We start from the raw sequence: 144,179 nt of genomic DNA on the forward strand, positions 1-144,179 counted from the left end.
TATAGAATTAGCATTGTTATCTCCTTCAACAACAAAATAACCATATTCCCATTCCTCACTGAAGCTGTATCTTAGTACTGTAGACAGTGCCATTTTCAAATATTCTGTAAACTGCTCGCCACTGAATGTTTACGTTCTGCAGGTAACAACTTACTAAACAGGATGAAAACAGATTTGCGAACTGGAGGTGGAGGAAGTAGGGACGATAATGTTTGCGCTCTACAGAGTGCATGTTTGGCATCCCTGTTGTAGGATCTTTTCTCGAGCATCATTTAATTCTCTTGAGGAGTCGCATTTTCATAGCCTATATTTTACTTTTATCCCTTTTCTTTGAAACCCATGATTCAGTTCAATATGTGCAAAAAAGAAAAGAAACAGTCATAATTTTATAAAGTTTAATTTGTCTCTTTTCGAATTTCGTTTGCAATGTTCTATTTATTGTTCCACATAATATTGGCATATATATACTGCCTGTATATTTCTATTCTCGTCAAACTTACATTGTTGGCTGGATAGTAAAAATTTGTGATCCATTCCAGGGTTTGTCTTCTGTGACTATTTTAGATCATATGGAATATTTACCGTGATGAGCCATAACTTTTGTTTTCGTTGTAGGTGTTTTAAGATTTTAATCTTGTTATCAATTTTATATAGTTTATAAATAGTGTTGTAGGTTTTTAATCTCTTATATTATTTTATCATCAGTAATCGTCGAAATATTTAAATAATTCTTATTCATTAACTGTATATTGAGTTTTACTTCTTTTTTCTATATCTTTACAAAATCATCAGTATGCACCAATATACTGTACATGATTGGTAACAGACTACATCCTTGTTCCATTCCTTGATTTAATATAGCTTCTCTTTCCTGCAGGCATTTATAATTATTTAAAGACCTTAAGTTATTTTAATAAGATGTGGATGGTAGTCTTATTCGTCAATATTTCTCATAATTAGTTTCTGTAAATATTAACAGCCTTTTCGAAGTTAAAAAATGCAGTAAGGGTCCTTACGTCCCTAGGCAAAAAAAAAAAAATTGTCGCCCCTCAAAATGAAAGCTACATAGGATTGATTTGTTTAATAAATGATTCCATAAGTGAGAAAATCAGAATGACAGTGAAGTAAGTCACTTTTTTACGAAAATTTGAATGTACTTTTATGTATAGGCTGTTGTCCTCAGTTTTTGTATAGATTTTATTGTTGCTGCTTAATTATCCTTTTTTTTTACACGGATTGAAACCCTGGTTTTATTACGATGTGGCTATCCCCTACCGAAACACAATTTATTATGAAAACATTATTTACTTCACTGTTATTTTAATACCACTTAAACTGCCATGAGTTTACAAATGGGTTTATTCAAGGCCCAAAACATTATATTAGATCACAAGAAGCTTGCTCTGTCATTGGCAAACAAAAATAATTTATGCTCTTTATCAGATATGTGTTCAATTTCATCCAAGTTTTTGTACGAGTTTTCAGAAATTTGATGCCCTCACCAAGTGACCAATTTGCTACCCCCTAAATATGGCCCTGATGTAATATCCATTTCAAAATTTATTTAATGCTTTTTCTAAACCCAGCCTTCTGTTATAGCTTTCAGTAGGTTAATTTATTTTGGCGTAGATTTTATAAGCATTATTTAGAAGGCTAATAATGTCTATATAATTTTTGTAATTATTACATTGACCTTTTTGAATAAGGTATTACTTACGCTTTTCTCCAAAAGTTTGGTATTTTATAACTTCTCCCGCAATTATATTGACTGATTCGTCGTCCTATAACCCAGAATTTGTCTTCCATGTATATCCTATTATACATACGAGTATATACTGTCCAACCGAGTGCTTATGTCGCATATCGATTTCCCCCAGCAGTTTCTGCTGGCTTCTCAGTGAAGGCTAGTGGCTGGGGTGTTAGGCTCTTTCCTCAAAATATTTGCTGTAAGGAATTAGAACTCCACGTAATATTATACAACTCTTTAAAATAATTTAAAGAAAAGGGCCCGTAAAGTAAGTAACTGTCACTTGACTTCCCCCCATTTTGCCAGCCCTGTGACATAACCACTCAGTGGACAGTCGTTATCATTTGATCTCATGATTCTTGATTAGCTTTCCTTATTGACTGCTTAGTATAATTTCGTTTTTGTTTGTACTCTTCTTTAGCTGCTTCAGTTTTAAATAACTTTAGACGTGTCTTTTTTATTTGTTATTACTTCTTACGCTGTCTTCTCTAAACATTCTTTTGTTATCTTGCAGTGTAGGCTTTCACGGCTGGAGTCTATAGATCTAGATTCATTTTCCAGGCTGAGAGGCCGTGGTTGGTTTTATACCAGACGTTTCGTCTGCAACTGTGGCAGACATCTTCAGTGGAGTGGTATCCAAAGTCGCAAGACTCTTCTCGGTGTACCTGAGGCAACTGATCCTGTGGCTGGTTGTGCGGGCTTATTTATAGTGCGACTAGCGGGCTGAGGCCTGTTGTCGCTGCGGTCCGGGAGCAGCGAACAAAGCGGCGCGGACCGCAGCGACAACAGGCCTCAGCCCGCTAGTCGCACTATAAATAAGCCCACACAACCAGCCACAGGATCAGTTGCCTCAGGTACGCCGAGAAGAGTCTTGCGACCTCGGATACAACTCCACTGAAGATGTCTGCCGCAGTTGCAGACGAAACGTCTGGTATAAAACCAACCAATAGACCACGGCCTCTCAGCCCGGAAAATGAATCTAGATCTATTCTTTTGTTATTCCTACATTATAGCTAGTTAATATTTTTGTAAATAGTCTTGCAACCTTAACTTGATACAGAGTGATTTATATAGAATTAACGCATTTCTTTCTTTCTTTATTTCAAAACGAATGGTGCTAGCCACAATTTGTTACACCTCAAATGTAGAGTATCTTTGGGAGATTACTAACCCCTATAGCAAATGTTGAAAATCCTTTATTTATTCGGCTGGAAATTCATTTAATGACAAGTTTTTAACGTCAAATTAAGCAGGAGTTTTGATTCCCTGTCACAAGATGCGCAGATGTTTATTCTTTATTCCTTATTGTTGGCAGTTGTTTTCGACATTTTGTTTTAGTCACTGAAAATGCAGTACACATTAAACCAATGGCTCTTCTTTGTGAAGCAATACTGGATTATTCAAAGGGCATACCAGAGAGGATTTGGTGTTCGTAATCCCCCACAAAGAAACACAATACTGGGACTGGTAAATAAATTGGAAACAACTGGATCTCTAAAAGAATATGACAAATATACAGAATATATGCCTCTCGTGACAAGGAATCAAAAGTCCTGCTTAATTTTACGTTAAAAACTGATCATTAAGTGAATTTCCAGCCGAATAAATAAAGAATTTTCAACATTTGCTATAGAGGTTAGTAATCTCCAAAAGATACTTTACATTTGAGGTATAACAAATTGTGGCTAGCATCATTCATTTTGAAAGAAAGAAAGATAGAAATGTGTTAGTTCTATATAAATCACTCTGTATTTATCTCACATCACACTTAAAATACGTCTTCTTGTTGCGATGTTATTATCTTTAGTTGTATTTTTGCATTTGGTTGTCATGGTGATTGTTCCTATTACTAAGTGGTGATCTGTGGCTAACGATAAAAACAGGCTACTGTGCAACATCACATTCTTAGTCATAACATGGCCAACACTGAACAAGTTTATATATAAATGCACGTTTAACATGAGTTTAGTGTAGCAATTCCTTTGTTTCTTAGAACTTTCAACATGTATTTATATTAGACGATTGTCAAGATGGCCATGAGTAGACCATGATAACCACATGACTCCGATTTGTGCTGTAGCCTATCTTTCTTGTTAGCCATGGTGGTGATCTGAATGATGTCACTACATCTATAAATCCTTATGCATACTACTTGATATTTTAATTTTATCGTATGTTGTGATGTATTCCAATTTTCACAATAATAATAAAAAATAATGCCACATGAAACACAACTTAAAAATTACTTTAAATGTAGAAGTTGTAATATTGCAGACATGTCCTATGGCAAGAAAATTTCTCATTATTTAAAATCTCATAAGGCTTGGCATAGGGAACTGGCCAAAAATACTAGCACAGCCGAGAAAAAATATAGATATAAAGTATAACAGTAACAAATTGATATAGCCATTTTCATCATCATATTTATAATCATTATAATAGTCTTATTCTCCTATTGCATCCTTAGTACAGTATTACTAAAATTCTGACATTCCAAATGCAGATCTTTTTGTTAAGCAGTGACATTTCTTTCCTTAAAATGTGTCAAGATTCAGAAAAGCATCTTACAGGCGTTCTTTCATAACTGGACCACAATATACTAAACATTTTCTTGTACAAGATGTACTATTTGCTAAGTATCTTATATTTTAATGTTTTGGTGGGTTTTTAAATATTGCATTCCTGTTATTATATTTGTGTTTTTTTATACATAACCTGTATTGTACATTGTGAATTTCAGCAAAAATTAACCCTTTCAGAACTTTGGCATACATATAAGAAGTGAACAGTAAACTGAAGGGAGTGAACTGCTTGCTGACAGCTTGATGTGAGATTTTCTCACTTCTTTCAGCATCACTGGTTGCTTCCGACCGTTCTGACACGACATGACATGACATTCCGGGGCCTTGAGGAAAGTAATGTGGACTCTACTGTTTTTACATCGCTGCTTAGTTTGTAGCTTCTTCATGCCTTTTTATTTTTATTGGCAAAACTGTGGTGAAAAGGGGGAATATTTATTTTATTGTTGCATTTTATTGACTACTCACATTTGATAGACACAATCTGTTTTGTAATAGGGCTCACTCTTGTCTGTACATTGCTATGTATAAAAAGAAAGTAAAGACATTTTTCACATCTAAACAATTAGCACTGTTTTCACTTTTGTTTCATATATCTTTCTAACCTAAGTACCATTCATCCTTGGCGACATTGTGAAAACTGCCATGTTGATGCATTATTGATCATGTGGACTATAAGAAATATTGCATTCATCATACTTCATGATGCTATTAATTGTTCTACCGAGTAGGAGATAGTATGGTAGAGTTGTAATCGACCAATCTAAGAGGACTTGTGGTGCAAGGCAAAAAAAATTGGGGTAAGAAAAATGATTAAATATCTAGAAGTAAGTAGCTGACTGTGCAAATATAAAGCAGAAAAAACAGTAACAATTTCGAAACATTTGCAATAAGCTAGAATACTCAGTTTACTGCATTGCACTCTATGCAGTAAGAAAATTCTTAATGAGTTTATTTTTGAATACAGTTAAATTCTGACAGTCTGATGTCACTGGGTAGGGTATTCCACAAGCGCAATAGCAAGATTATGTATGATGATGAATACAATGATGTCTTATGTATTGGTATGGCTAGTGTGCGGCTATTTTGCGTGTGTGTGAACAGATTGTGATATGATGATAGGTAACTGAAGTGGGAGGCAAGGTAAGTAGGTGTTCAAGTGTGAAGAACTTGGATAAGAGGAACTAGAGAATGAAAATTTCTACATTCGTTAAGCTATAGCCAGTTTAGAGTTTGGAAGGAGGGGTGGTCAGTGTGACAGACATCACAGACAAAGCAAACACAAAAATTATGAACACTTAATCTTTGCGACTGGTTGACATTGAGGTCAGTCAGTAGAAAATCACAATAATCAAAGTGGGGCATTACTAGTGTTTCCACTAGTATTTTTTTGTCATAGCGGGATAAATTTTCGAGTGCTGTTTAAGGAATGTAGCATGGAAAGCACTTTTTTGATAGTATGAGTTACTTGGTTATTACAGTTTAAATGCATATCGAAGTAAACTCCAAGGTACATGTGAGTAACATCTTTATATATTACTGGGTTCAACCTTTGTCCCTTTAAGATTACAGGATCAAAAACCACACAGTGCTCTCACCCTCCATTTTATCCAGATTTTTGCTTATTTGAACTGCCCTCGGCTGGTATAGTCTGGATAATCGAGACTATTGTACCTTGATTTCTCATAACGTCATGGTACGATCTTTAGCTACTTACCATAAAATTCAGGAAACAATGCCGATTCTATGTTAGTGAATATTTCGAAGTCAGCATGTTTGTGTTGTATGAAACCGTGATAGATTACTTTTGCTAGCTCCTAAAGTTACTGAACCAAGTTAAGCAGAATATTTTATTAAAAGAGAAAATGCTTTTCTTGCCTTGACGTACCCTAAGGTAACAGACCAATAACTACAATTTGAGACACATGTATTTTCAGCAGAATGATTGCGTGACTTAAAGTACGTAGTAATAAATTCTAGTTTTATTCCTGCTCTAGAAACTATTCCCATAAAAATATCAGAGACTTCTTTGGAATACCATATTTTGATAATTATGGCGATTGATTACTGCGCAGATTTTTAAATAAGGACTCTTGATTATAGGGTAGTTTTATAAGGTGAAAACAGTGTTTTGCTTTTTATTTGTCGGAAATGATGGGAGCATGTTTATTATTAATTTATTACGATTTATATGGTTAAATTCAGCGGGCTTTGTCGTGATTGGTGGCTAGGTTTGAGTGAGGGTTGTTGTGATTGGCTGCTGGGTGGGGAGTTCGATTTGGCTTTTGTGTCTACTTTGATCGAAATTTATCATGTCGTGTGCGCGGGATGTAGAATGAGTGAAGCAGGGTTTATTAGATTGAGAGAATAAGAATTGCGTGAGTTCTTTGTTAATCATGGTGTCGATTGATTGTAGAGTTCATTAATTTGAGGGGAGAATTGCGTGAGTTTTTAATTAATCATTGTGTCGATGGATTGGAGTATAGAAGGATTTGTTTTTTTGTGTGGACTTCGAAGTGGATCGTGTCTTGTGCGCGGAATGTAGAACGAGTGAGGTAGAGTTTATTAGATTGAGGGAAGAAGAATTGCGCGAGTTTTTTTTTTAATTAATCATGATGTTATATGATAGTTGTGCGTGTGGCATTTGTGGAGATATTTTGAAAGCAGATTGGAAGAGGAAGTGTTTCAGGTGTCAAAGAAGGGTTAGTGGTTTGAATAGGGGTTGTAATTGGTGGAGTTCGATTGATTGATCGATCGCAGTAATCGAGGCTCTGTCTTGTGCGTATGGGAATAGTGTGGATATTTCTTATGCGGTTGTGGTGTTCCTTCAGATGACAATCATTTAATATAAGTCATGACCAGACACCAGAACTTGGCAGAATGCCTTTTTAAATGTGTTAAATCTATCTTCATTTTGAAAGTAAATCTGTACGAAATATACCGTTGTGATTGAAATGTCAGTTTTATGCTGCCCTTTTCTGCCTTTTAATATAAATGCCTTCTGTCAGCTTTGTGGATAGGTGCTGGGAGGCCAGAGAAAGAATGCAGCAGTGCTGACATCCTCTCCTTCATAGTTTCACTTGGACATTGTTCACTTTATTTCGTTTTCTTTCCTTTTAGTTTTTATCGACATTGTACGGCCAATGACTCTAGTCAAGTGCCACTGCATTGAAAATATATATATATATATATATATATATATATATATATATATATATATATACGCCTAGTTTACAAAATAAATGCCTTTTTTTGCCTTTATTTGATTATTTATCTATAATTTAATATTAAAGAAATTGCCTACAGGTATATTTTAATTTATTTCTATAACCGCTACAATGAAAGTGACTTCACCGAATGTATATTATTGTCTTTCAGTCAGTTCATATTCTCTTTGCAACAAAGAGTGCTACCGTGCAAAAATGTGTAACAGTAAGTGTTTTAATTATCGCTTGTGTTTATTTGACACGGCAACAAAGAATGCGGGCCTAATGTTAATTTTAACGCTTATTTTTCTTTCAGTTTTCATTGCGACGTTGTTGTAGCTATATATTTCATATCGCAACATACTGTATCAGTACAACCAAACACAAAAATGCACTTCCCAAGGCTACTGGGAAGATTTCTTTGCTTCCAACAGTAATTGCAACATGGAGTCGAAAATCTCAATTTGCATTCGACTTATGTAAAGCTTTTCTTGCTGCCTAAATCCCTTTGTGGAAAGTGGAAGGTTTTTGTAATTGCCTTTCATTGCGTAGTTTAGCTATTTATAATGCCTTTTTGCCTGCCTATTTTAGCATTTATGATGCCTTTTTGCCTGCCTATTTTAATGATTCATAATGTCTAAACTTCGGGTCTGTGGTCATGACAGTAGGTGGCACAGACGCTATGTTCACCACTTCACGTCTAATTGGCAAGTTGCAGAGAGTATATTCGCTAATAATTATGGAATACTTTCAATTGTCGGAAATTACCTATATAACCACGTGTTCTTAGGTTAGGTTATTTTAGGTTGTAGTTCATTTCCGACAAATGAGAATATTTCTATCGTTTTTGCTACATTAAAATACGGCGAATGGAAGTTTGGAAAAAATTGTCCAAAAGTAGTCAATCTCCATAATTACTCATATTTTTACGTCAATTATATAGTAAGCAATAGCGGTCCAGGATACATAGGCCTACTTTCCCATTAGTGATAAGAGACTGACAATATGTCAATCAAAAGAAAACGCTAAAAACTTAATTAAAATGTACGCCTATTATGTATATATTTAATAATATATGTGTCCTGGACCTCTATTGCTTGTCCGATGATTACTACATAATAAGGGCCTAACAAGAATTTGCAAAATAACTCCAGTACAAGTCAGTAGAATAGCATAATATCACACGATCCAGATAAAGATGAAAATACATAATCAATGTGGCCATGTAATAAGTACCACCCTAGATCTAGGGTACCACGAGGAAGTGCTGCACGCACCGCAGTGGGGGCAACTACTGAAGCAGTATAAGAACTACCTTCAAACGAGTGAAACTATGTAGCCTATGCAAGACAATGAGGTAATTTACCAGAAATCGTCACTCAAATACGCCATTTTTGTCCTAAGCTACAAATTCAATAAATACGTAACTTATATTCATGACTGAATATTCAAACTTGTGTTACATCTGCTTTCCGTGTTCTCTACGCTAGAAGTATCTCTTAAATAAACCTAATATGTGAAGGGTTAAAAAAAATCGAAACGTAGGAGGTCCACTATATGTTTATATATTGCGACATTTATACAATAGCATTTTGTACAGATTTACCCTACGGATCCATTCTACAAGGGCTTACATTCACACAAAGGCAGACCTTTAACCTTAACAGAACTTCACCAATGTTACAGGTTTCCGGAATCAGTTCGGTATTTATATACTACACTTTCAACGTACTACTCTTCTGTCTTGAACTTTCCGTTGTAAAAGGGAAGGTATTGAAGTACGAGCTTCCAGTCTGTAAAATAAAGCACTCCTAAACCCCCTGCTGCCCCGAAAGTAGCTAATGAAGGTACCCTGAAAATAAAGTTAAAATAAATACAATGCATCTTGCTATGATAACAAAATAATATGTCATACTGTTACTTATGTAATTCTCACATGTTGGTCAAAATTTCGAAATGTTTTTTTCCAATTTGCCGAAGGATGGACATTTTACACAGCTAAATTTAACACTCCGACCGACCTCTATCCGACTCCAGCTACAGAGATAGCCAATTCTCTTTTCCTGCAATGTTGCCAACACGATTCTTGAAAACCCGCTAAAATAAAGTGCAGAAGTAGTCTCTAAATTTAAACATCATCAACTTGAAAAGAGATTATTTTGCCACTGTGAGAGATAAAAAAAAACACTAGATCCCTGAATCAATAATACAAGCTGGATACATTTTACCGCTAAACTAGCATGGAAATACACCAGATCTAGCGAGGAAAACCACTACATTGACGATCCTGCTCTGTTGCGAGTTGCGATCATTTGTCCTAAACTCCTAATTCTTACCATGATACAGTAACCCTTGTTTTATAGGGCAGCTATCCCTTTCTGGAGATATAATGTGCCAGTGACCGAAATCCTCGGTGAAGCCTCATGTAACTAGTTTAAGTAGGCTACCTCCCATATAAAATTATATTATTATTATTATTATTATTATTATTATCGGTCACTTTATCAGTCATTAAAAATAAAATGTCACTCGCCAAATAAATTTATATGCTGTGAGTTTGTTTCAGTAACATTTCATTTTAATAAAGCAACGCATATTATGCTCAGCTGAAGAAGAATGTGTTGAAATTCCTTTGCAAATATTTTTCAGATCGCTGAAGCCGTCAGTAGATCACACTGTTCTCTCTCTCTCTCTCTCTTTTTTTAGTAACAAGCATGACCAGCAGGAAAGTTTATTTCGCATCACATTACCAAAGAACCATTTATCTTGTCCATGCCAGATGCATTGAAAGCTCGCGTTTCTGAAAAATTGTCGGTAATGACGTAGGTCTGACTTTATTTAAAACTTAATTTCTTTCAATATTATTTCCTTTCGAAAAAGGATACCCTAACAATGAATTAATTATAATAAAATTATCATTATTTCTCGCATCTCTCGGTTTCTATTTTCCCGAAACTCATAACCACACTGGACTACACTCACTACTGTACTATGTCTACGAAGTACTAGTACAACACATTCATAACGTCTTATGGGTATATTAAAGTTAAGAAATGCACCCCTGAAAAATTTAAGTAAAGTGACTTCGTATATTCTTTCTGTGGATCCTTCATATACTGATCAGGATCACAAGCTAAGATGGATACAACCAGTCATGTTAACTATTCAATTATGAACTAAAAATCACTGAAGTGAGTAATGTGAAGCCTATGAAAAGAAATAAAACATTTATTTCAAGTAACCAGAATTCTAACTCTGGCTCTATGAGTTACAAGTCAGGTATTTTACTACTCGTACACAATAGATCTATTGCATACCATGTTTGAATGAAATGCATGCATTTTCGTCGACTATGATTGCATACCTTGTAGTTGCAGTGGAAGGTTTAAGGAACCACTATTAATATTTTTTATTAATTTTTGGGAAAAAGGCTCTTTTTTAATTGGTTATTTTACGACGCTTTATCAACTACTATGGTTATCTAGCATCTGAGTGAGATGAAGGTGATAATGCTAGCAAAATGAGTCCAAGTTCCAATGCCGAAAGTTACCCAGCATTTGCTCTTAATGGGTTAATGGAAAACTCCAGGAAAACCCAGGCCCGCTGGTTTCACAGTCAGGCAGGCTAACTGTTACTCCACAGCAGATCAAAGAAATCTGGGAAGACCAAAAAAGATGGATAGAAATTGTAAGGAACACTAGTCTAATATGTGAAAGGAAATTATGATTTAAGTAAGGAATGGGACTGAAACCTTGACAAACAAAATGATTAAATAACAGTAACAGAACTCGATGCTGAATAAGGAAAAAGTGTTTTACAAATTAACGCTACCTTTAATCCAAACTTAAATATTCTCTCGTTTTAGTGCATGTTTGGTTGTGTATTTTAAGAAAAAAATAACTGCATATGTATGAGCATATTGGTGTAGCCTATTGTTACTGCATGGACATTCTAGTTCTAAATAATTGGTAACTAATGTGTCTGAAGTTCCTTCACGGAAATGTTATAATAAAGTTTATCTGAAATAAATTAAGACAGTATTCAATATGTATATTACTTTTAATATGTTGTACTATCATTATTGAAATTACAAGTGATACAGAACTTTATACCCTGTGTTTCAAGTTCGTGTATTAAATTTAAAGGAATGATAGAAGAGGCCAAAACAAACATCTTTTGTCCGACAACTTAGGGTTACCATTGCGTACTTAGCCTGCTAGATGGTGTTAGAGTTTGGAGTGCTGGCATCACATAAAGCACTTCATCCTGCTGGATAGACCTGTTGCCAGCCCCCCCTGTGAACACTGTTATAGACGATGCTTAAAGTGAGCAATTCTGAACAGAGCTCACAATGATGAACCATTGCTTGTCGGATTCTTTCAAAGATTCCAAGGGTATCACATATCAAGTCCAATGCGTCCAAAATCCTGTTTTTTAAGTCTTTCTCTTTTCTTTCAAACCAACAAAAAAGTGGACTTTCCTTTCCCGTTAGCAGTGGTGCTTGTATTATCAACATCGATGTCTGCAAAAGCTTTGGAGTTTGGATTAAAGGCAAATCAGATAACCTAATCCTCCCAAATGGTGAATACTGTCTCTTAAGTTCCTGTCTGCGTTGATGAAGATAATGTTTGTCATGATGTACTCGCAATGAGAAATTACAGTCTGCTTTGTTTTTCCACATTTTTCAGTCAAAACAACCCATGCGTCTTGAAATGCTGATCAAGGAAAAAAAATGAGGTTTTCTTCTACGTTCCGAAAATATTTATCTATAACTTCGATAAATCTTTCGGATATTTTCTGCATATTTTTAGGAATTAATTTCAGACTTGTTGAAAATTTATAACACCACTTCTTGAGCACCTTATGTAGCAGTATGACCTTCGAAATGGCGATGTCTTTCTCGCTACTCATTCAATCATTAAACACTTCCTACAGGTCACAAATTTTCTCCATAGTGATGACATTATCATTCGTGATGCTGAGAAGATAGAGGCAATGAAAAGCAACAACCAACATTAGGGAGTTCTTTACATTAACTATTTGCTTAAGCATGACTTATGTGGAATCTCATTGCATAATGGAGTCTTGTTTCAAACTGAGATTAGCCTCTTTCAGGTTATGTGAGCACAACTTGACGCTCATTTCATTGCTTTTGGGCAACTTTTGTTATTGTGACCATTTCCAGAGATTGTACTTCATTCATTACTTCCTTTTTCTTCATCTCATATATTTTCAGGGGCAGGATGGTGGACGCCATTTTGCAACTTGGCAAATTGTACACAGGTATGGGTATTGCCTTTTTTTTATAAGTTTATGAAATGAAGGACTCTCAACAAATCTGAATGACAAATAATTTTTATTATTGTCTCCACAACCGAGAAACATCTGACATTTTTTATTTGTGAGAGACCTTTGGAAATACTGAGAAATGCCACTTCGACTCTGGACATATCTTGGTATTTGAGGTAGTACTTCTAGTGTTACTGTTGCTGCCAATGATGATGATGATGATGATGATGATGACGACAATGACGGAAATATCTACGAAGATGATTCTTCATTTTGATTGCTTCGTGCTGAAGATTCACTACCAACTAGAATGGGGGGTATCTGCATTTGGATCATCTGGATTATCTTGTGATGCTGGCATCAAACACAAACTTGACAAACAAACTGTAAGACGTTGTGTTCACAAAAATGTCTTCTTAAGTAAAATAAGCTTCTTCCTTTATAAGAAAGCAATTTCGAACTAAAATTGCACTTTGCTTTATTCTCGTTTGATTCAATAAAATAGCCCCAAATTTGGCTTGTTTTTCGAATCCTTGAAATAGTAGACATTATTATGGATTAATGTAAAATTAATACAACTAAAACTTTATAATAAAGATAGTAAAAGAAATAACACTAAAACTCTATAATAAAATTAGTAAAAATTAATTAAAAACCAATTGAAAACTCTAACCCAATTATAATTAAAAACAATTTTTTAAAAACTTAACTGCTTAAAAAAACAGCTCGATTCCTTTCTCAAACTGACACTCCTTCACATCTTTATGTTCCTTAAAAAGCAGTATTAACAGCTACAAAGATAATGTTTATTGTTTAATATCTTATAAAATATTATTTGGGAAGAAAAGGTCGGCTGATATCTAATCTTCGGTAAGAAACAGTGAAGTTATTCTGTTTCATAGATACTCTTTGTTGTCTCAGTTGTCTATCTTCTGTTTGAGTTTAAGGGGCAGAGAGCAAATGAGTGAGAAAGATCTGTTCCATATGCTTCTAACGCTTCTCTCTCACTTATCCACTGTGGTTAAGGCCAGAACTCATTGCTCTGCCATCTGTTGATAAATTCATCCACTAGTTAATGAGACTGGGAACAAAGCATGTGTGTATGTGATATTGATCTATTTAGTTCATTTGAACAATTCAAGTTTATGTGCGGGAATGAACGAAATAGCCTCTTGACAATGAACTATTTCATCCATCGCTAATATTGCATAGTACCAGCATACCAGCTGAACAAACAGCACTCCTGATTGTAAAGCTGTCTAGCAGGCTAACGGTACAATCCCAACTCTAAGTTGTCTGACAAAAAATGTTTGTTTTGGCCTCGTCTATCATCCCTTAAATTTAATGTATCAAATTCTGGGACACCCAGTATATATATAAAATACAAGGAAATTATATATACATATACAGAGATATAGCAGCTTTCGAATATTCCTATTAAAAAGGATAGGGAAGGCACATAAATGAGTACAAACTAAAATACTGAATGTTCATTCAATGCCAGACTCTCGTTTCAAATTCTTAATTCTGGCCTCAAAGCTTGAATAATACTTCATTTTCACTAGCACTTGTTTTGCAGTATTGATGTCTCCGGTACTGAAGGCAACTGCAGCTTCCCTGAAAAAATAATTAAAAATTGTTATTTTCAGGGATAGATGAATCCCATGTGCCAAGTTGCTTAATAGTACATTATGCAACGACCCTATAATGGTGGTAATTAAGACGCGAGTATGTTTGTTTATGAAACGAGTGCGAGTTTCATAATTTTCATACGAGCGTCTTAATTACCATTATAGGCAAGTTTCATACGACTTTTTATCCTCGACCATATTTCTAACTTGAAATTATTCATAAGTATTCATGTTATGGTTATATAAGTGAAGAGCGGAAGTGACCTTCTAAATTGTGAGATGTGCGCAGACGCGAAAGTATTGATTTTTTCCGAGGGACGAATGCCATTGACCTTGATATAATCTAGAGAATAACATGAACATTAATATTGATATAACGTGGAAATTGATTTAGAATTAAAAAACGAGATGACAAATTGAATTTATTTGAATATTATTTACAATTAAAGCTAATTATTATAGTAACAGAACATAACCTTCTGCGACAGTATTGGATTTCCAGCCTCCGTGACATTTCGCTAATTGTCTTTCGATTGCATATCCGAGAATAATCGATACTTGCGGTTTTATAATGGTACAATGGTGATTTCTCATTGGCTGAACACCTATAGTATAATGAATAGGTGTACTTTAATGAGGTGCATTAAAGGGCTACTACCAGGTGTATAATTACTACATTTCGGTATGGTCGAGCATAAACATTTTTATGTGGCACCTGAGTTTTTGTACTGAGTTCAAAATTTTTTAACAGTTTCATTTCTTTTATGTCACTACAATTCATACATAACGTTAACAAAGGCAGTTGTAGAAAGAAGTTCGAAACCTGTAAGTTTTATTAATTAATTATAATATTGTTTAATATATTTTAGTAAATATATCTTTATCTATTCCTGGTTATTTTTATACAATTTTAGACAACATTTAAAGTGAGGTTTTAATCTTTCGATGCTGAGGAATGGAAAGAGGAACACATCTAGAACTGAGAGTATTGTGACAGTGGCAGTAGTGGTAGGATTGCTGCAACAATGATGATGGTTGGGGTAATGATAGCTATACTGTTTTCGCTGTAAGAAAAATCCTAATGTAAACACAAGCACGTGGCTGTCATACCCGTGATTGGCTCACAGTCGAAACACTCACACGACGCAGGAAAATATAGTCCGTATTTGGAAACTATCATCTTGTATTATTTGAAAATAAAAAATTGAATTCTAGTTGTTAAATACAATGAAACATATAACTTCACTCATATGTAAAACGATATGTAAAAGAAAAGCTACTTTTATATTTTGTTATGTACTATGAACGCGGATGAATACAAACAGTAATACCAAGGTAGTCTGTTCTTGTAACAAGCTGGAGTCCCTTGAGCTTGTCGTTCACGTTAGCACGTGATAATGAAGTATGGCTTCTGCATCCTCGGTGTGTGTGGTTATTAATCGTAAGAGTGGAAACCTTTTTGAAAAACAAATAGTCTTAAATGTATATAAGTTATGTGAGTTTTAATTAGAGTAATTATAAAGTAAACATATTTCCTAAACAAATGAATGCATAGTAGTGAGGTTAGACCTACTTGACGAGTAACGGGAAATGTTTAACATGAAACAGAATGTACAACAGTAGGCGGGAACACGTACTGAGAATCTGTGGCGCCGAACAGCGGCCAATGAAGCCTCACTTCAGTCACGTGCTATTGTTTATATTAGGATTTTTCTTACAGCGAAAAGATTATAGGGTGGTGATGATATATGCATCACCAAATTTTCAATTATGAAATTCGCACGCACAAGCGCGCGCACACACACACACACACACTTTTTTTTTTCATATTCAACAAAGCTATCCCATTAGAGAACCCTCATAATCCTTTAGAGTTATTGGATGTTAAGGCTCCCACCTCGCAAGACAATTGACACTGAGTAGCAGTAGTAATGTCAGTCCTATCTTCTGGCTGTCTTTGCTCCCAAGGAAATACCCTCTAGTATTCATGCTTAGCACTCTCAGAATGTGCACTGGTTCGAGTTCTCATGGTGAAGCAATCGTCTCATGAAATTTCGGCCAGTGTATGGGACCATTGCCCACCCAACATCATGATAAATTTCAGAAGCTATGTTAAGCAATGAATTGCACTTTTTGAAACCAGCTATAACAGTTGGGGGATCAACATGTTAGTTACACGATACCTCCATTCTGATTGGATGATTGTTCATCTCTGCTGAGCCATGTGAATGTGAGGCCAACAGCCAGCTGGTCGACCTTGGTCCTTCATGAACCATCACACCAAAAATTTAATTTAATTAGGTTAATTTCTGTTGGAAGTTAAGTGAACCCTAGGGCCATAGTGTGGCCAGAAAGATGAGATCAATGAAGAAATCGAACCCGCGACCTTCCGACTTGCAGGACACTGCCTTAACAGCGACACTCATACCCACATTTGATACTTACAACACCTATTTTTGGTTTAAAAAAAAACGTGTCTCATGTGCTATCTGAGTTGTGCCATAATAATGCACAATCTTCATTAAGCCTACTGCAGTTGTTACTCTGAAAGATGGAATGAACTCTGGTGACAATATGGGAATAAGTTCTTTACCTTGTTAGCTTGTCCAGCATTTCTTTATTGTTTCTCTCCAGCTTCTTTACATCATCTGGTTGTGCATCAGCCAATTCTTCATTTATCTCCAAAATTTTGGTGAGAAACTGAGGATCAGTCGCTGTGATGCCCTCTTCCAGGTACACGTCCCGCATCGACAGCATGTACAGGCCTCGAGACAATGGCTGTGCCAGAGTTGAGTATGCCTTGTTTACCAGTGACGAATATTGCTCGGATAACTGGCGTTCTTCCTGCAGGGAATAAATACAAAGTTATAAAAACACCTTACTTCAACAGTTACTGTTGAGGGTAAACTTTCCACGTCAGTTTCATTCTCCCGTGAAACCAATGATGAGTATGTTGTTTTTTGTTTAGTCAACTGTCAAGGACAGATTGGAACCTCATAACACCAATAAGACATCACTCATGAGGCAACTAAGCCAGAAGATAATGGGTTAAGGTGGCCAGTTTCTTTCCCCCCTCCACTGCTCACTAATAACATATTACATTAATCAGACTTCAGATGCATGTAAACAATTGTTCTTCCTCTGACACATTGCCAAGTGAGAAGTCTGCCTGATAACAGATGTACATATCAGCCAGAACCTCAATTAGAGGTAATGATAAATAGCATATACTGCTCGGAAATGAATGTCTCAGAACGCTAGCTTTTACATAAAGTATTTAAACATATAGGTCTAGGTACCTATTTGTTTACTTGAATGGCACCAATTTTGGCCAGATGTGGGGAAATAGTAGCGACATCTGTGAATCTATCTCCTCATTTAACCCACTCTAACCCTGTCACATTCCTCAGGCTCTTACAATTGTGTACAAGAGTGCTACCAAAGGCAAATGGGAAAATTTTCAGTGAAAAATGTCTGAATTGAATGCACCACTAGTCATATAAACGTATTTAAAGCCGAGGGAATTCTTCGAACTGTGGGATGAATTCATATGTTAGCAATGCTGTAAGATACAATTGAAGGGAATGCATTTCAAGAGTCATTCAGCTGCAAACATGGCGTGCTCAGGATGCCACATGAGGTTATGCATTCTGGTAAAAAGACTGAAGATGAAATAATGCATTTTCGGCTCAAAATTGGCGTCACTTCTCAATTTTTCTTTTGTTGTCAGTACGTATAACTCGACTAGGAACTAAGTAAGTAAATAGATCATGCTTATTTTGTTAGCGTTCTTGTACAGAAATAACGCCTGTATTTGGTGTTACATAACCTCACTTCGTCAAATGTGTACCCAGACTTTCCTCCGACTTGTTAATACCTAACTTACCTCATCCTTTCCAGTGAAACGGTCCGGATGAAGTATGTTTTGTAATTTTCGAAATTTTGTTGTCAGTTCCTTATTGTCAATTTCATAATCTTCCTTAATGCCTATTATATGGAAATAATTTGTTTCTTCCGGCTTTTGAAGAACGTTGCATTGACTACAGAACAAACTGGGAGTTTTAATTTCTGCTCCACATTTCCAGCAGCTGTAATAAAAATTCGAAATACGAAAATTTCTTAAATTAGTGTAATATACACGCGCGGCTCGCGACACGATCATACAATTCCTATTATTCACATGTTTTCCAAAGTAGTGTCTCTGTGTTTGCATTGATCGTGCTGCACATAATGCTATTGGCAGTGGATAACACACTCGCGATAACAAAACTTTGAGATTTCTCATTTTATTGATTCAATTTAAATCCTGAAAGGCTTATTCCAAAAACATTTGATATAATGAATGCCGTCTTTTTAAATTAAATAAATCTCACATAAGGCTCTAATTCATTTTTTCAATTGGTATGCCTGATTACTGTATGGATTACACGGAAACGTACAAACATTGAAAATCTAAAATTATCTAAACGTTATAAAATGTCATAAGTGCTGATGCCGCAGTTCTTTCTTAGACAAAATGTAGCATACTTATCCCATAGTAAGTATAATTAAAAGCATATTTCTTTAAAAATTCATCCCAAATTGTACTTAAGATACTCTCAATGTCATTTCATATCTAGAACTGAGATACTGAGAACGCGCCCTTGGGCATACGGAGCGCAAATGGAGGAAGTGAACGTATCTCACTGCAATGACTTCCACCAATCAGCGTACGACAACACAAAGCTTACAAATGAACCAGTGCTCAGTGACTTTGCCGGTTGTCAGCCACGTCTAGTAGCAATTGATTTCTTATTCTGTTTAGAAGTGTAAGCGTGTTGTGAAGTAAACTCTGTCAAATATGCTTCGTATAAAATATCTTTTTCTATGTTCATTATTCTATTTATCGCTTGCTTCGGAAAGTGATGTTTTGGAACTTACAGATGATGATTTTTCAACAAGAGTCTCAGAACATGAAACAGTTCTTGTAATGTTTTATGCCCCGTGGTAAGTTTTTTTTTTTGTAATAATTTTAGTTTCATTGAAATTCTTTCAGTAGATAAATAATGAATTTTTATTCACACCATAAAGAGATTTGAGGTTTGATTTTGTTCTATAGGTGTGGGCATTGTAAGAAGCTAAAACCAGAATATGCAAAAGCTGCAGAGTTAATTAAATATAATGATCCGCCAGTCGTGTTAGCCAAGGTGGATTGTACGGAAGCTGGTAAAGAAACCTGTAATAAGTTCAGTGTTACAGGATATCCAACACTTAAGATATTTAGGAATGGAGAATTTTCACAAGAATACAACGGTCCTCGTGAAGCACGTAAGTATCACTTTTAAACTGATTGACTATTGCAGTAATTTCAAGTGTATATTGTCATCTGATAGCTTGTAACACTTGACCGTCATATATCATCTCATTGTTTTGGAAATTCAATGCGTATGCAGTCACATAATTTAGTTCTTTCATCTTCATTTCCTCATAAATTGAATTTCATGTTACAGTGAAATATCTGGCTTATCACCAAAGGAATTGGGTTTAGATTTCTGGAAAATAAGTGCGATATATGGTGACATAGTGGCTATGTGAGCTAGTTTTCTGAGTGCATCTGTTTTCCCTGCAGTTCTCATTTCATCATTGCTCATTTGTTGCACAAATTTCAGAGCACGGTTACCTTCCTTCCTCTCTAACCCCACCACATCTACCTTGTATGAAGCATTAAATAATAGCAGCTTTCATGTTATGTTAATAAATGTAGGCCTAGTTACAAAAACGGAACAACCCAGAGGAATAATAGGCCTGACATTCACTTGTATCATTTTTTGCAAGAAACGTCATAAATGTCTCCTCAAAAACCCTATGGGTGGTACCTAGCCTTCCCACAGTGGGACTGCTTATTAAATCAATCTCCTTATGAAAATCTACCTAACCTTGTCATTTACAGTGGAGTTACACAGTAAAGATTCAATATGTATGAACCTCTCACAAAATAGTAGCCTATTTTGTTTGCAATATTGCCGTCCCTGCTATACAGAGTCGGGAGCCACATCGTGGATGAAGCGGGAAGCATGCCAAGAATGGCAACGGGTGCCCTTCCGTACAGGGGCAGTGGCATTTCTCTAAGGTTAGAGCCCAGTTTAGGTATGTGTGTATTAATCGAAAAAAATGTCATATAAACATGTGTCCTATTCTTAATATTTTCTAGCCCCTAATTTTTTATTAACACACACACACACACACACCTAAACTGGGCTCTATAACCTTGGAGGAAATGCCACTGCCCCTGTATGGAAGCGCGCCCCTTTTATTATTATTATTTATTACTATTACTATAATTATAATTATAATATTTGTCTAGTCATAGAGTCTATATGATACAAATTTATGAGATTGCGTCAGCTGCTCAGTTCAGACACGGGAGGCAGGCGACAATATCACAACATTGCTACTTTCCCACGTGCGAGAGAGAGAGAGAATGAGTGAATGAGCTGTCAATATCCTTCTAGTTTTGTATAGACTATAGACCTGCATGTGAGGCACTGAATAAGCAAGTTTGAGCTGTACTATTCGAGGCAGTAACATTGGATGAAATTTACTACTTCAATTTTAATGCACACAACAAGAAAGGAATCGTATTTCGCAAAGTACAATTTCATATATTTCGTACCCAGAAGATTCATTTAAAAAATAATACAGTAGATAATATTAATGACACTCGTGGGAATAGTAACAATTGTGCTATGGAATAAGAATGTACAACTGTCCACTGAAGTCTACATTTGATACTATGTGCTGTGGTTGTAGTGCATCAATATCAGTCCAAGTACTTCACAATTGTAAGAGGGAACTTTGGTCATAATATATTCTTATTTACATTTGTGGGAAATCACTGTTTTTTCTGTAGTACTATATGCTGAGAAGTAAAAGTGATATAGTACCACCTTGCTACAATTGTACTACTAAAATCTAGCAGTCAGAATTACAGTAGTGCTGAGTTTCTGTTTTGACATTGAATATACAGAGTTTTTCGTAAGTAATGAGTCCATCGAAAAATTAACTATTTTGGATAATTTTTTAAAATGATGTTCACCCTCAAGAGAAAGAACCCTTCCCAGTGCCATACAGTCGATTTGGAAACAAACACCCCCTTCCCTCGCTGCCAGAGCTATTAAACGAAAGAATTGTTAGTGTTTTAAACCTTTATTAAAACACATAAATGTAAAAACAGTTTCAATTGTTGACAAATTATGGTGTACAATTTTCAAAACGTCTTCCATTCAGCTGAATGCACAAATGTAAGTGACGTATCAACTCTTCATGGACTCTGGTGAGCTGCGTGGCATTTTATCATTCCAGTCTTATCACAACAGTGTGTACAGGCATGGCCGTGTGCCATTATCCTTGGCGTATAGGTGGCCATGCTCCAGGTCATTTTAAGTTGGCATCAAATGCACATTACACATGGATAAGTAGCTTTCTCTGACGGCAGTGAGAGGGGGTGTTTGTTTCCAATTCAACTGTACGGCACTGGGAAGGGTTCTTTCTTGTGAGGATGAACACCATTTCAAAAAATTATCCAAAATTGATTTTTTGATAGACTCATTACTTGTGAATAACTCTGTATAATATGAAGTGTGATAAAAAAAGTTCGTAAATGATGGGTAGTACAGTAGGTCTACTGTACTTCGAAATGTAAATTTCTCCCATTCTTCAATACTGTAAACATTTTTCACATTTGAAAAGTCCTAGCTAAAGATCCTGGTTTTATTTGCATACTAGAAGATAACGAGATGGTAATTGTATAAACAGGCATGCATATATTTACAGTAGATAACGTGTAGTTACAAACAATGTTGAGTAGCATATTGTCCTTGTGTAATGTTGCATTGCACACAACCTTAAACTCTTCTGGAGCCAAGTAAATCATTGAGTATATATCTTAATTACACATTTTTAACACTTTCTATCACTTAAGAATTTTGTTATGCTAACAACTTTCTAGTGTTAAAGAAAACTAAGTTATAAATTACCTAGTTGACTAACAAGAAGTCGAAACTAGGTAATTTAGCACTAGAAAGTTGTTAGTGTTAGTGTGCGTGTGCGCTTTTTTGTGTGTTTTTATATATATTCTTATGATGGATAATTAATCCATCCTCATCCTGCCTAAGGTTTTTCCGTGGTTTTCCTAAGGCGCTAAGACAAATGTCAGGATGAGCCCTAAAAGAAATGGGCCACGGACCTGCACTCATATCCCCATGAATCTCCCTAATTAACTCTAAACAAAATAACAATTACATCTCTCCCCCCTCTTCGTAATTGAGCCATCATATAGCCAAATGGCTGGTCTCGAAATTGAGACGAATCAACAAGGCTCATGACAACAATAACCTCCTACATAATAGCCAAATTGGCTAGTCTCTTATATGAGACAACTCATCCTGCCCAAGGTATTCCGTGGTTTTCCTCAGGCATAAGACAAATGTCTGGATGAGCCCTATAAGAAATGGGCCTCTTACCTATATGCCCTTCCCCATATACATTCCCCTTTATTATAAACGACGTATGCCCTAGTTCAGAAACTGTAAATTGTCTATTAAATATACGAGGTCACTCAATTAGTCGCAATTTGAAAGGGCAGGGACCTCTCAAATTGCAGATTCAGATTTCACGGCGCTTCTTCAGACTGCCTTCACATGCTTTGTCATCGAACAACAGATGACAGCGTCTTGCCATCCTAACAGCAAACACCAGCCAGCTCTTCCTCTTCCCGTTCCGTGATCACTTGATCAAATCTCAGTCCCCCTCGTGTATGTGGTACCTAAGAGGTTACGTCCAATTTTGGCTTCCCCTTCAAAATTTTCTAGAATACCTTCAGTGGAGCAGCGTAACCCAGAGTGAGACTAGTGGCCAACAGGCTTGGAGCTCACATATTTAGTTTTGTACAGCCCCCAACCCCTTGCAAGGACGCGTTTTGCGTACCTTTTAAATTTATCCTCCCAATTCTCTTTCGATTTTTCGATGCAATTAATTTAAAGATAGGATCTTCTCAGATATTATTGCATTCAAGTACTGTAACTCTTCTTTATCCATTCGGTGATTCTGGGAAGAATTCTCGTGCACGTATTTATGACCATTTTATTTTCTGTGTTAACTGCTTGATAACAAAGTGTCATTGTTATGGTAGATTAAAAGATTCAAGCAGTGTATCAAAGGTTTGAAGAACTTCAGCTCTAAATACATTTAGTTACAATTTATAACAAAAATTAAATCAATTTAACATCTGAAATAGTAGCTGGAAGTGAAGAAATGTATTCTGCGCATCAAAATTTTTATACATTCATATTAGTTGCAAAGTTCTGTAACTTTTATTTCTAGTAAATCTCCAGAATTTCAGAAAAATGACGAAAATGAAATTTCTAAAATGGTAGCCAGAGAAGCTTCGAGACTTTTCAGATTTTATTTCAGTGAAGTGCAATATTGGAAGATGTTGAGGATTGCAGAATATAAATCGTGAAATGGATCTTAATATGATGGAAGAGATGAATGCTATTACTAGAACAAATGCTGCATCTTTACTAGCCCTTGCCAGTACAGTGAAAAAGTGAAACAAGATCTTTTGTAAAACACTGTTTATCAGTGGAAACATTCTGTAAATCAAAATACTTTACTGTTGTCCATATAATTAAAAAAATAAAAATTCTATATGTCGTAAAATGGGGTGAATGATAGTGATGCACATAGTAGTGTATTGTTGTGAAGTTACACTGTAGAGGAAGATTTAATCCTGCTCTTAAGGATAGATTACGGAATTAACACGTGTACTTTGTTTTGATACTTGAATAGTTCATTCACATCAATTTTTATGTTGCATAAAACATGTTATGTTCAAACATGTGAAGTATGTTTTAACTTTACATTTGCAGCTGGCATTGTCAAATATCTGAAGTCACAAGTGGGTCCCAGTTCCAAGGATTTGACATCAGTTTCTGAATTCCAAGACTTCATCGATAAGGATGATGTGGCAGTGGTGGGCTTCTTTGCAAAGGAAAGTGATCTTAAAGGGTCGTTCCTAAAACTAGCTGACAAGCTTCGTGAGAAAGTTCGTTTTGCCCATTCCTCAACAAAAGCAGTTCTGGACAAAGAGGGTCAAACGTGAGTTGTCACTTTTATGTTAATAGAATATGGTTGGTTTCTAATATGGAGTTTCATGTAGTAATGAAGCCATTAGCGAGCTAGCTTTCTAATATTTGCATATAGTTTCTTCTGCTATGAAGGCTCTACAGGATACAAGGTGTTGATCATCCGTGATAGTTTCGGTTTTCCTGGGGTATTTTATTTCCCTAGTACCCACCATATCTGATGAACATTTCATAATAATTGCTCCAACAAGGACGGGCAATAATAATAATAATAATAAAAAAAACTTTACGCTATAACTAAGAAGAAGGCAGAAAATAGAAAAGATTAGAGAATGCTGGGTTTACAGTGAAAGATTTGCCCTTGGGCAAAAAAACTAAGAGTGAATGAATGTATCCTATCTGCCACCTGATGTGTGGAAGACTAACAACTTCGCACAGGATATTGATACAATATTAAATTAGTACATTATGCAATGAGCCTATAATGGTAGTAATTAAGATGCTCGTATGTTTATGAAATGAGCGCGAGTTTCATAATTTTCATATGAGCGTCTTAATTATCATTATAGGCAAGTTTCATACGACTTTTTATGCTCGACCATATTTCTAACTTGAAATTATTCATAAGTATTCATGTTATTCTTATCTGACTGGGGAGCGGAACTGACCTTGTGCAATATCTCGTAAATTGTGAGATGTGCGCAAACGCGAAAGTATTGATTTTTTCCGAGAAACAAATGTCATTGATCTTGATATAATCTAGAGAGTAAAATAAACATTAATCTTGATATAACCTTGAAATTGATTTAGACATTGAAAAACGAGGTGACAAATTGAATTTATTTGAATATTATTTACAATTAAAGCTAATTATTATAGTAACAGAACATAACCTTCTGCGACAGTATTGGATTTCCAGCCTCCGTGACGTTTCACTAGTTGTCTTTCGATTGCATATCCGAGAATAATCGATACTTGTGCTTTCCTATTGCTACAATGGTGATTTCTGATTGGTGGAAGATCTGAACTTTAATGAATAGGTGTACTGTAATGAGGTCCATTAAAGGGCTGCTACCAGGTGTATAATTACTACATTTCGGCATAGTCGAGCATAAAATAAGTTATGATATGAGGAACTGATTTCATTATTCATAACAGTATTATAGCACATGCCGAATAATTGAAGGTGCCTGTTACACATTTTTAGTTGTATATGACCAATGTATTCTTTTGAATAGTGATTCTTAACTATGGTACCAGGGAAACCAAACATCTTTCATAATATACTTTACAAGAAATTGTAAACGTCATTAACTCTTTCAGTGCAGCTGTTGTTTTCACTGTGAGTGTCATAGTATTTCATATAATATAAATAAAACAAGTGTCTGAAATATACTTCCTGCAGATGCGCCAATCACAGACATATTGGATGATGTGATACAGCCAACATATTATAGTACAGATCCAGAAACAAAATTTGGGTCCACACCTGTGGAGTAACGGTTAGCGAGTCTGGCCGCGAAACCAGGTGGCCTGGGTTCGATTCCCGGTTGGGGCAAGTTACCTGGTTGAGGCTTTTTCCGGGGTTTTCCCTCAATCCAATATGAGCAAATGCTGGGTAACCATTGGTGCTTGACCCCGGACTCATTTCACCAGCATTATCACCTTCATCTCATTCAGACGCTAAATAACCTAAGCTGTTGATAAAGCGTCGTAAAATAACCTACTGAAATAAATAAAAATAAACAAAATTTGGACCACCTGAATTTTCCAAGTTCAAGTTATAACATACTGCTGCTCATGTTCAATGCTTAAAATTCAGGTGGCCCAAATTTTCTGTCTGAGTCTGTACAATTTCTACTGCCAACTGAGACAATTTCAATAAGTCACTAGCCTACTGAGCCCATGTATTAGGTATATATGTATTGTCGTTTCCTTGGCCTGAAAAAAAACTTTCTCTCCTCCACCCCCCCCCCCCCAATTCATTAAACGTTTTTTTTGTAATATGGGATAAGAATTATATTACATTTCAAACAAGATCCGCAGTTTTTGTACAAATTTACATGCAGATCCCTTTTTCTGCACACAGTGGTAAAAGGTCAATTTTGCTGATAATTCTAACCATTTTGAATGGTGTCTCAACAGTGTGTGAAAGAAGATTCTCTAACAATTTCTAATCTTCAGATTGCTTCATAGACTAAAAGAGACATGACAGAAAATTCGGTTCAAGTCAAACAAGAATGTTAATACAGGAAAGTGGAATCAAGATATTTCGGAAATTGCCTTACTCATACATATTTTGCAACACTTAGTATCTTCGTTTATTAGCAATTTTCCTCACCTTGCAATACGTGTTTCCTCACACTTCGAAAGAGTCACTTGTCCCACTTTTGAAAGTTTTTTTTAATAAAAAATGTTATTTTCCAGCACCTAGGTACTTATCTATTTAAACACCCTTCTGAGTAGAGATGTAGCATTAATACTTTCAAACGTCCCCTTTCCATCAGTTGGATTGAATTGCCCTGTATTTTCGTATATAGTAACATAATTTACATGTGCATACACAAAAATCTGCAGAACTAATTTTCTCTGTATTTTTTTGTACTTCATTGGTTCACGTCCTGGTTTTGCTATTACTTAATGTCGGTTTTCAGATTAAAATATTTGCATATTTTTCAGAGAAATTTTTAATACTGAAAGTGATAAAATTTGCCAAATAGTTAAAAAACGATATTGCAGATCTTGAATCATATGAAAAGTTTTGAGAATATAGTTCTGTAATGGCAGATTTGAATTTTACACATTCAAGAAATAGAACTAGGTGGTCCTGAAATTTATAATTTGATTTCAGATATTGGGTCTTCTAGTGTTTTCTGTTCTCATTACTTTGAAGAGTTTGAGCCCTTGTTATAAATGGAATTCCCAGATGATGTCATCATTTCAAGATAATACACCCAAGTCATTAATTAATGTTCTAGTTATGACGGTGTCAAACTTCTTACAATGTATTGGAAAAAAATAAAAATTGCGACTTCTGAATATGATACTTAAAATGTCAGTTTTAGAGACGTGTCATGCTGTTTGAAGATATTTATTCAATAAATCATGTCATGCAAGTGCTCAACGAAGTTGATAGAGTACTTGTGACTTGTTTCAGGGACGCCGTTGTTCTCTACCGACCTAAACATCTGCATAATAAGTTTGAACCAAACTCTGTCACATATGAGGGTGCCAGCAAAAAGGAAGATATTGAATCTTGGATCAACAAGAATTAGTAAGTACATATTCATGTCAGATTGTCAGGTCTTCACTTATTCTTCATCCAGTAATAAGTCAGAATTAACAGTCATTTGCTATAATTATTTGGTATTGTACATTTCTTTTCCTTCTCTTCTACTTTTCTTTCCAGTCTGTATTTATTTGTCGTTGTCGACTTTTAATATCAACTAAGTTGGTCTTGGCTCACATTAAGAAAGTTGTATTTTGAACTAAAGTTGATAAGACATTGTACGAGACTGAAGGACTGTTCATACTGATTGATGATTGTTTTTCTAGCCATGGCTTGGTGGGTCACCGACAGAGAGATAATTCCAAGGACTTCAAAGTTCCTAATGTTGTTGCATACTATACTGTTGATTATGTCAAGAACCCTAAAGGCACAAACTACTGGCGTAATCGCATTTTGAAGGTGGCAAAGAACTACGTAGATAGCCTGACTTTTGCTGTGAGCGCTAAAGATGATTTCCAGCATGAGCTGAACGAGTTTGGTTATGATTATGTGAAAGGAGACAAACCAATCGTATTTGCCCGTGACTCAAAGAACCAGAAGTTCGTGATGAAGGACGAATTCTCATTGGAGACATTTGAGCAGTTTGTGAAGGATCTGGAGGGAGGAAAGTTGGAACCATATATAAAATCTGAGCCTGTCCCAGAGGACAATGATGGACCTGTGACAGTTGCTGTAGCCAAAAACTTTGATGAAGTAGTAACCAATAATGGAAAAGATACATTGATAGAGTTTTATGCACCTTGGTGTGGGCACTGCAAGAAACTCGCACCAGTTTTTGACGAACTTGGAGAGAAGGTATGTGACCTAGTTCCTATTACTTTAAAATTCTAACTTACAAAAATTTAGTCACATCAGTAAGCTAACTAATACTATTACAGTTATATCTGAATGAATGTGTAGTGCCTTTACCACCATTCCAGTATGAACTGTGTTGCCTAAGCACAGTGAGCATGTATGTTTTTCAGTCCTTCAAGGAAGTTCGATGTACTGGTCTGACTGCATCCTTTTGTACTACATTGACATATTAGTCGCTTTTGTAATTTTATTATTATATATACAGTCTTAGACAAAAAAAATAACCAGCTGCCATACACTAAGTCCCTTTGGAAGACTGGTTGATTCTGTGAGAGCTTAGGTTTACACATGAAGGAATTTCTTATGCATGGCTTTGGTCTGTTTTTCTTTTGTTTTGTTTGTTTGTAGGTCAGGTGTTATGAATTGCCACGAAGATATATTCAAGGAGTAAATTAGGTGCAAAATAAACATCTTTTCCATAATCGTGTGAACCAGGTGCTGCCTGAAGTGAACTTAGACAAATTCATACTACTGGGGGGGGGGGTGTTTTTTTTAACTGTAATTACACACAAAATTAAAAAGAAAGGGAAAAAAGCATATTGCATATACATAAGCATACTAAGTTTAAAATACAACATTGTTAAAGTGGCAAAAAATAAAGTATTTTTATTATGATTTTTTAAAAACAGTTCAAGCACTTGTTTTTTTGAATAATTTATTGTTTAATAATTTCGATTTGGGATTCCTCTTTATAAAATCATCATACAATCTTGGCCAAAATTAGAACTGTGCCTTAGACCTGCTTCAGTCGTAATTTTGGTTCAGTAAGGGGGAGTGAAATATTGTATTGTGGCCCTGATTGAATGATATAAATTTAGTTTGATGTTTATGGTAGAAATTCAAAATAAAAATATATAATAATAATAATTATTATTATTATTATTATTATTATTATTATTATTATTAACCGTGTGAGCAGGCTGTGTATGTGCGCTTATTTAAGAGGCCCTTGTTTAATTTCTTCTCTACCCCTCCCCTAGATAGGCCAGTTGCATAAATATTGCTGAACCTAGCAGCTACTGTTTATGATCTGTATTTAGAATTCCATATCTAATTTTGAGATATATCTTAATGGCTTTGAATTTGGATCTGTATTTGGTCCGAAACACTTGGCATTGCTTTGTGGCATGATGGAGAGACGTAATAATACACTTTTATGTGTGAGCAGTGAACACCTGAACTAACATCTCTCAGATGTACGTATGTAAATAGACTTGACTTATTTATCTGCAAAACACTTATAACTAATACCAGCTGTTAAAACAAAGCACCATCGTGTATGTTTAATTGCATGCATTACTGATTACAATATCTCGACCCGAAATTACTTCTCATTGATATTGGAAAACGTGTTCACAGTGCCCTAATATTGTGGTTTAAACAATAAAATTGTGAGACTGCATTGTTTACTTCATGGCCACTCAGAATAAAAAAAACTCTTTACAAATGGTATATTAGGTATGTAACTGAGGTTCAAGTTGCCTACCTATATATACTTGTAAATGCCCATGTGCAGGATGTGTTTTTTATATATATATACACACACACACACACACACACACATACATATATAAATTGAAAGACAGGAAGACTACGAGGGGAAAGAGTTAAAAGAAGAAACAGTTCAATGTGTGTGTGTGTGTGTATATATATATATCGGTGTACAAGCAAAACATAGTTAAAAACTGGATGAGTGTTGCTAGAAACAGGGATGAATGGCGGAAACTCCTATGGACAATGGGTTGTCGAGCTAAGGATGATGATGATGTACAAGCAAAACACATCAAGTCAAATATATTACTTCTGAGAAAAAGGCGTATATAAAGTACATAATGTAAGTACATGAACTTAGAATTGTAAAAAAAAAAAATACACATAAAGGGAAACAACTTACTAAAAATAATATTTTGAGGATTCACTTTTGTCGGGAACTTTCAGATGCCTTTTTCTCAGAAGTAATATTTTTGACTTAACGTCTTTTGCTTGTAAGCTGATATATATTAACATATTAACTACTCTTTCCTCTCGTCCTCCTCCTCTTTTCCGAGATAGAAGATGAGTTCTAAGAATAATATTGCTGAACCTGACAACCCATGTTGGTAATCTGTATTTAGAATGGTCATTTTCTTCTCTAATTTTGAGAAATCTTATCTTTCAATGGCATTCAATTTCAGTATAAAATATATTCGGATTCTGTGAGAAGCATATAGTTTAGAAAACAATGTATCGACAATTTGAGGAACCATAAAGATAATTTTAAGCAAATTATCTCTTCTAAATTATATATATATATATACTAGTGGCTTGTGCAGCAAATGCTGCTGCAAACTAAGTTCGTTAGATGTTCAAATAAAAATTTTTCAGATTTATTTTCAATGAAGAATACTTGTCTTTTTGATAGTTATTTGCTTCCATAATAATGAAACATACTCCCTCTGAATGGATTTTTTTAGGCCAAATACTTTTTCTTGAACCTATCCAACTTCAGTTTTTGAGTTTCAACGCGAAAATGCAAGTATCAATGTCAGGACGATAGCAGTAGCTATTTCAGGTCATTGTGGATTGTAGGCAAAAGTTAAAAAAAATGTCAGGTTTGCTAAGCTTTCGAACAATAGCATTTTCGTATAGTTGCTGCATGTAGAACTTGAAATGTAGAGTGTAAAATCATTTTATCCTACTAAGAGATCTTGCTGAAATGATCTGGAGACTACAAAAGTTTCTAGGCCTCTTATTTTATCAGTAAGTAATACCTTTTTATCTTTTCGTAAGAACTGTAATTTTTGCGCTCTCTCGAGCCAATACTGAAGGCAATGACACATATCAATATCTACACTACAGCGCCATTACTTACGGGCTTTTAAGGAACCCGGAGGTTCATTGCCGCCCTCACATAAGCCCGCCATTGGTGCCTATCCTGAGCTACACCGCCATTAAGTATATGAAAAAGACCCAACCCTACTGGTTTAATTAGTATAGAAATATTTGATTTTTAATAACAATATTATTATCTTAAGTTTTGTAGTTATATATAGCAGCCACTCAGTAAATTATAGAAATGAAAATCTAAATTAAGATATTCTCTACATTTACTTACATAACCTCAAAACGTTTCACTTTCATGTCATCAATATAGTATCAATATTATGTACAATTAATGAAGAATAGACGCATCATGATATTAACTATAATAATATTTCATTTCTAGTGGTAATAATGTCATCAAACCACCTCAAGCTTCGTAGATTTGAATATCCAAAACACAGCTGTACTCAGAAAATTATACACTGCAGAATCCGTTTTTAATAACAAATTGAATTGAGCTCTAAATATGTTGGCAATCCTGCAGGTTATGGCCTTCGTGTAATAGCCTATTGTTTATTGTAGTGTGTTTTTTGTTCTGAAATTCAATCAAGTCGGCCGTGATTCAATAAAATTAGTTCTCAAAACTGACATGGATTTTGGAAAATAGGAAAATTATGTAGGAAAATTGACATTTCACTGAAAACTACTACTTTTCCGAAAAACTTTGGATGCCAGGCATGAAAATGAGGGTTTCGCTCATTAAAATCCGTTCAGCTGTTTTCCCGTAATTTCCATTACCAGTTCAAATTATATATGTAGATTTTTTTTTTTTTTTTTTTCATGAGACATTACGAAAGTAAATCTTTGTGCATCAAAGACTATCATTAATAGAGTGATGTGACTTCCCTGCTCATTTTATAACATCTGTTGTCACCCTTTTAGTTAATTTCTTCCTTCTTCTGGTATATTATGGTCATATTAATTTATTTAGATAAACACTATTTTCAAGTGTGATAGTATTGTAAGGTGTGAGACTGTGGAACTTAGTTTAAGTTACTTATCTGGTAGGTTTTAAGACTTCCTATCTGAAAGATAAATTTGCCATGTTAAACTCTTTGACATACAGTATCATTTATGAGACAGTAAAGAGAAAAGACATTAGTGTAGAGAACTGGGTGAATGATTTTATATGTTGGCGAAAGTTTTCTTAAATACAGAAAACTGTACACATAAACAGAATGAATCTTCTATAAAATGTTATAAAGTGATGTTTGTGAATAATATATGATTTTCTTATTTTTCTTTATAGATGAAGGATGAAGATGTCTCCATTGTTAAGATGGATGCCACAAATAATGATGTGACTGGCTCTTATGAGGTGCGAGGATTCCCCACTCTTTACTGGGCTGCTAAGGATTCTAAAGATTCTCCAGTTCGATATGAGGTGGGTATTAATAATAATCCATGGCGCTACAGCCCGTGAAGAGTCCTGCCCTGTAGCATCGCGGTCTGAGGTATCTTGCCTAGAACTCTCATTATGGAATGCACGCTGGTTCGAGTTCCCATGGGAGAAGAAATTTTCTCATGAAATTTCGGCCAGTATATGGGACTGGTGCCTACCCAGCATCGTGATGCACTTGGGGAGCTATGATAGGTAGCGAAAATCCAGTTGTGTATGCCGCTGTAACGGCTGAGGGGATCATCATGCTAACCACACAGTACCTCCATTCTGGTTGGATGATCGTCCACCTCTGCTTCAGCATGTGGGTGTGAGGCTAGAGCCGGCTGGTCGGTCTGAGCCCTTCATGGGCTGTAGCGCCAAGGATTCACTTTGTACTTTTATTTTGCATGACGGAATTGACGATATAATAAATTATAGTGAGGAACTCCAAAATTATCACTTGTGAGGTGGAAGACTAAATTCACGAGCAGAATATAAATATAATACAGTATTTATGAGTTTCTTACGTTGTTTTTCCAGGGTGGACGGGAAATTGACGACTTCATCAAGTACATTGCGAAGCATGCTACAAATGAACTGAAGGGCTGGGACCGCAAAGGAAAGCCCAAGAAAGAGGAACTCTAAGTGCTTGTGCGTGATGTGGTGCACAGACTCTATTTCTTCCAGAAGCAATACTGCGGACAGTAATGCAACTTGTCATTCATAGATTTGCTGTCAGACTATTTTTTTTGGTTCATAGAGGTGAGGTTGAAGGACACTACACGTAATAATGAAGACTGACCAACATTCATGTTCATTCCCGAGGATGCACAATGATCACCACTTCATCTTCTGCTCTAGACGAACAAAACGCTGTGAATATAATATTGTTGTGATTATTGTGTTGTCAACTTTAGTGTGATGTCATGGTCAAGGATTTTTGTAAGAAATATTATACAGTACTTTTGGGTTTGCAGACTGTATATTTTGTTTTCCACCAGTACAGTAAAATAAACATGATATATACTTTAACACCAATTAGAAATGGATTACTTAAAGAAGCACAATGAAGATAGTAAAAAATACAGGACTTATGAACAGAACATGAATGTAAATTGAGAAAATAGGCAGTTGAACTTTTAGACTAGAAACTGAACAGTACTGCTTTGCAAAACATTTAGTCTCGATAAATATTCTGAATTCTGACAGTTGCACTTTGCAAACTTTGAAACAACAAAATAATAGTTAACCCTTATGATCAAGAACTAATCAGTCTCTACATGATACACTGAATGGGAGAGGAAAGTTCTTGACAGCTGTACATAGGGTTTTAAGAAGAGAAATAGTTAATTAATATCTACCAGATGCCATTAGATAGTGTGGAGAAGTGAATAATTTAACAAATAACGAAATTTGACCTATAAAAAGGCAAAAGAACATTGACTTGACAAAGTGCCACTTAGAGATTTTAAGCATATTGGCCCAGTCTTAGGTCACTCATGAAGGCCATTCACTTGAAATAAGAGGTGTCCATAATCCTTTGATCCTTTCTTTATAATCAATCTTAAGGCATTCTAGAAAAGTAATGCTTAATTTATCTAGGAAATGTTTAATGGCTCGAATAATACGTTATGAAATGTTACCCGAGATGTAAAAGTTGATATTGGTGTGATAAAATTGAGTCTTGCACGAAGACACTGAGGGATAAAGAAATAAATAATGTCTTAGTCTTCAACAGTTCATTTTCACATGTTCATGGAATATTGATTTCATTATTGACAGACGAGGGAGTGTTTCGATATAAGATTATTAACTCTTGTATAACTTACATGGGAACTCTAATGAGCTCATGTCGAAACATCCCCTCAATCTGCTGAAATAGATCTCTACAGCTGATAGACGAATACAGTACAAAGAATTAGCTGCTGCCCATATTTACTTGGAATGTTTCATTAAACAGTACATACTTGATAAGAGTATCTGAGTTGCCATCTGTCAGAAATACCTATGCTGACACAGTACATGCATAATTACTTTGTGTACTCAAAATGTTTGTCAGCTGATTGGGCAATATTTACTTACTGCTGGAGGCTGCTAAATTGTTCGATAATCTTTTATTCAAGATTTAAACTCGCAACTTTAGAATTGGCAGCTAATTCCGTGTATTTATCTAGGTGGTGTGGAGATCTAACACTGCACAGTTTGTAGGTACATAAGTTTCGACATGAGCTCACAACAGTTCACTTGTTATCCATGAAAACTAAATAGTACAACTCACAGATATTGCCACTTTTTTACCTTCTTGCAGAAAACTGTATGTATATGCAGAAAAGTTTTGATAATCTTTGTGAAAATATAATTTTATATTGCTCCTGTATTGAAACTTCCATACTTAATTACTGCTAAAAGTAAGAAAATGGAGACAGAGTCGAGGATATGAATGCTGCATTACTGCTAGAGAATGCGACAAACATGGGCCAAATGAACTATTTGCACATGTTAACGTGGCTGGTAAATTTTGCCATAAATCTGCAATGTGGATCTTCTGAAGGAAGCCTGCTACAAACTTCTATGATCCTTGAAATCTACTATGATAGTTCAGTTGGTAGAGCACTGGCTTATGATGACTGCTGACCTGGGTTCGAATTCTGGTGATTGTGGAGCGATATTTGTGGTCAACAAAGCCAAGTTCCCAAGGGTTTTACTCTGGGTTGTTTTGTTAATCTCCACTGTCACTTTTCCATCTCAATAGTATTTATGCAAAACAGTGTGGTGTGTTTCATTGTGACTGGTGTACAGATGGCATGTGGCCAACAAGAAAGACAGGCTACGGTGCGAATTGGAGTCTTGTAGTTATCTTGGTCTACTCATGGCCATGTGACAATCGCCTGATGTAAATACACATTCAGAGTTCTAAGAAACAAAGGAATTGGTATATGAAACTCGTGTTAAACGTGCATTTATGAATAAACTTGTTCAGTGTTGGCCATGTTAAGACTAAAGAATGTGACATAACTTGTCTTTTTCATTATAGTCACAAGATGGCATCTGACTAAGGCAGCATAGTATGCTTTTGGGAGAGGCTAGGGGAGGGGAGGGATGGAAGAACACACTAGTGGAACTCTGCTGGAACCTTGAAGACTGAAGTGACAAATGGCACCACATAGTTATCTCTACAAAAGCACAACTATTCGGACTTAAAAAATTATTCCCAGTATAGGAGCAGTGAGACACAATAAGCCCACAAGATGCTGCAGTGGTAGCCTTAGACTCTTCCTCAATGCCAAGGGCAGAGGAGGAAGGAGAGGAATATTACCACTGGCTAGGTTTGATCCTTGAATCTGGGATCCATCAGTCATGGTAGCAACTAGACCATTGAGGATTAAATGACACAATAGAGAATAACTTTGTACCCACTAATTTCGAGCCATTTTGTACTATTTCATTGTGATGAAACTGCGCGACTTCATTATGACATGAATAAATTAAACCTTTAAATGCTGGACGACTTGTGCCACTATTGCATGCAATTTTTAACTCTTGTATACCTGCATAATCAGGTAAAATCTCGTTGGATTCGTTATTTAAGTGGTTTAAGGCGCACATGGTATGTCCAGCTAGCATTTCATGTTTAAGATCGCAGGTTCGCATCCTGACCACTGCAGTAATTGTGTAAGCCTATGGTAAAGGATGAGGATGTAAAACTGTCTGTGTAATGGTACGCATAGAAGCTGACAGGATTTCAGTTGACTACAGGTGCAATAATTTTCCTCCCCCCCCCCTTTTTTTAATTACAATATAAAAAAATGTTTAAATTATTTAAATTTATTTTAATTAAGTCTGATGTTAAATAAAATTTAAGAATAGCAATATACTTTGTAAATAATACACAATTTTTATTATTTATAATTTTCTGCTTGTCATACGAGACCATGGACAAATTTGTCTGTTTTGAATTTTAAAGGTTAATCTACTTGTAAAAACTGAGCTTAGAACAACATAGCTGCAATATTAATTCTTGTTTATTTCGAACATTACTTAAACATGAGGGTGGTCGTAAATAGTTACAGTGGCAGTAGTCTAATGCTCTTGACTCTTACAGTAGTGGTTTTTTTCAGTAAAATATTAATTTCCATTTGTTTTTATTTTCTTCACTTTGGTACACCAGAATAAATTTATTTATTTATTTATTGCAGTATTTATTGTCCATAGTTAAGTTATTACTACAGACCGGATGTTTATGCACTTAAAGTTAATATTTCGTCCTGCGCCATGGAATCATGGTCTAAGGCATCCTGCCTAGGACTCGCGTTACGGAATGTGTGCTGGTTTGAGTCCTCATGGGGGAAGAAAAAACGTTAATATTCCAGTTAGCTATAGTTACAGACTAGCAAGCAATATTCCCACTGTGGTATAAATATTGCCACTGGATTTAAAAGCAGTAGCCAATTATAGTGAATGGCCCGAATTCTGTGTTCACTGTGTAATTGACTAACAAGGAGAGGACACACCCTGCATATCACCGAATGGAATAAGATTGTGTGAGATGAAAGTACAAGATGTACTGTTTAAAGTCATACCTGGTATGGGTGGCCAATAACCCCTCGTTTTGAAAATATTGGCTATTGTTTGTGACATAGGCCTACTTCCGTTAAGTGCTTAATAGGGAAGCATTAGACTGTGTAACAGCGTAGCCCATATGGTTGGATGCTGAGTTGTTATCCAGGCAACCTCAGTTTGAATCTTAACTAGTCCTATATTTTTTCTTTTAATAATGATTAATATTGTGATCAAAGTTATCTATTTACATATATCATATTTCCAACGTATTGAACGCTTGATCATGTTTTAAACAAATTACTAATTAACTAGCATTGTATTGTAAAGGATAAACAATGAAATATTGCTCATGTAGGCAGGTAAGATGTGTCACTGATGTCAGTTCTGTTTCTGTAGCAGCTATTCCACTTCATTTTGTACCTGATTCATTATGACAAATGTCATAAAAACACACAAAACATAAATATTTCCTGCACCATGCACAGCAAATGAAAAAAAGATTGTCCACAGACACACACATTTTTCTGCATTTCTACTGCGAAACATATTCACATTCACAAACACTTCTCATTCGTTTATTAATTTTGATGCATATCACGCATATTTCAACATGGCTTTGAATATAGGAGCTGACAACTGAAAGTGAATTAAAAAAATAAATAATAATAATAATAATATCAAGCTTTAAAAAATGAGAAGGCATTAGGATTCGAACTCGGGTTGCCTGGATGACAACTCACCAACCAACCACATGAGCTACGCCATTACACAGTCTAATGCTTCCCTATTAATCACATAATGGAAGTATGTCACACACAATAGCCAATATTTCCAAAACAAGGGATCATTGGCCACCCATACCAGGTATGACTTTAAACAGTGTGTCTTGTACTTTCATGTCACAAAATCTGATTTAATTCGGTGATATACAGAGCATGTTCTCTCCTTGTAAGTTCATTATAATTGGCTACAGCTTCTACTGACGTAGACTTGTGAATGGCTTTAGTTGATAATGCTCTCTCTTCAGATTGTAAGTTCAACCATTAGTTACAAATTAGCAAGTGTACTTCACTGAATGGATTATCCAGTCTTTGTGACCCAACTCTGTGTTGTGAACAAGACCTCAGAATGATTTTAACCTACATTACATCCACTCAAATATACTTGGTGTCAAAAAATGTGGTCCCTAGTTACAAATAATACACTGGAAGAACTTGGTATAGAAATTCAGAGGGAAATTCTTTCACCTCCCTTGCAAATTACAAGTGCACCTACACTTTTTTTAATACAGAGAAGGTTTGCAGTGCAGCCTGAAGTTTATTGTGCTTACCACTCCTATTCTATGAATGATTGGGTAGCTGAACAGCTGCGCTCTTGTACAAGTACAGCACACCGCACTGTGAACTTAGCCTGGGCTATTGTATGGATGATATGTGAATTAATGATAGCGAAATGAGTCAAAGGTCCAATGCCGAAAGTTACCTAGCAATTCTTCAATCGGATAAGGGAAAACTCAGGAAAAGATACCAACCAGGATTTTGAATCTGGGCCCGCTTTTTTCATGGCCATATGTGCTAACCATTACTCCACAGCAATGGACTTTGACTACTTTTACTTCAATTAAAATTATTCATCATTATATGATAGATTAGGCTTTCATCGGGAGCTGATTTTTGGGTATTCTTCTGTGTATTTCAACTTAACATCCTTTTGCAACTATGTACAGGTTTCATCCTTGTGGTAAATTAAAAGAACCTGAAATGAAGCAATCGGTAAGTACAGACCTGAAGGTATCACATATTCCCAGACAGTGACAATGCCTCACAGGACTGCACAGAAAATTAATAAAATGAAATGTTATTGAAGTCCAGGTCAGATACACTTGTCAGTTCAGTCTTGAAATAAAACTGCTAGTGTCAAGAAGTTAAAAACTTTTATGTACAGTATACAGTGAAACCTGTTCAAATCGGAACCTGAATAATCCAGAATCCTGTCTATTTCGGAACAATTTATTGGTCCCGGCAAAATTTGTATGTATTATGTGTAATTTTTCCTGAATAAAACGGAAACTGTCTGCTACTGTTCAAAACGGAAACAATATTTTGGACACACTATATTTTGAAACAGCGTGTAATTTCAAGGAATATACGAAATATGTAGGTCACTAAGATAAAAACAAGTTTTCTTTGCAAAATTCTAGAGGGTACGAGGGTGTGTTGGCCTGTCGGTCATACATTTTATTACCCTGTTGACTAGGCAGACGAGTCCCTTCAAAGATTTTCGAGATAAGGAAAATTAGAAACAAAGTCTGTGTGAAATAATATTGAAGTAGAGTTCTGGAAAACTCAGGTGTGACACTTAAAAATATAAAGATCATGAGTGAGTGGTGTGCAGCCAATATTGGTTACACAAAAGGAACCAGAAAAATGTGAAAATAAATTAACTCTTGTGGAAGTGGGTTCTTCATGACCTTATAAAGAACAAGCCAATTTCTGGATCTATCCTGCAAAGCAAGCTATTGAACTGGGAAAGAAATTAAATAAACCAGAATTCAAGGCTTCTAATAGATGGCTCCTAGTCCAATTAATTAATAATGTGCAGTGATATGCAGTACAGTATTACAGTATAGTGTTAGATATTAAATAGAATGAGATTAGTAAACTTTAGTAATGTTTAATGACTAATGAGTGAGTTACGATAATATTTATACAGAAAATGAGATTTTAATCAAGAAGATTCACCAACGTAATAAGCGACAGAAAGCTGATTTACTGTGATGAGTGTTAACTGGAATATTTTGTACTTCTTGCAGTTTGCGGTATGCCATTTTGTTTTTCATGTATATGAATGACAAAATATTCCATTTTAATGTCACACCTGAATAATACGGAAACCTGTCCACAACGGCAAAAAAATTAGGACCATGTCACTTCCATCTTGAACAGGTTTCACTGTATTATAATAATACAGTGATTTAAATGAATTTTTAGTAATACAAAACATAATGGGTCTATAGTAAACTAGTGGAATTTCTGTTTACCAGGATGCAGATCCAGGATTTGTAAACTGATAAATATATTACTGTGTACTCATGTCCAAAAAAAATGTGCGTAAATGAGAGAACAATGGTTACATGTGATACATATAAATAATTTTTAACCTCGAAATTCTGCTGTAGTTTGTTCAAAACATTTTCCAGAACAATTTAGAATACTTTCCTTTGACCCACTTAATGGGACTGTGTTATTTTTGCAGTGTATTTTCGGTCGGTGGAAAACTGTTAATGTAAAATACTTTCTCGGAGGAAAACACAAAAAAGATGAACTCCAAGAACCCATTTAAAATATAAATTCTAAAAGCATACTGTAGAGCAGGGGTCGTCAGTACAGAGCACCCTGGGACTAGCGTCTCTTACCTGCAGAAAACACAGTGCACCATGGTGCACTCATAGCTGCTAGCGGGTATGCTCTCTACCTCTTCCTGCTGCATGATGGGGCACAAGGGATGGCTCTGCTTACCCTTTGCACATTTCAGCGAGTGCTGACGACCACTGCTGTAGAGTTTTTACATACTTTTCGTATCTGGTTAGAAAAATGGGGAAGATTAGAAATAGAATTATCACCGAAAAATAAATCTGGAAAACTTCCCAATGATATTAAAGTTCTACATCATACTACATTATCTGACATGAGATTTAAATAATATATTCTCTGAGCAAATTTTAAACTGGGCATTTTGAGGCTAGATTTGAACAATACAGGGAGATGAATGGGGGCAATCATATTTCTGTCATACAAATTTTGGAATCTGTAAGGAACCGTAAATTACTGAATCTTCATTTAAAATCGTCAACATTCGGTATTTTTAATGTCAAGGATTTCGGAAATTGTGATAAAGAAGTTGATAACTACTGATGGCAAAGAAGATGTGGACTTCGGTTCAAAAAGTCACTTTCTTGATGTCAAGCGGTTACAATTAATGATTCAAATGGGATGGCTTTAATTTACATTGCAGGCAATGCAGCTGCATGTATAAGCAAATCTGTGAATTGCAGTAATTATTGTAGAACTAAACTCTGTCTTGTAAATTTACTTAAAAACCGAAGCTCAAGATGTAATCATTATTTATGACTGATAGAGGGGGTCTCAAGTGGCCAACAGATTTTGTTTTGTCACTGACAATAAACACCAACTTTTTCAATCTCATTTCCGAAATCTATGAAAAAGAATTTGTATTAGTTAAAAATCAAAGACAATTATCATAGTATGGTAAGAATTAAGTGCAAGTAAAGATATTCGAGCATCATGATGAATTTGGGGAGTTACAATGAGTAGAAAAATCTGGTTTGCTGTAATGACTGGTGGAGGGGGTAAGGGATGTGCTGATCACATCTTATTTCTGTATAGGCTGGATTATCATTCACATGAAAACATTTAAAAGAAAATGAAGCAATAAATTCATTAACAAAACTACATAACCAACCCCACTGCATGTGGACATGAGGCCATCAGTTGGCTGGTAGGCCTTGACCCTTCATGGGCCATTCCACAACGTTTTTTTTTTTTTTTTTTTTTTTGTTATTAAGCAAAACTTGTATAATTTAAACACACATTATTACTTGTTTGTATTTATGGGTTAAAATAGCAGTTACAGTTACACCCAGAAGCATTTACACTTTGCTATCAGATGTTTAATTTTTTTAACAATTCCAATTTTATTTTGTTAATAGATATTATATGATTAACATGTAATACCTTTCTTTCTTATGTCTTCATTAAATGGTCCACACCTGTGGAGTAATAGAGCGTCTGGCCACGAAACCAGGTGGCCTGGGTTCGATTCCCAGTCAGGACAAGTTACATGGTTGAGGTTTTTTCCGGGGTTTTCCTCAACCCAATATGTATGTATGTATTTATTTATTCACACTGCAATGGATATATATACCCGGTGGCAGTGGTAACTAATTACACTCAATAATGACAATAATAAACACAATTAATAATAATACTAACAATAATTTATAATAATAATAACAGGGAACATCCTAAATTAAATGAAGCACGATCACTTAAAATAACATTTAAAGTAAATCTAATATGAGCAAATGCTGGGTAACTTTCGGTGCTGGACCCTGGACTCATTTCACCGATATTATTACCTTCATCTCATTCAGACGCTAAATAACCTAATATGTTGATAAAGTGTCGTAAAATAACCTACTAAAATAAAAATAAATTCATTAGATGTCACATTTTATTTTAATGCTAAAAATGTCGAATTTTTTCGAGATGTATTATTTTAGTACATGTTGTCTACCTTTATAACATTTGAAAGTATTAAAAATTGCATTCAGAAACTTGAGAATGTTTTTGAATTGTGATATAAACAGTTTAAAGAAACAAAAGTTTCTAGAAACAAGTGAAAAACATACAGAAGATGATAATGATCGATTGACAAAGTGGTTCATATATGTTTCAAAATGTAACTCAATGATTTCAAGTATCTTAAAAACTCTCATCATAATGAAGAGAAAAGTCTGAGCTATAATAAAATATTTTTTTCTCCCCCTGAAGCTATACATCTCCTCTTAGGAGTTTAAAATAATTTATGCAGAACAAATGTTTGACGTCGGATAATCAAGATCTATCCAAAATGCAGTGGGGCTATTCCTGAGGGAAATGAACCACAGGAAAAATTAAAGAAAAACATTGAAAATCTCAGAATAAGTTCTCTGCACAAATCTAGAAAGAAAGCAATAGCAACATCTCGACTTCGTAATAAATTACAACTCGACCACCATACCATCTGCAGAAGGGTTTTCCCTAATGCAAACACACCAAAACACACACATTACAAGTTTATATTAGGAAGCAAGAAGACGAATAAAGTTTCCAAGTAAGTTATTACATATCTGTCAATCAACTAGTTCTGTTTCTTTATCAAATCAATATTACTGTTAGTTTCATGTTATGTGAATAGGTTTTGCAACATTTTCTCCTACTGTCAACACTGTCACAGTCACGTTGAAGCTAATCAGTTTTACGAAATTGACATTATGATTGTTCAAGACAGCAGATTAGATTATATCTGAATTGATTTAATATGTGTGATAAGTGCAGCATACGTCAGCCTTCTGACTTCTTGCATATCTTTGAGTATCTACTATTGTTAACTCAGGTATGCTTGTTCCACAAACTGACTGACTGTGTAGAAATCTTCACGGCATTGTTTTCATCAATTCCAAAGTCTCATTTTTCTGGTAGAGGTGATTGTGGCAACAGTGGTAGTGGTGGTGAAAATGATGGTGGTTGTAGTTTATTTAACTAACTATGCTTTCAATTGCAGAGGTTATTCAGCGTCAAAATGCAACATGAGTGATTAATGGCCGATAAATTTTGCCTGGAGTCTTTTATCAGGGACAGGGTTCTTTCACATGCTGTAAATCTATGACATGAGCCTTCAAGCTTTATTTCCTTCTGGCGGAAGCCATGCTAAGGATTGTAAATCCCTTTAAAATCCATCATCCCAGACATTGCTCTCCAACAACTATGCTAGCTATTTTCAAGCATTGGTAACATTACTTTTATGGCTTATGCTAGAGACCACTCTAATACAATGTATCTAAGGTCTCATGTGGCTGTACCAGTCAGTCGCACATTGTACGACCAGTATGCTGGATAGTAAATGTATCATTAAGTACGGGCCATTTTCCAGAAATGTTCCAGATAGCAAAGGTAAATGCATTAGTATATAAAAAAGCGTCCGAAGAATTCATAGAAAATTATAAACCAGTATCTCTACTTTTTAGCTTCTCCAACTCTGATCACATTTATCCTTTGTCTATCGATCGCCATTTCCTTCATTGGAATATGTCATATAGTTTAGGAATTGTAGGAGCGACAAAATTGGCCTGAAAATGTGTCGCTCCCCTTTTTGAGAGAGCTCCCTAGTTTCGGACGTCGAAAGACGATAAGTTGTTGCACCACTGACGGTGATCACATAAAACTTTTTATCCTCTCAGCATAAAACACAGACTCATGCTTGCCAACCCTGATCACATATATGATCACGATCACATAATATATTATATTATATTCCTGATCACAATATAACGTAATCTATTACTGTATATGATCAGGACATCTACGAAAATCGGGGTTTAAATCCGGGTAAGGGTATGGCTTCCTTTGATGCTCGGTTTACATACTATTTTACAACATCTTTCTATTGAACGAGTTCGTTCCAGTAGCATTGTGATGTGTTCGCTGGTTATGACACCGTCGCCCTTTAGTGAGCATACGAGTCTTCGTTCATCCAGTTCATCTGCTTATTTCTGTAGTGACGGCGTTGAACTTGCAGGAAGTATTAACATAAAGGGAATATATACCTTACTTTACATTCTTGGAAAAAGAACAGGAAAGAAAACAATCCAAAAACTTTAGGAGCCCCATTTCGTGGGATATTTCTGTTCTTGATTATCGGAGACCAAGACAAACTAACCAAAATGACTCGTAAGTAAATTATTGCTAATATTAATTGAAATTGTGAATGAATGTTTCATACCTAAATGTGACTTGTATGTAAATCTGCGAATTTTGTAATCAATTAATTTGAAGCTGTACAATTTGTTTTATTTGCATTTAATTTATGTACACTAATTTTGAAAACACCTTAAAAAATTGGTGTTGCTGTGGTCTGCATACCTACTTTCGTTTTGAGGATGAACTTTCTATCTTATACGACGCAAATGAATTATTAATGGAGTGTGTGGGTGGGGGTGAGGTGGTTAGCATATTACTAATCTATTCTCTTACGTTTACTTTTGTAATACATTTTGTTAAAATTTAATGAAATTTTATGATTTTCGTGCATGTTTTGACGTGGAAGTTATTTCACAATGTTGGTGAAAGTGTTTGTTTCAAGGTCTCGTCTATATTACGTGTGCTGTCAAACAAAAGTTTGACTTGTGTGATTGTGAAATCTTAAGGTTAATAACAGTAATTGTATTGTCTGACTTTAAAAATAGCCTAATTCCGGAATATTCATGTCGGAGGGTGGAATGTTTAGAGGAAATATTCCAACTTCACTGTAGGAAAACGTAAACATGTTGAGGTTGGAAAGACATACAAATAATATAGCAGTTTATTTTTCAGTGTTGAATTGGTCTAAGATCTAAGTCATAAGACAAAGTTTTAGAATTTTTATGTTAAAGATCCGACTGCTATGTGATTGGAACACGTAGTCTACGAATCATAATTTACAGTGATGTAATTTCTTTTCACATACATAATTCTTGAATTCGTTCTCTTCCGTAATTCTAAATATTGTCATAGTTATTCTCTTGTCCCACCTTCCACAATGGTGTATGAATCAACTGTGGAATTCCCCTGCCAGGGATGAAAGATTTCCTCTCCATCCCTTCATCCTACACTTTGATGCGTAGGCTATGTAGAGAGAAGTTAGATGGTGTAAGGCTCTTGGTTCTACCCACAGTCTAGTATCTACAGTCACGAAGCTCAATACGTACCTAGTAAATATGCATCCATAGATAGTTCCTAATCACTAGGATCGCTAATATCGCCTCATTACAGATAATGTGAAATAGTACTGGCACAGTCTGTTGTTCATAGCACCCTCACAACTCAAGCTTCGTGACTGTATTGTATTGTATTGTATTTATTAACATTCCATGGTATTCATACATGCTTACAGCTAGAATATGGAACAAGTCAAAAAACTTAATACTATTATAAAATCTTAATTTATAGTCATAGTCTAGATGAAATATATATAGACGAGATTTACAATATAGTCTACTATTACAACACAAAGTTTTAGTATCAATTTCATGAAGTGTTATTGAATGTCAAGAATTCACCTACAGAATAGACTATAGTATATACTAGACTGTTGTTCTACCGATGAAGGCGTGGTTCAAAAAATGTCAAAATTGATGTACACAGTGACCCTTACCTATATAGCAACAAGCCACAGTTTGAACCCTATGAGCATTATTTCCTGAGTTCGAGCCTTGGGGCGCGCTTCCGAACAGGGGCAGCGGCATTTTCCCTAAGGTTAGAGCCCAGTTTAAGTGTAGGCCTATGTGTATTAATCGAAAAAATGTCATAGTTGTAAATATGCGTCTTATTCTCAGTATAGCATAGCAACTTATTTGGTGAGTGACATTATTTTTCATTAATGATGATAATAATAATAATAATAATAATAATAATAACAACAACCTAATAAAGTATCATCAATAATAAACATTTTGTATAGGAGGAAGCCTACTTAAATTAGTTACATTAGGTCTCACTGAGGATTTCGGTCACTGGCCGCTACTGGATCACTGTATAATTACAGTTTCTTAGTTCTTAATCTGTCCAATATTTTGATAGCGCGAGATGTAAATGAAGATAAACGACAGTGACTAATTTTTGTCAAAATCTTCCGCAACAGTGAATTCAATATCTACTGTTAACTTCATGCTCTTCAGTGGTTATTATTTTGACTAACAAAACTTAGTTAACCTCTTCCCTTACTATATATTTTACCAGTTTTGTAAAAAAAAAGTGTCAAATTTTTTTATTTTCGTAAAGAGGTCATTTAATATTGCTGAATCACTGTACATCACTAATTTTCTTACATACTTAAAAAATCACTATGAAATAGAAATGGGACTCAAATGAGTTAACTCGGGTTAATAAATTTTGACACATGTTAGCAACCCGAGTTAATTCGGGATAATAAGGGAAGTGGTTAAGTGAAAGGAGTTTAATACAGAGTAGAAGTTAGCGTTTTGCTTTTTACATGAAAGTGTATGATGAAACAAGTAGACCTCTCAGGAAATTTGATCGGTAGGCTATCATGCAGTGGTTACCTTAACCATGTAGGAAGAGAACCTCTATTAGGAGTCCGTTATACCAAGTTAAAATAATTTGTTTAATTATTGTGTGAGTTTTGTCATATCGATTTGACCTACCTGATTGTGAAAATAATCAAAATATTTTTGTGAAGACAATTTTTCCTTAAAAAACTTTCAGTGTCGCGTGCTATAGAAAACCCCATAAATTTAATAAGCGTACATAATTCGTTATGTCTGTATACATAGGAGAGAAACAAAATTGATGGTGTTGGTGGTGGTGGGTGGTGGTGGTGGTGGTGGTGGTGGTGGTGGTGGTGGTGGTGGTGGTGGTGGTGGTGGTGGTGGTGGTGGTGGTTGTGGTGGTAAGGGTGAGGACAGCAATGGTATAAAATAACAATAATAATAATAATAATAATAAAATAAGAACATTTATCCTACTTGTCAAGTTGTGGTATAATATAGGATGATTTTGGACTTCTAGATCCTCTGATATGTGGATAGATGGATTTAGAGAGAGTTTGAAAATCAGAAATTTGAAGTATGAGAGTTTATTGTCGGAGATTGAGGACAGAAGAACATCAAAGAGGTTTAGGAAAACCATGAATACTTGGATAAATTCCTAGTAATATTATTTCAACATATTTCAGAGCATGTTTCAAGTGAATTAAAAGAAGTAGATAGATAATCAGGACGAGATAGGGATGTCAGATGGGCAGATTACAGATAGGTATGTAAATTCTACACAGAGAATTTTTCTCCATTCCACCCACCCTTCATCATATGATAATGCAAAATTCCTGCATGGAAATATCATATGTACTTCGGTACATCATAGTAATATGTCTAAAGATGTTGAAGAAGTTGATCTCCGACTTTCACACATTTTTGACATCTTGGTAGGAAATTCCTTATTTATTACCAAGTGCAGTTCCTCATATGTTATGGAGTGAATTACTTGGCGTATGTTTTACTGCAGTTGTTTCAAAGTGTATGCTTTGCGTAGCATACTTCGTCTTTAATATACTTCCCCAAAGGTAAAAATCACAAAAGGCTAAGGCCAGGGATTGAAGTGACAACAGATTTCGGACACACTTTTGAACAGGGGTAGCAGCATTTCTCCTAAGGTTAGAGCCCAGTTTAGGTATGTGTGTATTAATCGAAAAAATGTCATATAAACATGCGTCCCATTCTCAGTATTTTCTAGCCTCTAATTTTCGATTAATACACACACACCTAAACTGGGCTCTAACCTTAGAGGAAAAACTGCTGCCCCTGTTCGGAAGCGCGCCCACCAGTTTCACTCCATCATGTGGTTGTAGATTAATTAATGTATTTTGTGTTTGGTTAACCTTAATAGAAAGTGTACTTAACCAGGGTACCAATGATAAACTTTAGTTGTTGTCAAAAATTGTGAAATACAAACGGCCATTTAAGTGAAAACAACAACACAATTCTTTTGAGATATTTCTGTGACATTCCTAGTATGAAAACACTTTCACCTAAGTCTTATTAAGTACTGAATATGATCAGCTTGAACATGACAAACAATGTGCCACCTGACCAGATTAAAGGAAAATGAGATCTGCAGGAGTAAAACTACTGGCGTCCCCATATTATGTGATGAAGAAAGAAAAGTAAATTGTTTTTGAAGGACTACCAGTTTATTTTGAGATGTTGTGAGTGTAGTTTTTAAAATAAGTATGTTATCTCTCATGAAAGAAAAATTTAACAGTTTCTGTTTTATAAAATAATTTGGATGAGGTTTCCGAAAAAAGTCATATGAAATTTTTCAGTTTGGGTGAAAGTGCACTTTTTGTTTCAACAATATTTCTCTGATGTATTTGATTTTGCAGCAAGATGTAACCAGAATACAGTGAGTTTACAATTCTCATATTAATGAATGACAAATGCCACTTAAAATTGTGAAATACTAAAGTTGCAGGCGTCAAAATGTTTTTCATGTGTGAAATACTTGGAATTTTTAACTGACTAAAAATATTTTATGCCCCATCTTCTTGCATATATGCATGCGCGCGCGCACGCGCACACACACACACACACACACACACACACACACACATACATATAGATATACATATTTTTTAACTCTCAAAAAACCAGTGTACCATACACACACACATACATATTTTTAACTCTCAAAAAACCAGTGTACCATACTGTTTAATTGTCGATTACCTGTTGGGCAAATTGCCTTCAGAAGACATTGTTTTGCTCTTTAATCATGTATATCTGCTGTTTTACATTGCTCTTGCTATTATTTAAACTGGGAATGAATCGTGTTGTCATGACAAGGAAGGGTGGTGTTTGTAGTTAGGGTTGCCAACTTTTTTTCAGGAATATACGGGAGACTGAGGAATCAACAAAATTTCATATAGAAAATTGACAAATTACTCAGAAACAATGTTATACTATACTTTGGCAGTTAGACTTGAGACATAATTTGCGCGTAATAATTTTTTTATATCATTTTAAACAAATTTTAAAAATTGCCTGCTTGAGTAGTTGAAGTTCACTGCAATTTGCAGCTCTGATTTGATTCGATGTGTCATACTCTTGTTTCGAACACCTGTTCATTTATTGTACATGAGAGAAAACACTCTGTGTAAGAGCATTACTACCTAGTGTGCTGACAACAAACTCACCAATTCTTTCGTAACTTGTAACATTAACATTGTTTGATTTAAAACTGATTGGTAGTGAAACATTCTGGCAAGCATTACCTTCTACAGGACTGCACATTTTAATGTGTCTCTGGAAGAACAAAGTTAATCATATAAATCATCTTCATTCATTACAATATAAAATGTTCGAAATGCAAATTTTTCACGTTATGCAAAACAAAGAAGAAAAATGCTGGAGACTGTTAAAAAATTAGGTTAAAATATGGGAGATCCCGGAAAATACGAGAGAGTTGGCAACTACAAATTGTAGTTGTTGTGATTAGTGTACATGTTACGTATGATTTAAGAATCAGAGTTCAACATGGTATGAGACTTTGGCTTTTGCACTACATCATAGATGCAAAAACGTTCAGCATTTCAGAGATATACATATTCCTTATCAGAGAATGCAAAGGTAATAGGGAACCTATTTTGTTTATTCATTCCTGGAAAATAACCTCTTGGTGACATCCAAAAAATAAATTATCCTTTCTTGCCCCCTCTGTTGGAGTTACTATGTCAGGGGCATATTTACACAGAGGCCAACCCTGGCCATGGCCTGAGGTGACAGATTTTTGGGGTGGCAAAATACAGAGTGGAAGTGAAATAATCCTGCAGATTGTAAGGGACGATAGGTACATTTAAAGAAATAAAAAAACCTAGCCACCAGTGTGGTTCAGTCGGTTAAGGCGCTTGCTTGCCGGTCTGAAGTTGCGTTTGGACGCGGGTTTGAACCCTGCTTGGGCTGATTATCTGGTTGGGTTTTTTCCGAGGTTTTTCTCCAACCGTAATGCGAATGCAAGGTAATCTATGGCGAATCCTCGGCCTCATCTTGCCAAATATCTCATTATCACCAATCTCATCGACGCTAAATAACCTATAGTCCCATCGCTCTAATTTCCGGCAGCCAATCGCGTTGCAGGTCGGCTACATTTAAACGTGTGCATCTTGTGATTCGCTGATTCATTTCTTAAGGCTCGATAAATACTTAATATAATCGCCCGCCATTTTAGCTCTTTCGTTGGCATTCGCAGAAAGCACACAAAGACGTTATTTGCTGCTCAATTATTTCCTGAATTACATTGCGTTTGATTTATTATCATAGAGCTATGACATTATAATGTTTAACAGTGTGGCAAATAGATTCCTCGTATGGTAGCTTGGCAATGTAAAAACAAAAATGCCGAACAATACTACCTACCTAGACTTTATAGAGCCTTCACTTTCTAAGACGTAAGCAAAGAGGTGGAGTCACGCCGGAAATAACAGCGTCGGGACTATAGTAGTTGATACAGCGTCGTTAAATAACCAACTAAAAAAATATATATATTACGTTTTGTGATTAAATGCACGGATAATTAGAAAATTAAGTTGAAAATTTCTTCAGTCTGGCAACATCGCTGCTAACACAGTCGACTTTCTTCTCGTAATACAGATGTAAGAGGTCAAGAACTCAAGTTTGTCTCTCACTACAACGTTGCAGTCTGCTCACATCGTTCAGTGGCTTGAAATTAGTGGTTTTTAAATTAAATTTACACAGTAACCGTCTATGCTATTTGGGAAAAACATTTTTTTCTGAGAAAACTAAGAATTTTCCACTAATATGGTATTATACTTTTTTGTTACATACAACATGAGCTATTTGCTCTGAAAATTTGCAGGGTTATTTCACTTCCACCTTGTATACCTTCTATACTTAATCTCTTGACCAATAGGAGCCAAAAGGTCAGGGGCATATTTACATACAATAAATATTGAGGATGGCAAAACTTTCGTTCATATTTAATCTTGTGGATGTTCAAATTAGATATTAGACCTATGTAATGCCTCAAATACTTGCAGTTACACTATGGTCCTGGGGTTCACACAGTCTTTGAGTACCAAGGGTATTCCTTTGGAAGTAATGGTGGAAAACGCATAGCACTGAGATCCCTACTGCTACTAATGCTAATTGTCTGCAAAGATGGAGCCTTAACCTCCTGCTACCCTATGGTCCTCCATGGCCTGTAGTAGGGATAAGGTTATACCTACATTAATGCTGCTAACTTGCCTACATGCACGAATTAAAGATATTTTCCCTTACTCATTTTATGTTCCTTGTTAACATTCATTGAATTTAATGGGACGGCAAGCAGCAGAAGTTTGTAAAGAGTTATGTGGCTTTTTTTTTTCTCGAGTTACTTCAGATATTAAAAATATTTTTTACTGCTTCATGTCACCATTGGGAGATCCTACAAACACAATTAGCAGTCCCTTGAATGTTTCATTGAAAGATCTATCTTAAACTGGATCATAAACTAGAAATGATACATGTTTAGTATACGTTAACATTGGGTTCAGGTATTAGAAACAATAGATCTTTATTGAAGAAAGTACAACTGAAAAACCAATGACTAAAATTGAAGTACCAGGTTTGTTGAATCGATTCCAGAGGCCAGAAAATGCTATTTGATTTTGGCGAGAGTTTGGGAAGCAGTTCTAGGAAAGTGCGAAGTCGTAACAAGTTACATACTGTTGAGTGTTATCATGTTTTACTATTTTGAAGAGAAAGATATTGCAAAGTCGCATTTCACTGAATATGACTGTAATAAAATACGTCCAAGGAAAAGAACCAATGAATGGTGAATCTCCAGAAATGTTGTAAACTTAATGAAATTAATCTTGTGATTCGAAAGAACAGTTTAATGAGGGGACTTGCTTGGTCATGCTGCAATGTCTGCTGGGGGAGCTGGTTAAACATAGACATAAACAGTAAAGGGCAGTTTATCGTTTTTCAATAATTTAAGAGACCTGATCCCTAAAGAAGTAACTTCAGCAGCTAAAGTGGTACAACTTCCTCGTGTGACATCTTTGAACATCCAATTAACAGATTTACTACTTCCTATCCAAACTGCTTTCACCACCTTCATACACATGCTGCATAGCTGCCACATTCCTAACGACCCTCGACTACTACTTCATTTATTCATTGATGTGGCAACTCTCTCTTTATGTGGAGATGAAAGGAAGGAGGTGAACGGTTTCCTAAATGACTGTTGTGGTTGGTTATTAACAGGCAAAGACACGATTTCTATTGCAGTAAGAAAGACATGAATAGAGAGTGGTAAAAGGTCAGTTGGCAGTCTTTTTTTGTGAAACTGCACTCGAGGAAGTTGAACACACTTTACTATTCTGTAATCTTACAAAATTGATGTTGATGAACCTTCAACTGAAGTGTGTGTTCATCTTCACAGTCACATATTGTACAGGGCTACTACAAAGGCTTTACCCGATTCCATAGCCTTGTATTATGAAAAGTATGAGACATACATTATTGAAAGTTATACCAATAAAAAGAGAAATTCATCAAGTTTTTGGTCCATCAACTGCTACAAGTGCTCGATGTGACGACCTCGTGTCACGCGACAAACATCCACTCGGTAGTCTAACTCCTGCCACACCTGCTGGAGCATATCACAATCAACTCTAGCCACTGCCGCACGGATCCAGTTATTAAGTTTTTCAAGATTAACTGGCAAAGGAGCTACATACACTTGATCTTTGACAAACCCCCATAGAAAAAATCACAGGGAGTCAGATCTGGCGACCGAGGAGCCCAACGGAGAACACACCGATCGTTGTTAGAAGCCTATCCACACCAACGTTGTGGTAGATGCTCATTAAGATACTCACGCACTTCCAGATGGAAATGTGGTGGAGCCCCATCTTGTTGAAATAAAAACCCTGGTTTATCTTCATGTAACTGAGGCATCAACCACATCAACGGGCTTCTAACAACGATCGGTGTGTTCTCCGTTGGCCTCCTCGGTCGCCAGATCTGACTCCCTGTGATTTTTTTCTATGGGGGTTTGTCAAAGATCAAGTGTATGTACCTCCTTTGCCAGTTAATCTTGAAGAACTTAATAACCGGATCCGTGCGGCAGTGGCTAAAGTTGATTGTGATATGCTCCAGCGGGTGTGGCAGGAGTTAGACTACCGAGTGGTTGTTTGTTGCGTGACGTGAGGAGGTCACATCGAGCACTTGTAGCAGTTGATGGACCAAAAACTTGACGAGTTTCTCTTTTTATTGGTATAACTTTCAATAATGTATGTCTCATACTTTTCATAACACAAGGCTATGGAATCGGGTAAAGCCTTTGTAGTAGTCCTGTATATAAGATTCGTCTAAGAATATAGACATTTATTCCAGGTTCCAATAATGGGGCTTACAGATTGTGTATCGTTGCTGCGCCTCCAAAATCTGCTGTGTGTTTTTTTTTTTAAGATTTTGCAGGAGAAAGAAAAAAGCAGTCACTTTTAATTCCCTGAATTTTCAAAGCTTTTTTCGGTATAATTTCAACAATGAAGTTATATCAAAAGTACCTTTGAAAATTCAGGGAATTAAAAGTGACAGTGCTTCTTTCTTTCTTCTGCAAAATCTTTTAAAAAGCACATAGAGTGGATTTTGGAGGCACAGCGACGATATCTATATGTAGACGTAAGTGTAGTATGTTTTTCTGCTATTACCAACAGTTTGGCAGAGCTTTCTTTTTCGACACTGCGCAGAATAGAAACATATCTTCGCAGTACCGGTACACACTATCTCAGGGACATTTACAAGACTTGGCTCTTCTGTGTACTAAAGGTGAATGGTTGCAAACTATAGATTATGATGATAAGATCGCTGCCTTTGCCTAACAGAAAGCACGAAGGAAGCCACTTCATCAAATTAAGCACAAAGTGAGTAGAAACAAAAATGATGTTCAGAATGAAAGGAGTAGATTATTTTGATTACAGTATCTATTTCTTTAAATTGTTTTTTAATTTCGTTCCGTTTTTGTCAGGTATAAAATTTATTTCATCATTTATTCATGCTATAGGTGATGCAAAATTCAATTTTATTTTAAACAGTAATTTACCACGTATTTTTTGTTCAAAATGTGATCTGTCCTTATAACTACATTATTTTTATAAAATGACTAAAAAGGGAAAACTAACTTTTGAGTCGTACTGTAAATAGAGAGGGCATCATTTGGCCCAGGGTGGTAAGAATCTTAAAATATGTTCCTGCAGTATGTAGCTAGCTCTGAAACTGTTATGTGTTTCTGCATCTATGACAATGTAAAATCCAAAAGTCTTACTCCAAGTGCACATGATTACTCAATGAGTCGAAGTGGAAAATACAAAATTAAGAAATGTTCCATTTTTGCATAAAAAATATATTTTGTGCTGTAAAGTTTAGCTTATAATACAGGTCTATATAATGTAAGGAAACTGTAATGAATATTGTGCCTGATAATTTGTTTTCATTGTATCCAAAAACAATTTTTACACATTTGTCACGAAAAATCTTAGTCTCACTTTAGGTAAGAAAGATTTACACAAAATGAAGACATATGGTTCATCAGATAAACTTTCGAATTAGCAAGTTATCAAATGATAGGAAATTAATGTGTGAGGTATGAGAACTATCTGTAATCTGCATACTTGCTTCCCTAGCTATTTGTTCATTCCATATTTTAGATTGTCCATGTCTTTTACTGTTTCGTGTATTATTTGAAATTAGCTTTAGATATGAGACAGAATATGAGAAACATACTGGTTGTGGTTATTTGTTAACGTATCTAGGTTTATTTAGATATATCTGTACTCCACTGAAGAGTTCTATTGCTGAGCTGGAGCAAGGTATACTGTGGAATTAATTTCTTTCTATGGTAGGATAATAGGCGAGAAAGAATATTAGCAAGACATGGGTGAGAAGTAATAAAGCCCCAGGTTCTTAGGTTCAAACCTACTCTGGATCATGTTGAACTCTGTAAAGATTCCCGGTATATCTCGGATGACTCCAGCTGCTACTTGAATTTGTGCCACAAGATCTTGTTGTGTCTCCATGGGAGTCTCGTACACCAGGGTTTTCATGTACCCCAGAAAAAGAAATCCAATGGTGTCAGGTCAGGTGAGCGAGGGGGCCAGGTTATTGGGCCTCCACATCCAATCCATATGTTGCCAAAGGTGTCATTCAAGTGGCCACGTACCTCATGATCGAAGTGTGCTGGAGCGCCATAGAGTTCGACATGATATAACGAGATGATGCACAAAATATATCGAAGTTGGTGGCAACAATTTGGAGCACCTTTTGTATTTGATTAAAATGCTGTTTACGTACAGTATTTCAATTATCTTTTTTACTTCTTTTCTAGCTTTTGTGATTCATACTGCCTACATTCTCCTCCATATTTCAAAGATGGTAGCACGTAAACAAAGCATTTCTGGACATGGGTTTATTAACAAAATATGATCATATGGTACCCATCTAGTTACCAGTGAGCCTTGTGACATATTTTTTTTACACTCTGTATACAAAGCAGTGCGGTGATGGTGTTACAGAAGTGGAAGAAAATTTTACTTCGTACTATGTAAATTGATGAGAATTTATTTGTACAGGTGGGAACCAGCGTGAGTTGGCACGCCAGAAGAACCAGAAGAAGCAGTTAGAGCAGCAGAAAAAAAAGGGCTCCAATGACAAGGAGTCAAACAAAGGACTCACGCTGGAACAACGCAAACAGAGGCATGTATCTACACAAGTTAAGTCTGAGCAAGTATTGTGATACTGGAGAAGTTGTCTAATATATATTTTTATCATCCCTGTTACTGAAAAAATTGTTTAGACTTACTGACTTGACTTAATGTCTTACTTAAGTGATAGATTGACCTACTGACCAACCAACTATATTTTCATCCAAAGTGATGTTAATGAATTTAAATACTATTATAGTCACAATCATGCCATGGTATGAAAGAAAAATTTCACAACCTCGAGCGGGATCCGAACCTGTGACTTCCTGTACTCCGGTCAGGCGCTCTTTCTTTCATACCATGGCATGATTGTAACTATAATAGTATTTAAATTCATTAATATGTCACATCAACGGACGTTTTACGTCACCAACACTGTAAGATGAAGATTACAAAGTGATGTTGTTGCTTGACTTGTTTTCTGATGTGCAAGAGATTTTGGTGTCAGTTATACACCATCAAGTTATTCGTTTCTAAGCAGATTATGTAAAGTTGGAAATATCTTGTATTGATGCATATTTCACAGCTTTTTATTCATTGTGACAATACGGTTTAGATATCAGTAGTCCTGATGGAACAGGTGAAAATGTAATTATTATGTAATATGTCTGACAATGTAATGAATAAAAACAGCTGATGGGTTTTGTCTACATTCAACCTACAATACTAAAACTGGTCGTTTTTCAGTATTGAAAGAGAAGAGAAATTGTGCTAATGTCATCTACAGTGAGGTGACAATAACATGTTATGTAACCGCATATTTATTATGTATTCACTCTGATGATGCCATGAAATCATTATATTTCCTAAGACTAATAAATATCTATCTATTGAGGAAGTTCTGAAATAAGAGGTAATTTACTGATGTAATATAACTGAAGGAGATTGACACAAACAACTTGGAGATGATTCTTGTGGTTGTAAATTTGCTGTCCATGTGCATTGGAGGTAGTGTCCATAACGACAAATTGATTTACCATTTTTACATGTTATCCCTACAGGGAAAAGTTCATTGAGTGATGAAGATGTAAATATTCATTGGTGCAAAAAAAAAATCAAATTCTTTATCTAGGAAATGTGTATACTGAAAAATAAAACAAGAAAGGATACTAGAATTAAATTTTATAAAATAATGGCTAAACCTATATTTATGTACGGATCTAAGCCATGGATATAGACAAGAAAAGTTAAGAATAAAATACAAGCATTAGAGATGAAATTCTTAAGAAAAACAAAAGGATGTACTTTATTAGACCACAGAATTGAAAGTAGATACAATAAATGAAGACATAATATGATATAGATTTAAGTGGCTGCAATGTTTAGACAGGATGGATAACATAAGACTTCCAAAAAAATCTAAGAGTACAATTACTGAGCTTTGAGTAAAAGAGATATAGGCAGGCCATACAGAAGAGGAAGGATTACTGTGAAGTCGGAACAGCCAATGATGTCTAAACCATGGAGTGATGATGATGATGATGATGTGTACATAATGTTTAATAAAATTAAATAGTGATCTACACAGGCTGGATAACTGTTGAAAATTGGTCAAAATAATTTCTTTGGATGGTTGAGTGGTTACAATGCTTACCATAAATCTGAGGTTCACAGATTCGAACCTGGCAGATGACGAATATTCAATAATGATGAAAATCTATTGTGATAGGAGAGAAGTAAGGCTGGGAGATATGTATTATAGATTTACTGTTCATGAAAGTAACCTGTCTTTGAATGAAAGGACTCCAGAAAAAATCTATAGACTGTTTCTCATCCACATCAGAATTCATCTGTGCAGTTGGTGGATTAAAACAACTTCATTATTAGGAGTTCTCTGTATCTGATATGTAACAGAATTTCTGTCAAAGTAAATTACATTTCTGCCATTCACACTACAAAAAATTATCATGGTAACTGCTATACAGTGATACTTGCTGCCAATTTCAATTCGTATATAGTTAGTTTTATTTTTGTTTTTGGGATTGCTAAGCAAGGTTCCTTATGCGATGTATTTTTTGTCTATTTACATGTTTTAGTTTGTGTATTCATTTTAGTCCTTACACTTTTTGTCGAGCATTCATTATTTTTTAGTACTGCTACTTATAATTTTGTTATTTTGTTGCATACTTCCAAGAAACGGTGTAAAACAATCAGTCAAGGAATTGCATATTTTGAAATTAACATTATGTAGGTCTTCAAAGAAACTGGAGCTTCTCTTCAAATGAATAAGAACAGTATATAATATTAATTCAAAAGAATAAATTTATTGTAGAAGAGGAAGAGAAAGGTGACAATATGAAATTATAAATTCCACCAAAGAGGAAAGAAACTGAAAAGCAACATAAATATATTTTATTGTCAGAGAAGAAAGGTACTTCAGCTGTTAAATAGCCCTGTTTCATTGCAAAATATAGTATGAAACATTTGAATACCATATTGAATAAATACCACCTGGAAAATTGTAAAGGACTGACGGGCAATGGTCTGACTTCATTATATTGGGAAGCTAGGGGGAAAATGATGCAGATCAAATAATCCCCAGTGTCATTGGAGAACAACATCATTTGAATGGCAGTTTGTCTTCCTGGTAGACAATGCTGAAAGATATGGACTTGAGTTTGGAAAACTGAGTAGCCACTGCAATAACAAGGCACTGTAAAATAATGCTACAGATTCCTCCAACAGGTGCAGAAGGAAAACTTCGAAGAAATTGCTTAGACTGATGAGAGATGTCTTTGCAAGTTATACAACAGAAACTGCCTGAACATTGGCAGTTGGTGCCAGTTGGACATGAAGGGAGGATGATTATGTTCACAAATAATGCACAAGACTTTGTCCTCAACATCCGAGATCTTAGAAGACTATGAGTTATTAGAAATTGGCTATTTATGATGCTGTAGAAACTGCGTATTGATGGAATTGGTGAGTTGGTATTTGGCGAGATGAGTCTGAGGATTGAACATAGGGTTACATGACATTTGTCTTAAATTTAATGAAAACTTTGAAAAAAAATTAGTTGCTTCAGTGAACCTGCCTTCATGTGTGAACTGTCAATAGGATTACTGTAGTAGTTTTAATCCGACTATAATCATCATTATAGCTTGTATGCTACATCAGGATAATAAATTCTGAAGAAACTTAGTTGACCATATTTGAAGGCACTGAAAAACAATATGCAGTAATATGCATATTATTAAATTTTTCTTTCATAAGATAGCCTTGAATGATACAGTGTAGGTTGTGTATTTCACCATTTCCTCTGTAGGAATATATTTTTCTTAATGTAAAATGTTTTTGCTCAGGGTTCAAGTAAATGAAATGTTGTGAAAATTTCAGCATCTGATGTCACTTATTTAGCAACAGATCAGATTATTTCATCGATGTAGTGTTTGCTAGAGGGATAAATATACTTTCCTTCATCCTGATCAGAGCATTTGGAATAACTTAGCTTTGGTGTAATCATGCCATTATGATGACTTTACAGATAAAAATATTTGAGGAAATTGGTGTTTAACTGATTAACAATAAAAAAAAATATCAAATGTTCTATAAAATGTGAAAACATTTCTACTTTGCTGTTCGTATTAACTTTATCATTTAATGCTATATCTTTTATTGGTATCTGTATTGCAGAGATGCTGACTTGATGCGTCAGAAGCAGATGAAGTCTGCCAACAAGGACCGGGCTCCTGCCAGCTAAGTGCATCAGTCAGTTTGAGTTTCTGGCAGGGTGTTTCAGCAAGGTGCAACAGACTGTAATTCACGAATCTTGTGGAACGCAATACAAACTTGGTCTTTATTGCTGAAATTCAGCCATAATTTAAGCAATCCCACGGTAACAGGGGTCATCACAGCGAATACCATCATGGCTGCATATGTTTAACCCTCCAAGTGAATTTTGTTGGTGAATTTCAATTTGTTTAATTTTAATTAATAAAAGCCCTGCCTTCAGCATATCAGTTGGTTTCATTTGCCGCGTGCTTTCTTCATTTCTCTGCTTTTATACTTTTTTTAATCCAGCCTGATGTATTGATGTGTGAAATAAATTATAATGTTGAATCTTTTTGTGATTCAGTGCCATACATGTAATGTGGCAATATGATGCCAGTTATAGTTGGTGCACTTGTGCAAGATCTTTTGCTCCCTACCACTTCCTGATGTCCACTTTTATGATACTGTGTGGCCGTAACCAAAGTGCAGTGATAGACAATTGGATTCATTTGCTATAAGAGCTTATTTTTACAAAATAAAATCATTTATGTGATGTGGGTTTTCCGGGCTGAGATGCTGTGGTCTACTGGTGTCTCTACCAGACGTTTCTTCTGCTACTGCAGCAGACATCAATTGCCACAGGTTCACCAAGGAGAACACTTCGACCAAGGAAACCTAACCACTGATGATGTCTGCTGCAGTAGCAGATGAAACTTCTAGTAGAAACACCAGTAGATCACGGCCTAGGCTTTGGACAATGATGGACACCACATCGAAACTAGTCAGCCAGGTAATTTTTATAATATTAACACAGTAAAGAAGTTATAACGTTAATCAAGTGTTAAAAGAGTGTATCCAACAGTGAAAAAAATATAATTTAGTTTAATTCAAAAAACATGTAATGTCTTCTAAAGACCAATGATATCCCAGTTCGTTGCTCAAGAGAGAAGGAAGCAACATAAAATCTGAAGGTGCTGTTGCTGGAATCCTTGACTTGATATCAGTTGCATTACTTGCAGTGTATTGGTGAGTGTCGTAAGCTACTATGTATAATTTTTTTTTATTATAGTTTATTTTTTTAATCTATAATTGAATACCTCCTTCGAAGAATGTTGTAACTCTCATTCGTAACAGTTGTGAGTTACAGCATTGTTCGAGGGAGGTAATTAGTTTAATATTATGTATGTATTAGTGGACTTTCACTATATTTCACAATATCATACATGTACCTGGATTTTCCATTCAAAATATGAAATTTAATATGATTTACACTGAGAGGCTTCTGAACATAGGTAATTATCTTTAGGTGAGAGAATGGGGTGTAGTAATAGTTTAATGATGCTCTGAACCTTGGACCCCTTCAGCTTGAATTTCAATGTGAGGTGAGAAATGTCGAGACATTTTGCATGGAGCCATAAAGGACATTCTTTTACGTGGTATGAATCTATGTGCAATACTCTCATGGTGGAAGGTATGCTACGGATTTTGCTGCTTAAAATTGCTCAGCTGGATTTGAACTTGTGAACTTCGAATCCAGCCACCCATAGTAAACCTTTAAAGGACAACATGGAATAAGAGTATATTGAAAGTTTACATTAGAGTGTGTGTTATGCAGTAAGGGGAAATTGACGAGAATGAATTTCCATTAAAGCGTACTGTCTGACTCATCGAACGTGAAAGTAGTAGGCTTACTTTTTTTTATTTATATGCTCGAAGGTGTCTACTCAATGCTTGCCAGTTTCTTTACAGTCATCGGTCTTGCTCTTCTTCCAGCTGGCGGTAATTTTCATACTATTCGCAAAGTTGAGGGATATTTTGAAAAGAAGTGTAACCAGCAGTGTAGCCAATGTAGTGGTTTGATATTAATGTTAATTTAGCTGGTAAAATTTATCAATTAAATGTTGTTTATTTAGGAATTCAGCGTTTTTTAACCATTATAGCGTACTTTTACATTGCTAATAAATATATCAATTTAGATACTGCTGTAATCTTTTACAGTGGGTTTTAAAAAATCATGTTGGCGAGCCTGTAAGAAGCTAATCAGTATTCAGCACAATAATACATAACAGAAGATGAGAGGCACGTGGAAGCGAGTATGACTTAATTGGTTTTAAAATTTGAAAGAAGTGAATTTAAGCATGGCTTCTGGTCGACGTGCTTTACCAAATATATTAGTAACAGGTATGGTGTCCCGGTGTCAGTTACTGGTAATGTTTTGTGTCTGTTAGTCATTATTATTTTCAGAATGTGATTGGAGCACTTACCCGTGTTTTAATTTATTTGCATTATTAAGGGCATGATTAAGAGGACGGACACTGAATAAGAATCTTACGGTGAAACCTATCAACATTAACAAATGTAGTGATCTGAAACTTTCACGGTGATGTACGTGGTGCGAGGTTATTTTCTTTGTGTCATTTGCACAATATGTGTAGAGACATTCAGTGTTTCCAGGATTGGAGTGCAGATTTTGGTAAGAAATCCGACAGGATCGTTACTGGAGGTACGTTAACAGAAAGCCACAGTTTAAGTCACACAGTAACTTATTTGTGTGCACTCATAGTTGGGTTCTGGTATCTTGTCAGCCCATTTGACTTGTGTGGATATAAGGGAAAAATTGTGACTGTGTCGTGTAAGTTCCTGGGGTAGCTCAGTCGGGAGAGCATTCGTGCGCTAAGGGAAGGGCCCGGGATCGGTACCTGGCCCTGGAACAATTTTTCCTTGAAATTATTCAAATTATTCATCCGACAGAATAGATTTACTCTTTGGATTCCTGCTTTCCTGATGGGATGTGTAGCTTTGAAACACGGAATGTGCTTACATCCATGGCTCTGTCCAGATACCCAAAGACCTCGCACCTCATTAGCAAGTTATTAATTTTTATTACCTTTGTTTTATCTCTAGTTACCTTACAGGTTGAGGTAAGAGTGGGGGAAAATAGGTACCGGTGATTTTATTTCTTCTTTTAGCCCTATCTTCAGGAAAAATAAAAATGTAATTTGTAGTAATTTCTTAATGCAAAAAATGTTATCAATGATTTTTTTTTGCCAACTGCTCAGCGAAATTTTAAATGTATTTAGCCGGTTGTATACATAAAGGTATCCTATTTTTTCTGTTTGTATCTTTTATAACTTCTGAGAAAAGTGCATCCAAAATTGAGGAATTTAACATGTAAGATATGAAAACTTTGAGACCTGTTTTCTGCACTTATTTTTTGTGATATTTGTACACTTTCCTCAGAAGGTATTGTACCCAGAAGGCTGAAATTAATATACAATATCAATGTGATGACATTTTACACAGCAAGAATAAAAACATAATTTGTAATAATTCTTAATGCGAAAAAATGTTGTCAGTTTTTTTTTTTTTTTTTTTTTTGCTAACCATTCAGTGGAATTTTTAATTTATTTAGCCAGTTGTATACATATGCCCTTTTTCTACATTTCTATCTTTTATAACTTCTGAGAAAAATGCACCCAAAATTGAGGAATTTAACATGGTAAGGTACGGAAATACAGACTTCCCTTAAACATATTTCATCATGATTTTCTTAATCATTTTATTAACCACATTTTTTCATAGTACCATAGTTCCTGCTTGAATTCCTTATTATATTGGATAAATATCCTATTTATTTACGTTTGTACAGGTACTCCTGGTGTCGGAAAATCAACATTATGTGAGCAACTGGCTGAAAATACAGGACTGGAGTGGCTCGAAGTGGGGCAGATAGCCAAGGAGTTTGAATGTTTCGAAGAGTATGATGAAGTTTATCAATGCCCAGTGCTGGATGAAGAGAAGGTTTGTATAGGGCCATCCCATTTAAACTAATTCTAAGTGGGAAAATTTCATGTACATTTCAAAATGATTATTCACGAATATTTTGATAATAAATGCATGAAACTACAAGGTACAGAATAAAATTTGGTCGGCAAATCTGTAATAACGCTTGTCATGTGACATGAACATCAAGATGCCAGCTGGTGATTGTTGAAAGTGATTTATCTAGAAGTATACAAGATCATTTTAAAGGTAATTTATGACTCTGTTCGTTAATGTTTTGTTTCTGAATGAACTTCAGATTATTAAAAATTATTCCTTAGAGTTTAATTTGTAATGAGAAGCACAGACATGTTTCTGCACACATTTTAATTAACAAAGTTTTCTTTGTCTTGTTCCTTTACAAAAAACATATTTTTTAAATTATTGTTTACTTTCATTTATTAGGATAAACTGTCTTTTATATCCTCAATGAATATTACCTAACTAACGTATATGTCACTAATTTCATTTTAATATTCCTTCATAATCTATAAAAATCAACATTAAGATGTGCCCTATTTCACCACAATCTTGTAAAGTACTGTAACTAAGAAGTGGCAAAATGATAGAAAATGTTGCAAATTTAACTGCTCAATAAGTGGGTAATTTACTAAAAATATGAAATGTATACATACTAAAACCAGATTTTAATTGTTTTAGCTACTAAAGCATAGTACCGAGAATGGTCAAAATAATGGCTGAGAGAACATGAAAGGAAGAGAAGATTACAAACATAAAGAAAAGGACAGACTGTCCCGTGCCATAGTGTCGTGGTCTAAGGCCTTATGCCTAGGACTCATGTTATGGAATGTGCGTTGTTTCAAGTTCTCATGGGGAAGAAATTTTCTCATGAAATTTCGGCCAGTGTATGGAACTGGTGCCCACCCAGCATCATGATGAATTTGAGGAGCTGTGTTAGCTAACAAAATCTGGTAATTGAAACCAGCTATAATGGGTAATCACATGCTACCTCCATTCTGATTGGATGATCGTTCACCTCAGCTGAAACATGTGGACATGAGGCCATCAGTCTGCTGGTCTGCACCGCAACTCGAGAGTGACTCCATTTCTAATATTGAAATCGATTTTGTAAGTTATTACCCTACCATTTAAATTTGTCTTTGTTGTTACAGCTCCTGGATGAGATGGAAGATAAGATGAGTGAAGGCGGAAGGATTGTTGATTATCATGGGTGCGATTTCTTCCCAGAGAGATGGTTTGACATCGTGTTTGTCCTGCGAACTGATAACAAATGGTTGTATGACAGGTTGGTCAGTAGGTAAGTGACACTGGTTGAACTGTACTGTGGAGAAGACTGTTTCTTATATCATCTCCTCTCCCAACTTCCTCCACTAGCACAAATATGTACGTTGATATGATCACTATTGTATTTATGCCCCTCCTGACGTAATGCACCAATGCTGTAGTCATGTGATAATCTATGCTGCTGGTGATTGTTCCTTTTCTAGGATTTTGTGGGAGAGCAATGTTGTTCACATGTGTATACCAGTTTTACTTTCTTCTCAAAGTTTTTCATTGTCAATTTGCTGGAGTCCTTACAGTCAGTTCAATTAGAATAACTTATGTTATCAACTAAATGGTAGGAAATCTTTGGAAATTTTCCAAAAGCACTGGTGGGAGACTGTAACGGGGCACCAAGTGCAATGTTTGCAAGGATGGTTTTGGTAATGATGAATATGATGATTACTGTAATGGTAATGAACTGCATATTTGAACATTAAGGAAACTTCTTGGGATAGTCTTATTTTTAATCTTTTCTTTAAATCATTTGCTTCATGACTAGTAATTTGGTGTTGATCTTTTGTAGTCTAATTCTTTTGTTAGCAAGTTTTATTCCACACTAACATTCAAATCATGTGGCATTGAACAGTTCTAACGTTCTTGACTAAAATATTATCTCTTATTCTTATTGTTCAATTTCTTCCTGCAGAGGCTACTCTGGGAAGAAGCTGGAAGATAATATACAGTGTGAAATATTCCAAACTATACTGGAGGAAGCACAAGGGGCTTACAAACCAGAGATAGTACATGAGCTGCGAAGTGATACACCAGCTGAAATGGAAGACAATTTGGAGAAAATAACAACATGGGTGGAGCAATGGAAGAACGGGGCATGCACATGAATTTGTGCAGAAATATAAGAACTGTGACTAAAGTATTTTTCAATAAAGTTTCAAACTTGCATTGTTATCTTGGATGTTTGAAAAACTCATCAGTTTCACTTTCAGAGAAAATAGAATCGCTGCATTGTTAATGAAAAAGCTTTTGAATTTATTCAAAGTGTAAAAAAGAAACTATCTATAGCTTTGCGAATAATCTATTGGCTCAGTCTTCGTGAAACAATATATATATATATTTTTTTTATTGGATAGATACTTGCCTCTCGTCATTCACCCAAGCTTCCTTATCTGTAGGCAATGTGCCAAGGCTGTAGTTCTTTTAGCTGCTTGTAGGTGCACCATGGGAGACGAACTACATAGCATTAATGATTAATGGAATATTGGTAGGGGAAATGGAAGTTCTCCATGAAAACCAACCACTAATTCTTTTTCAAACTGCAAGGAAGCTGCAAAAGTTCACAGAATGTGCTTCATTATGCATGCTATGACATGCTGCTTAAATGCTCATGCTTCGTGGGAAAAACGAAAAATTGAGGTAATTAGGTGTTGTATTATGTAATTTATTTTAAAATATAAGCATATTTCCAGGGAATATAAGCAAGAAATTGGAGCTTTCCTTTGAATTTTTGCGTACATTAATAGTTCATGATGTCTGTAATGCTGTAGACTAAATGTAAAAGAAGTGACAGGTCTTTGAATGTATTGTGTATGTGACTATACTATTGAGTGCTAATAATTTTGCATTAAGGGGACTTAAGATAAGGTTACCAGATTTTTTTTCTTCACAATTTCTGGGGATGATATTGACACACGATGAAAACAATGTTTAATATTTCTGTTAATTTGCCAATCACTTTTGTCTTTATAGTAAAAAGAATTAAAAAAAGGTTATTCTATTTATACACTAAAACATACTCAATCTACTTACCTAATAGTACTTAAACTACCTGATGTCAGTCTGAGTAGCGTTGGCCTTCTGTGCTCGAGGTTGCAGGTTCGATCCTGGCCCAGGTTGTTTGCATTTAAGTGTAATTAAATGCTACAGGCTCATGCCAGTAGGTTTACTGGTATATAAAAGAACCCCTGTGGGACAAAATTCCGGCACATTGGCGATGCTGATATAATTTCGGCAGTTGTAAATGTCGCTAAATAAACCATAAATAATTAAAAAACTATTGATAGGCTATGGAAGTGAGGCATGGGCAATGAAAAAGCAGTGAAGAACAAGATACAAGCTGCCGAATGAGCTATTAGAAACCTGTAAAAAGTTGTACGAGATGTATGTAATTCGATAATAATTGTATTGTTGAATTTTGTTGAAAACATTTTAAATCACAGACTTTAGAAGCCGAAAGGGCACTATTATAGTGTTGGTAGCTGGTATTTCAGAATAGCGATTGAAAATGAATTCAAGTTAATTTAAATTTGATGAAATATACTGTAATGTAAGAAATAAGTTAATATTTTGTAATATCGGATTGAAATTTACATAATCCTGATCGGAAGAAATTTCAATGAGTAATTGAAGGGATATTCTGTTAAAATGTTGGACATACTGAATCATTTTCATCGGTCGTGCGTAACGCAGTATTACCAATTCAGACTTTTTTTTTTGTGCTAGATCTGGCACTTTTTCCGTGTTTTGTTTCGGTTCAAATTTATGAAATTTGTGTTGCTGATATAAGAATTTAATGAGTTCTTTAATACTCAAAATGGCAAAGTAATCCCATTTTACATTGATTATATAACAATTTGGCGACTTCTGTACCGGTTTATAGCGAGCGTTTAAGAATTGAGTTGGCAACACTGGCGAAATGTGATCGTGCCGTGCGTATGAACGTCGAATGTGATTTGCGAAGGAAGAAGCGCGATAGTGAAAATATGCTTGTGAATGCGTCGAATTTAAAACTAGGAATATTTTATACACTGGCAATTAGGCAGAGACATCTTGCCACGTTTCGTAAATTTAGACAATTTTACAAGGAATTTTGGTTTCCTTCACCGGCTCCTCCTCCATATAATCATATATGTCAAATCGGGGACCCTGTTCTACGACATAATGCAGATCGCTTGAATCCAGACGATATCAAAAGTAAGGAGATTATAAGGGTAAGACTTGGAATCTCATTGATATTTTAGTTCTAGTATCCAACGCCCACTGAACGAATATTTCACTTTTATCACTGCCAATGTTGCGCTATAATCGTATATGCAAGGTATGCGATAACAAAAACCTAAACTAACCAAACCAAACCTGTCAAAGAAGCAACAAGTTATACTAAATATGTGTAAAATTGGCCTATGTCTCTATAGTGGGCGGGACATAAGAAACATTGACCGGATTTAATTAGGTTAGGGTAGAGTGATTACTAGAGAGCATGATAGTCATATTACACCCACTGATGAAACAGAGATAATGACGATGACGTAATATAATTATATAGGCAAGGCATACCAAAAGCCTCAACAAACTAACCTAACCTGTCACTGAATTTTCGGCCTAACGAAAACTCGCCTACCAAGAAACCTAAAGTTCTGTATTGTATTCTCTCCAATATACCCGTAGGCGGGCGATTTTGGTAGACCAAAGTACTGTTACTGTTACCACTGGAAATAGTAAGCGTAATTCTCGAGAAAAACTGTTCCGAAGAAACGCAATTTTCTTTCGTGGTTTTAGTTTGTAGCCACAAATACTTTCAGCATACAAATCATTTGATAGTTACCTGTGTGTGCTCCCACTATTTGTTACTAATTATTATCAACATAACATGTGAGAAGTCCAGGTCTAATTACTAGGAAAATGGTAATTTGCTATAGTATTGCGTCCTGAACCTCTCGAGTGTTATATTTGTAACTTTTATGTTAAAATTGCGATAAAATAGGGAATATCGAGGAATTTTTTTATGAGGTAGCTCTCAAACCCGCTGAACAACTCAGTTTCAATCCCTCGGCTGAGTGGTCTTTTCCCATTGGGTAATAGGCATTTCAGAATTGCGTTTGGGAAACTATTGTTGGTCATTCTCTCCATATGATTCGTCCAATTTTTTTGGCACTGAGTAGCGAATATAGTTCATTACAAGTTCCATGTGAGGTTCCATCATGATATCCTCATTTCTCCTGTGATCAAGTTTGGTGTAACATGAAGTCCTCATGAATCTCATTTTGCAAGCTCTTATTCTGTTTATATCCTGTTTTTTTTTTTAAGTCCAAGCTTCGCTTCCACATCAGAGAACAGATTGTAGAGGCATATACTGGTGTGTTTTTTAACATGTGAAGGTTTGAGTACAATGTTTTGTGTAAGCCTATTTATTAACTTTATTTGTAATATTAAAGATTGTATCCCAAATAATTAAATTCATTCACCTATCCAGCATTTTGTTGTCTATTTTAACAGACTGGAGATCAATCAATACTGGTGTTCAACAGGATTGTGGAGTAACATAATCTGTTTTATTGTGGCGAAGACCATGTGAAATATTGCAAAGAAATATGAGTTACCGGTACTGACTTCATCTACAATTTATTAATTGCTGGAATGTTTCAGATCCTAAAAATAATGCGTGATGTCATGCACAGATATGGCTCAGTAGGATTGGCTGCACCACAGATTGGAGTGCCACTTAGGATATTTGCAATAGAAATTACAGAGAAGATATTACAGACATTCACTCCAGATATTTGCAGATCGCGTGAAATAACTGTAGTACCTTACAAGGTAAAGTTCATTACAGTTTCAGTAGCTTGTGGTATGTGTAATGTGAAACATTATAAGTACATCTAATTGCTTACTAAATTTTATGAATTTACAACTCGATATTTATTAAAATCTTTCTTCTTTCCTGGTGATAGTTTTTCACACTTTTCTTATTTCAGCATCAGAGTCATTCTGTAGTTCTAGAGGTGACATAGTTGAGCTTAATTCATGTGTTCATATTTATAAATTGTGAAACTTCTGTCACATCTGTGAGGACGCATAAATAATATTCATAAAATTTCATGTTTTTCTCCCTCTATCACAAGTTGAGGGTCGAGAGGACAAGTTAGTGTTCTAGGTGTGACAGAATTATCTTCTAGCTTTACAGAGGAGTTATGAAAATAAACGTGCTGCACTATAAGCATTAAAGTAGACTAATATTTTATCAATTTGAGAAAGTTTCTGGGAAAGGACAGTGCAAACAATCTGAATATTATTCAGTTTCCATTAGTCCATCTCTGCATAATCTTTCAAACACAGATCATGGCCTGCTGTAAGATTATGACCATCAGAAATAAGAACAGAACTACAAATTCCGAAGGCTAATGAATTTCAATGTACATTGAATTGTTGGCTAGGGTATAATAATTAATGTTCATTTTATGATTTTTTAACGAATTACCTTGTTACTAATGCATTTGTGTGCTTGATTTTAGTGTGACAACGTTTTTAGTTCATATTAGTATTTAGCTTATGGTTTTGTGTGTTTTCTATTTTTTAAAGAATTTTAGATAAGGGCGCAAATAATCATAATTAGCTGACGTGCCCTTCAAACCCCATGAACTATCTACATTGAATTGGAAATGTACTACTAGACCAAGACAAGAGTTTGGTGTTGCAGGTTGCTGCTATTGTTGTGTTGAGAGACGAAATATTATATAGGTCTAGGTAGGGACAGTATTTTTTGGCGAAATAAAATGGGTGATTATTAAACTTGCCACAGTTTCAATGGGTATTTCGTGAAATAAATTGCCAATGAAATTTATTATGTTATGTTTAATATAAAACTTTTTGTTACTTTGTTTCTTTTTCGCTTACACATATCACATATCAGCATCACCAGAATATAAACTAAACACGTACCGTACACAGGAAGATTTGTGTGACAGTCAGTGAATACTTTCATGTGTACAGAAAAGACTCTCTCTGTCCACATTACATGTAAGAAATCACATTGCATGCAAACAATTCAAACGAAATTTATTGTTGTCCTTTATTAGTCCCCCCCAAAACTCCTTCACATCAAAATATAATTTTCTGTGCATCACATGCTGCACATTCTTCAATCTTTGCTGCAGTCAACTACAGAAGTCGATCTTTTTTCGATAGCCATGAAGATAGTAAAAGAGAGTGTAACAATATCCATAGAAGAAATACAGAAATGGCTCAGTGAACTTGTAATGATATTTATATGCTAAAGTACTCTGTCCTTTGTGACGCAAAGATCTTATCGTGCCGGGAATGACTGGGACTGTAACTGGTTGCATTACAATATTTGATATGATATATGATATCGTAATGCGATCAATCACAGTCTCAGTCATTCCCGGCAAGCTAAGACATCTTTGCGTTCCCATGTGCCACATCACTGATGATGTCTGCCAGAGTAGCAGACGAAACGTATGGTAGCAACAGCTCCAACAGATCAAGGCCCTTTAGCCCGGACAACATCAATCCCAATGAGGTTGACCGTGGAAAGCCTACATTCCAATATAAGTATCTTTGTTTTTATTTGGCAGGTTTTCATAAACCCTGAGCTTAAAATTGTCAATTATGAAAAGGTGCAGTTTCCAGAAGCATGTGAAAGTGTGAGAGGATTTTCAGCAGATGTTGCCCGTTACAAAGAAGTTCTGGTTACTGGTGAGTATTACATCACCCTACTTTGTAAGACAGCTCATATTTTATTTTTTGGTAAAGAAACGAGCCTTATGAATTAAACATCTCTGTATCTGAGTGTGTGTATATTTGTAGGTGTGGGTCAGAATAATGAATGACCGAAGTTGTGACACATATCTCTAACTGAAAGCTCTCTTAAATGAATTTCTCTGATAAAAGTAATTTGCTTCATCCGAATCCATTTTGAGTCTTACTATAAATTGTACGGTTAGAATCCATTGCCATCACATGAAGATGATGTGTTACTCCCCCCCCCCCCCCTCCCCGATCACATATATATCAAATTGGCCATTCTCATGTTATGAAATGACAACATATAAAACTGTTTACGTATAATTTATTTAGCATTATTTCAATCTATATTTATGTATGGTATCATAGATTGGGGTGGAACTTATAAATCCAACCTTTATCCGTTAATTTTACTACAGAAAAAAGTATTAAAAATTTGTTTAAAAAGGCAGAAAGATTACCCAACTGAATTGTTGTTTAAACACTTCAAAGTTTTCAATATTAAACAAATATATTATTTTATTTTATTAAAATATTTTCATAGAAATTTTAATAGCTTTGAAAGGTATATATATATATATATAACTAAAAATATGAATTCTCTGCGTTTGTGTGTACCAAAATGTAAAACCAATGCAGCTTTTTATCATAGCATGAGTCAAGATCCTAGATTATTAAAGAATTTTATTCCAATATTATTTTAACCACGAATCCTCTCCAGATTAATAAAAAAATAAAAAAAATTGTATTGGATTCATAGTTTGGGTTTAAACATATTAAACACTTTTTAATCTGTATTCACTCTCAATTTTAATTTTATTTTTGTCTGTATTGGAATCCCCTCCTGAGCACGAGTCCTACTCATTCAGGAGTGGGCTAGTTATCTTTCATTGTGTTTATTAACTTGTATTCATTTCAAACTTACTAGCAATAAAATAAATAAATAAATAAAAGAGAACAACCACTAGATCTTCACTGTCGAAAATTAATTTTTTGGTAACAACTGCTATATGGAAGTACTGCTGCAAGATACTACGCTATGCAAGACACTTCAATTCAATAAAATAATTATGATAATCATTTCCTTCATACTATTGTTAATCAGAAATAAGTCATTAGGCACATAAAAATATATATAGTGAGATTTTCAAAGACTGAATATAAACAATGGGACCATATACTCAGTGACAAGAACATTTACTAGATCTGACACTTGGTGAAAATCTAGTGATGTGGGGCCAACACAGCGCCATTCCTCTGCGGTTAAGCCTCTATGCAGCACTAAAGTTGTGCATTTACTGTTGCATACACCATGGCTGAAATTAGTAGTAGTTACTAACAATAAATGCTTGATCATAATGTTTTCAGGTCTGAATGATGAAGGTGAACCAGTTTCTTGGCAGGTGTCTGGCTGGCCGGCTCGCATAGTTCAACATGAAATGGATCATCTTTCTGGGCGCCTATATACTGATATCATGGTCCGCTCATCATTTACGTGTACATGTTGGGAACAAGTGAACAGAACTGGTGGGAGAATTTATGTCCCATTTGTGCCTAAGTGACACCAGTCACATACTTATATTAGGAAGAAGTGAATGAAACATAGAAATCTAGTCTAGTTTGTATGTAAAATGTCTTGTGTGCTTGCATATGCTGATACGTTGTTAACAAAGTGGGAGCTTTTGTTTGGAACTAAGGTATGGTTCAGGAATGGATACGTTGGTTGGACCATAGCTTCAACACTCAGATTAATGATTATGCCCTCAAAGAACATCAGTGAAATAAAACTACCTTATTGGAGCCTCTTATTTTTAGAGCTGATTCAGTATTTACGAGATAGGACAGTCATAATGAGATAATAATAGTATTGTAATATTATTTTATTTAATGACATATCGATATCAACTTGGATGACACTCTTTGTCTATAACCCTCCATTATTATTATTATTAAATTGCGCATATTACAGGTGGAGGATGGTCTAAATTCAAGCAAATTTAGACCACACAGAATTATGAATCCACTTTATTATTTTTATTTTATTTATTTATTTATTTCCAATTTTGATGTGAGCGAATAAATAGGGAAATTTTGCTTGGATCCCTCTCACTTAGGACAGGATTCTTCCATGTACTGTAAATCTACGAAATGGGCCTCCCAGTTTTACTTTCTTTTCGGTAATAAAAACTTGCCAGAAAGCATTTTCTTGATATTCTGAGTGCTGATAGCATCTGCAAAGTTATCAGTTATCACAAATGCTCTCAGTTTTAATTCTTTTAACTTCAAGAATTTCAACTTCTCTTTTTTTGAAGAACGTTGAGATAATGTCCATACAGTCACGTGATATTTGCACATGGAGTTCAATAAATGTTACAGAGGTCATATAATCTACTGCAACTGTCAAGTTCTGATGCGTGTTGTTACATAACAATGACATTACATGTGACCCATGTCAGATAATGCAATCTGCTAAAATATTATAAAGCAAGAGCATTAACTGAAGTTTCAGATGGGGATCAACTGTCAGTGGAACAGGTAAGCAGCATATTCATTAATTATCACGTTTGTAAATAAAGAAATTATTTTTTAATAAAATATAGTAATAAGTGGTTAAATTTTGATTTAGGAAATGTTGAGACATATTATTATTATTATTATTATTATTATTATTATTATTATTATTATTGTTGTTGTTGTTGTTGTTGTTGTTGTTGTTGTTATTATTATTATTATTATTATTATTATTATTATTATTATTATTATTATTCATTGCTATTATTTTTAGAGCATAATCTATACTAATAATAAATCTGTAGCCGAAATTTTGCTGGTAATTTTCGATTTTCCAAAAATAATTGGTCCTAACATATATAATTAACCACCCTGAAACCGAAAATCGCTTTTTTGAAATTTTTGTTTGTATGTCTGTCTGTATGTTTGTTACCTTTTCACGCGATAATGGCTGAACCGATTTCGATGAAAATTGGAATATAAATTAAGTTCGTTGTAACTTAAGATTTTAGGCTATATGGCATTCGAAATACATTTAAAAGGGGGGTTATAAGGGGGCCTGAATTAAATAAATCGAAATATCTCGCTTATTATTGATTTTTGTGAAACATGTTACATAACAAAAGTTTCTTCAAAAATAATTTGCGATAAGTTTTATTCCTTGAAAAATTTTGATAGGACTGATATTTAATGAGATAAATGAGTTTTAAAATTAAAATAACTGCCATCTAAGGCCGTGTAATGAATTAAAAAACAAATGACTTCGTCTATAAGGGGCCTTGGACAACAACAATCGATAGCTATGAAAGAGAGCCTACAGAGAATGTTTCTGTGTTTGTATGAAGTAATATCGGAAGCTAAATTAACAGATTTGTATAATTAATTATTATTTCACCATTGGAAAATGTAGTTTCTCTAGATGGACATAATGCTATAATGTTATTACAGTAACTTCTGATATAATATAATATAATATGTAGTATTATATAATATAATTTAAGTTATTTGAAGGGTTCACAACCATAGTGGGCCAAGCATTACCATAATTCAGTGGAAACCTATAACAAGTAAAATAAAATATACACATTAAATCTAAATGATGTCAATCTTCATTAAACTATGGTTGCATGTAATAAAAATTAAGAAACATGTTAAAGGAATTGTCATTGCACCAAATGAGTGTCTCTGGACCAAAATGATCGCATTTTAATTATTTGGATGCAATTTAAATTAAGTAACATATTAAACGATTTATCCTCCTATCAAACACGAATGTTCCCTGGATCAAACGTCCTATTTTAATTATGTAATTACTTTATATTTATTTCTAACGGGTGCAGCGGAGCGCACGGGTACGGCTAGTAATAATATAAATTAGAAATAGAGGAAACATTTTGAAGAATTTTTATTCGAAAATATTAATTAAAAAACACGTCAGCTACTAATGTAAAATTTTGAAAATAATACATATCAGATATACTAGTTTTTTCCTAAAGATATTATTCTCTTCTTTAACAGCTCATTTTACTAGAGATTCAAATTTCAGTGTTCTGTTACAGAAATGTTATCATATAATAAATTACGAAGTATATATTACGTGACGCCTCTTTTTATGATACAAAAAATTTTGTTTGTTACCCTTTGGAAGTAAAATACAAAGGTATAATTTGAATTTACAGCAATGTAAATTCAGTATATAATCGTATTCCTGCAAGATATATGGAATTGAACTAATTTAAAAATAATAATTACCATCCTTACAGTCCACAAAAATGGCTCCAAGAGCAGATGATTTGCCAGAGTCATCGCTACCAGGTTTAAATAAGTGTCCTACATATAGGAAGCAAACACTTAAAACAGCAGATGTCTGGATTGAAGGTAAACGCGTTGATGACAATACAGAAGGGCTTTGGCGTGTGCATGATGGATTGTACGACTTCTCCCAATGGATACATAAACATCCGGGAGGATCTGATTGGTTGGAAATTACAAAGGTAAGTCCCATTTCTAATAACAGGTAACTTAGTTCTGTGATAAACAAATTAATTATTTGATAATATGTATGCACTTTCTCAGAGATATGTAGTAGGCAAAATGACTTAAGGTTTTCCTAGCATATTTCGATTTCTTTTAGTAACCAGTACCGGTAATTCCATTCTTATACTTTCACTATTTCTTTTGCTTTATGGCGTTATAGCTCAAGTCGAGCCTTGGTCTCCTCAATGCATTCTTCTAGAAATGTCTTTCTCTGGCTTTCCTTTCCCATGCCTTAAACTTCAGTAGGCTTTCAGCATCCACCCTCCCTGCGTCTTCCCATCTACTCTTAGGTTTTTTCTGTTCTTTTGTCATACACTTTATTATTGCTTAAATTCTTTCTTAGGTATGAAATACATATCAGTTCAATAACGACAAGCTAATTGCAACCATTGAATCTTAATAAATGTAGTAATTTTCATTTCTTCAAACATACTGTATATTTCTTTGTTGTATCTAATTTTCTGTCTGTTCCCATTCAATTTTGATCCAAAAATCCTTTGTAAAAATCTTCGTTTCAAAATTATCCAATATGCCCACATTTTTCTTTGTAATTTTTTTGATACTTCGGAACAATGATAAAGATAAATTAGTCTCACAGTTGTTATATAAATGCTCAATTTACTTTCACTATAAAGGGTTCTGATTTGAATATATGTAACAACATAGCCTAGGTTATTATGGTCTATTGGCTAACAGTATTCTTCTATGCACCTCTACATCTTCATCACTGTCTTTACTGAAAGGTTTGAGAGTTTGATGCATGTTGAACTCGTTGTGGTTCTTCCTCCTCCCAGTGTTGGTTAGTGAAATACACCGTCTTTCATAAGTCCGTGAAACATTTTAGAAATTCACCACAAATAAACTAAGCAATGGATAATTGTAATCCTTATACCTATAGAACGAGAAACTCGCCAAGCTTTGTAGAAAAAATCCTGTATCGCATAGTCGTCATGGTTTTCTGCTAGGAGGAGTAGTAGTGAATTAGTTTTGTTCCTAAAAGCCTGTGATAATTACATTTTTCAACAAGACGGCTATCTGGCTCATTTCCACAATGATGTACCAGGATATCTCAACACAAATTTATCACAACATGGAGAGGACGCTGTGGACAAATATGACATCTTAATGCGGTGGCTAATGAAGCTGTGTTGGAAGGAGTGGGTGAAGAAAGAATGATGCTGGAACTGATCAGGAAGAGGAAAAGGAATTGGTTGGGTCACTGGCTGAGAAGAAACTGCCTACTTAAGGATGCACTGGAAGGAATGGTGAACGGGAGAAGAGTTCGAGGCAGAAGAAGATATCAGATGATAGATGACGTTAAGATATATGGATCATATGAGGAGACAAAGAGAAAGGCAGAAAATAGGAAAGATTGAAGAAAGTTGGGTTTGCAATGAAAGACCTGCCCTTGGGCAGAACACTGAATGAATGAATGTATGAATGAATGAATGTATGTGGTGGTCATCCAGGTCACCAGATTTAACACCTTACGATTTTTTCTTGTGGGGATTTGTGAAGGACATTGTTTTTTTTTTGTACCCCACACTCCCTGCTAACCTTCAGGAACTTCGCGACCATGTCACCGTGGCTGTGGCACTGATTGATCGTGATATGCTGACACACATGTGGGATGAAATGGGTTATCGGCTAGATGTCTGCCATATCAGCAAGGGTGGACACATTGAGCATTTGTGAGATATGTAAAAAAAAATTTGGAGAGTTTATCTACATTTCTGTCTAATGAAATGTAGTATCTATTACTTAGTTTATTTGTGTGAATTTCTAAAATGTTTCACGAACTTATGAAAGACCTGGTATAATATCATATTAAAAAATTAATCACTTCTTTGCCACACCATCTCGACTCCTGTATTGTCGTTATATATAAATGACACTGGTGTATTTTTGTTACAAGATCTGTTATTGTTCCATGCTTATATAATTTCCTTACATTCAAAGTTCTCAAATTCATGTCCATTTTCCCTAGTTTGTTTTCTTTGAGACTTGTCAAATTAGGAAGCATATTATTAGGTTCACTGATAATTGTAGTTTCACAAGGTGAGATCAACAATCTAATGCTCAGTTCTCAACCTGGAGAATCAACCTACCAGTTTAAGCATTTCTTGGAGTTTTCTGGTCACACTTACTTGACATAAGTCACTAGGAAGTACAAAGTACTTTCTTATGGCGGAGTTTTATTACCATTTCACAAATATCATTTTCTGTCCAGGTGGCATAACTTAAGGATTGTAGTGTAACTATAGTAATTTATTTTCATACATACTGGTATTGTAATTATGGGCACAACTTTTCATTTGTAATCAAAGATTTACAAGAAGTAAATTTATGAAGATGTGTTTTTTGAAGGCATAGATTCATGGGGTTAACACTTCTTATCAGAATTGAAGTTAGATAAAATAAATTTAAAAATGCAGATAGGTTGTGATTACAGTTTCTATTATCTTCATTAATAATTCTGTAAGTATTTTTCTGATATTAGAAGAAAATTAAGGAAATTGTTTTACAGTATTCTTAAACATTTTTTTCAGCATTACTTAATACAGCAGTAAAACTTTATAAAATTTAGATTTTCAAATTATAAAATAAAAATCAAAATGCTTAACAGTTACGATTTGAGGGAATGATTTAAAAAAGTTAGATTTTCCTTTAGAATTAAAATTATTGCTACTCTTGAGAAAATGTTTAATGTACCCTACACTCTAGATTAGAGCTACAAAATATTCCTGGATGTAAAATTCTCCAGTGGAATTAAATTTTCCACCTAGAATCCCTGTCTCAATTAACTACCACTTTATTACTACTATTACTAGATGAGTAGAGAAAATAATCTTGGTTCCTGAATTTATCATGTAGATGATGTTGGTAATATTTATTAAAAATCAAATAAGAGCAATCATTGAAGCTTATAGATATGAAAACAATAAAATATGTTAACTAAATCAATCTCTTCCTGAAGTGAATGTAAACCACATGAATTACAAATTATGTAAACGTAGTGCCCGCAGACTTGATATCTCAGCACATTATTATCATTATACTTTACACTCATTTATCTAACAAGTTTAAAGACGTCTATTACGCAGTAGTCCACCAATACACATTAATTATGTTCTCATCACTTCTTATGGCTGATAACCGGCATGGTATGTTACATGCCATGGTTCACAGAAAAGTTCATATAGCTGTCAAAGCTCACCAATACCAGATGGGAGAAGTACGTACAGAAGAATAGATTATTGAAGTAAATACAATCTCTCTTTCACATATTTACCTTCCATTTATACTAATAACAGATTAATTTCATATGGAAAATAAAATTATTCTATAGGATATATCATATTACTATTAACTTTAATAATAATTTGTTTTCATATTCACAAAAGATAACAAATATAGGCTACTTTCCTCAGTCTAGTATGTATGTCATTTATCTTATCTGCATTGAACTGTTGCCCTTTGGATAAACTAAATTTGCTTTGTATGCTTTTCTTCCTTTTCAATATTACCATACTAACGTTAGTGAAATATCACATCTCATTATTCCAGATCAGTAAATAATTTTTAGTTTCAGGTCTGATTTACACCACTTTCGAGACAAACCTTTTATCATTTAACAATATTAGGGAAGAAAATTTTACACCAAAGCTTTATAGATTAGGTAATGAAGATAAATTAGTTATGTAGACAGTTGAAGCTCTGAACGACAATGGGAAGCTGCACTTAATAGCCTGAAGTTACTAATGTTATATTTGGAGGAGGGATCCATTCATTACCTACAGTGGTATACAAAATTTTGTCGGAGGCGGGGAACATTATTAAAATTGTTTACAGTTTACATTATCGGTATTTAAAATGTTGTGTATTATTATTATTATTATTAATTAATTAATTTATTTAAGACTATAAGGCCTTCTCTTTCTTCCTACCAGATAGCATATATAAATACAAAAAAGAAATACAAACACTGATGCAAATAATATAAATTAAATTAAAGCCCTATAGAGGGTCAACAGGTCAAAAGAACACTATAGAGCTCTCATCGAGCTAATACAATTATAATTAATATAATTATAATTATAATAATTATTAGCTGAGTTTTCACAGGGGAATGTGAAACTAGTTCCAGGAAGAATTTTTGCTACAACATCGTCACACTGCAACTGCAGAGAAACATTTGCCAGTGTGAAATTTTCACTAACCTCGCTAGAATCACTACGCGACATTTTGCTAAAATATTGTAAAATTGGGCTTTGGGTTATTCAGACATATCAAAGAACCCGGAACGATAATATGAAGTTTATATTAAAAATATGAATTGTTAAATGCACAAAACATTATGTTGTTTCACAATAAAGCCGGAACTGAAACTAACAAATGGGTGAATACCACTCTTAAAATGAGTTTAAAATCGACAATGCACAATATTTAACAATATTTGCACTGCAGAATTGTCAAAACAATCTTTTCGATATGTTTCACAAGTTACATTTCATATTGTGTCAGCTTAATTTTATTACAAGGTCAGTACTAGGCGGTAGGTCTGTCTATAATGAAGATAGCATTGTTATAATTCGAACATGCCATAGCACCAAGCAAAGTAATTATATCGAAGGAGGGGTAGGAGGATTATGCCCTATGCGATGTAGATTTTGTTACTCTGACAGTGAAAAATTAGAGAAGGGAAATCGATTATGGATTAAAAAAAAAACTAAAATGTAAATATGTAATTTTTTCAAAAGATTCAAAGGGGAGAAGGTTCAAACCCGGTAACCCTCCCTTGCGTACGCCCCTGGTTGTCTATGTCTATATATTTACGATCTAATACATCTATCTAAAGTTTATGATTAGCACTATAGCACAGCAACATAGGAAGTAGTGGACATACTGAAACAGGTGTATCAATCAACCAATCAATCAATCAATCAATCAATCAATCAGTCAACCAATCAATCTTCTTAATGTATCCAGCTGTTTGCTGACAACATAAAGTCCACTGTAGTCTATTCAGTTGTTTTTCACGAGAAATGAGGGATATTTTGATTGGTGTTCATTATAGATGCCTGTTGCTAGTAGCCAGAGTTGGGGTGTAGTCAATATATACTGCAGGGCTGTGTCTTCTGCAACTGGTACTGATGATTTTAATTGACTTCTTTTGTGGTTTATGGATGGACAGTATAGAAGAATGTGTTCCAGATTTTCATCATGATTATTACACCACAGACAAGTAGGATTATCTGAAATGTGAAACGTGTATAAAGACATACAAAAAAATGTTGAAACTTTATTTCTAACAAACTCTCAAAATAAACTTTTACATTGTTCCATTTGAATTATCTAATTAAAACACCTATTTTGCAAAATATCATAAGATAAGTAATTGCACATTCTTTTTTGTGTTACAGGGAACAGACATCACCGAAGCTTTCGAAACACATCATGTAGCAAAGACTGCAGAATATCTACTCAAACAGTTTTTCGTTAGAAATGCAGTGGGACCACGTTATTCTCCTTACACATTTGATGAAAATGGCTTCTATCGCACGCTGAAACGCAAGGCACGGCCAATACTAGCAAAGCTTCCTCCAGGACCTTCAAAACAATCCAGATTCTGTGCAGATTTTCTGCTTGTTTCTTTTCTGCTGCTTTCTACAATAGCTGCTGCCACTTCTAATTTCAAGCTTGGAATTCTAGCTGGTATTATCCTGAATTTTACGGTTGTTAGTGCACATAATTTCTTCCATATGAAGGATAATCTACGCATGTATTATTTTGATCTTTCCTTCATGCCATCACGGTAAGTAATCAAATTAAATAACGCCAATGATTTAAATAATGACCCCCAAAAATTTTGATTTATAAATTTTCTGTACTGATTCAAGAGCATTAGGCTCAGTGTGAAAATTTGTGAGATGAATGGCTGGTCACTGTTTATGATCTTTCAGTTTATTTTAATTACGTTATCCAAGTATTTCTCTTGATTCTAAATTTTAATCATTAAGCTCAGAACCAAATTATTGGGTTGGAGCATAAGTTCGTAGCATTTTTTGTTGCTATGGTAGCTGTGTCACTATAGTACTATTAAATGAATGAAAGTACAGAAAAATGCTTCGAGCTTACGCACCAATCCAGTACTATGTTCTGTGTAGTGCATCCATTCATAAAATTAAACTGTCACTGAAGTTATTATAGATGAGTAGATCTTTTATACTTTATCCATTATAAGAATTATTAAGTCCAGTATTTGCTGAGAGTCATTAATACATTGCAGTAATTTAATATTACAAATTAAAATTGAGAGAATATATTATAGACATAATGTCTTGTTCTCTACAGTAGAATCCCTCTTAACTGGCACCAAAGGGACCAGGCCAGTTCCAGATAAGAGATTTTGCCGGATAATTGAATAAATAACGGTATATACAAAAAAAAAAAAGTTTGTATTTAATGGTGCCAAATGTTGAAACTGCAGCCATTTGAAGCTTGTTTCTCTATCACTTGCTCGTAACTGGATAAACATAAAAACTGTGTGGATATTCCTTATAATAAACACATCACGCAACACAAATAATACACTAATTCTAAGTCAGAATATTCGCTGAAAATGAAAGTTCGTGCGAACTTCCTAATGTGGTAACACTGACGGCCTGAACATAACTAAATAAACATAAAGACTGTGTGGATTTTCTTTATTAGAACACATCACACAACACAAACAATACACTAATTTTAGGTAGGAATATTCACTGAAAATGAAAGTTCATGCGAACTTCCTAATGTGAAAACACTTACGGCCCAAACAAAATCTGTGTGGTTTTTCTTTATTAAAACACATCACATTAATACACTAATTTTAGGTTCGAATATTCACTCAAAATAAAAGTTCGTGCGAACTTTATAATGTGGCAACACTTACGGGCCTAACATAAAAACTGTGTGGATTTTCTTTATTATAACACATCACATAAAACAAATAATATATTAATTTTAGGTTCGAATATTTACTGAAAACGGAAGTTCGTGCGAATGTACTAATGTGGCAACATGATAGCTTAAACATAATTGAATCGGTCGGAGCTAAAAGGAATTAAGTCACTTTTGACAACTTTTCAGGAGAAGCAAAAATATTCCACTAAAACACAAATATTATATTTTTATATTATAGAAGACAAAAGAATATTTAAAAGTCTTAGTTCCTTCTTCCACCGTTCGATGCGCATGACATCAGTTGTTCAAATTGTTGCATAACCCAAAACTTCATATTTTGACTTAAGTCCTTTTAGCTCCGACCGATTCAATTAAATAAACATAAATCTGTGTCGATTTTCTTTATTAGAACACATCACACAACACAAATAATACACTAATTTTAGGTTTGAATATTGACTGAAAACGAAAGTTAGTGCGAACTTCCTAATGTGGCAAAACTGATGACCCAGACTGACAATATAACAGATTTAATTTTTTTTTGGCCCACCCAAAAGTGCTGTTGTTTTGGTATTGCCAGTTATGAAGGAATGAATCTATTCCATTACACATTATGTTATCGATAATGATACAAGATCCCTTTTTTTTTTTCTTTTTTTTTTTTTCTTTTCAGAGACTGGCGAATTAGTCATGCATTGAGTCACCACTTGTACACAAATACGTTGTTGGATCTGGAACTTGCAGTATTTGAACCACTATTACAATGGGTACCATATTGCACAAAATCTGTTATTGTTCGCTACGCATCCTGGATCTACTCTTTTATTATTTACGCTGTCTTCTTCCAGTTACATGTTTTTCTAAAGTAAGTATCATTCCTATCCAAAAATTAATTTCAGTAGTATTAATGAAGTTCTATTTCAAAGCTCCTGGAAGAGCAGATCTAAATTACTTATATCTGCAATGTCTTTATTACAACTTGAAATCCATTTCGTGAATGACATATAATAAAATTGTTGATAAACGACAGACATAAGGTTTGTATAAAAGAAAATAATGAAAAAAAAAAGTTGGACATTTAACTTAAAGTAAATCAATTCCAATTTTATAATCTGAATTCGGGCTATTTAAATATTAAATACCAGCTTGGACATGAATAACTGGTTCACCTCATCTTGCCAGAATTTGCACTTACCTGGTCTGAAACTGTTCTTCCTCCTATACTGGAATTATTTCTCCTCTGATATTCAGTCATTCCATGGTTTGATCAATGTGTGCTCTTTCATTTCAAACGTTTATTATGTGATTAATATCCTTAACTGGATTAATTCTTGATTATCCGAAGACTTTCTTATTTCGTTTGTTCATGTGTATATTAGGAAAGTTTTTCATCATGTGAATCTTCAAGAAATTCAGTGTGTTTTCTAGTGACTTTATAGGCTTGTTGATTTTACATAGCAACAGTGCTTACAAACATTAATTCGTTTTATTTCGTTTTTGTGTAGTTTATTTACGCGTTTTAGTTTAATTTATCAGTGATGTCAACCAACATCCCTCTGTCTACTCCATTTGATTTTACTAACACTTCTTCTGTCACTTGTACTTTATGTGATAAATCTTTTACTCATCAAGGCATCAATACCCACATTTCGAGATGTCACACATCAGAAGATTGTTCGCTGAATATTACCCCAGCAGCAGCAGAAAATCCTTACGATATTTCTACACATATTAGTGCTACTAATCAACCTGATGATAATGATTCATCATTACGACAAAATAAAATTGGATGTATTTATTGCAAAAAGTTGTATGATAAAAGGGGTATTCATAAGCACATGAAAGTGGCTCATGGTATACGGTCAACTGCACTTAACATCTGTCCTCATTGTAATAAATTTTTCAAAGGTGTTAAGCAGCATATTGCTAAAGCTCATCCGGAAGAATTTCGTACTAATCTATGTTCTAGTTATAATTCTAATAATCAGAATGTTTCCCTTGATATACCGGAGATACCACTCCCTAATCTCGAGAGTGAGAATGTTTCAGACAAAAATGATGTTCATGGGTTTCAACAAAATTTGGATGAGTGGATTCAAATTTTTCAGAGTAATATGGACGAGGAAAACTTTCAAAAATATACGGAAGATTTCAAAGATTTTCTTGGTACTGCTCATCATTTTCTCCCAGGCCCCAAACACCCCGCCACGCGGTATTATCTAGCACGCAGACGTGGTGACTTCAAAAATAATAATAGACACTATACTGAAACCACAAATCCGCAAAGGAAATCCAAACGAGAAAAGCAAGTCAGACTAGAAAAATACAATTACCAGGTGACACAATTCCTATATTATAACCAAAGAAAGAAAGCAGTTCGTGGAATATTTGAACCAAAGAAATGTCCTTTAAGTATTCCGGTAAATGAGATTGAAACTACGTTTAATAATAAATTTAATAATGTAAACCACCATCACTTGGATAATTATCCGAACCATATTACTGAAGTTGACAAAGATGATATTAACAACAAATTTCTGGATACTGTTAGTAAGGAAGAAATTCTTAAAGCTATGCAAGGTATTTCGATTGACACTTCTGCAGGACCAGATAAAATATTGATGCGAACTATTTAATGTGAAAAAGTTGCAGTAATTTTAGCATTAATAGGAACTAAAATGTTATCACACAATTGGGTACCTAATTTTTTTCGGAAAGCTAGAACTGTTCTTATATATAAAGGTGGACAAAAAAAGGACCCAAATAATTATCGACCTATAACCATTTGTTCAGTAATTCGAAGAGTTTTGGAGAGGTGTCTTTGTTCAAGAATGCAACAATACGTAGAATTTAATGAAAACCAACGAGGATTTGTATCTACTGCTGGTGCACAGATTAATGCCTCTATATTAAATTCAGTTCTTCGTAAGGCCAAAATCGAAAAAGAAGATGTCACCATCTTGTTTCTTGATGTGCATATAGCTTATGATACTGTTGGACATCGGCATTTGGAATCTGTCATTCACAATTCTGCCCTTCCCCAAAAATTACAGGATTTAATTATAAATTTACAGTGTGGAAATGAAACCCAGATAGAGGTTGGAATCCATAAAACAAAACCCATACCGTTTAAACAAGGGGTTATGCAAGGCGCTCCTCTTTCCCCAATGCTTTTTAATCTCAGCATAGACCACATTTTTGATGAATTATCCGAGCCTAGTGTGGCTGAAGAATTTGGATATGACCTTGTATCGGATCTAAATAATGTAGTAACATTAGGATTTGCGGATGATATTGCACTTGTTGCTAAAAGTACAATTGCTGCATCTGAAATATTTACCATGACAAAACGGTCATTACAGCAGATCGGATTAAGTCTAAATGAATCTAAAACTCAAACCATCGTTATCGAGAAAGGAAAATTAAGTAGTACGACATTGAATCTTGGAGGATCAATTGTTAATAGTATTGATGGAGATGAACGAATCAAATACCTTGGGATTAATTTTTCTGATGAAATTAAGTTTGACATTGCCAAAGTAATCAATAATTTAAATAATAAGATCCAAGCTTTAACATCTACTTATCTTCTGAAACCAGAACAAAAACTCAATGTTTTAAATATGTATATTTGGCCTATACTTGTTTATCCTCTTCAAAATGCTCCCCTTCACCAGCTTTCTGACCGGTTTCTCGAAGATGTGGATAAGTTAATTAAAAGTTCGGTGAAGGAAATTTTATGTTTGCCAGGAGACACGCCCGACGCGATGTTGTACACCGAACGTAAATATAAGGGTCTCAGCCTTTTCAAAGCTCAATGGGAAGCATATTTACAGCATCTCAATATTTGCAACACATTATTGAGAACCTCGAATCCTCTTGTCGTTTCTACAAGGAACATAGCAGCAGAAAAGAAAGTATGTTCCAGGAAGTTAAAAATTCCACCTGAAGATCTGGATATAAGTAACATCAATGTCCATAAACTACGACAAAATCTTAGGAAACAAGAGTACGACAAATGGTGTGCGCTTCCACATAAAGGAAAAGGTGTTATTTTATTTCAAGAATATACTCCCGGAAATAAATGGATTTTTTCTAAGGAGGGTCTATCTTCCTCTGAATGGCGGGACGCAATTAAGATGAATGCTAACGTAGCACCAGTGAGAAGTCTTCATGGGAGATCCTTGGACGGTTTCCGTTGCAGATACTGCAACGAGATTGAAACCTTAGCACACGTCCTAGGATCCTGTCAGCATGGAGAACTCCTGAGAAATTCACGCCATCATAACATCCGAAAACTAATAGCACAAGCCCTTAGAAACAAATCCTTCGAGGTCCATGAAGAGGTGCACTGCGTTGCGTCTGAAGGCGGCGGAATTAGAAGAGCGGACATCGTGGCTCTAGACAAGACTAATAGTAAAGGCTTTATACTGGACCCAACTGTTAGATTTGAGATGAGCCAGACCCAACCATCCGAGGTCAACAAAGAAAAACAACAAATTTATGAGCCTACTATTCCGTATTTTCGAGAAAAATATCAGATGGAAGGCACCTGGGAAGTACATGGCTTAATGATCGGAGCGAGGGGCACCATCCCACGATCAACTGTAAACACTATCAAAACATTTGGAATCCATGACATCATTCCAAAAATAATTACTTCAACCATTAAAGGGTCTGTGGCAATTCTGAAAAATCATTTATACGGAATATCATAATACCCCCTCCCCCCCCTTTTCTATTCGTTAGTGTGTGATTGTTACAAATATATGTACAAATTTATTATTTCTTAAACTTAAGCTCCTAGTTCACATTTAAATTTGGCTCATCTATCTTACTGTAATCATTACTATTCTTATATGTGTGTTATTCTGTGTTTTTAGCAACCCAGGATGCCTGGGCAGACTATTTCTTGAAATAAATTATATATATACACAAAGTAGATTAGCTCACAGAGAACGTGGATGAAGAGAGAGAGAAATATAAAATCAGAAATAAAAAAAAAAGAGACTAAAATAAGAAAACTGGAAGATGAATATGAAAAAATGTGTCTAATGTCTACCCACTTCACTTTCGTGATTCGGGTTCCGCATACTGTGGATAGGTGGCAGGACTGTGACCCATTTTCAAGTTGCACACCACTTTGATGGGTCACATTATGCATGATGTGTAGTCTGTGAAGAGTTATGTCATGTACTAGAGTGAGTGTATATGTAAGTGTAGTGTAGGGAATGGGTGAGGATGATGATGAAGTGAGGAAGGGAGAAGGGGAAACCTGGTGCCGGCACATAGCCTATTCCTGTCGAATAGCACAAGGATCTGCCAGGCTTAACATCCCTATCCGACAGATGAATCACTATTAACAGTGGCATATGCCTTCTCTTCATATGCACTGCGGAGAGATTTGGAACCCGGACCAGCTAGTCTGCAGGCAGATGTGCTACCACAGAGCTAACTTGGCAGACTATGGAAAAAAAAAAGTAAAAATAGTAGATAGGGAACTAAGAAGTGTATGAGTTTGCATATGGGCTATTCCATCTCAAACCGACCGAAATATAGAGAAAATTGACCTTGCAATTTTTAAATAAAATGAAACTTTTTTTTGTACATAGAGAACTGTAATACAATGCTTTGTGCAAAGTTTGAGGCATCAGAACTTCATAGCGTTTAAATTAAAAATATTTAAATTTATCGTATTTTCATAAAATTAGCAACTTTAAACTGTTGTGGGTCCGAAACCCTTTCACCCAATGATCAAAATCATGGTTTATTTTGATGCTGAGAAATTGAAGTTTATATTGACATGTAAACAGTTTTTCTTACCTTTTATGGAAATGGAGAAATTTAGATTTTTCTTCATTAAGACGCCTTTGACCACGAAAAAATATTTTTAAAATATATGGTTAGGTTCCGCATTGAAAGTACAAATAAACACATATTTTTTACTGGTGTACCGTTGATAAGAAAGTGTTGAAAATATCAAATAAAGAAAATAAATAGTACGCACATGAAGTAACCAGCTGACTGTGAGATGGGAGCTGGCCAAGACAAGCAAGGCCAGGAGACAAACATGTGATGTTTCGTCTAGTAGCCATAGCTGTGCTAGCTTTATCACAAGTTTTCATAAACACAGGAGTAAAATGACGCCCAACGCTCGCTTATCTTCAACTCTCAGCCAGTGTGTGCGGTACTGTGCCGTTCAAGTCTAGGCATGTGAAAATAATTTATTTAATACCCTCAAAACTTATTGCCGAGCCACTAAGCAAACAATGCCGAAGTCCCTCTTAATAATGCAAGGATTTTTCTCAATATTTTTTACATTTTTACAAATTGGCAAAAAGCCTAAAAGTAAGTAAAATCATATTATCTGTCTCTCTGTATACAATAAAAAAAAAGGATTATTTCTTAACATAACCTACCAAATGTCAGCTTCAAAATGAGCTCCCGTTCAATGTTCTGCAGTAAATGGTTCCAGAGTTCTGAGCGCTGAAAGAAGCTTGTTTTTATAAAATACGCTAAATTTGTCGCTCAATAGTACGAAAACCGTTTGACTTTCGATAGTATATTTTTGAAAATGCACTGTCCTCAGCACCTTGTATAAATAGGGAAAAAATTAAAGTATTAAAAAAATGCGAGATTTTTTATTGATCGATTTCATATGGAATAGCCCATATATTACCTAATGTCCATTCGAAATTTATATACATATAAATAGGTATCCAAATTAACTTCGATGAACTGACTTTGCTAATCAACAAATTTAAAGGAAATGTTTTAGTTTAGTGTCCTTGTAAATGGAAAAGTAATTCTTCAGATTAAATTTTTTGTTCAGAAACAAGTAAAAATAGTGATAAAATTAAAAAAGAAAGAAATTGAAATTTTATTTCAAGTTTTCATGGTATTTATATGCCTTGTTTCAGATTATTTCTGATTTCTAAAGGCAAAGCAAAGATATTTTCCAGGAGACAAGATTTGATTCCGTACATACCTCTGCTTGTGATGTACACATACAGTGGTGCCTCATTCATAGACACTTTCATCATGTGGTGTTGGGTGGTTTGTATTTCAAGCTTCTTCTTTGCTTTAAATGGTTTCAATGCAGCACATCATCATCCTGAGATCTTCCATGATGGCGATGCACCTAGGTAAATACAGAAATACAGTGCAAGAATATAGAAGTTGTAAAGTCATATAGAACATTTCCCAACATACTTTTTTTTTTTTTTTTGCAGTCTTTCTCTCTCATTTTTACCTTCCATTTTATTTCTCCATCTCATTGCTCTATATTGAGATTTTCTATTGTTCTCAACCTAAATGTCTTCTAGGTCTCATTTTTTTTCTTTTAATTAAAGAGTAAATCAAAATAACGATTCTATTTTTTGTTTTCTAAAAAAAATTTACTTTCGTATCGTAAACAAGTGATTACATTTTGTTAAATGACGAAATTAAATATTTTTAAATAACTGAACATTTTATTGTACATTCTGCAAACTACCAATCAAATGATTAGTATTATTTCAGTCATAAGTACATTTTAAAGAATTAAACATTATATCCTATTTTTATTATATGTTTTATTTATATTTGTTTTGTCCCTTTGGAAATGTCTTTGGGTATTGGTTAAATTTTGGTGCTGGTACAGAGTATCAAGAAATTATGATTTTCCCTTATGCTTTAAGGGGTTAGGTACAGCTTACAGCAGTAAAATGTTTGGAAATATTCAACATTTTTTTCCTCCATTACTGTATCTTGTACAATAATTAAAATTGGTATGTGTAAAACACTGTCCTCCTGCTATACGAAAAAAATATTTTTACTATTAAAAAAAATTATTTACATTTTTTTTCTTCAAAATTCAAAACTGTTACAGTTCACTGTGCAGTGATGAAGCGTTTCCCTCATGACTCATAAACTTGTTAACTTTTTCATGTTCTCTATCTTTTCTGTTATTGCTGAAACTCATGTTTACAATATCATGCTCTTTCAACTACATTTCTTAATAAATAATACCTTTTTTTATTTTGTGTTAGAAGAAAATACTTATATTTGACCATTTTTTTAATGAATTTATTTTTTATCAGATAATCTATCAAAGGTAGAGAGGTGATTTTACATCATATTGCAGATACGATATGCATAAATACACACAACAAATTTCGTCACAGAATGTTGGATACTTTTTGAGTTGTGAGGGAAACGCGTCATCATTGCACAGTGAATTTTGAATTTTGAAAAAAAAAAAAAAATAAAAAATAAATAAATAATTTTTTTAAATCGTAAAAATATTTTTTTTCTTATAGCAGAAGGATTGTGTTTTACATATACTAATTTTCATTATTGTAGCAGATGCACTAATGGAGGAAAAAATGTTGAATATTTCCAAAATTTTACTCCTTTAAGCTGTACCTAACCCCTTAAGAAAAATCTAACATAAAATATTTAATTTGGTTTTACTCTTAGTTTGGCCATGTATTTCTGTCGACAATCTGTAAATGATACATTTTTATTTATACCTAAGTATGCTATTTAGGTACCTGGTATCTAATATTTTTCTGAGGACCGAAGTTTTAGTCTCCATTAATAAGTAACATTTGCAATAAGTATGATAGTGGTAATTAGAAATTAAACTTCCATAATATGATAGTCAAAGATTGTGGTACCTAGTAATAATGTTTATTCGAAATACCAAAGCAATTTTATAATTTTATAATAAACTGCAGAATTATATTCAGTGATACAGAATGCGGGTTTTAAGAAAACATTATACAAAAAAATTTAATTGAAAATAATTAACATTTCTTCTTCCTTCCTCTTTTTTTTTTTTACAGAACCGATGACCGAGACTGGGGGCTTGGTCAAATTGATACTGTGAGGGATCGCATTGAAATTGACAACTCTAGATTTTTAGTGTTGGTAGCATTTGGTAACCACTGTCTCCATCACATGTTCCCTACACTGGACCATTGGAATCTTCATCATTTTTACCCTGTTTTTTATGAGACTTGTAAAGAATTTGGAGTCACATATAAAACTACTACAATTTTTGATTTGCTTAAAGGCCAGTTTCTTCAGCTGGCAAGAACAAGTAGCAATCCTAATCCACCAAAGAAGCATAAGGAATAATGTTATTTTAACAGAGACTGAGCGCAAGGAACTGTACAGTATCAATATCACTTTATGTCAGTACACAACGTTGGACTGTCTTCCACAATCAAATAATGTCAACAAGGTATCTTTTGTCTTAGTATTTTGGTTTGTATCTATCATTCTTTCTGAGACTCTATTTTGCAAGAATTCTAAAAGGTAATAATGAAATAATATTCATTAGTAAGTTACTTAATTGGATTTAGGTATGTAAGTAGGTTATTTATTCAAAAATGTTTCGAGAACAAAGAAGAGGCATATCTGTCTTAACATAATGATGTGTCAATAACAGACGAGTCGACGGCAATTTGGAAGGCAGTTGTCTGCTAGCGTTTGCGTCAAGAGAGACAGATAGAGAGAGCAAGGCAGCGTACAACATTGCCACATCGTACTTCACGAGCACGTGCAATACAAATAGCGCAGGAGAGAATTTAAATTATCAAAAGACAATAATTAACTTAGCCGTTGATTACTGTAAGCATGACACCAAACAAACCCTCTTTCCTTCACTAACAATATTCTTTGCACGGTTCTCAATCCCACACCACATGCTTCTGCAGTCGTTTCTTGCATGTTGGCAACATTGCTGCCAGCATCAAGATGGCCGGCAGCGTTCTGCTCGTTAACGTTTTTAAAATAATTATACATCTTAAACCATATTTTCCGCGCCTGCTTGTGTAATACTTGTCTTTTTACAGTCTCTTCTTCCATTTATTTACCCTACATACACACAGTAAATGTTAGTTTTACTTATTCAATGTATTGAAATACTCACATGTGAACAAACGAACTCGGGAAGTGCTTGTTATAGATTGACTCTGATGGTTCTATTGTACAAGCTTGTGACGTCACATACCAGAAATGCTACGCGCATATAGAAGCTAACCGCCTTCCGAAATGCCGTCTAGTCTAATTAATTTTCTCTTCTGGATAGTGTAATAAATATGTATGTCTGTGTGCGTGTGTATTATATCAAGTGTATGCCTTATGGTCAAGAATGATAGGATTGACAGAGAAATGCAAGTTTTTGATTTTACAGAAAAGGTAAGTCTTCGAGATGTGTGGCCAATTTCTTTATAAGGAAAGAAGTAAGCCTGGAAGGACCCATGTCTTGAATCTCAAATTAGCTAGTCAGTGTTGGAGAACTTTATCTTAGCTTGAGTATTACAACTGTCATGTAGGCCGTAGTACAGAAATTAAGTAAAGTAGCAATATTACATTTTTAATTCAAACCATCTCTCAAAATCACATTTTTATTATTCATTATAATTTATTTGTCAGGGAATGAAATGCCCCTACCAGTCAGCCAAAATAATCAACAGAAAGATTAAAGAAGAAGTAAAAGAACAAAATGAAAGCGCAAGTAATAACAAGTCTTGGTCTATCCTAAATAACAAATACTCAGTACCCAATTCATCCAGACAAGAAGCAATGGCGATGTTTTGTATTGTAACAGGACATGATTGCTTGGCAGCTCGCCTACACAGGATTTACATATATCCATCACCAAGTGCAACGAGAAAAACTCAGTAATGACAGCAGATTATCTTCACACATGTCCAGCATTAGCTGCATTAGAATTGACTTCAGCATCAAAATTATATTGGGAAGCAAGAAGCAAAATGGAGTTCCTCCAAGTTCCTGGGCGTTAGACTACTACTACTACTATTATTCATTATAATTGTATTTCTCAAGTTGTCATGCATTAGTTAAGTGAAATTATTTAGATAAATACATATACAAATAAATAAATACTACATGTACAAATATCTATTGTATTAAAGTTGTGATATACAATTACAGAGTTGTAATATACATCTATTGTAAATTAACTGCCTACCTAAAATAAACCAAAGCAATTCTGTATACAAATTAGTATTGTATTCTTTCAATGAGATGTAATAGCCTGTATTGTATAATTAATTTTTTCTGTATAATTTTGAGAAACTAATTTAGTGTTCTAATTTCGTAAAATTTTCCTTCCTGTTTTTCCCCCCTTTTCCTTTTCTATTAACTAGAGATATCATTCCATTCCAAGTTTTTGGAATTGGATAATATACATGGTAGAGCAATTCTAATTACGCTCGCCACTAGTTACCAGGCCGTACCAAGGTGTGTGAAACAAAAGACAATCGAAATCGTGGTAGTAAAATTCGCGACTGTATTCTTAAATAATTGACTCCACCAGTCAAGTCCAAGGTTTACAGAGTATAATGGCGGTGTTTTGAATATACTGAAAGAAAATGTAAATTCTTATAGAGCTTATAGTAGGTTATCACAATGAAATAAAGGGGGGGGGGGAAGTGTGGTTCAGGGAATGTCATTGAAATGAACGAAATTAAATTTTCGATTAATGTTCGCCAAAGCTTTAACTACGTAATTATGACAGTGTTGCTGTTTTATTTTTGGTCTGGAGAAAATACCTGGTCATATAACATTTTTGTATTACATACGAGTAATATGTATGTAAATGAAACAGTTTGTTTAAATTTACAAATTATTTATTAAGTACAATAACATATGATTTAAATTAATACATGGAGAACGAAATGAAACCTTATGTTTAAATTAAAAAGTATTGTCATGTACAGCTCTGTGAGATGATAACTGCGCATGCTCGGACTTGGTTAATAAAGACCTAAACTAACCAAACCTAACCCTATATATGCAAGATGTGTAACTGAGAAAGACGGAAAAAAAAAACAGTATCTAATGCTAATGTCAATATATTTGAAAATATTGATGAGGAACAACATAATTTTAATGAGAAAATATTAATAAACCTTATCACTGTCCTTGTGTCTAATTTAACTAATATAATGTTTTTGCTCATCAAACCCTACCTAACTTTGTCGCTAACAGTGGTGCTGTCTGTCAGTAATGTTCAGAACGGAAGTAGAGAAAGAAGAAAGAAAGAAAATAAATTTCTCCTCCTAATGACACCATAGGCCAACATCATGCCCTTATGTTGGCGACGTTGTGTATTTAGTTCTATTTGGTTGTGATTGTAAGAGCACTGTTGAAAGCTACCATAGCCAATTCTCCAGTTTAGCGCAATATTTTTTATATTGTTTGTTAGCAGCATATTTCATCATGGAGCAACTAAATAGTATAGACCTATATGTAATAAAAATTCAACGTAATTCGTGCCTTTTGTTGATGTTTAATTTGAATTTGTCATTCTTATTTTATCTACTGCAATACATCCAATTTGTATACACAACCACAGTATGACTTGTTTCTTTGGTACCGGTACATAAGTTACCTGTTATTTACTGTATGATTTATAGAATTTGTCTTTCTATTTATTTCTAGGTCTAACACATTTACATAATGGCACATTACTATTTGGGGACATTTCTGTCTGTATAATGACTAATAAGCAGGTTGTGTGCAATGGGTTGTTTGTGAATAATACTTGCTTACTTACTGGCTTTTAAGGAACCCGGAGGTTCATTGTCACCCTTACATAAGCCCGCCATTGGTCCCTATCCTGAGCAAGATTAATCCAGCCTGTATCATCATATCCCACCTCCCTCAAATCCATTTTAATATTATCTTCCCATCTATGTCTCGGCCTTCCCAAAGGTCTTTTTCCCTCCGGCCTCCCAACTAACACTCTATATGCATTTCTGGATTCGCCCATACGTGCTACATGCCCTGCCCATCTCAAATGTGTAGATTTAATGTTCCTAATTATGTCAGCAGTCGTGACTAATTCTGTTGAAAATTTACAGTCACAAGAATTCGACGTTTGAAAAATCCTCTAAAATGCATCAATAACGCGTAGGATTTTTGTTGTAGAAATTCTTCCGCTCTTTCTACTGTTATAATTTTACTGTCCTGCCATTATCATTATGTTATTTATTTTGAATAGCATTTTCAGTTATATAAATAATCATAAATAAAGAACATTTACGTGTCTATAACAACTTTATGAGCTTAATTTATATTTCAAAGATTTTCATATTTTTTTACGGGTCATGGAATGGATGGATACTTATCAATGTTATGCTGTCGCATGAAACTCACTCTTAGGTTCGCATACTATGATTTTTTTTTTTTAAATTAGTGTAATAATAGTTGTAGACGCTAATCAAATGAGCTAGCTTCTATTTTCCCGCAATAACTATAGGGTCATTCCATATCAAATCAACAAGGCGCTCAACCCGACCGACTCAAAATTTGAGGGTTTGTTTTACCTTCTGCGCTAACTAAAACTGCCGAGTTTCATATGTCCTGTGCTTTTCGTTTTCTGTCAGTGGCGTTTCAAACATGAAGAAAAATCATATTTTTGTAAGCACGCCGCTTCAATTAAAATTATATATCTCAACAACGTCTCCAGATAAAATTACAAAAATTGGGTGATACATTCTTAATATGTGATAGTTTTTATTGCTTATATTGTTTTCTGCATGTATTCAATTACACTAAAAAAACATGCTGAAACAATTTTCATATATTCATATTTAAAAATGCGGGGGTTCTATTTTAAGGAAAAAAAAATATATAGTACGCCTCAATTAGTGATATAATGAACTGATAAGTTTCAACTTGGAATCATCATAGGTTACAAAGATAAAATTATGTCACTGCAAGCGTAAGCTAACCGTATAAGTCGTGTAATTATGTCCCACACATTCGTTGTATTTAATTATATTTGATCATATTCTTGAATGTCGCTATGTAATTTAACATGTAGTGCATAATTCGAATTTTTTTTAATTATTACCTAAAATAAATTATTGTCACATGGATTTTGTTAAACCTGAAGTTCTGTAAGAAATGCTTACCTTTCATTGCTGAGATGAAATAGCCTGATCATCTTTCCAGACAGGATGGTCCGCTGTTTCAGCTGCATTTTAAAACTGCTTAGCAAGTATAATACCCATCCTAAACAGCAGGACTGTATGAAACTTGTGTTCCAGGCACTGCGGTGGATTTTGCAAATCGAAGAGCAAGCATTTTTTCCTCTTCAGTATAGCTTTTTTCAGTCTCATAAACGGTATTAATGTTTGGGAGATGATCCCTTGTCTAGTCGTACAATTCCCTAGGTGTAGTTATTTGTTTATCAGATGGTCTCTGCAAACTAGCACAAGCCGCAAACCTTTTAAGTGTCCCACCTACAACATCGCATGCTCTTTTGCCATGCGATATGCAAAAATAATGCAATTCTGTTGGAAATCCAAAATCTTCTTCATGTAATGTGAGGTTCAGGAAATTTTTTCCAATTTTTATACTGAGCAGAGAATCCATCGGAGAAAAACATAATTTTTGTGGTGAATTACAGATGTTTGTTTTAATGACTCCATTAGATATTTTTGAAACAGATGTACAGCTGTAGTGTCATATTTCGGACAGTGTGAAATTATTACCAGATTTTTAATAGAGACTGTATCGGATGACGATTCGTTATAATATATTGCGAAAGTATGAATGGTTGTCTGCACATTAGTCCTGTGATATGACTGAATTTCATCTTGGATTACGAAATAATAGTTTTCAGCGAAGTCGCCTAACACAACAAGCTGGCATGGTTGCAGAAATGATTTCATATCACGTAGAAACTTACTTTGTTTAGACGATATAAATGAGTGAGTCAGTAAATCACCAAGTTTCTCCAAGAAACAGTCGAAAAATTTGTCTGTGGGTTTCATTATGGTCTCAAGCATTGATCAGTCAGTCGTCATCCACTGCTTGTAGGTCACTGATTCACTGAAGTTTTATTCGAAACATTTCTCTAAACCCTCTCTTATTTTGAATGGTTCAGGACATTCTGTACATTTCCTGAACAAGCAATTTATATGAGGAGGATTGCACACCATAGTAGCCAAGAAATGTTGATAAGTTGGAAGGTATAAAGAAAAATTTTCTAGAAATACACGTAGACCTGAAACTTTAATAAATTGCTTCCGGCATAAGTTTTACATTCTGATAAGGACACAAACACAGACAGTATAGTTCCACTAACTCCAGCTAGAATACAATTTCTTGGTCTAAGAGCTGAAAATTTTGAGAATATTACCTTCAATTCAGGGTTAGAATTTTTAAATACTGCATATAATTCATTTCTGCTCGTGTGATTTACTCCCTGATTCTTTAATCACAACAAATATTTCTTACCAGGCATCATTCTGCTTATCTCGTCAGAACAACAGAATTCTTTAACTTTACCGGCAACAGCCACGAGCAAGGGTTTTCCAGGTTTCAGATTTGGTGAACACAAAATTCCCTTTCCCTTTGCCAAGACTTTTGCTTTCCGAATTATGTATTCGAAAGCTGAAAGAAACTCTTTTTTATATTATTTACGCTCCAGCTTTTAGGTAGTATTGTTAAAATGGTGATTTTCTCACTGTTACCTGAATTTTGAAAATTTTCCTGCAACTGAGACAAAATTTCAGAATCAGAAAGGTCCTGGTTCCTAGGGCGTCTTTAATATCGAAGACTTTATCTTTTACAATATTTTCAAATTTCTGTCCCTTATATTTCTCTTGTTGTAGCCTTTCTTGTTTAATAAGGAACACACCTTGGTCAAAAAGACTTGTATTTAATGAACTTACATTTGCTGTAGAATCGACGTATTCTTCATTACTAGAGTCATTCTGAGGATTCTGTGTAATAGCATCATATTATATTTTTATTTCTTTGCGACAAAGAGCGCACACCTTTTGTTCCTGTTTTAAATCAGGAAATATATTAAGCATCCACGATATAACACTTCTTAAATTTTTCCTCTAATTACAATGCCCTGATTTCTCGAAGGAATTGCAGCAAACATAGGTCTATAACTTAAAATGCGACTCCATTACATCACACAAAACTACCACATACTACAAAAACTAACGACACTGCACTTGAAACAGATCGCACGTTTTGTATAAATTGAAGACTGTATAAACTGCCACTTATGACAGCCTGGCAGAACGAGGACGCAGATAATCAGACAAGTATAAACTCGCGCGCATGCAGTGTTTGTGTAAGATGGGTTTAAGTGCTACAAACCAATACATTGATATATTTTTTTACTGATATTCCTTAAACGTTTCCAAAATGAAACTTACACCAAGGGGAGAATACTCTTGCCTCTATAACATACATTTTTCGCGAAATAATTTATGTCCCGCATTTATAGATATTCAATGTTAAAATGTGTTTCACATGACCATTCAATAAAGAATTCATTACTTTGATGCAAACCTATTGTTATTGAAACGTATGATCCCTTAGCTTTAAAATAAGCCCAAGTTTAAGATTCTACCTCAGTTAGAAGAGAAGTTATGAATTATTTTTGTTGACATAGCTAGTATGCGACATTTTTACATTTTTTCTCGTATAGACAGAATTGCTGTATGGATATCGTGCATTATTGAGGACTAAAATTTTACATAATTAATTAACTTAAGGTTCTTTACCATCCTACCAAATTTAATGAAAATCTGAGGTGGTCGGGTTGAAAAGTCCACTTTTTTGTGTTGATTTGACATGGAATGGCCCTATACTAACAGTTGCTGTTTGTCCATCCATTGTGCGATCTCAATATTTTTCCCGTGTTTTTAATATAATGTGTAACATTACACCTAGTGCAATTAGTGTTAGTGCAACAGATCTACACCGGATTGTGGAGCCAACATGTAGCTCCAATACGAATGGCTTTACATCTATAACTGTGTAAATACCGAAAAACCTCGCATGACGTAGATTCACGTTGAATACGTGTTTTGTTTCGGCAGCCCAAATATCAGCCCAGACATATGGGAGGTATTCAATGGTTTCGCAGGCAGAATCCGCGCGCTCGCGGGGGGGGGGGTTGTGTGTGTGTGTGTGTGTGTGTGTGTGTGTGCGTGCGTGCGTGCGCGCGCGGGGGCGTGACAGGCACGGGAAACAAAATAATTTATTTGTATCCAAACTTCATTTTACACTTATCTTCCGAGATTAGAACAAACATTTGTTTGTGAAAGATATTGAATACTATTCATTTTGTTTGGAAACGAAAAGTGGTCACACTCACAGATGAATATATTAAGACTAAAACACCGAGAAGGACTAAATGGACATTTAAAGGATTGTAAGAAACCATTAATAAATACAACAAACAATAACACACGTACACGTGCTAAAAGCGTGGTCTCAGCTACAGATTGGAGCTAACTTTCGCTTTGCATCAAAGTCTTTCGCGTGTCTGCTGTCTCACGATCACGTGACTACAGCTGCGCTGGTCCAAACACCAGCGCAACCACACGTTTGCCATTCAGCATTTCCCCTTGCCTCTCGCCCCGCACCCAAGTCCAGAAGCTGACTGGACAAGGTTCAGAGGAGAAATTGAACTTCGGAAGCACTCGTAAGCATGTATTTGTATATGTGTGCGATCTCTGCGGTTCATAGGTTTTCATACGACAAAAATACATGAGCCGCAAGTAAACTTATTAGGCCTAAAGATGAGCAAGAAATAAAGAATGATAGTGTACATTATAAATAAATTTATTTAAACAATTAAATTGTTTTTCTTGGGGGTTCTCGGAACCATTGAACTCGTAGAAAGCACCGCCACTGTCCCTCGTTATCTTTGACTTTATTTTGTCTTTCCTTCATATTAGTAGGCGTCTGACGCTCTTAACAGGCCTGTTCATGACATTGGGTCTGGATTGCATTCATATTTACTTACTTTAGTCGTCATTTTTCCGATTTTCTCGTAAGAATGTGACCTCGATTGAGCGGTGACAGTTATATACAGTTAAAAGTGACGGCCACATGGCAATTCTGTCCAATCACAGCAGCTCGCAGATGGGTATCTTTTGCAGCTTTGTTTACAGTACAACATAATTTTAGCCCGGATATCATAGAGGTTAGAACAGGACTGATCTGCATAGGAACTCTCTGTACGTTACTTTTGAAAACTCCTTTCTATACATATGTGTAAGCCGTACTGGGGTAATGACTTGACACTAGGCTGACTCATTTATATACCCTGATTAGCGGAGAGGAATCGACATGAAGCCGGTCTTTCGTCTAAGGCAATACAGGACATTATATTGTCAAAGGATATAGGGCTGACTTCAGTGCCACATGCAGGATTCGATTAGTAGTAGTAGTAGTAGTAGTAGTAGTAGTAGTAGTAGTAGTAGTATTTTATTTAATAATATTTTAAACTCAAAAAATTATATTATTGTCGAAATTTAATATGAACGAGAAATAGCCAACAAATTTTGCCTGGAACCCTATATTGGAAGCACTGTCAAATCTACGGCACGGGTGTCCCAGGTTTACTTTCCTCTCTCAAAACGACATGATACTTACTTACTGGCTTTTAAGGAACCCGGAGGTTCATTGCCGCCCCCGCCATTGGTCTCTATCCTGAGCAAGATTAATCCACTCTCTTATCATATCCCACCTCCCTCAAATCCATTTTTATATTATCTTCCCATCTACGTCTCGGCCTCCCCAAAGGTCTTCCCTCCGGCCTCCCAACTAACACACTATATGCATTTCTGGATTCGCCCATACGTGCTACATGCCCTACCCATCTCAAACGTCTGGATTTAATGTTCCTAATTATGTCAGGTGAAGAATACAATGCGTGCAATTCTGTGTTGTGTAACTTTCTCCATTCTCCTGTAACTTCATCCCTCTTAGCCCCAAATATTTTCCTAAGCACCTTATTCTCATACACCCTTAACCTATGTTCCTCTCTCAAAGTGAGAGTCCAAGTTTCACAACCATGAAGAACAACCGATAATATAACTGTTTTATAAATTCTAACTTTCAGATTTTTTGACAGCAGACTGGATGATAAAAGCTTCTCAAGCGAATAATAACAGGCATTTCCCATATTTATTCTGCGTTTAATTTCCTCCCGAGTATCATTTATGTTTGTTACTGTTGCTCCAAGATATTTGAATTTTTCCACCTCTTCAAAGGATAAATTTCCAATTTTTATATTTCCATTTCGTACAATATTCTGATCACGAGACATAATCATATACTTTGTCTTTTCGGGATTTACTTCCAAACCTATCTCTTTACTAGCTTCAAGTAAAATTCCCGTATTTTCCCTAATCGTTTGTGGATTTTCTCCTAACATATTCACGTCATCCGCATAGACAAGCAGCTGATGTAACCCGTTCAATTCCAAACCCTCTCTGTTATCCTGGACTTTCCTAATGGCATACTCTAGAGCAAAGTTAAAAAGTAAAGGTGATAGTGCATCTCCTTGCTTTAGTCCACAATGAATTGGAAACGCGTCTAACAAAAATTGACCAAAATGACAAGATAAAGATTTTATCTCCCTTTAAAATCTATCGCTCACTGCCAGTTTCTACCCGCGAACTACTGGCATAGTAGCCACTAGACTACCAAGAACGACCGTAGGAATCGAATCAACAGTTACGTGGCACCAATGCTGTCTCTTAACCGTTGCGTTCGTTATCATTAGTTTTTTTCTTGGTAAGGACAAGCATCATAACCATGGGATAATTAGTTAGGCACCTGCGTTATCATTCACCTGGTTGACGAAGCGGAGGTCAGGGATTGTAGCCGTGCAACAGCCTGAACGCTCTACGCGAAAATAGCAAGCTCCTACAGAATTAGACATTGTCCTTCGCAGCATCATGTGGAAGAGAAGCGAACAGGCGAGGTATGTTGACAGGTAGAGTAGTTAGCACCATTCTTCTGTTTCAGTGCCAGGATTGCCAACAGATACGTTTTGTTTAGGGCAGTCCGGTTTTGGTCTATGGTGTCCGATGTCACAATAAGATATTGTATTCGATACATAGGCACAGAGTGAACAATGGTGACGTCAATGTATCAACAGTAGCTACCGGTATATCAAAATAATATAACGGAAACTAATAAGGAAGTGATAATGGATTTTCACAACGATTTTTCCCCATACATTCCATTTGAAATAAATCTCCCTATAAATTCCTACATCCGGAGAAGGCCTAGCCTTCAAGATATTATGATTTTTTAAAATAATCACGTGACACTCGTACAAGTCTCATATCTTCATTGCTGTCTTCAATAAGAAAATGTTTAAGTCCACAAATATTCATATATTGCCCTCAAAATCGGGGAAGCTTATGAAAATTCACCTCTTCAAGTTGTTTCAAGAATTATACTTTCCATCTGTCAGTGATCATAGCATTCTTTTGTTAGACTCGTGGACCAGTTACTGAGGTAGTCAGGCTATAGAAAGAATAATTCCAGAAGGTAAAACGATCTGTGTTAACAATTCCAAACAACTCCGATAGTTCAGCCTCTTGACGTTTATGGTTTTAGATCTTGGACAAATTTCGTTCGGAAATTCTCTGATAGTATTTTGTTACTTAAATGAATATTATAGGCTATTAAATCAGAGAGATAAAGTGATAAAATTGCAGTCCGTTACATATAATCAGTTTCATCTTCTAGATATGTGAATATGTTTATATATGGCTGGCATAAAGCCGCGCACCTTGAAAACAAACCTGATAAATTCATCACTTCTGTAGAATCGTTGCCACGTGTAGAATTCTGTTTTCTTGTTGATCTAGGCCTACAGAACTGCTCTAAAGCTGACTGAAAGAAACTTATTTTTCTGAAATATGTTCGTGGTGCAAAGTTCCACTGTGTTTTGAGTATTTTTATAACGATTTCCACCACTATGATTAGTACAGTGAGTAATTTAAGATATATGCTTACATTTTCTTATCATTTCTTCAAAGACTATTCTGTAGTCAATTTCATGAATATTACAGCTATATCTGATACGTCAACTTAATAACTTATATTGTTTAAGGAGATTTTGACAGTATTGTATGCAGATAGATGAGATTTATTGTCTGATATGTCTAGCACATAGCATTGCTTGCACTAGCTCTGTTATGAAGAATTTGGGGGGGGGGGGAAATCCTATCGAAAACTAGACCCTTTCCGGATGTAGAAATTTGTATGGAGGTTTCTTATTTCAAATTTAACGTATGGGGGAACAATCGTTGTGAAAATTCATTATCACTTGGTTAGCCTTCCTTGTAAGAACTAACTACCCGTCGCGTTTTAGATCCCTGTAAACGTGAGGGCAGTAAAATTTGTATCTGCAGTAGGGGACACACTGTACTACTACTAGACTCCTCCTCCTCCTCCTCCTACTACTACTACTACATAATAATAATAATAATAATAATAATAATCGAGGAGACGGCCTCCAGATATGGAGGGTAGCTGTGAATATATTGAATAAGCAGTAGCGGACAGCCGATGAGAGGTGGTCCTCCAGCTTGGGGGTTGGGCGAAGGGCTAACAACCCATCACGGTAAAAAACAGCTTGTTACGAAACCTTCAAATAAAATGCATATAGAGTGTTAGTTGGGTGGCCGGAGGGAAAAATACCTTTGGGGAGGCCGAGACGTAGATGGGAAGATAATATTAAAATGAATTTGAGGGAGGTGGGATATGATGATAGAGACTGAATTAATCTTACTCAGGATAGGGACCAATGGCGGGCTTATGTGAGGGCGGCAATGAACCTCCGGGTTTCTTAAAAGCCAGTAATAATAATAATAATAATAATAATAATAATAATAATAATAATAATAATAATAAGCTAAAAAATATGTTATCATGCGGTGACAAGATATTCTATATTAGTGCCACGTGTATAGCTTATCTTGCTAAATATAACGTACGAAAATTAAAATTATAAAATATGCAAGGATGTGGGAGAAACAGTAGACGAAAACTGATTTCTGCATGATTCAAAAACTGTTATTCTCGCTCGCTCGCTCGCTCACTCACTCACTCACTCACTCACTCACTCACTCACTCACTCACTCACTCACTCACTCACTCACTCACTCACTCACTCACTCACTCACTCACTCACTCACTCACTCACTCACTCACTCAAAACATATTTTCGCCTAGACCCTTCCTCGCTGACAAACATACTGTAGTTCTACGTCCATAAACTTTCCGACTCACTTCACTAGTGAGCAAATGCTGTTTTTTTTTTTGACATGGAGACCTGGAAGTGGTGATCAAAAGCAAGTTTTCTTATTTAAACGAGAACGAATATTTTGAGAAAGGTTTGAAAATATTCGCAAGAGTGTACATATTTCTATATTTAACTCGTAAATAAATAATTAGAATGTTAGCGAAAAATTAGTTTAGAAGATTTAGTTGTCAAAACAATGGGTTATAAGCTTTTATAAAATTGTAATATATGCTTATTATTATTTTATAATATCTAACATTCTAGTCTCCTTAAATTCGGCATACAAAAATGTATAGCTGTAATGACCGGTTACTGAACATCCCTTAATTGACTGTGAAAACTGATTACTGAAAGATCTGCGGTTTGTGTACACGGCAGTTTCAACATTACGCACTAAAATACTTGCATATTCAGTACCTAAAATTAAATGTTATATTACTGGCATATTTAGGTTTTGCTGTTAAGGACTGTGCTAAACCGCGTCTGTGGCTTGGCAGGTTGGTTTGATGCTCGGCGTATTCCTGGTGGAATACGTAGTGGACAAGCAGACTTCGCAGAGTGATTTTTCAGGGATACTCTAGTTTATTCTTTTCATTTCTATCTTCTGCAGTGAGTGAAATCTCTTGGGATTAGTACGGATTTCCAATGTTGATATAGGAAGGGGTTGGGAATTTAGGTTCAGGATCCTGGAGCTTATTAGTACTCGTCTGGGGATATCTGACTTCGTCCGAGCTGAGGCAAATGACCCACCTGTCGAGATAGGATTCACGATTGTCTGAATGGAAGTAATGATTTATATGATTTATTGTCACTCAACCGTTTCATCCTGCTGGCCCTTCACATTCCTGTATTCGGGCCAGCATTTCCGTTCTTATATTACTTACATAATTTATAAACGTAGTGGACGACTCATGTACTTATCTTCTTTTATTTAACACTGTGTCCTTCCGTGTCGTATCTTTTCTCGTATAACTCAATCTATTTCGTAGACTACTTTAATCCTCTGACATATTTATCGTTCTAAAACTTATCTAAAACTAATTCATCTATCTCTGACACTTCGTTTACTATTTGAAGGGTTCAGAGCCATAGTGGACCAAGCGTCATTTATTAAAAACGGAGAAAGCAAAGATTAAAGTTAAGTGAATACCATAGTTTAATGAAGATTGACATATCATTTAGTTTTAATGTGTATACTTTATTTTACTTTATATATATCTCCATTGAATTATGGCAATAACTTCATTTTAACCCTTGTTTTCTACGGTTAGCGTTTGGCCCACTATGGTTCTGAACCCTTCATATAGGAAGAACAATTGTTTGTATACGTCTGAAGTCTGATTAGTATAATATGTAACTAATCGGCGATGTGCAATGAAGGGGGAAAGGAACTGGCCACCCTACCCTATTATCTCCTGGCCTAGTTGCCTCATTTGTGGTGTCATGTTGGTATCACTTATGAGGTTCAGACTTGTCTTCGGACAGTTGACTAAACAACAACCACTTCCATATTTAATTTACTACCTTTACACTATAATCTTATACTTTACATTATTTATAACATTAGGATCTTCTCACTCTTTCTTCCCCACTACATTCTATCCATTTTCAAGTGGAATAACTATTGCATAAAGAGCATATAATGGACCAGTGTAAACCTAAGTATATAGATCTGGTTAGACCTTCCAAAAACCACCCAACCAAACCCTTTTTGGTCCTATCATAGGCAGTCAGAAAGCCAGATAGGTACATAGAGAGATAGATGGATTGATGGATGGGTGGGTGGGTAAGTGGGTGGATGAATAGGTTAGGGTGACCAGACGTCCCGTTTTTAACGGGATTGTCCCTTTTTCAACCTCTTGTCCCCTGTCCCGAGAAAGGTATATTTTACGGGATACCAAGTGTCCCGTTTTTTAAAAATGGTGTCCTGTGTCCTTGAATTATTGTTGAACTATTTCTTTTTATTTTATTTTATTTAATAATCATGTAAAACATTGATTAATTCTACAGACGTGGACATATTATTAGACTAAAACATTTTTCTTTGAAACATAATATAATTCGTCATATCAACTATCAATATAATTCACAAAGTCTCTATTGTTGTAAATGTGATTGTTTACATCTTCTGGTATATTTTTCCAATGGTTCAGTATATTTTATCTGGCTGCGTTGGTACTACTGGTGTTTTAATTATATACTGCAGAAGATATTCAACAGTCTGTTCTCCCATGGCCTGCAAGAAGACCGGACATGAACGAAATTGAAAATATGTGATCTATACTGTAGACGAAAGTGAACAAAAAGAGACTTACTACAAAACTTGAACTCATTTAAGCACTGTCTGATATCTGGATAAATGATGCTGATATTCAAAGAAAGTGTCAAATTTTGGTTTCCAGAATCTCTGACAAAATCAACGTGTTAATAAAGAATAAAGGAATGTTCACAAAATATTATCAACTCCCAGACTCTATTTTCTGTTCATTATTTCTGTGCAAAATACATTTTTGTTCATTATTTCTGCCGATAAATACCGCTTTGTTGCACATATAATTAATTTTGTCTAATAATTTGTCCACGTCTGTATACTGTTTCCATCAGGTGTCATCGTAATGAGTTCAATAAAGGCCATGTTAATCACAAAATGTCATTTCAAAAATGTGTCTTGCATGGAATTCTATAGTTTCCTGAAGGAAAGGCTAATACTTCTAGAGCAAATTCACTCATCAAAGAAATATAATGCTGATTGTACAGTTCATCTTCATGGAGAATGTTAAAATAGTTAAAAGGGAATATGAGGCAAAAAATGTTGTTCTGAAACAAGTTCAGAATACATGGATATAATGTAAGGTCCAATTAACCTGAAGTATTTTAAACGGGCAAGTTAACCTAATTAATCCAGACTAGTTGCAATATAAAAAATGATTAACAATGACTTAAGCCAAGTATCCATGCTACTCTATTATGTAGGATTATTATTAGGCCTATAGTCTAGTTATTGCAAACAGTATAGTATTTATTACTTTAAGGGTATATGTACGTGAACTACCACAAATATCAGAAAATGCAGTCTTTGAATTTCTAAAATTTTATAAGGAAATGAACTCACAATTGGACAAAAATTACAAGGTACCACAACAAGACTTATTAGAACTTCATCATCATATCCCTCACGTATTAGACCCTACAGGATCTGTTACGGTCTCATGCCAGCGCTTTCGTGGTCTTCCCAATTTCCTCTTTCCTCTTGGTACATAAGTAAGAATCTATTTAGGCCATCTAGTGCGATCCATCCTTTCGACATGTTTTTTTCCACTGAAGTCGATATTGTTGAACAAAATTAACTATAGGATCCATTTTGAGTTCCTGCAATAAGTCCACATTTTTAAATATCTGATAAAAGTATAAAAAAGGTTACTAATAATATTTTTAAAATTAGCTTTATCAAAGTATGAAAAAAAAAAATTCTGCAGTTACTTCATTTGGTAACCATAACATTGTTATGGTCTCTCTGACATCTTTAATATTTTTTCTGCATGTAATGAACACTTATTTCTGAAAATTAGGCTACTTTCAGACATGTAGAGTTGCTTATTTTAATACAATTAATTTTTTATTTGCTCTATATAAAATATATTAAAATTTACATAATGTTTTGTGACCTAATTTTTCTATTTTCAAAGAAGTGGGCATTATTGTAGTCTACCTTTTGCGTAAATGCATGTTAAATCAGTGTACAAGATTTCAGAATTCTATCTCTAATGGTCGTGGAGTTATGAAGTAATGTGACTAAAATTGTCAAATTTTGGAAAATTTAATTTAAAGTAAAAAGTGAATTCTAAAAAATATTATTAGTAACCTTTTTCATACTTTTATCAGATATTTAAGTTCTAATAAATCTTGTTGTGGTACCTTGTAATTTTTGTCCAATTGTGAGTTCATTTCCTTATAAAATTTTAGAAATTTAGAGCCTGTATTTTCTGATAATATTTGTGGTCGTTCACGTACATATACCTTTAAAATAAATAAAATTGGAGTTTGTTGCTCAATGACATTATATAAACACAAGCAATAATGAATGTTGAGATAAAATGTTGATTCATGTCAACTTTAATAAATATCCAATTTTTTTTTCATTTTGGGAATCTGGTTACCCTAAAATTTATTTATTTATTTATTTATTATTTTGCTAATCATTGTAACATAAAATATAATATATACAGAAATAACTTTAGCTCGCCCCTGAAAGAGTAGAACTCGTGTTCAGTGGCGGATTCCTGGATTGAAATTAATAATTATACAATACAATTTGTCTTATGTCTACTGTGCAATTATAGTATATAAATTTAAATTTATAATTTTTTAATTTTTATAAAATCCATACATAACTTTTTTAATTTAATACTAGAACTATTAGAATTGATAAGATTAGGATATTTAAATATAAATTTGTTATATATTCTTGGGCCTAAATTACTACTATGATTAAATACTGTAACAGTGTTGCATTTTGGTTCAAACAATCTTAAAGAATTCATACCTTTTGTTTCATAACTATGAGAATACAATTCAAAATTATTTCGATTTTTATGTATGAATTTTAGTAATACAATATAATAAATTTGTCTTACGTTAAGTACATTAAAGTCTAAAAACAAATTTTGAGATGGAAAATCAATAGGTTTATGAAGACATATTTTAATTATTTTCTTCTGTAATAAATAAAGTGGGTTAAAATTGGATTTAAATGAGCTACCCCATCCTATAATTCCATACATAATTACCGATTGAAATAAAGTTAAATATATTGCACGTAATAAACTTATTGACAAGTAATTCCTCAATAAAACAAAATAATATACTATTTTACGTAATTTATTACAAAGGTAATTAATGTGTTGGTTCCATTTTAAATGATTATCGAAAATTATGCCTAAATACTTAAATTCAGAGGATTCTTTAATAATCGGACATTTACACTGTATAAGACAACAATAAGAATTGTGTAATTTAATCTATACTAATAATAAATCTGTAGCCGAAATTTTTCTGGTAATTTTCGATTTTCCAAAAATAATTGGTCCTAACATATATAATTAACTACCCTGAAAACGAAAATCGCTTTTTTGAAATTTTTGTTTGTCTGTCTGTCTGTATGTTTGTTACCTTTTCACGCGATAATGGCTGAATGGATTTCGATGAAAATTGGAATATAAATTAAGTTCGTTGTAACTTAGATTTTAGGCTATATGACATTCAAAATACATTATTTAAAAGGGGGTTATAAGGGGGCCTGAATTAAATAAATCGAAATATCTCGCTTATTATTGATTTTTGTGAAAAATGTTACATAACAAACGTTTCTTTAAAAATAATTTTCGATAAGTTTTATTCCTTGAAAAATTTTGATAGGACTGATATTTAATGAGATAAATGAGTTTTAAAATTAAAATGACTGCCATCTAAGGCCGTGTAATGAATTAAAAAACAAATGACTTCGTCTATAAGGGGCCTTGGACAGCAACAATCGAAAGCTATTAAACATAGCCTACAGAGAATATTTCTGTGTTTGTATGGAGTAATATCGGAAGCTAAATTAACCGATTTGTATAATTAATTATTATTTCACCATTGGAAAATGTAGTTTCTCTAGATCGACATAATGCTATAATGTTATTACAGTAACTTCTGATATAATACAATGTAATTAATATAATATAAAATAATGTAATATAATATAATATAATATAATATAATATAATATAATATAATATAATATAATATAATATAATATAATATAATATAATGTAATGTAATATAATATAATATAATATAATATAATATAATATAATATAATATAATATAATATAATATGTAATATTATATAATATAATTTAAGTTATGTGAAGAGTTCAGAACCATAGTGGGCCAAGCGCCATTTACTGAATACGTAGAAAACAAGGGTTAAAATTGTTATTACCATAATTCAATGGAAACCTATAAGAAGTAAAATAAAATATACACATTAAATCTAAAGGATGTCAATCTTCATTAAACTATGGTTGCATATAATAACAATTAAGAAACCTGTTAAAGGAATTGTCATTGCACCAAATGAGTGTCTCTGGACCAAAATGACCGCACTTTAATTATTTGAATACAATTTAAATTAAGTAACATATTAAACGATTTATCCTTCTATCAAACACGAATGTTCCCTGGATCAAACGTCCTATTTTAATTATGTAATTACTTTATATATATTTCTAACAAGTGCAGCGGAGCGCACGGGTACGGCTAGTACTTAATATAGATGTAGGAGGTTTGTCACATTTTTCAGATAATGAGAATGGAATAATTATGATTTTATTTTCGTTGATAGAAAGATAATTTATGTCAAACCATTAGACAGACAGACAGAAGGATGGATGGATAGATAGATAGATAGACAGAGAGTAAGGTAGGTAAGTAGGTAGATATTCTCAGAGAAGATGTTTGTCAGAATCTCTAAGCTAAGTAAGGTCCAGATAAAGGATCCAAAATTGTAATGTCAGCCCATTGCTGCATTTCCTTGTCACGGACAGATATTGCTTCAGACACGGTGAACACTCATCTGAGAAGTCCAGGAGGCTGTGACTCGTTGGGTTCCGCCCCCGGACAGTGCCATTTGAGTCCAGAAGCAGGGAGGTGGGTATTTCAGTACAGACTTGCATGCTGCTATTTCTAGGTATAACAAAAAATTCACCTGACGTAATCGCGGCTTTTTTCCTCTTAAACTGGGATTAAGCATCTTAGACATACGAGTTGAAAGACAAATTTATAAGAAACTCCGAGATACTTTCCAGTTAGGCGAACATATTTAATTAACGGAGTCCGAAGGAATTGAAGCGAAAATCAACAAATATAAGATAGCATCAAAATCTTCCTTCAAACGTAACTTTTGGCTCAGATAAACTCCTTGCTTCCTATGACGTCTTTACTTATTGACGTCACTTTTCATGTTCATGTCACACACGCACAGTAATAAGTAAATAAAGTTTGGAGGGAGAGCAAGTTACAGGTTTACAACATTTTTATACCCCGATCTTGACAAATCTTCCTTCGTGACCCGAATACCTACTTCCAAGAGCTATAAGTAAAACCAGATGCTGTGGTAGCACCTCACTCTTAATGACTCATTGTGTCCAAGAATAATATTATGGGAATGTGGCATGGGCTCGTGAAATTTTATGCATAAGCGTGAACGAAGATCACTTTTCAAAGCAGACAAATTCACAATCAATTTTATTATCTTCTCTCTAACCTGTCTTTATTAGGAGTAAATTGTTGTCTCGTGCATTTCAGCGACCTATTGCGCTATCATTAATGTACTATGAGCTAACTTTCGGGTAATTTATTTAAAAAATAACTAATGTGTTTTTGCATCAAGTAATTTAAGAAATCTATATATTTATTTTAGTATTTATATGGTAAAGAATGATATTTTTTATGTTATATTAATAATGTATGTATGTATGTATTTATTTACACTGCAGTGGGTATATACCCGGTGGCAGTGGTAACTAATTACACTCAATAATGACAATAATAAACTTATTAATTAAAAATACAATTAATAATAATACTAACAATAATTAATAATAATAATAATAACAACAACAACAACAACAGGGAATATACTAAATTAAATGAAACGATCACTTAAAATAACATTAGAAATAAATCTAATTTGTATCTTAAAACTAAGATCGAACTAAAACCCACGAGTATATGTTCATATCTGCACAAGTACCTTTCAAATTACACTCATTTCGCTGTCAACTCACTCACTGCAATGGAACTACGACACATTTCACTGATTTTATCCTGATATTACTAACACTTCAAAAACATTTCACTGTTCAAATACACTGCCACTGCCACTATAAACTATAAAGCTTCCCTGACAGGAACACGTTTCACTTACACAGCACACTTCACTGACACGACATACTTCTTCACTGATACAACACACTTCACTGACACAACATAATTCTTCACTGATACAACACTTCAATAACAACATATCATTTACACCCTTTAAATACTGTGTATAATTACCGTCTATTAGTAAGGTCCTTAAGCCTATTTTTAAATACATTTTTGGTTGTTGGTAAAGCCTTTAGTAAGTCTGCAGGTAAAGCATTCCAGTCCCTGATAGTACGATTGAGAAAAGAAAACTTTCCAGTGTCCGTCCTCTGCCTTCTTTCCTTCAATTTATATGAGTGGTCGTTCCTTGAAGAGTAATTTGGCGGCTGCAACCTATTCTTTATTTCTCTATTTCTCTATGAAACACGTTTTAATTTTCTTTGTTGAATTTTGATTCAAGCTGTTTCATAAACTTCAGATCTTTTCACTTCTAATTATATTATCGTGATGTTGCGTAAAATATTATCAGTCTAGAGACCGGATGTTAGGCAAAATGCCTTTTTTAAACTGAGTGTATGTATGAAAGACCTATTGGAGATAAACACGTTTCCACACATTTTGGGGACGATATGCCCAATTTTTATTTTGCCTTTTTTGCCTATTTTAGCTCCCGTTACCTATTTTAAGGCTAAATGCCTTTTTTAGCCTTTTTACGTCGTTATTGTATATTTTCTATATTTTTAATGCATTTAAAATAAACCACACATAAATTATATCAAAAAAGAAAAAAAGAACGGTTGTGCAAATTAAAAATATATATTCACCTCACAGAAATATTTGCTGAGAATCTTATTCTCCAGCAATACATAATTATGTTTCCATGAAGTCGTAAACTTTTCTCCCCTACCGATTCCATCTTTTATTTCACTTAACAAAGATGTTTGAATAGTATAACCCGAAGTAACCACTTCGGGTTTTACCAAGGAAAGAAAGGGCATGAAGGAAGTATTAAAGCAAGTCTCCAGGTCTCGTTACTGTTGTCGCTTGCACGCACAAGTCACGCATACTTTAAAGTCTCTAATTCCTTCTCACACCCTCTCTTTTTGAGATAACACACAGTCTGTTTTTCCCGATTTCTGAAAGAAAGTAGAGACAGTCCTTCTGAAATAAGTTGTTTTAAGTTGGCTCCAATCACTTCAGTAGACGTAGAAAGATCTTTTTCCACCATGAAAAACATTCTCTCTGACAGGAGGCTCACTATGACAGTTGACAACTTAAAAAAGCATCTTGTTGTGACATGTAACCAAGGAAAGTGAGTACCATATGGGATAGTTTATTAAGTATTTGTCTTTTTTTTGTCTGTTTCCATGAATAACAAATGCCTGTTTCACTGCCTATTTTTACTATTTTTAGTGCCGATATGCCTGCCTATTTTAACCAAAATAAATTCCTAAACATCCGGGCTCTAATTATCACAGACAACTGGCTAGCCTACACAACCGAGGTTGTGAGGTTCTCATAGTAGGAGTGACATACTCAAAATATCTTTAAATGAATTAATAAATTACCGTATGTTAAAACTCTACGCTATCTGTTCTTTAAAGTTACTTTTTTATTATGTCAATTAGTTATTTCGAATGAATGAAAACAAATTAAGCTGAGGGATTGGATATAACTTACGCATTAAGAAATAATACCGGAGACTATAAGAAGAGCAAATAACTCAATACAACACTTTGCAATGATAAACACGATGATAAGAAACGTTGGAAAGCCGAAAGAAAAGAAATAATTAACAGATTGACTGCACATGAAGGGTACACGGGAAAAACGATCAAGGTCCATCAAAAATCGAAATTGAGTTAATAATGCTATCTTATAGTGGAAAAGAAGTACTATCATGTGGTGTAGCTAGTAATAAGAAATCATCGTTCTTGACATTCCACTACGTCAATTTCTATTAAATACACATATAACAAAGTATTAAGTGCTTAAACTTTAAAATTCGTTTTTCTCGAAACTTTCTAAAATGGACCTTGATCGTTATTCCCGTGTACTCTTCACATGTTTAACGTAACAGTATCATACGAAGGCATTGGCATGGGAGCTAATACACACACCTGATTCCGCCTGCGAAACCATTGAATACCTCCCACATATCTGGATTGATATTTGGGCTGCCTAAACAAAAACGAACGGCTTAACACTATACAAATATTAGGCTACTTTAGAAAATGAAAACAAGAATGTATTATTGAGTTCAGCTGTAGCTATTTTGAAGGAGAATATGCCGAAATTGATACTAAGTAAAGTAAAATTTTTCGACGATCAGTAGGTCTATGTGATAAGGTAATTTCTTTATGGCTCAATGGCAAACCAATAGCAACGCCAAAGGTTCGCGATCTGCGTTCAGTAATTGATCTAATACCTGGTGATGCAAAGGATTTATACAGTGCTTTGACTGCAGATTCACATGTAGAGGATGATGTTGATGGATTATCAGGAGAACATGACTTCGAAGTTGAGCAAATTATTAATTTTGTAATAAGGACAGAACTGAGTATCTTTCTTTATAATGTTGTTTTCTTTCACTATTTGATGATTATAATGGTTATTATTATTATTATTATTATTATTATTATTATTATTATTATTATTATTATTATTATTATTATTAATTTTTCTGTCAAGTTTTGTTTAATTTTTATGGTTTAAAAGAAACATATGTGGAAATTTGATATGTCTAAAATTAATATTACAGTTAAATAATAATTTACGTAATATGTCTATGATAATATTAAACAAATTGCATAGTTATTAATATATATATATATACATGTATATATATATATCTTTGTCACTAAAACAACATTAAGATACATGTAGCATAAGCGAAGATTAAGAGGAAAGTGAAGAATGCCAACTGCACTCAAGGAAGTCGAATTAACTTTATTTTGTCGTGTTATTCAAGATCAACAATTTGAACGTCTAATGTAAATGTTTACTATAATTATAATTAAATGCACCATTATTTAATTACGTCTTCCTATTGACATTTACAAGGATTCATCATCATCATCATCATCATCATCATCATCATCATCATCATCATCATCATCATCACTGACACGACAGCCCTCTGAGGGCCTTGGCTTTTGAAAACGTTTTCCCCATTCTCCCCTATTTAGTGCTAAGCTCCTCCAGTTCTTAATTATCTTTACATCCCCTCTCATTTCTTCTTCCCATCTTAACTTAGGTCTTCCAACTTTCCTGGTCTCTTCTGGCACTGCATTAAATGTCCTATTTATCATTCTGTCATTGGCACGAAGTACATGTTCTATCCACTCCAGCTTTATACATCCAACAATATCTAGTTCATTATATAAGTTATATAATTCATGATTATATCTTCTTCTCCAGACCATATTTTCTGCCACTGGCCCAAAAAATATGCCTCAGGATCATTCTTTCAAATATGCCAAGTTGTCTCTCATCAGATTTCGATAATGTCCAAGTCTCAGTGTCATGTGTTAATAATGGTCTTATTAATACTTTATACATCATGACTTTAGTTTTCCTGAACAGCAATTTGGACTTCAGGTGTTTTCCGAGGGCATAACATCACTTGTTAGCAGACATTATCCGCTTTTGGATTTCGGAGCTAACATTATTCTTGGTACTAACTTTTGATCCAAGGTACTTAAAGCTACGTACAACTTCAATATTATATAAGCCAATTTTAATAGATGTGGACCTATTAGAGTATTCTTTCTTGGTTGTAGGCATGTACTTAGTTTTCCCCTCGTTAATCTGTAAATTCATCTTTCTTGCTGCTGTTAAAACTTGTGAAACCTTCTTTCATTGCTCTTGGTGTTCTTGCAATTATGCCAATATCATTTGCATATGTCAAAATCTGGATTTATTTATATGTGTTGATGCCAGTATCTCTAATAACCTTCTCCAGTGCTATGTTAAACAAAAGGCAGGATAATGAATCTCCTTGTCTAACTCCACTGTTGGTAATTACAGTATTTGATAACCTATTCTGTATCTTGATTTGACTCCGAGTGTTTTTCTTGGTAGCTTTCACTAAGGCAATCAGTTTCTTGGGGACCTCTGATTGTTCCATTGCAATATAAAGAATATTTCTATCAATGCTATTGTAAGCTGATCTAAAATCTATGAAAAGATGGTGTGCATCAATTCCGAATTCTTTACATTTTTCAAGTATTTTGCGTATCGTGAAGATCTGATCAACAGTAGATCTATCTTGACGAAAGCCACATTGATAGTCACCAACAGCATTTTCCACATACGGAACAAGCCTATTAAAGATGATGTTGGAAAATATTTTATATGCCTACAAATTCCTTGTTTCAAAATATCCTGATATTTCCTCCGAACATTCCTTTAACGTTTATCTCTAGAGATCAGAAACACTGTGTATAGAGTGTGTACACAGAGTATAGAGAAGGTACGAACAATCGGCGAAAGATACCTAGAGAAGAATAAAGAAGTGTATGTGGTATTTGTGAACCTAGAAAAGGCGTTTGCCAGAGTGGATTGGATTAAACTGATGGGGATCCTGAAGAAAACTGACGTGGATTGGAAAGAGAGGAGGCTGTTCAGTAACCTGTATGTGAAACAACGAGTCAAAATCAGGATATGAGAAGAAATGTCAGAAGGAAGTGAAATAGGGAGAGGAGCACGACAAGGATGCCCTTTATCACATACCCTGTTCAACATCTACTTGGAGGATTTAGTGAAGAACTGTTTTCAGAACATGGGAGGAGTGATAGTAGAAGGAAGAAGAATAAAGTGTATAAGATTTACTGATGATATGGCGTTGTTAGCAGAAGAGGATGATACTAAAGGATATGCTACTAGAACAAAATGACAGCTGACAGCTGTGAGCAGTATGGAATGAAGGTAAATGCCAACAAGACGAAGACTATGGTCATAGGAAGAAAAGTAAAGAAGGTAAACTTATGAATGCTAAATGAGGTAGTAGAGCAAGTGGACAGCTTCAAATATTTTTGATGTACTAAAAGCAGTAACATGAGCTGCTGCCAAGAAGTCAAAAGGAGAATAGCAATGGCAAAGGAAGCTTTTAATAGAAAAAGGAGCATCTTCTGCGGACCTCTGGAGAAAGAACTAAGAAAGAAACTAGTGAAATGCTTTGTGTGGAGTGTAGCATTATATGGGACAGAAGCATGGACATTACGACGAAGTGAAGAGAAACGATTCGAAGCATTTGAAATGTGGATATGGAGAAGAATGGAACGTGTGAAGTGGACAGACAGAATAAGAAACAAAGCTGTGTTGGGAAGAGTGGGTGAAGAAAGAATGATGCTGAAACTGATCACAAAGAGAAAAAGGAATTGGCGGGATCACTGGTTGAGAAGAAATTTCCTTCTGAAAGATGCACTGGAAGGAATGGTGAACAGGAGAAGAGTTCAGGGCAGAAGAAGATATCAGATGATAGACGACATTAAGATATATGGATCATATATGCGGAGACTAGAGACGGATGGAGACAATTACTAAGGGAGGCCCAGGCCCACCAAGGGCTGTAGAGCCAATGATGATGATGATATGCGGAGACTAAGAGGAAGGCAGAAAATAGGAATGACTGGAGAATGCTGGGTTTGCAGTGAAAGCCCTGTCCTTGGGGACAACAGTATGAATGAATGAATGTGTATAGAGTTACGTCTAGAATATATTAAAAAAAACTAATTTGGTAATAATAAACAAAAATAGGCTCTATCTTTAAATAAGCATTTTTATATTTTGTAAAACCCATATAATTGGGCTTAGTTATTAGTCTATCCATGATGTAGAGTAGGGCTTACATTACAATTTCCTATGTAAATATCAATTTAAAAAAAGAGTTTATTCCGATTAGTAATAACAGATGCAAACTCCGCTGTGAAATTCCGTAGAATTGAACGCGAGAAGTTGATTTGCTTGGGCGAGAAGTCAATTCAGTGTGATTGGAGACTGCACGCACTGATAGCCAATTCAAACCCCGGCCGCATGAACGACTATTTTAACTCTCCGAACCAGGGCCCTCCAGGCTAGCGAGCATCTGTCCCACTTGCACAACTCGATCACTTCAATTGGTGCTGCAGCATAAAGAATGTTCGACCGCCCCTATCTGATGACTGGCAGTGACTGTGAAATGCGTCACGAAGATTGATCAGTGCCCACGATTGGTTCGGACGTGTGTGTGTGATAGGCCTATGTGCGAATACTAATTGCTTATCTAAGACTTTACTCCTGCTCTAATACGATAGCGACACCCTCTTTCGCTTCTGAATGTCATAATGGCATTTTTCACCCACAAAAATAATCTAAAGCATATTTATAAATATTGATGTAGTACTCGATCATTGATCGATTCAAGTTTAGGAATAAGAGTAGCAGAAAAGTACAGAATGTACTCTGGTGTTCATTAGAAATCCTAGTAATATTGAATATTTGATACTGTTCAATATGTTTATTCGCCATCTGCTGATATTTATTTGCACTCAAATGCTAAGTTAAATTACATAAATTTTCAATTTAAAAATGTTACATTTCGAGTGTATCTTATTTTTTCGCTCATGTTATGCTAATTTGTTAATAATAATGATAATAATAATAATAATAATAATAATAATAATAATAATAATAATAATAATAATAAATTCCAAAGTATAATCCCCTTTCGCTTCTGAATGTCTTACTGGCATTTTTCACCCACAAAAATAATCTAAAGCATATTTATAAATATTGATGTAGTAATCGATCATTGATCGATTCAAGTTTAGGAATAAGAGTATCAGAAAAGTACAGAATGTACTCTGGTATTAATTAGAAATCCTAGTAATATCGAATATTTGATACTGTTCAACATGTTTATTCGCCATCTGCTGATATTTATTTGCACTCAAATGCTAAGTTAAATTACATATTTATATTTATTTCAATTAAAAAATATCTTACATTTCGAGTGAATCTTACTTTTTCGCTCATGCTGTGCTAAATTGTTAATAATTTTTTTTTCTTATGGCTTTTAAGGAGGTTCATTGCCGCCCTCACATAAGCCCGCCATCGGTCTCTATCCTGAGCGAGATTGATCCAGTGCCTGCCATCATATCCCACCTCCCTCAAATCCATTTTAATATTATCCTCCCATCTACGTCTTGGCCTCCCCAAAGGTCTTATTCCCTCTGGCCTCCCAACTAACACTCTATATGCATTTCTGGATTCACCCATACGTGAAATTGTTAATAATAATAATAATACTAATAATAATAATAAATTCCAAAGTCTAATGTTCTAATTATTACGCTACTATTTGCGTTAAATTTCGTAATAAGATCAATTAAATATACCTAGGTAGTATATTCTGACAGAAATAAATTACTTCCAGGTTAACGTCCGACCTCGATTTCATCAGGAAGTATCTCGCGCTCGCTGTAGTGAAATTATAAATTGGATTTTTTTAAAATACATATGATTGACGGATCTATGAATATTCGCAACGAGATATTGAGATAGCAGAGGAAAATGAATTCGCAAATTACGTTAACTTTTCTTTTAACGCAGTGTCAATGTTTTCCCCTTTTGCCATCATATCCCACCTCCCTCAAATCCATTTTAATATTATCCTCCCATCTACGTCTTGGCCTCCCCAAAGGTCTTATTCCCTCTGGTCTCCCAACTAACACTCTATATGCATTTCTGGATTCACCCATACGTGAAATTGTTAATAATAATAATAATAATAATAATAATAATAATAATAATAATAATAATAATAATAATAATAAAATTCGAAAGTCTAATATTCGAATTATTACGCTACTATTTGCGTTAAATTTCGTAATAAGATCAATTAAATATACCTAGGTAGTATATTCTGACAGAAATAAATTACTTCCAGGTTAACGTCCGACCTCGATTTCATCAGGAAGTGTCTCGCGCTCGCTGTAGTGAAATTATAAATTGGATTTTTTTTTAAATACGTATGATTGACGGATCTATGAATATTCCCAACGAGATAGTGAGATGGCAGAGGAAAATGAATTCGCAAATTGCGTTAACTTTTCTTTTAACGTAGTGTCAATGTTTTCCCCTAGCTTCACCCTCTGTTTCTCCCCTTCCTCCTAAAGACAGCCAGGCGGATACTATATATTATGTGCTTCTTCACGCTTCACAGCAACTACAGAAGTTAAATGGCGATTGTTGAATTAGGACCACCATGCCATCCAGCAGATGAGAATCGAATGCTCGGAGAACGGGCCGGTCCATTGTATAAGACACTTGTATGTAGCGGGGGAGTCAGCAGGGAGGGGGTAAGGGGCAGATAGCCAGCAGCAGCAGGAATAGCGAAGCGACGGCGTACACTGCTGGTTTGTATGTAAGCCGAGTCTGCCCCCCTCCCACCCCACCTATTGGTCCCGGCATTGTGCCCACAGCCTTATTTAGACAGGAATGTTTGTTAGCTCCCAAAGAGAAAGAGGGAATGTTCCAGCCTGCTCTTTCTCTCTGGTGTGATTTCCCTTGTCGCTGATGCTACAAAGGAAGAGGACGACCCATATCGCGCGTCGCCAGCGCTCAGCCATCATCGGACACGCTCCACTCTCATTTGTCACGGAAATACTCTTTCACTTGTCAACGTCGCTCCAGTTTCTACCGTCGGCGCTTAAGTCTTCTGTGGGCCACCACTAATTTCAGCGCTTATATGCGTACCTATTTGGAAGTAATGGAGATGTTTCCAAAATGTAATTAAAACTAGAGAAATGGGAACTTTCGATATCATTGAAGGTGGACACAAAAAGAGGTGGATGCACTACTGAAGGACGAACTGTTGCCAACTTATCCAAGTCAGTCTGACAACTTGTGAAGATTTAAAACTCTCGTAATTGAATGTCCGTTGCCATTATCATACAACAATCTTAACACTTCAGCACTAATTCTCAACTTTACGTTTCTTATCTATTTTATAAATTTATTCGCTTCTCTCCTCCAAATGAGTATTGATTGTCAATTCACTTTTCTCTTTGGACATTGAAAAATTGGACGGGTGCGGCTTCGCAGTCATTTTTTATTTAACTACCGTTCCTATAGAGACGATTTAAATTATGATTTTTTTTATACATCTTGATTACACAACTTTTAACACTGTATCACTTCGGAATATGTATGATAAGAATTTTCTTGTGTTAAATTTTAACGTACCTTGTTAACATAATTCGACCTATTTTCGGTCATCTTCGGAACTGGTCGTTGTTGGTCTTGGCGCCTCTTGTTTCCTGTGTGGGTGCGTTCGTAGTGTAGAGTCAAAGAGTGTATGTGTTTTGAAATTGAGTTTCTTTAAATAAAATTTTGGATTGAATTTAATAGTATGTGTGTACATAATATATATGTATGTAAATTCGTATGTATGTATATAATAAGCTGAAGTAGTAGTATCTCTTACTCATGTTCATCGAACGGGGTTCGGTTCCTGGCAGGACAATGAAACTTTATCTCTATTTCACAGGAATTGAATTGAGTATATGTCTCCTTTACATCGTGTTAAGCATATGACCAATAAATTATGATTATTTTTACTCATTAGGTTAATTTTCTACAGCATAATGGGCGACAGACGAAACAGAACCTGTTCTATAGTTCCAGTGAAAGCTTCATGGATGCTCATTGGAGACATTGAAGGCGAAGATCTCACATTTTATTAATTACAGAATCATCTTTCAAATTACAGTGAAAGTAAAATTTCGCGTTCTCCCATATTATAGGCTAATCCGCGTCGTAGTTCACACTAAAGGAACTGGTTCGATATTCTGTAAAGTCAATAAAATTTTGATACTGAACAGGTACATTTTTTACGAATTATTCTGTCTTGCTGTTAATTGCTGCGTTGTACCTAAAACTTAATATCATCGCCTCTTCATAGTCTTGATACTTTATAGGAGATGATTAGCAAAGAATTATTACCGAATCTAATTCTTTCTAGTTTGCAACAGTTCAGCAACTTAATATATGTGAACTATAAAGCAATAGTAGCGCCACTAAATCGTAGACTCAGAAAAAGTAGACTCTCTTCGCATAAGTATATAGGCTACCAGTGAAGTAATTAAATTCTTTAGAGAGATATCTAAATAATAGATAGTAAAAGAAATAGTAGGCCTACTGTTAGACAGGAATTTAATATTTTTCACTTAAATTACGAAATAGAATAATGTAAAAAAAATTGACAAAAAACTAAAACATCAAGGGCCGTATTCATAGACATTTTTAGCGCGGGCTTCCGGTGGATGATAAGCGTTTTTCGTATTCATAAACCAGTGTTAGCGATAGGATATGATTTGAATTCTGTACTAGTAACCAGTGGATAGCCGGGGCTAGCTTAGTACGCTCGTAGCGCGTGCTGCGAAATGTCTATGAATAGCACACCAAATTTCTTTTTCTTTTTTCTATTTTGTTTCAGTTTTTAATAAGAGTATGTTTCCTTTTCCTTGTTTATGTTTTATAAATTACTTTGTTAGTCTTGAACATTGTAATTGGGCTTTTCCTGTTATGTTCAATAACAAATAAATAAATAAAACACATGTTAACGTACGGTAACAGTTTAGGGACACCTGAATTAAAAATAGACTGATCAAAAAGATTAAGAACAATGAAAATGAACAAACAATCTAAAAGTTAACCTTCAGATAATTTAGCAAAATAAAAATGTTATTTCATAAACTGGGAGGGGAAAGTACAGATTAGGGAGATCCAAATTGAAAATGGGCTGATAAAATAGCCTATCATGAACTGGAACACACAGCTATTGCTACTGCTGCTGCTTCTGCTACTGATAATGATGATAATATATAGTTATATCTCCACATAAAACTAACAAATAAAAATGCATTTTTAATAGAATAGGCCTACTTTCAATTAAAAGAATTAAACAAAATTACTTTTCCTTCCCAGCCTCTATATATATATATATATATATATATATATATATATATATATACAGTAGAGTATCGATTATCCGAAACAACTGGGGACAGGGGGTGTTCAGATAACTGATTTTTCGGATAACAGATCATTTACGAAAACAAATTGTACCGGTGTCATAGGAGCAGTACGAAACAAAGAAACTCTGATATTAATTACAAAACTATACATATAAGTTATATTTTGTATCACATGTCTTACAAATAACACACAGAACTGACTAGCCTAGTTTGACAAGTTCAAAATGGCCATTAAAATAAAATTTGCTGACTGGAACGCTATCGGTTGACCGGTATTCGGTTAATCGATGCTCTACTGTATATTCCTTTATTGCCGTCATCGATTAGAATCCTGTGTGAATCTTTGTTCGCGATTGTTTGATGAGCTGATGACATTTGTTATTTTAAAGAAGACACAAGTGTCGTGCTTTCTTCACTACATTAAAATCTCGACATACCGATATATTCCACTTAAAAGGTAAGAAAAGAATAAAGAACATTAACGAAGAAGTAAAAATACAAGTGAAGAAAAGAAAGACAAGATTAGAAAAAAGAGAAAAAAAGAAAAAGAGCAAAGAGAATAAAAATGAAAAATAAGAAAGAGAACGAAAGAAGAAAACAAGGAGTGAAATGAGATATATCCTTGACGATTCAATCAAAAACGTTTTCTCCTTTATTCTTAGAGCCAGTTAGTGATGTTTTATATTCGTATTTGCGATGGAACAAACATAGATTGTGTTCTAGAGTCGTAAACGACTCTACTCTGAGTTATGTAAAAGCTGTTGCAACATAACCATTAACATACCTTGTCTTTTATTTCCACTGAAGCAAATACAGCAACCCAAATACCAGCCAGCATATCGCACCCGAGTTTAGTCTGACTGTATGCTCGTGTGCCCTGTTCTTCTGTTGTTCGAACCCAGTAAAAAATGACAGAACATTTTTCTTAATTGTGCAAGGAAAATATTGAAGAATACTTAATAATAGTAATAATAATAATAATAATAATAATAATAATAATAATAATAATAATAATAATAACAAATTGTATAAACATTATGAAACACTTTTCGGAGAAGAACAAAATGGCTTCCGAAAGAGAAGATCATGTAGCGATGGATATTTTATATTAAAATTATTGATGGAAAAACACCGGGAATTCAACTTAGATACACATATTGCTTTCATTGATTTGGAAAAAGCATTTGATAGGGTGAACAGAAATAAATTATTACATGTATTAGCCACAGACCATGTTCCACAACAACTTATAGCAAACATATATAATATCTATAAAACAAATCTAATTGCAGTAAGGTGTGACAATAAATTATCGCATTGGACAGAAATTCATACAGGAGTAAGACAAGGCTGCGGCCTTTCGCCGTTGCTATTTATTATATATATGAATCAAATAATTAGAGAATGGAAACAATTGCCTCATGGATATATACAACTCAACAGACATTTACAACTTGATTCATTACTTTTTGCAGTCGATTTAGCTCTGGTGGCATGCTCAGAAGATGAATTACAACGTTAAATTTTTAATTTTAACAGAATTGGAATTAAATTTGATATGAAAATCAATAAAGAAAAAGCTAAAATTATGGCCTTCTGCGGAAAATACCCTGTGCCTAGCAAAATATGTTTAGATTCAAAAGTATTAGAAAGAGTAAATTATTTTACATATCTCGGATACACATTATCTTTTTTCGATGAATTAGACATTTCACAGAAAATTTCTAAATACACCAAAACAATGGGAATAATTAACAACATTATGAAACCTTCCCTAGTACAAAGGCATACTAGAATTCGCCTATACAAGACCTTGGCGAGACCTGTACTTTGTTACGGCAGTGAGGCATGGACATTGAGGAAGAAAGACGAAAACAGAATAACGGATAATGAAATGAAATTTATGAGATATACAGCGGGATATACGAAATGGGATCACAAACGCAATGAAGATGTAATGGAAGAATTATAACTAGAACCTGTAATTAATCACTTAAAACATTATCAAAACAACTGGATAAATCATCTGCATCAAATGCATAGAGATAGAATCCCAAAAGTCATGCTCCACTATCATCCAAACGGGAAGAGATCTCTCGGTCGTTCAAAGAAGAGCTGGATTAAAAATTCAACTGTGAGATCGTAACAGGCCATTTGGCCTAATACTTGAAGGGAAGTAGATGATAATAATAATAATAATAATAATAATAATAATAATAATAATAATAATAATAATAATCCAGAGCGCGGCAGCCCTTGAAGATATAAGGGCGGCCAACCGACTGCTGGCTTCACATCCACGTACCTCAGCATGGGTTAACGATCTTCCAACCAGTCTGGGTTTATCGTTCATCTCTGCTGAGGCATGTGGACGTGAGATCAGCAGCAGGCTTGTCAAACATGTCCCTTCATGGGTTGTTGACTGACGAAATATTATGTACATGATTTTCTTCTCAAAAGCTGAAGAGGAAAATTTTTAGTTACAGAATCAGCTCATCCTGGTACGATTTCACGCAGGGAAATAAAAATTATAGTCTTTCCATAGGGACTAGATGTGTGTGCTTATTATCTTGTGTTTTTTCTTTCTTGTCGTAAAAGCGATATTACATCACATCACATAACTTGTATACATTATACAGAGTGGAAGTAAAATAACCCAGGAGATTTTCAGAGTGAATAGTTCATGTTGAATGTAACAAAAATGTGTAATACCATATTGGTGGAAAGTTCATAGTTTTCTCAGAAAAAAAAATTATTTTATTTTTTCGAAATGTTTAACATCCTCTTATTCGGTACCTATTGCGAGTAGGATCGTGATTTTTATTCACATCGATAGAAAATCTAGTAAAGAATCATTTATCTCTTTGCCGTATTTCCATAGCATGCACGGTTTTCGTGAAAATCTAATTTAAAGCCCACTAATTTCAAGCCACTGAACATGCGAGCAGATTGCTCGTCGTAGCGAGAGAGGGAGGTTCGCACACAGAGACAGACCAGAGTTCGTTGACTTCTTACATCTTATTAGGAGAAGAACGACGTCTATGTTAGCGGTTATGTTGCCAGATTGCTGAAACTTTCAAGTTAATTTTCTAGTTAACTGCATTTAATCACGAAACGTAATATACGTTTTCTAATCCTTTAATTGTACCCTAACGTCCCTTTCATTCTAAATCGTTATTTCACTTCCACTCTGTATATTGTTAAATAATTGATTAAATGGCGATCTTACTCGTGTTAATTGTGTAAGCATGTGCGGCTTACAGCTGTTTCGGTGCTTCTTCACACCATCCTCAGAGCCTTCTAGATCCCGGGGTCATCTCGAACTTCGCTGCCTGTTGTGTGGGTGCGTTCGATTGTTGAAAAGTGTTGAAATGTGGTGTCAAATAGTGTGTGTGTTCTGAAATTGATCTGTGTGTTGAGAATTTGATCAGGGTGTGTTTTAGTGTGTCTGTATATTTCATATTGTTCTAGTGTATTGAGTTTTTGCTTTTTGGGTTGTATGTATCTACATATGCCGAACACATAACTAATGCTAACCACACATACAATAACAAATACAGACATGGAAATACTACACATACAACCCAAAAACCAAAAACTCAACACACTAGAACAATATGAAATATACAGACACACTAAAACACACCCTGATCAAATTCTCAACACACAGATCAATTTCAGAACACACACGCTATTTGACACCACATTTCAACACTTTTCAACAATCGAGCGCACCCACACAACAGGCAGCGAAGTTAGAGATGACGCCGAGATCTAGTAGGCTCTGAGGATGGTGTGAAGAAACACCGAAACAGCTGTAAGCCGCACATGCTTACACAATTAACACGAGTAAGATCGCCATTTAATCAGTTATTTATATTCAAGTGTTAAAAGTAGTGTACGAAAGATTCACTATCTGTATATTGTTGTTTACAAGCGTGAGAACAGAATGGACTAAGCCCAGTTCTCGAAGTTAATTTATTATAGGTAAAAGGTAAAGGTATCCCCGTAACATGCCATGAAGGCACTTGGGGGGCATGGAGGCAGAGCCCCATGCTTTCCATGACCTCGGCACTAGAATGAGGTGGTGTGGTCGGCACCACGCTCTGACCGCCTTTTTACCCCCGGGAAAGACCCGGTTCTCAATTTTATAGAAGGCTGAGTGAACCTTGGGGCCGTTCTGAAAGTTTGGCAACGAGAAAAAATCCTGTCACCACCTGGGATCGAACCCCGGACCTTCCAGTCCGTAGCCAGCTGCTCTACCAACTGAGCTACCCGGCCGCTGTTAATTTATTATACTATTATTAATTTATTATTATTATTATTATTATTATTATTATTATTATTATTATTATTATTATTATTATTATTATTATTATTATTATTATTGTAATGATCATCACTGCATCACTATTTTACTGCTTGTAAAAGTCACAGTCCTCTCTTAGCGCTATGCATGCAGCTTGTAAAATGGAGCAGGTGAATTGGGTCGTCAGACAAATGGACTATTGCTAAGTTTACCAAACGTTAGAGCAAAAATAAACTGATACAGTGAATAATGTCCTGTAGTGCTGGACGGTCAACATGCGAATGAGTTTACGCCGTTTTATCGATTCTTTTCTTATGTTGTTAGTAAACCAATGTGTAAAAACCTTTAGTCTGAAACTTGTAACAATTAAAACTTTACTGTAATACGTTCCAATATTACATTTTTCTAACATAAGACCGAACAGAATAATGCGAATGTATTTTATATATATATATATATATATATATATATATATATATATATATATATATATATATATATGACGTAGTAAAAAGTGGGATCAAAGTCTTACTATTGTGGTTAATTTGAGCTGTAGAAAATTATTATTTATTAAGATTGGGAACCTCTCCAATGCAAAGGGTTGAAATTCTTGTAGTTTTAAGGTTATATGTACGTGAACGACTACAAATATTATCAGAAAATGCAGGCTCTAAATTTCTAAAATTTTATAAGAAAATTGGACAAAAATTACTAGGTACCACAACAAGACTTATTAGAACTTAAATATCTGATAAAAGTTTAAAAAAGGTTACTAATAATATTTTTCAAACCAGTTTTATCAGAGTATGAAAAAAGAAAGAAATTCTGCAGTTACATTATTTGGTAACCATAACATTGTTATGGTCTCTCCGACATCTTTAACATTTTTTCCTGCATGTAATAAACTTTTATTTCTGAAAAATAGACTACTCTCAGACATGTAGAGCTGTTTATTTTAATACAATTAATTCTCCGTTTGTTCTATATAAAATATATTAAAATTTACATAATGTTTTGTGGCATAATTTTTCTATTTTCAAAGAAATGGGCATGTTAAATCAGTGTACAAAATTTCAGAATTCTTTCTCTAATGGTTGTGGAGTTATGAAATAATATGTGTGAAAATTTTCATATTTTGGAAAATTTCATTTAATGTAAAAAGTGAATTTTTAAAAATATTAATAGTGACTTCTTTTATCCTTTATCAGATATTTAAGTTCTAATAAGTTTTGCTGTGGTACTTTGTAATTTTTGTCCAATTGTGAGTTCATTTACTTATAAAATTTTAGAAAGTTAGAGCCTGCATTTTCTGAGAATATTTGTGGTCGTTCACGTACATATACCCTAAACTTTCTAACTTTATTAAGGGAAGACTCCACTGAAAATCATGACTTTTTTTCCAATTTTTTTTTAGCTATTTCAATTATTCAGAATTTATATTTTCATACCCCAAATGGATTCAGCTCAGTTCTGATTACAAATACTCGTACGTTTACATTTTTTAAATTAAGGCTGGAAGGAGGCGTGGGATTTAAAGAGCTGTCAAAATTGTTTTTCATCGAAGAATTCTTTTTTAAAATTTCTGATTACAAATCTAGTAACTTTTTGTTGGCTCTCTGAAGTTACTAGATGAATGTAGCGGAGGAGAATATTAATTTACATAAATGTTCATTTTATTTTCAAATCTATTTTTCTGTGTTCATTTTTGTTGATTCAACACCAACTTTCTTATGCCAAATATTAATCAATCTGGATGAAAGTTTTACTGCAAGTATTTATGAGGTAGCTGCATGTTTCTATGCATTTATTTTGTGAGAAATGCTGCTAGTTTATTTTATTAATATTTTTCTTAATGAAATATAGGAAAAATAACATTTTTAACATTACAATTAATTTTTTGAAAGTGAATAAATGAGATTTTTCATAAAATGAATGCATAGAAATGTTTCTCTATGTCTTGTAAATGTAATAAAAAATGAATCTTAAAAATTGAGATCTTCTACTAAAATCTGGGGTTTGAAAATATATCTAAAAATAACAAAAAAAATAAAAAAAATAAAAAAAATAAAAATAAAATGTAAAAAATCAGAAACATTTGGGAGTTCAAAATTTGGATTTTGTTAGTCCTTTACATACCTAGATGTAGTCTCAAAATTTAGTTGAAAACAAATTATTAGGAAAAAGTTGTCACTTTTAGTGGAGTGTCCCCTTAAGAAAAATATTAATAAAATAAACTAGCAGCATTTCTCACAAAATAAATGCATAGAAACATGCTGCTACCTCATAGATACTTGCAGTAAAACTTTCATCCAGATTGATTAATATTTGGCATGAGAAAGTTGGTGTTGAATCAACAAAAATGAACACAGAAAAATAGATTTGAAAACAAAATGAATATTTATGTAAATTAATATTCTCCTCCGCTATATTCATCTAGTAACTTCAGGGAGCTAATAAAAAGTTACTAGATTTGTAATCAGAAATTTTAAAAAAGAATTCTTCGATGAAAAACGATTTTGACAGCTCTTTAAATTCCACGCTCCCTTCCAGCCTTAATTTAAAAAGTGTAAACATACGAGTATTTGTAATCAGAATTGAGCTGAATCCATTTGGGGTATGAAAATATAATTTCTGAATAATGAAATAGCTAAAAATATTTGGGAAAATTTTCATGATTTTCAGTGGAGTCTTCCTTTAATATAATTTATCCATGCGTGTGATCTGTGTTAACCATTGAGAGGAACATTTTCCATTAGGGTGACATAAATATTAAGAAAATTCAGGACTATTAAATTTGTATACGGCCCAAGTTAGAGGATAAGAATGGTTATGAGTCATCTTCTCGATCAATCAGGAAGCATGTAATTACACTGAGGTATTTACTAATTCAAGGAGGAGAGGCGCGACGGTCGATTTCATAGGCGCCGGCCGCTATGCCACCGTCCACACAAATAACACAGTCTCACAATAGTGCCAGCAGAGGGGGATCTCTCTTCCTCTCCAGCTGCAGACGAGCAAATAATCAGTCACTGGGGTCTAGGTATCGGGTAGGCCGTGGCCCAGATCATAAAGTTGAACGGCGCCCTGCCCGAGGTAGCATAGAAATAGGATTCAGCTGTTAGGGGAGCGTAGAAATGCGTAAGCAAAGTTTACTTTTCCTTTTATCAAGACCATTGTTAGTGAATAAACCTATTTTTGAACCAGTGATTTATATATTTAAACAACACGGTCAAGAGGGACGGACTAGGCATAAAAATAAATTTGAAACCAAAATCATTGCTATGGGTGAGGGCGTAGAGTATATTACGCTAGGATCCTCGTCTCAAATTTAAATTTAACAATCGTGTTCAAGATTTGGCTTGATTTTGCTTCCCTTGTCGTATTACTACTCGTGGAGGTCAATAATTGTAGTTGGACTGCTTAGAAAATTCATTTTACAGAACATGAAGTTCTCTCTCTATCTCCCTCCCTCCCCCCCTCTCTCTCTCTTGTAAGTAATTATTTTCCTTTCCATCTCATTTTCGGATTTTACATCATATATGAAGAGTCCACTGCAAGAATGATGGATGTCATTTGGAATACATTTTGCAGGAGAAGCAATTGAAGGTTTGAAATGCTTAGCGCTCAAAGCTTAACTGTGATATTCCGATCATTACTGGACAATAACTATCAGTGTTAATGCCATATAACTCTGTATGTACATTCTATATGTCTTAATCTATGCATTGACGTCTTGGTTCATTTTCGACAAGAAAGTGACATCCATCATTCTTGCAGTGGACTCTTCATATGTTTTGCTCCATGTATTTTGCTGTCGTCATTATGCGACAAACGATCAATTACATCAGACATTTTTTCTTCATAAATCTTCTCATATAATTCATTAATACTTTATTTGCAATTGTTGATATAATTTCTATGGACTTTCTTTCCTCTACTATTCCACAGGGATTAGTAACTTTTAATCACATTTTCTGAAAAGTAACTTAAGTGCACTTACACCCCTTTGCTTCTGACCACCTCAATTGAAAGCAATAAATCGAGCTGCAAAAATTATCACGATGTATGACTGTGATTGGTTGGAAATCAAAATTCCATTAAACTTCATTGGTCGAAGATGGAATGACGTCATATAAACGAAATAGTCAAGGAAAATTCCAGGAAAAAAAAAGTGAAATGGGTAAGGTTTGCCCTAGGGAAGCTTATTTTTTACGGCCTTCGTAATTATGCTTGAGTGGCCACAATTTGTGTAAGCACTTATTTTGACATTAATTTGGTGGAAGAAAAAAAATTAATTTCCGTATTTGATGACAGGTACATAGTTTGTAACCATAAGTAATTTTGTTTTTATTTCTTTACTATCGCAAACCACCTATATAATAGGTGTTTAATTTGTAACTAAGCCAATTTTGTGCATTATCTCTTTACTATTGCTTAAAATTATGTATAAAATCGCAAATTTATGTAATATTCTTGCAATTTCTCTACACCTTCGATTATAATCTCTAATTTTATTTAATTTTGTTTTAACTGAATGTAATTATTGCATAACGTATTTAGTATTGTTTACTATCTATTAATTAGTGTATTTATATTGTAACTATGACTCATGCCTACTACTACTTCTTTAAAATTGTGTATTATCTCTACATAGGACCTAATGTATTTCACATGTAACAAACTACAACCCTAATATACCAAAGGTAAAATAGGGTTTCAATATTTGGATAACAATAGTAATAATTTGCAAAATTTCGCTTCCATGTAGTAATACACTCCGAATAAAAGTATTGATAAAAGTTTTCCTTACGTGGATATTCATGTGGCAAGAGGTCCTTAAGCCACCGGCGTAGCTCTGTCGGCTAAGGCGCTTGCCTACCGATCCGCAGTTGCGTTCGGGCGCGGTTTCGATTCCTGCTTGGGCTGATTACCTGGTTGGGTTTTTTCCGAGGTTTTCCCCAACCGTAAGGCGAATCCTCGGCCTCATCTCGCCAAATACCATCTCGCGATCACCAATCCCATCGACGCTAACTAACCTCGTAGTTCATACAGCGTCGTTAAATAACCAAGTAAAAAAAGAAGTCTTTAATTTAGGCAATTTTAGACTTAAAAAAATAAAATAGGTATTAATGGGTAAAATAGGAATTTTTAGGCATAGTTAAACTCTGCTATGTGGTATAGGCCTAACTTTCCATGAAACGTGTGTCTACAGCATTGATTTTTATTTATTCCTTCAGGAATAAATGATATTATGTGGTATTACATATTTTTAAAAGCCTAAAACAGTATTTTTAGAACCTATTTTATAGTTTTCATAGCCTATTTTAGGTGCCTAAATCTACATTTTTAGAACCTAAAAATCCGAAGTCTAGATATAAGCGTTAGGCGTGGTCTGGACTACCCTACCAAAAATCAGATGAGAACAACTTAAACAATCATTATGTGTCGATCGCAAGCTGATAAACTTAGGAAATAAAGTTATTATAGGGGTTGAAAACGTGAGCTGCTACTTTCATAACGTCGAAGTTTCATAATATGGTACATAGATATGTAAAATAATTGTTAGCATATCTGATCGTTCCAGGTTCAAATCTTGGTTGGGACAAGTTACCTGGCTGTGTTTTTTTCCGGGGTTTTCCGTCGAACTATTGAAGGCAAATGCTGGGTAACTTTCGGCGCTGGACTCTAGACTCATTTCACTGGAATTATCATCTTCACTTCGCCAGATAAACATCACAGTTGATAAAGCGTCGTAAAATAAACCAATTAAAACTAAAAAAAATAATGAAATATTAAGGAATTTTGTATTGGCATTGGATCGTAGTTGTCAAAGTCAGTATCGCCCTCCCCATTCCAGTAGCAGACATAGACTACTCCATCCATTGTCAGTGTTGTATAAAACAGAAGTGTTATAAAAGAAACATCCTGAATTGCGAGGCCACCATGAAACTCAAACACTATAACTTAGGATAAAATATTTATTTGTGTGCATGATAATGGGCGCCACACACGTGTAATGTCTGGAAACAATTTTCGGGGTAATATTTTCCCCCTGCTTTTGCAACTTCATCACGAGTTATGTTATGAATTACGCTGTAAATCAGCGATCCCCAATAAGCGACCCGCTGGCCACATGTGGTCTACCGAAGGTTTAGCAAACATTAGTGAAAGGGAAAAGAAGCCCGATCAGATGATGTAGGCCTATATATGTATCCGTGGTACTACAGCCCTTTAAGAGCCCAGACCGACCAGCCAGCTGCCGGAGTTGAACTCGGGTTTGGGTTCGATTCCAGCTTGGGCTGATTACCTGGTTGAGTTTTTCCGAGATTTTTCCCACCCGTAAGGTGAGTGTGAGGTAACCTATGGCGGATCCTCGGCCTCATCTCGCCGCTAAAACCATCTCGTTATCACCAATTCCATCGGCGCTAAATAACCTATGGTCCGCCCCAGGAATCTGTAGAGTAGAAAGACGAAATAAGACCTCTGCGCAAGTGGTATGTGGGAGGGCCGGGGGCGGGGAGATATTGGTTGAACGAAGCTACCAATCGCTTGCAAGAAGGGGATCATTTCTATCTGAACTCTCTACCACGAGCATCTTACCCCTTAGCGGCCTCGAGCTGATGCTACCCGCAGTACACTCCAGCACAGATAGACTCCTCCTCCCATATGCGCCAAGTCACTCTACAGATTCCTGGGACGGACCATAGTAGTTGATACAGCGTCGTTAAATAACCAAATAAAAAACCACAGACTTGTACCACTTTTGGACTACCGTTTGATCAGAAACTACCTATTTCGTGCTTATTTTTAGGGCCTTGATGAAAGCACGCCATCGTACTCTATTGTTCGCCAACGCTTTAATTTCTTTCCAGCTTTTCCCTGCCTGTTTAGCCTCATCTCTAATTGTGTTGCTCCATGTTATTTTAGGTCTTCCTCTTCGTCTGTTCAGTCCTTGGGGGTTCCAGTCCAGAGCCATTTGAGTGATGTTATCATTTTCTCTCCTTAGTACATACCCAATCCACTTCCATTTTCTGAATTTGATTTCTTTGCTTATTTCGTGCTGACCTGCTCTTCTCCAGAGTTCCTTATTAGTTATAATCTCTGGCCACCAAATACCCATGATGTTCCTCAAGTAACGATCTATAAAGACTTGCAATTTCTTTCCAATTTGTTTCGTTGCCTTCCAAGTTTCGCACCCGTATAGTAAAATCGTGTTTACATTTGAGTTAAATAATCTTAATTTAAGTTTTAAGGAGATTTGCTTCGACCTCCAAATCGATTTCAATTGAATAAAGGCATGTCTTGCTTTCTTCTTTCTGGCATTTACAACTTCATCTGAACCAACATTCACAGAAATTATACTTCCCAGATACGTAAATTCATTTGTAGCTTCAATTACTTCTCCTTCTAATATAAGAGCAGAATTTACTCTATTATAAATTCTCATTTCTTTTGTGTAAGGGATGCTAAAGACTGGAATTATAAACGAGGCTATATTGTATACTCGTACTTACCACTTATTGTCACTATCGCTCAATTTAGAGGTCATTGCATTGCAGAACGTGACGAAACTCATTTGCGGTTATACACCTACGTTAAGTAGCAGAATGAGGAGATGGAGGACACGGTGGAAGAAAACTGCAATTCGGCCTAATTTACTAAGTGACAAGAAGAAGATCTACGTATGTTGACATTTGAGGCAGGTGTATAGTGTAAGTAGTTTTACGGCAGAGGTGGGATATGAGTATGAAAACTCTGTTGCTTCTTATTTCCAATAACGAATGAAGGTAGAGTACAGTACATATGTACAAGTTGGAACAGGGATGTCCATTTGGAGAGCCTTCCCATTATCACTCGGAAGTTGCATGCGTTGCTGATGCGTCCCATCTAGAGAGTGTGAATGCGGAATTGTGGAAGGTAAATGTAGTAGCAAGTGCGTCATCATCTTTACGAACAGAAATCATAAATCCTACCCAATGTATGGATTCGTTTCGTAGGCAGGAAGTTTAAAATTTAATAATTCTTTTCGCCGCAATATTCGACTGTGTATGTTGCCAACTCACGCACACGCACGCATAAACAAATTTAAGTGATGAAAAATTTTCTCTTCTCATTTATTGAGCGACAGGTGTCTCAGTTTTAATTTCATATTTTTATCTCATTTAAGCCTTCTGACAGCATTTATGTGTGGCTACAAACCGCACACTCCGAATTCTCTTCACGACGCGACGATGGGGTCAGAAATCAGCCTTTCATTCAAACGCAAATTTCTTTCTCCAGACAATTCGCACGAAATCTGTAGACTTATTATATTTTCCTTTTCCTTGCAATTAGTTTTGGTATGATTATGTAATATTTATGATGATGTTGATACGTCGATGACGAAAAACTATCAGGATAATGGCTTCTACTAACAGTCGTTCGGTATTTAATATGTCGAAATATATATCTCATCGATTGTTGTTTTGTATATTTTTGTATATTTTTCATGGATGAATAATGTTCGCGCTATCTCGAGCATCCAGTCAAATGTCTGAGTGTGCAGATGTCATACATATATAAGGGAAGAGGAATTAAACAAATAGTGTGCTTTAAAATTAATGCAGAAGGAAGAATATACACCAGCTAATCGAAAAGGGATGGTCTATATGGTCTATATGTCTCTGGATGGAAAGAGACTGTAAAACTAATTGGACAAACGCAAATGTTCCTGGACGCTCTCAAGATGGTTCCCAGTGTCGTCATTGCACCGACAGTGAAACCCTTCCTCACGTCTTGGGAAGTTGTCATCATGGGCTACTGCTACGGAACATGCGTTATCATGCCATGTAAGGGAATTACTTGCAAATCGCCTGTCTTCAAGTTTTCAGGTTTATCAAGACGTTTTTTTGCCTTGTATCAGATGGTAGCACTAGACGTGTTGACAAAATAAATTACAATTGATAGGAAGGGTGATAAAGCGTGTATTATAAATCTCATTGTGAGATCTGAGACTGGTTTAAATCAGCCAAAGTTGATTAACAAAGAAGACAAGCAAATTATGAACTACATGTGAGTATTTTAAAGAAAAATATAAAAACTCGGATGTCATTGTAGTGATAGGTCTACTTACAGGGGCTAAAGGAACAATTCCAACATGTGTTCACTTCTGTAGGAGTTTTAATATACCTTTATTTATGCTTAAAATAATAGCTATCACGTTCTTAAAATAGCCTACTCAGTACAAATTTTGAAAAATAATATTTATTGACATTATGGACAAATAAGAGTAAAGATTATGTTATGTTGTATTGGATTTATAGTGTGGGTTTAAAGCTATTTAACACTTTTTAATCTGTAATTTATTCACTCTTAATTTAATTTTGTTTGTATTGGAATCCCCTCCTGAGCATGAGTCTTACTCATTCAGGAGTGGGCTAGTTTATATTACATTAATTTATATTCATTTGTAATTTACTAGCATTGAATAAATAAATGAGCCGTTCAGAGCAGAAGTGGTATAAGTCAAAATTGGGTAATAAGGTTTAAAGTAAAAATTCTGTAAAATACAGCGCAAAGTAGCAATTAATATGTCCTTAGTCCTATCTACTGACTACTAATAGTTTAAATAAATTGAATATTAATTGCTACTTTGCGCTGTATTTTACAGAATGTTTACTTTAACCCTCATTACCCATTTTTGACTTACACCACTTCTGCTCTGAACGGCTCACATAAATGAATAAATGAATGAATAAATAAATAAATAAATAAATGAAAAAATGAATGAATGAATGAAAGAATGAATTAATAAATGAATAAAAATGAATAAATAAATGAATAAAAATGAATAAATAAGTGAATAAAATGAATAAGTAAATAAATAAATGAATAAATGAATAAATAAATGAATGAATGAATGAATGTGTGAGTGAGTGAGTGAATGAATGAATGAATGAATAAATAAATAAATAAATAAATAAATAAATGAAAAAATGAATGAATGAAAGAATGAATTAATAAATGAATAAAAATAAATAAATAAATGAATAAAATGAATAAATAAATAAATGAATAAGTGAATGAATGAATGTGTGAGTGAATAAATAAATAAATAAATAAATAAATAAATAAATATATAAATAAATAAATAAATAAATAAATAAATAAATAAATAAATAAATAAATAAATAAATAAGTAAGCAAGCAAGTAAGTAAATAAATAAATAAATATATATAAATAAATAAACAAGCAAACAAATAAATAAATAAATAAATAAATAAATAAATAAATAAATAAATAAATAAATAAATAAATAAATAAATAAATAAATATTGTTTTAGGTTGTTATATTATTTTTACTACTGATTGTCACATTGTTAACAGTTGATTTTACTGATTAAATTGCAAACTTCTTTACCCTGTTAATATTTAGTATTTACCTTACTTGACTAGTTTCGAAGCTTTCTGATTCATTGTCAAAAGCCTAGTGGATATTCCACGCTATCTTCTGGTTTCCTGTTGTGATTGAGTGTGGTCATGATTGTGTAGAAAATGATGTGTGTTTTGAAATTGAGTTGAGTGTTCAGAATGTGATGAGATTGTGTTCTAGTATGTTGATTTCACTGTTAAATAAGTGTGGCTATAGTTGTGACTTAGAGTGAATATATTCTGTGTTTAATGGGAATTTGAAAGATTAATAAAATTATTGATCTACCAGTGAAGTTTTCCCGTGCCATAATTATCACAGTATGTATGAATGTAAGAGGATTTTCCTGCCTTCTTGGTATTTTAATGAGAATTATTAGCTGGCAATCAAAGCCTTTTTGGACTTGGTTCATATCTAAAATTATTTCGCACTGTATGATCTGCACTGTGTGTGTATGTATGTATATATATATATATATATATATATATATATATATATATATATATATATATATGCATGTTATGTATGTTTAAACGGGATGTTTCAATGACCATATTACAAACTCTGAAATGTGACGAAGGGATATCATAAAATGCAATTTGACAACGCAAATGAGAAAATCAGGGAACAAAGGAAACTCTCTTTCACGTATGCATAATGGGTTGCCTAGCTCATATGAAGAAGACGCTAGAAGATCGGTAATAATTTATTCTAAAACACAAGACAGCACACTGCAGACGACAGAGTGACATATTAGCTATTGCAGAAGAAAGAGGGCAGAAGGTATAATGATTTTACATTTTTTTAAACCCACGCATATCCAAAAAACTATGATTTTTTGAACATGTACCTACTTTAATTTCAGAACACTGAGAGATAATACTCCTCTCAAAACTGCTGTAAAATGTTTGCTCTCTTTCATATCTTCTCGCACATTACCTCAGCTTCCAAAGTCAAGCAGAAAACTGAACAGAACTTCGGAAATTATAAAAACACAGTCACAATAACACAAGCCAAAATGTGCTTGCTTCATGAACGCACACATTGAATCTGTGTGAAATAGCTGTGGAAATTGTCCAAGTTACAACATTAAAATAATTGCCTGTCACGAGAATACAGATATTTCCTTGTAATTTTAATTTCAGCATGTATGTAATTTTAATGTAGTCATTTCCCGTTTTTCATCTGTGAATGGAAGATTCTTATATAGGATGTGGTAGTCTGAATATGTCACGAATTTACAAAAGAATAATCTTAAGAAGCCTGTAACAGCTGCGTGTAGACACAGCGCAGACATCCTCAAAGCGTGCACATGTTATGTAGGGATATTTGTGTTTTTATACTTACTGTAGCTCAGCTATCTTATTAGTGTCAGTGAACTTTACGGTTGCCAACTTTTTAAGAACGTAATAATAAAAAATAAAAATGAGGTTCTAGTTTTACTACGATGAAATAAATAATGATAATAACCACGACAGTATTAGCAATATAACAGGAAGAAAATTAATTAATAGTTACCGAAGAGATTGGAATATGTAAATAAAATAAATACAATTTCAATCGTAAAATCTGTGTTGAAAAAAGGTGATAAAATTATGCATTCATCTACAGGCCTGTATCATTAGTGGCTTATTATATTTTATTTGAGGACAATATATAAAAAACCATGTTACTTAGCGTCGATGGGATTGATGATATGGTATCACAGTCAAGTATATACAGTCACGAAGCTTGAGTTTATGAGGTTGCTAGGAACAATAGACTGTGCAGGTACTATTTCGCATTGTCTGTAATGAGGCGATAGCAGCGATCCTAGTGGTTAGCAACTATCTATGAATGCATATTTACTACGTATTGAGCTTCGTGACTATATATACTGGACTGTGGTGGTATGTTATTTTGGGAGATAAGACCGAGGATACCTCATATAATTACTTGATATTCCCCTCATAGTTGGAGAAAACCTCGGAATAAATATAATTGGGAAATCAGCCCCAGAGGGTATCGAATCCACACACCCGAATATAGTTCAGGATGAGCAGACAAACGCGTCTACCGCTTGAGCTACGTCGGTGAATAGGATTTTTCTAAAATAATAGAAAACCTAATGTATATGCTCGTAGATGTCTCAACTATAATGTTATAGTAGGCAATGAATAATTATTTGGTTTCAGAAGAGAAAGTGCGAAAGAAAATGCTACAATATATGAGTTAATAAATGGTATTCTGTTGGCACTAAAAAAAATCAAGTAGGCTAAATTTTTTATGATCTTAATAAAGCGGTTAACTCTGTGAAGTGCTACTAGCCTACTTAATTTCTAAGACATAAATAAGGAATGAAAGTGTAAAGTAGTTTTGTCGTATTCCAAAGACCAAAAGCAGAAGGTAAATATTGAGGTAAGCGTTCACTACATCGTATCGGACGAATCGCACGGATCGGAAAAATAAAATCTTTGCTATAATTGTTATGTAACCGCGTTCACTACATCGTATCGTACGCATCGGCTCTCGGTAAATCCGTCCACGTTTCTCGGATGAGCAACTTTTTCGATGCGTGCGATCATGGCCTTCTTTAATAAATCAATTTTAATTGATCAACTGTTACTATTATGTTGTGCCATGTTCAGTGTCGCACCAAAATGGCAGACGGAAAACTTATTTCGCTTGTAGAAATTTGCGAAGAATTATATAATTTGAGGCGTTCCCATTACAGTAATCAAGTCGTGTCTTACATAAATATTATGTAACCAATATCTCTTTCGTTTCTTCCTCTTCAATTAAGACGCATGAAGCAATCACAAATTCTTATTCGCTAACACTCATAATTAATAGACCTAACCTCTGTTTTCAGCAATGTCAATATCGTACGACGTCATGTTTTAAACAGCTGATAAGGAATCCGATGAGGCGGTGAGGTAGAGCCGTTACAGTGAACGCACTGCACTTAAAATATCCATTGCGTGCGATTCGTACGAGGAGTGCGATACGACGTAGTGAACGCTTACCTTTAGAGTTGAACAACGATCGAGAAAGCAAGACTAACAGCGTCGAAGCTATTGCCGCCATTCGAAGACATGTGAGTTTCATTGAACGATGGTTCCTGTGTTGGAGAATACAAATCAAGTGCGAATCCATAATATTCACAAAGTGCACAAAAAAACCTGATAGTAAACTTACATTATATGGTCAATCTCTACAATATGTTGATCAAGTTAAATATTTAGGAGTTACTCTAGACAACCGTTTACTCTGGACACAACATATCAAATCCACTACTGCTAAAGCTACTGCTCGGACCTTTCAAATCTATTCGTTACTAAGATCTCCAGTGCTCAGTTTAAAACAGAAAACAAATCTTTATCGAAAATTAATTCTTCCTATTCTGACTTATGCTTCTCCCGCCTGGTTCTATGCACCCCGGACTACCGTCAAGCCACTCCAAACAACGCAAAACAGAGCTCTCCGGATCATCCATGCCTGCGATTGGTTCACCACTACTACATAAGTCCATGAAGATCTACAGGTTGACTATCTCCACACTCATCTGCTACAAGCTATCAGACACTTCTACCAGAAACTTCACTCTAGCAATAACCCATTCATCTCATCATTAGGCAACTATGATCGTCGGCGTTTCACAAAATACAGGACACCAAAATCTATCATTATTCCTTAGGCTTATAATTTTTGATTAGTTCGCGGGTGCTCGTGTAAAGGGGGTTAAGTCAAATTGCAAGGTATGTAACCTTCTCTCCTCTGGTACTGAACAAAACCCTTTTGTCACAAAATATAGAGCACTGTAACTGCATCATAGATGGAAGAATGACCTAACCCCTTTAACATAAGAGAAAAGTAATTGTGGATAGTTCAAATCTGTACTTATTCCAGTTTAGTCAAATCAACTTGACCCCCTTTACACGAGCACCCGCGAGTTTTTCTTTATTCTCATTCTGATGGCATCACCACTGAATATTGATTTAGTGGTTTTCTCCCACTTGTTGTTCAGTTTACATGCGTAGGCAAAAAACCTAGTGGTTTTGACACTACTTCTCTATCAATTATGCATAAAAAAAAACTAACAGCGCCCATAAAGCCGAAAACCCGCACGACAATGTTCTATACGTCACGTCGTTGACGTGTGACCGTGAGATTTTTGCAGATGTAATCTGGCCGACCACCTGCATTCAGTGCCCAGAAAAACTCATAGCCTACGTCCTGTGACTATATTTCGTAGGACAAGAAATGAGAAGAAGCGTAAAATAAAATATGTAGAGTATTAATAGTGGAATGAAATATTGCTGAGGGAAACGGGAGAACTTCGGTAAAAAATTGCATCCTTCCATGTTCACCACCAATATCACTTCAACCAATGCCGGGGGGAGGGGGTTGAACTCGAAATGATATGCTGCCCGTGCTCTAGCACTGCGCTATCGCAGAGCCAAATTCGTTGTTACTGCTTGCAGATGTTAGGCTTATGTTTTGCAGAAGATACTTGGCACTAGATTGAGGAAGGAGAACAGAGATCGATTCCATCCTCTGAAACGAATCGATCAGAATGTTATAATATCTGCAAAATAGCATAGTTCGGCATCTGGAACCCAAAGCAGCGGAAGCTGCGTCTGTTTATTGTCGGGCGCGCGTCGGCCGTCTCCCGAGTACAATAAAAGCCTTGTGCCAGATTCCTCAGCCTCACGAGTCTATTTAGGACTCGGGGCGCCGGGGAATGGTTACGTAACAGCTTCATCGCTCGGTCGGTAATGTTAGATGGTCAATCCAACCGGAACAGCAGCGCCAAAGCAGCGGCGATTATCCGAACTGACCTACAGTCTGCAATGTTTTGCCTTACTCCATGACCTGACCTGCGAGTTCACAAAGTTGAGGTCGTCCAGAGAAACAAGAACGGCAGGGTGTACTCTCTACTCTTACATTTTTCGATTGAAATCAGAGTTCGAAATTGACCGGACC

At 34.7% G+C, this 144,179-nt stretch overlaps 5 protein-coding genes and 3 long non-coding RNA genes across 9 annotated transcripts; 5 read left to right on the forward strand and 3 right to left on the reverse strand.

The window, feature by feature from the left end:
- Positions 1-9,074: 9,074 nt before the first annotated feature.
- On the reverse strand, positions 9,075-9,901 carry LOC138712403 (uncharacterized). Its single transcript, XR_011335705.1, has 2 exons — positions 9,469-9,901; positions 9,075-9,384 (listed from the first exon to the last, which is right to left on the reverse strand). It is a non-coding gene; the product is annotated as an uncharacterized lncRNA (long non-coding RNA).
- Positions 9,902-11,572: 1,671 nt separating this feature from the next.
- Positions 11,573-18,967, reverse strand: Hsc20 (iron-sulfur cluster co-chaperone protein HscB-like protein, mitochondrial). Its single transcript, XM_069844083.1, has 3 exons — positions 18,339-18,967; positions 17,046-17,296; positions 11,573-14,438 (listed from the first exon to the last, which is right to left on the reverse strand). The coding sequence occupies exons 1-3, from the start codon at positions 18,735-18,737 to the stop codon at positions 14,312-14,314; spliced, it is 777 nt and encodes a 258-aa protein (XP_069700184.1). The 5' UTR covers positions 18,738-18,967; the 3' UTR covers positions 11,573-14,311.
- A 148-nt stretch (positions 18,968-19,115) lies between these two features.
- On the forward strand, positions 19,116-33,995 carry ERp60 (disulfide-isomerase A3). The gene is made up of 7 exons (XM_069844082.1): positions 19,116-19,438; positions 19,551-19,759; positions 24,361-24,589; positions 27,734-27,850; positions 28,132-28,660; positions 32,832-32,966; positions 33,504-33,995. The coding sequence occupies exons 1-7, from the start codon at positions 19,293-19,295 to the stop codon at positions 33,606-33,608; spliced, it is 1,470 nt and encodes a 489-aa protein (XP_069700183.1). The 5' UTR covers positions 19,116-19,292; the 3' UTR covers positions 33,609-33,995.
- A 4,282-nt stretch (positions 33,996-38,277) lies between these two features.
- Positions 38,278-44,617, reverse strand: LOC138712385 (uncharacterized). The gene is made up of 3 exons (XR_011335703.1): positions 44,325-44,617; positions 40,939-41,104; positions 38,278-39,278 (listed from the first exon to the last, which is right to left on the reverse strand). It is a non-coding gene; the product is annotated as an uncharacterized lncRNA (long non-coding RNA).
- A 39-nt stretch (positions 44,618-44,656) lies between these two features.
- LOC138712384 (uncharacterized) lies at positions 44,657-60,273 on the forward strand. The gene is made up of 4 exons (XR_011335702.1): positions 44,657-45,034; positions 54,582-54,788; positions 56,493-56,616; positions 60,258-60,273. It is a non-coding gene; the product is annotated as an uncharacterized lncRNA (long non-coding RNA).
- Positions 60,274-62,307: 2,034 nt separating this feature from the next.
- On the forward strand, positions 62,308-66,549 carry Ak6 (adenylate kinase isoenzyme 6). Of its 2 annotated transcripts, none has more exons than XM_069844088.1 (4): positions 62,308-62,516; positions 63,985-64,136; positions 65,291-65,436; positions 66,109-66,549. In XM_069844088.1, exons 1-4 carry the CDS (start codon positions 62,474-62,476, stop codon positions 66,299-66,301), a joined length of 534 nt encoding a protein of 177 aa, XP_069700189.1. In that variant the 5' UTR covers positions 62,308-62,473; the 3' UTR covers positions 66,302-66,549. The 2 variants fall into 2 exon arrangements, with proteins under 2 accessions (XP_069700189.1, XP_069700188.1); XM_069844087.1 differs by lacking the exon at positions 62,308-62,516 and adding an exon at positions 62,706-62,838.
- Positions 66,550-68,084: 1,535 nt separating this feature from the next.
- Positions 68,085-73,890, forward strand: LOC138712387 (peptide deformylase, mitochondrial-like). Its single transcript, XM_069844086.1, has 4 exons — positions 68,085-68,407; positions 69,843-70,013; positions 71,792-71,912; positions 73,329-73,890. The coding sequence occupies exons 1-4, from the start codon at positions 68,132-68,134 to the stop codon at positions 73,520-73,522; spliced, it is 762 nt and encodes a 253-aa protein (XP_069700187.1). The 5' UTR covers positions 68,085-68,131; the 3' UTR covers positions 73,523-73,890.
- Positions 73,891-74,364: 474 nt separating this feature from the next.
- On the forward strand, positions 74,365-96,014 carry LOC138712386 (cytochrome b5-related protein-like). Its single transcript, XM_069844085.1, has 6 exons — positions 74,365-74,495; positions 76,235-76,465; positions 81,932-82,323; positions 84,127-84,318; positions 90,374-90,598; positions 92,282-96,014. Exons 2-6 carry the CDS (start codon positions 76,244-76,246, stop codon positions 92,574-92,576), a joined length of 1,326 nt encoding a protein of 441 aa, XP_069700186.1. The 5' UTR covers positions 74,365-74,495; positions 76,235-76,243; the 3' UTR covers positions 92,577-96,014.
- Positions 96,015-144,179: the final 48,165 nt, after the last annotated feature.

The sequence above is a fragment of the Periplaneta americana genome, chromosome 13 (genome assembly GCF_040183065.1).
Source record: "Periplaneta americana isolate PAMFEO1 chromosome 13, P.americana_PAMFEO1_priV1, whole genome shotgun sequence".
Taxonomy (NCBI): domain Eukaryota; kingdom Metazoa; phylum Arthropoda; class Insecta; order Blattodea; family Blattidae; genus Periplaneta; species Periplaneta americana.

What these genes read in the sequence shown, in the direction of transcription:
- Hsc20 (XM_069844083.1), bottom strand. Translation starts at nt 18,737, where the DNA reads ATGAGAAATCTCAAAGTTTTGTTATCGCGAGTGTGTTATCCACTGCCA. An exon ending in GTTTCACTGGAAAGGATGAG is followed by an intron (nt 17,297 to 18,338) that starts GTAAGTTAGGTA and finishes TATTCCCTGCAG; the next exon opens with GAAGAACGCCAGTTATCCGA. An exon ending in ATGCTGGACAAGCTAACAAG is followed by an intron (nt 14,439 to 17,045) that starts GTAAAGAACTTA and finishes TTATTTTTTCAG; the next exon opens with GGAAGCTGCAGTTGCCTTCA.
- ERp60 (XM_069844082.1), top strand. Translation starts at nt 19,293, where the DNA reads ATGCTTCGTATAAAATATCTTTTTCTATGTTCATTATTCTATTTATCG. An exon ending in GTAATGTTTTATGCCCCGTG is followed by an intron (nt 19,439 to 19,550) that starts GTAAGTTTTTTT and finishes TTTGTTCTATAG; the next exon opens with GTGTGGGCATTGTAAGAAGC. An exon ending in TCTTGGATCAACAAGAATTA is followed by an intron (nt 27,851 to 28,131) that starts GTAAGTACATAT and finishes TTGTTTTTCTAG; the next exon opens with CCATGGCTTGGTGGGTCACC.
- Ak6 (XM_069844087.1), top strand. Translation starts at nt 62,763, where the DNA reads ATGTGTAGAGACATTCAGTGTTTCCAGGATTGGAGTGCAGATTTTGGT. An exon ending in CGACAGGATCGTTACTGGAG is followed by an intron (nt 62,839 to 63,984) that starts GTACGTTAACAG and finishes ACGTTTGTACAG; the next exon opens with GTACTCCTGGTGTCGGAAAA. An exon ending in CAGTGCTGGATGAAGAGAAG is followed by an intron (nt 64,137 to 65,290) that starts GTTTGTATAGGG and finishes TTGTTGTTACAG; the next exon opens with CTCCTGGATGAGATGGAAGA.
- LOC138712386 (XM_069844085.1), top strand. Translation starts at nt 76,244, where the DNA reads ATGGCTCCAAGAGCAGATGATTTGCCAGAGTCATCGCTACCAGGTTTA. An exon ending in ATTGGTTGGAAATTACAAAG is followed by an intron (nt 76,466 to 81,931) that starts GTAAGTCCCATT and finishes TTTGTGTTACAG; the next exon opens with GGAACAGACATCACCGAAGC. An exon ending in CATGATGGCGATGCACCTAG is followed by an intron (nt 90,599 to 92,281) that starts GTAAATACAGAA and finishes TTTTTTTTACAG; the next exon opens with AACCGATGACCGAGACTGGG.
- LOC138712387 (XM_069844086.1), top strand. Translation starts at nt 68,132, where the DNA reads ATGAACGTCGAATGTGATTTGCGAAGGAAGAAGCGCGATAGTGAAAAT. An exon ending in AAAGTAAGGAGATTATAAGG is followed by an intron (nt 68,408 to 69,842) that starts GTAAGACTTGGA and finishes GGAATGTTTCAG; the next exon opens with ATCCTAAAAATAATGCGTGA. An exon ending in CAAAGAAGTTCTGGTTACTG is followed by an intron (nt 71,913 to 73,328) that starts GTGAGTATTACA and finishes TAATGTTTTCAG; the next exon opens with GTCTGAATGATGAAGGTGAA.